Raw genomic sequence first — 142,490 nt, forward strand, 5'->3', positions numbered from 1 at the left:
GTATTCTCATTCATCCATATTCGCTGATCAGAATTGATGGATGATAAAATAGTGCATATAAGCTGAAGATAATAGAATCTTTCAATTGGTGGTCTCCAATCATCTTATTTAATTTTGAAAATGAAAGGGCCGGGGTTAACTTGACGAACCTCACTTTCTTTGGCGAAAATAATGCCAGGATAGAGGAATATGTGTTTCCGTTTTGAACTATCTTCTGCTTGTAAAACACAATGGTTTTATTACTTAAATTGATACTTTAAAAATTATAAATTAATTACATTTATTTTTTATTATTTTATTAATAATTTTTATTAATAATTAATAATATAAAATATTAATCAGATATATTTATAAAAATTTATTAATTTAATCTCTAAATTATACTAGGATTAGTGTTTATGTAATTGAGAAAAGAAATTATATTGATCTATAATATAATACACTACTTCCATTTAAAATTAGAAGTGTATAAATTTGGATTTGATCTACGAGATTTACGATATTTATCTACATTCGATTTGTAATTTGTGATATTATTTAATCTACAGAATCGTCAAAAAACGAATAGAATCAGATCATTAATAGAATTAGATCATGAATTTTAAATATATAGTCACAGATCCGATATGTATATATCTGTAAACCCGCAAAATAAATAAAAATTTTACACATAAAAATATAGAAAAAATTACCATTTGTATTCATAAACTTTACGAACGCTGGCAAAAATACCCATAGAAAACGAAAAGTGACTTTGTACCCATGAAAAGTTGGATCCGTTTGTCAATAGCACCCGAACGTCATTAATTCGTTTGCTCCATTAACTTAAAGGCCAACATGACACGTTAATTGCTTACCAGGCTTTTGATTTTTACCTTTTATTTTTTTTAAAAACGTTCCAAGTGTATATAAGAAAGGGAGAGAGAAAAGTTAGAGGTCACTTCGCGCTATTCCATCTTCTTCTTCACCACATATTTGCATGCCCTAGCAGAGAGAGGGACGTGAACCAGTTACTAAGCCCCAACAAAACTGATCAGAAGGTTGAAGGCGGCCACTCCAAAATCCACAATCGTGGTCCGGTGGTGATCCTTTTGTGGTGTGGGTGTGTCGAGACGATTGGAAGACAGTCGTCACTTCCACAGTGAAAGGTAAGTCATCTTCCTATAGTTCTGGTGTCCAATTTCTCATTTTAGTTACCAATTTTTTTTCATTGAACTTATACACCATGAAATAGTTAAGTTAGGGTTTTTTGTTTCACTGATAGCATAAAATTTGTCACTATGAGAATTGTGTTTCAATTTAAAAATTTTAGAAAAATAGTAGGTGTATTTTTATGGTTTGTTCATTTTTTTATGATTTATTCATATCTTCTTAATTTTTGAAAAAAATTGGGTGTGGGATAATATTATAAACTGATTATGTTTATTGATGGTTTATTCACTTTTTGATGATTTATTCATTTGGGTGTTGGATAATGTTAGAAGATATGATTATGTTTTTTTTGTTATTCACAGAAATAGCCACCATCATGCATATCACATTAGTGATACACCATAGAAATAGACTTGAAAGGAGATTAGATGACAAGTTGTGTTATATACAAGGTGAAACTATTAAGGTGGAGAGAGTTAACGTGGATACCCTGAATGACTTCCTCATTAGTGACCTACTGAAAGATATTGGGTATCCAATTATCTCTGATTTCTATTGGCGACAGCCTGGAATGGAAATTGATAGTGGTTTGAGACTTCTACAATTTGACATAAATATTGTTAAGATGGATGAAGCTGTTGTGGAAAATGGGCATAGGATTGAATTATACACATAGCACCCCATCAGTTAAGTAGATGTTATAGATACGAATGATAAAGGTGGTGTAAGAGCAGATGGTGAGGTTAATGTTACTCCAGAAAAGAAGAGGGTGAAAACTTTGTTAGGAGAACTCCAACTCCAAAGAAGGCAAAAGGTACTAAAAAAACTCTTCAACTGAGAGGAGTACAAAGTGAGGCTCAAAGTACAGAGGAGACCCAGGTCCTCTACTGCACATGTGCCACCTAAACCTATCATGAAGCTAATCATATCCAAGTGACCAATTAGGAGGTGAAACGTTAAGAGGCCATCACCGTCACAACCTTCTCTCCTCAGACCTGCTCCACCACAACCTACTCCCATAAGGCCTACCACTAGAGTTGGAAGTGAGTCGAGTTGAGACGAGCTAGACTAAGCTCAAGTTCGTCTCACAAAAATTGAGCTTGACTCACGACTCGACTAATTAACAATCGAGTTTATTTCTTAAATTCAATCTCAACTCACCAAAAACTAACGAGCTGGCTCAAATAATAGGAACATAATCTATAATTTTTTATCAATAAATTATAACTTATATATTTTAAAAAATATTTAAAAATATCAATTTTATATATTATTTATCTATCAATAAAATATAAAAGTTTATTTATGTCCTACATTAAAATTATATATAAAAAATAAATATAAATTTTTAAAAAATAAGATCATATATATATATATATATATATATATATATATATATATATATATATATATATATTAAATGCATATAGAATATGTGTATTAATAATTTTATATATATAGCTTGAGTTGAGCTTATCCAAACTTAAGTTCGGCTCATTTAATGTACGAACTGAATTCCAGGCTCAAACTTGACTCACTAACTCACGAGTTTAGCTTATCGAGCTATTAGCGAGTCGAGTTCGAGCTGGCTTGCAACACCCTACCACACTGAGCTTTACGCTTAAATCGTAAGACAAAGGTGGTGTGATATTACGACCTCTAAAATAAAAGATGTATATATAATAGCAGAAAGAATTATAATATACTAGGAGCCTTGAAGAACAGATGGAATAAAGATCGCGAAGTAAAAGCGCAACGCTCAAGAAACGAGTTAACTTGCGTACTAAGAAAGCTACGGCTGTTAAGCATAAGGTAACAAAAAACAGGAACAAAGGGCCAAAGATACAAAGTAACAAGCTCCTAACTCAGCCCGCGAAGTCAAGGCTGGCCGGAGAATATTTACACATATATATACATATTCAAAACCCAAATTTACATAAACAAAATCTTGTCTCTCCATAAGCCTCTAAGAGGACCAAAAGGAACAAGTTGTGTGGAGAGAAAACTAAGTACATATATATACATAACTATACAACAAAAGTAACCCGACAATCACTTCGCTTCAAAAGTCCAGACACCTAACGAGGTGCCTCTCGACCTGCATCTGAAAAACAACAACATAGTATGGGATCCGGTTCTCAGCATGGTAAAGGTGCCACACATATAAGATATAAGGTCTTAGGAATGTCAGAGGTAATCCTAGAATATCGACACTCAGAATATAGAGCCTAAAGTATTAAATAGAAGTCATAAAAGGTGGTTCTCTAAGAGTATCTAAGTCTAGCTCTACTTAATCTTAAATCTAAGTCCCACTGCCTTTTCTCCATACCTCCATTTCCGTCAATATATCACAGACAAATAAGCATATAAAAGCAAGCACAAGAAGGTTACAAGTACTGCAGGTAACAAATATACATTTAACATAACAAGTACACTTAGGCACACCCAGTTAGAGCACAACCAAGTAATTCAAGTAATATGCACATGATACATGTCTGTCCTATGGCTGATGAGTCTTATCTATCGGTTATCAAGCCAACCCGACAAGTCCGATTTGCTAAACCTTTGGATTGTCCCTCGACGTGCATCCCCAAGAGTCTATGCATAGCTTTTTCTCAAATAATCAATATTTCTCAATGGGGGTAACATTCCCGGGAATTTATAAGTGTCCGGTCACCCTTACGTCGTACGGTCAACAGAGTATCGAGTTTTCAACCTGGTACACGTGGTGGCAAGCCACGACACTTTACCCAGGGAATCTCGTATCTCAGATTATTTGATTATTCAAGCCAAATATCATACATAATCATTCATAACATTTTATAGTCAATTCATCACTTTTTCCGCTTTACTTCACCTCCAAGTTATCCCCACTTCCTAACTTCATCTGATTATCAGCTTTAATACTATTGTTTATGACTAAAGGAATGAAATTAGAGGTTTAGAAGTTTGAAATAAGGGCCACGCGTACGCGTGGACATAGGGGTAACATTTCCGGAAATTTATAAGTGCCCGGTCACCCTTACGTCGTAGGGTCAACAGAGTATCGAGTTTTCAACCTAGTACACGTGGTGGCAAGCCACAGTACTTTACCCAGGGAATCTCATATCTCAGATCATTTGATTATTTGAGAAAAAGCTATGCATAGACTCTTGGGGATGCACATCGAGGGACAGTCCAAAGATTTAGCAAACCGGACTTGTCGAGTTGGCTTGATAACCGACAGATGAGACTCATCAGCCATAGGACAGGCATGCATCATGTGCATATTACTTGAATTACTTGGTTGTGCTCTAACTGGGTGTGCCTAAGTGTAATTGCTATGTTAAATGTATATTTGTTACCTGCAGTACTTGTAACTTTCTTGTGCTTGCTTTTATCTGCTTATTTGTCTGTGATATATTGACGGAAATGGAGGTATGGAGGAAAGGCAGTAGGACTTAGATTTAAGATTAAGTTGAGTTAGACTTAGATACTCTTAGAAAACCACCTTTTATGCCTTCTATTTAATACTTTAAGCTCTATAATCTGAGTGTCGGTGTTCTAGGATTGCCTCTGACATTTTCAAGACCTTATATCTTATATGTGTGGTACCTTTATCATGCTGAGAACCTCTGGTTCTCATCCTATACTATGTTGTTGTTTTTCAGATGCAGGTCGAGAGGCACCTCGTTAGGCGTCTGGACTTTTGAAGCGAAGTGGCTGTCGGGTTACTTTTGTTGTATAGTTATGTATATATATGTACTTAGTTTTCTCTCCACACAACTTGTTCCTTTTGGTCCTATTAGAGGCTTATGGAGAGACATGATTTTGTTTATGTAAATTTGGGTTTTGGATATGTATATATATGTGTAAATATTCTCCGTCCAGACTTGAGTTCGCGGGCTGAGTTAGGAGCTTGTTACTTTGTATTTTTGGCCCTCTGTTCCTATTTTCGTTACCTTATGCTTAACAGCCATAGCTTTCTTAGTACGCAAGTTAACTCGTTTCTTGAGCGTTGCGCTTTTACTTCGCGATCTTTATTTCATCTGTTCTTCAAGGCTCCTAGTATATTATAATTCTTTCTGCTATTATATATACACATTTTATTTTAGAGGTCGTAATACCACACCACCTCTGTTTTACGGCTTAAGTGTAAAGCTCAGTGTGGTAGGGTGTTACATGGCTCATGAACTGACTTGATTCACTTCCAGCCCTACCTACCACACCACAATCATCTCATGTTAGATCTACACCACCAGCTAACCAACCTCCTTTAAGAGTAACTAGACAAATAATGCATGGTGTAAGTCGAGGGACCACTTCAAGGTTTATGCAATTCATGCCCATCCACAATTTAAACAGCAGACAGATGGCCAGTACCTATGTTTCGTCCACCAACAGGAACATCTTGAAGTGGCAACAACAATGAGAGTTCTAGTGGCAGCAGTAACTCCACACCCAACAAATAGAATTTTCTAGTGTGATTTTATTTTTTGATCTAAGACTTACTGTAATGAGAACTTTAAAATTCTGATACTATGATTTTTTTTTGTAAGTTATGCTTAGTGCTTATATTGCAGTATTTGATGCTTTCATGTTCATAGTTTGTATTGGTACTTTTAAATAATTTAGATTTGCTACTTTGACATCAAACTCAGACTTATTTTAAGGCTTTTGTTGATAAATGCTTATATTAAAATTATTTTCAAGTTTATTATAGCATATGGAATTAACGTGTTTTATTTAGTTCTATCTTCATGTCACATTTTCGTTATTTATTGTACAATACTAGGTTTCTGGCTAGATTTATTAATTCACGACATTTACATGTCTTATTTTGTCAAATACGTATTATATCTAATGTCACAAATATCAAATATATCAACAATCATGGATATTAATGTCATAACACAACTTAACTTTTTCACAACAAGCGAAGATGTTAACAGAATTTTGAAATTCATCGTCATTGAAACTAAATAGTCACAAAAGGCTCCAAAACAACATACACCATACGCACAATTACATATTGATTAATTGGAACAGATTCAAGCCTACACAAATTAACAAATCAAAGAAAATTGTTATAATCCATGACCTAATTGTTCTAATTTCACCCTTAAGCTTTCTCATCTTTAACAAGATCTTCAAACTATTTTCTTGAATCTCTCTTCTTTGTTCAGTGACATTGACCTCATGGGTAGCACAATAGCTATCTTGATTTTTTCTAACAAGGGTTCTTGCCAATCGCTCCCAACCTCTGTCAATCTCATTCACCCATTCAAAATACTTGCAATCCATTGTCTGCAACGTGAAAGGGAGGAATAAGGAATCGTTCACAATAAGTTAACCTAAACAGAACTACAAAAACAAAAAGACTTACCTTTCATAGAGGACACCTAACGAACCATCTCTCAGGATTTGCTAAGGTTCCAGATTGTAGCAACACCACATTCTGTCCGCAGAAGCATCTCCTAAACGAAGTCTTCTCTTCACCTCTCTTGGAAGGATGATTCCATTCGAAAAACAATGGTTACTTCTGCTTCTCCTAGACATTCTAGGATTTTTAATTTTAAATTTGAAAAATAATTGAGAATAAATTAGGAAAATGAGTGATGTTATAACATTAACAACATGTTTAGACACGTCACATTGCTGTTTCATAGTCAGGTAAGCACATAACATGCCATGTTGACCTTTAACTTAACGGAGCAAACGAGTTAATAACGTCTAGATACTATATATCGACAGACGGTCCCAGCCTTTCGTGGGTACAAAGTCACTTTCCGTCTTCTATGGGTACTTTTGTCAGCGTTCATAAAGTTCGTGGGTACAAATGATAGTTTAAGTTTAATATGTATGTACTTTTAAGATTATTAATTGAAAATACTTTTATAAAAAATATATAAAATTAAAGTTTTAATGTATTTGTTATGAATTTATTAAAATAAAAAATTTTAAAAATATTATTAATAATTTAAAGAGTATTTCCAATACTAGTTTTAATTTTAATTTCATTTTGGGTTTTACAAGATGACACACGTATATTTATTTATATATATATGATTATATGTCATAAATAGTGATTTAAAATTAAAAAAAAAATTGTCCTTCCAATACTTAGTCTTAATTAATTAAAATTTTATATTATTTTTAATTATTTTATCAAAATAATTATATGAGTGACAAAATTTTATTAGTTCTCTATCAAGATGACATTATATTTTTAAGGTGATATTAATTTTATTTTATCAATCAATTTTAATATAAATTTTAATTTTAAATTAATTCACTTCTTAAAAATATAAAAGTAATTGAAATGTTCTTAAAGACATAAATTAACTAAACATTTATGAACAAATAAGTAACAGTGATTTACATAAAAAAATAAAAATATTAATATGTGTATACACTAGAAAAAAAATAAATATTTCTTACTAATTCATTTTAGTAGATGAGAATTATTTTATTAAGTTTAATCTTCTTAACAGGAAATATATACCAAATTATTAATTATAAAAATGAATTAGCGTTGGGATCAGATCAATTTTCGTTTAATTAACTTTACCTGTTTTTATTCAAACCAAAACGGGTCATTTAAAATGGGGGTATATGAGGATTGAATTAAATCGGATATAATTAAAATTTTGATCTGATTTTCATTAAATTAAATTTATTGGATCATATTGAATATCTAATATCTATATTTTTTAGAATTAAATATCAAATATTAATAGAAATGGTAACACCACCTGAATTTGTAGGTATTCATTTTATTTTTATTTATTTGGGATAAATTTTTACTGAGACGGATTTTTGGGGAGACGAAACTGGGTTTAGGTAATACCCGCCTCGATATATATATAATATATATAATTTTAATATATAATATATGTAAAATAATTAGTAAAATGATTAATAATATTGTATTACATTTAAATTTTTACTTTAATTTATGTTACGTATGTGATGATAGTTATATAAATTTTGAAATTTAATTTTATTTATTGAATTTTAATAATTATAGGAACAGGTAGGGACGGAACGGGTACTCGCGGAAGCGGGTTAGGGTTCAACTTTTTACTACCCGCAGATAGGAGTGGGACGAGTTCTATGCGAATTATTGTATGGCGGGATCGGGTAGAGCAAAAACTAGCCCCTACCCGCCCAATGTCACCCCTATATCACATACTAAAAAAAAAAAACACAAAAATTCAAAAAAGTAAAAATAAAAAATTGCTCTCTTTTTTATATTTATTTACTTCCAAAATACTATTAAAAAATATTTTTATAAATAATAATAATAAAACAACTAAACATATATGAATAATAATAAAAATAAATATTCTTCGCATACAAGTCATTTACATAAATAAATTCATACAAGTCTCTTTAACCTCACATGCCACTATCTAATCAACTTTTCAATCAACGTGCGAATATATAACTGTCTTTTTCGAAAGAATTTCGTTTTCTTTTTCGAATTTTCTCAGCGTTTTCGATCTATGCTCTCTTCCATCTTTGCATTTCTCTTCGTTCGTTCTCTACGTTCTCTTTCTTTGTTTTTCGCAATTTCCTTCATTCTCTACGTTTTTTAAATCAAGCTCTAAAATCAGTTTTGAACAATTATCTCGTTGTTGAAGATAATGAATGATTTAAATTCAGATTGTCAATTGAACTAGAGCGAAATGGATTATTATTTTGAATCCAATCAAGTAGCTGATGTGTGGTTCGATTCTAGTTAATATTTTCGTTAGTAGTTTATGATTCTGTAGGTAAATAATGTTGTTTTTGTTTATGAAAGTTGTTGTTCATCGTTGATAGTTTGAATTGAATATAACGTAAGAGTTCTGCATCAAAGAAAATATTTTTGTGTATTTGTAGCAAATCTCAGTGTAAAACCAAGACATTTATGTGTATTCTTAAGAATTTTCGATGTATTTGCACTAATAAGTTCTACATAATTCAAAACTCTTCCTCTTCCTTCTCCTCATCTCCTGCTGCTTCTTCTTTTTTTTCATCATCATCACCATCTTCTTCTTCTTCTTATTCATATTTTCTTTCTTGTTTTACCTTCTCAAGTTTCTTCTATTTTACTTTCTTACCAAGAATAAAAATAAGCAAAAAAAAAAAAATCAAATAAAGAAGAAGAAGAAACACATAATGCTTCAAATTTACTTGAAAGAGGATGAACTTACATTTATTCAACTAAAAGAAAGAAATAAATATGAAAAAAGAAGAAGAAGAAGAAAAAAATGCAGTATTAGAAGAAATATTTTTGTATATTTACAGCAAATTTCAGTGTAAAACTAAGACATTTATGTGTATTGTTAAGAATTTTTGGTATATTTGTACTGATAAGTTCTGCATAATTCAAACTTTTCCTCTTCCTCCTCCTTATCTTATGCTGCATAATTCATTTTTGGTGTGCGTTGCCGTTCTGATAAGGGTGCGAAGAAGAGGAAGAAGAATAGTAGAACGATGATGATGACGACGACGGTAGAGGCAGGAGAACTGACCGGACTTGAGAGCCTCTTCGCCATATAGATCGTAAAACTTCTGAAGGTCGCTAAGAACATTGTATGTTTCGGAGATACGTTTAAATTTTGCCTCAACTTTCGACTTGTTGAGGGAGTTCTTGTCGGGGTGCCAGATCATTGCGAGTCTCTTGTATGCTTTCTTCAAGTCCTCGTCGCTCGCATTTCGGTTCACTCTCAGAATCTTGTATTGTGATGACGGTGGTGGTTTGGATTTGATGGTGACGAGTGAGGATAACAGAAAGGAAGGGTAATCTAGGATTTTAGTATTTGGATAATTTGGTCGTACGAATCCATTTTTTATGGGTACAATTGTAATGTCTTTTTTTTTGTGGGTAAATTTGTCAGCGTTTAAAATTTTCGTAGATAAAAATGATAATTTACTCTACATATTAATTAGCTAAATATTAGTTCATATTTTTTATTTTCTTTTATCTATCAACTATACTGGAATTTATACGATATGGATTAGTCTAGTGGTTAGTTCACTCGTTTATTTATGTAAGTATCCTGATTCAAATTTTGTCTTGTATGTACAAGTATACAATAACTCATTTGACCAAAATTAAAAAAAAAAATAGAATTTCTATAATGTATTTATCATCCATCATGCACGTCTCTAATTATCACCATATGTATACCCTTTTTTCTATTGATAATGCAACGAATCGGATTAATTTGGTTAAAATAATTACTATGAAATAAGAAAGTTTGGACAATACAAGTATAATATAATGTTGCCGTGGGTGCAAAGAGAAACCAAATTGAATGACTTCATCACTTAGTATAACAACTTGGACACGTAATTCCACGCCTTTAATTTTCTTCATTCCTCACTACTTAATTAGTATTACTTTCTTTGTTTATACAAATTTGAATTTTTTTTCCCCGAAACCCCTAAGCTGTTTCCTCCGTTGGAAAATGTACTTATAGGTTGGTTTGAAGTTTGAACAAAAGAAAAACAATCTTCAACTCTTTTTCCACATTTGAATGCTCGCACACTAGAATTAAAATAAACATATAGTCAAGGTGTATCACCAAATTAAATCATCACACCTCACATGCTATAAAAAGGCCTCATCACTCCCACACAAAAAAATCATATCATTCATCCTTTCACCATTATTATCTCTCAAGAGCACAATAATAATAACCTCTTATTATTAATTTCTTTTTCCTTTCTAATAATTTGTAACGGTGGAATGACAACTATCACTAAGGTCCCAAAATGTTTATTTGTTTTGTTGATGGTCCTAAACTGTGTTGTTATCATAGCCCGTCCATTGAATATAATTGAGACAAGTTCTTCACACAAGTTGAGCAACGCCCCACTTTCACTTGGAGGGATTAAGGACTCAGGTCCTAGCGGTGGAGGCATAGGACACAAGGCCACAAACCTTCACAACCTTTCAATTGGGGGCATCAAAAACTCAGGTCCAAGTTCAGGAGGGAAAGGTCACTAATATATATAATCTTAGAGAAATGCTAGAAAATTATCAAAATATATTGTTTTCTGTCATCACTATTAGTCGTCAATTCAATTCAATTCCTTTAGTTTAGTAATTCAATAACATAATTTAGTCTATATTTTTAAACATTAATAGTTGATAATTTATAGTTAAAAACAATAAATTTTGATAGTTGTCTAGTATTTTTTTTATATGCATCATTATGCACTTTTTTTTATATATTTTATTTTTTATAATATACAAAAATACAAGACCAAAGAAGATCGTACAAATATATATATAGTCAGATTCTTGCATTGGTGTAAAATGGAAATGAAAGGGCACTATATATGTATGTATGTATATATAGTACTCTATTCCGTTCTAGCTTAGCTTTAATTTCATTATATATATTGATGCTCTGTTGTGTATTTTTTTTTTTTAATTATTATTCGTGATGTAATATTATTAAAGTTTCAAATTCAATATAATAGTCTGATATTTTCTTTATTTTTTATTATTTATTTTATTTAATTATTATGCTCTGGGGACATGTCGGGAGCAAAGCCTATATTTTATGTATGTTATGTACACAAAGGAAAAACTGATAACTGAAAACTGATAAAGGAAAAGTTCATGACTACTTTACAGGCGATGGAATATTTCAACACTTGACTATGCCATATACAATCATATAAGTAAACGGTGAACACTATTTAGTTGACTTTTTGAACTATATATAAGTGGTCACCTGTGTAAGATTTATTGTTTCTTTCTAAGATATCTCTTGTATTTAATTTTCATAAGTAAACGATTTATGCGTGCCGTTATTGGTAGATAAAAATTCAGGTGTAGTCGATTTAATGTGAAATGAAAATTTAGTCAAATCATTTAATAGTTCTCAGTTATCAACTTTACGTAAAATCAACTGCACCCTGAGTTTTTACCAAATTAATTTTATAAATGTAGAATATTAGAATATAATTTTTAAGACAAAAATATTCGATATGAAATAGAAATCATAAAACTTATTATAGGATTTCCTATTCTTATTGAAATATAGGTATTTTTATAAATATAAAATTGATGAATGAGATTAATGTTATGTCTATCTAATCATTAAATATGTAATAATAGTTATTAAACTTATTGGTTGCTTGTAACTTTCGAATAATAAATAAATAATTAGTGTCGAATTATAACTCATTATACATGTAAAATAATCATCTTAATTCTTGAGTAACGGATCAAAGTGTTCATATAATTTTTTAAATAATAAATTTAAAAATAAATAATTTTTGTTGATGTAATATTACATCATTATATATATGTACGTATAAAAATTCTTTTGCATTATCCTGTATGAAAATCAAATTCAAATTTTTAATTTGATTTCAAATGTTCACTATATTTATTTAAACTTTTTTATTATTCTTGAGATTATTAAATATATAAATTATATTTAAAATAATTTAATTTATCGAATTTATAGATATTAATTATAGGTGTCTTGGAGAATTCATCTTTCTTATCAATTTTGTATTAAATAAGTTCATTTAAACATTTGAAAACCAAATATATTAGTAATTTTGAGTGAATCTCACTAAATATTCTTTAAGATTATTGTTGAAATCAAATTAAAATTAATTTACAAATTTTAGGAGTTTAAATGTTACATTCTTAATTATTACTTTGTGCTGTACAATTTTTTCACTTTAAAAAATATAAACTCCTCTATTCTATCACAGATAATTCAACCTAATTACTTGAGCAAAACGGAAGGAAACAAGTACGTATATGCATATTTAATTATATAGTTCTTATTGCTTCCTTAGACTCTTCTCCTCTTATTGTTGAAAACCGCACTCAATATTTTTATATCCTTAATTAGTCAAGAGAATATTGACATTAAAATTTAATTAAGTGGTATCTTATCGTGTTTAATTTGTTTTTATCTATCAAATAAGTGATTGAATAACCTTGATGGCAAGAAAGCCATAATAAGGAGAGAAAAACAACCACATGCTATATATGAAAAAAATAAACTATTAGATCAATCATTTATATAAAATACATATTAATAATTAATTAATGAATATATATATTTATATTTAAATATATAATAACTAGTTTATTAGCTAATTTTTTTTTATACATATATGTCCGATGAAGTATATATAATTTATTGAATATATTAGATAAGTTTGTAATTTGTGATTTATAATTAAAAAAAAAAAACTTGCGTTTAAAAGCGATATTATTTCAGTAAAAGTATCCTTGTACGCAAATCTGAATAAAAAGAACTTTGACATGTAAAAATTAAACATATACTAAATTTTATTAGAATTTAGAATCATAATACAGTACTGCATTAAGGAGGATGCTCCCATAAATACATGTAAAATATTTTTTTGTAAAGATACTTATGTGTCATATTATTATTGGACTTATTAATAAATTGATTATTTTTTAATTTCTTAACAAACTAGAATAAAACCGATTTTTTAATAACAATAAATCCGATTATTATCAGATTCGGTCGAACCGACCAATTTACATAACCCATTGAATTATGGTTTTTTTTTTTTTTTAAACAAAATTCAGAGATATATTTGTCTTTTTATCAAAAAATTTAAACATAATTCGATTTAAATTGTGTAAATCGATAAGATCAAATCAGGTCTAATAATTATAATGTGGACAATTGGGTTTATTATTGTTGCTATAATAAATTAATTTTGTTCTGATTTATTAAAAATAAATTATTAACCAGTTTAATAAAGATGTCCAATAATATTATGACACATATAAACGTTTAAAAAAAAAAAGACATTTTTAGTGTCTTTATGGAAGTGCTCTCCCTACATTAAAAGGAATAAGCATAGATATAGATATGCATATTGACAAGGCAATAATAATAATATTTACAAAAGATCAAAGAAAAACTTTGAACGAGCTGATATATGTTCCAATGATATATGTTTCTGAGAAGTGCATTAGGGTGGAATTTTAAGTTTTTGGACCCATTGAGAATCTCCATAACAGCTCTAGACTCAGTTAAATTGCAGCAAATGATGAACGCCCTCTCGAAAATTGGCATTTGGGAGGGGATATTTGAACTTGTTGTAATTAAAAACTGAGAGTTCAAAGCCCAAATATGAAATTCTGATCAAAGCCTATAAAGAATTTTTACCATGAATAGTTCTTGATTGTTAGTGATGATTCGGCCATAAATTGAAGAAGAATAGTTTATGATCCTTTAAAGTCTATCTGTAACAGAAGATGCTTAACGTAACGACATTTGGGAGGTAAGAATCTCACATTCAAGTAATTATTATATCTGAAAAATAAGACTTAAGTGTTGGAATATGAATATGTAAAGTTGGAAGATAAGGTGGTCCAGTAAAAAAAATATAAAAAAATGTTACGAAACAAGATTAAGACATAGTTTGGTGCTACAATTACTATTGTGGTATTAATGTTCTTTAATTTATTGTTGGGTCTGGAGGTATGAATGTAGTTTAGTTCTGGTGAATTAATAGTTTGGGCCTTTGATCATAAATGTGTTCAGCGGCATTTGAGGGTTCGTTTGGAGGTAGGTAAAATAGTTATTGCAAACTGGCTAATGCTTTACACTTTGGGCTAAGCCCATTTCTATTTGCTTCGACCCAAAACAAAAGGCAAAGGTGCTGTTACACCTTCCAATTGTCAATTTTTTAAAACAAAAAAGTCAACACAACAATTTGGAGCATCAACTAAAAATTACTAAAAAGATAAAATAAACTAATTTCTAATTATCTTCGACAAAAGTCATCAACAATCCAAAAAATCAAATATCACTCCACTCTTTATAACTTCTAATTGACCTGTTGACTACTCCTACAACACCTATTTTTTTATTCCTGAAAATTCTGTCATTCTTTTTCAACTAAGTGCTCCAAATGATAACAATAAAATTAAATTCACCAACATTCTATCAATTCGACTGCACGATTGATCCCTGAACTACGTAAACTTATGATCATTCAACTCTATATCCACCAGTTTCATATTACTGTTAACACACTAGCGTCTTTCCTTTCTTCCAACTGCACAACTTCATTGAATATACCCATGTAGCAAAGAGAAACTTGACATATTCTCGATAAAAAAAAAAAAAAACTCAACTCTTCCCAAACAGCAAGCTTCTCTTCCCTTGTATGCGCACCATACACCAAGCAAACAGCCAAATGAAAATTATTGTTTGTCAATTCCCCTTCTATACACAACTATCTCTCCCCTTTATAACAATTACTCAACCTAAACATTATATCATCCCACAAATTCCAAACCCACTGCATCATTACCTCAAAATTATACCGCATCAAACTTAGTAATCACCTCATTCTTTGTCTTTATCAATCCTAACATATTCACATTATTTTTACGCTTAAATTTTTTACTATTTCTCACTTTCCAAGTCCTCCTAAACCCCATCATATACCACGAACTAAAATCATTTAAAAACTTTATTACACACCTTATTTCGATTTTTGTAGCGGCTTCTTCTTGCTTTTTCTTTCTATTTTGCTTGCCTTCTTTTTTGTGCCAATACTTCATTCTGAGTTTGGAGAATAGTCATAATGTCCTCATCCTCATCATATAAAATGGCTCCTGATTCGACCTCAGTGTTATTCTACTTCAAATTCAATTTTGATCAATCAAACTGATACACTTGAATCACTAATAGATTTAATGTTTCCCTTCATAATATTTGCTTTTCACATTACGGATTTGTAGCTCTGATTTGTCCGCGCGGTTTGTGAATGTGCTTTATTGTAAAAAATACTATCAAGCACTCAAGCTAAGTTGAGAGCAGAAAACGAGAGAAAAGACTATTTAACTAAACTCAAGATATATATATATATTGGTATTAAAACGGAATTCAAAACGTCAATATATAAATACAAATTAAATACAAATAATACAGAGTAAAGAGGCCTCTATATGGTCTTCATTGAAGATGACTACTAATTTTAAGGGAGGTAAATCCCAAAACAAAAAACCTTTTTCTAGTTCTAAATTTTTCCTCGCCAAAAAATCAATACTTCTATTAGCCTCTCTATAAATATGAACAAAAAGAATTGCTTGCAATCATTCTTTTTTAGTGTAAAAATACTTTTGACTAGAGAATTGGGGTGACTTTCCAGATTTTTATTACTGTTCAGGAGTTTTATTATGGCCGTTGAGTCACATTCTATCACAACCTTCCTTATGCCCATAGTCCACGCCATTTTCTGACCCTCTGCAACTCTCCAGAACTCTGTCGTATACACTGTGCAGGTTCTGATGTTGTACGTGAAACTAGCCACTCATCTTCCTTCTCTGTTTCTCAGCAAACCGCCGCACCCCGCTCTACCGGGATTCCTTGCAGCGTCTCATCTGAATTGAATTTCATCCACCCATTCGTTGGTAATTCCCACTTGAAGTTGATCTCCTGCCTCACTTTTGCGCTCTTTATCAGAAAACTCATTTTCATAGCTTGTTTAATTTCCTAAATTTGATTTCTAATTTCTGTATGTAGTTGATTTGATCTTTTGTAATTATTTTCATGAGCTTTTTTATTTCTCCAATACCATAGTCTCCAACAAGTAACAATATATAGATCCTTCCATTCCATATCTCTGTTCTTCCCTTATTCTTGAGTTAGGTTAACTTCTATAAAATCTTTTCCATTCAAGGTTGAAGAAGGTTTGTAATTTAGGTGTTTTAAAAAATTGGACCCAAATCGTTGAGGCTCTCGGGCAATCTCTGAAAACACGCAAACAACCTCCCTGGATTCTTTGGAAGTAGTTATAATCTCCATTTCTCCCAATAATTCTAGCCTTCCTTTCATTAGTTAAAATTCTTCTGTGTATTGTGGTCCACATGAAAACTTTGGCTCTTTGCGGACCTTTTCAGTCCCAAATTAGGCTCCATATAGTTCTATTCGGCTTCGACCATTTGTCTAAGGTCTTGTATAGTGATGCAATTGAAAACTTCACATCTTCCGTGTGCTTTCAGCCTCTTTTATCATTATCGCCATCCAAACGTGGGAGTCATAGCTAAAATTTTCTGGACAGTTGTATTAGGCAAGCTGACTTTGAGTTGTTCTCTGTTCCATTCTCCTAAAGTGTTGATCCAATCTTTCACCTTTCTGTGGGTTGTCAACATTCTGGTTCAAGGTTTGGTCTTTGAGTAATCCTTCTGCACTCATCCAATCGTTATTCCAAAAGTTGGTTACCTTCGAGTTTTCTATAAATTATGTGGAATTCTCTTGAAAAATATGTCATAATTTGACAAGTTTCTTCCAAAGATTTGAGTCCGAATTTCTTACTGTTGTGCTGCTACCAATTTGATTCCTTCTACAATACTTATGTTTTAGGACCTTTACCCATAGATTGTTAGATTCTTGTTTCATTTGCCATAAAATTTTAATTAGGAAAGTATCGTTCATTTTTGAGAGCTTCCTAATTCCCATTCCCTCTTAATGTTTCGGAAGGCAAAGCATTTTTGAGTTGATCAAATGCATTTTCTTTTGATCGACCTCTTCTCCCTATATAAATTATCTTTGAAATTTCTGAATTTCTTGACAAATATCATTTGACACTATCATGTTGCATGTGATAGTTTAAGGCCGAACTGATGGTGGCTTGAGCTAGGATCAGCCTTCCTGCAAGGAAAAGGCACTTACTCTTCCAGCCTTTTAGTTTACTATTGACTCTTTTTACAATATCTTTAAAGTTTTTTTTTTGTCTCTTCTATTGTTCGTTATGATAGCTCACAAATATCTATACAAGTCCTTCTGCTCCTTAAATTTTGCAGTCTCCAATATTTTCTTTTTGATGTCTCTAATATTTTTTTCTTATGTTTTTGAAAAAAACTATAGAAAACTTTTTCGCACTAATTTTTGATGTCTCCAATATTTTCTTTTTGATGTCTCTAAATTATATAAGGACTAGTTTGACTAATTTTTAAAATTTGAGGGATGAAAATGACTTACGTCTAGACTTTCAAGAACTATTTTGATTAATAAAAATTTTTTTTATATGTCAAGTGACACATAGCATGCCACGTGTCACTGACCTGTCACGTGGCGTGCCACGTGTTACTGACCTGCCACGTGGCACTTAACGTGATACGTCATCATCCAATTGACGGAAGGACTAATTTGACTAACAGTTTATCTTTCAGGGACTAATTTGATTAAAAAAATCATTCGGGGACGAAAATGAAGATCGCGTGATCTTTCAAGAACGAATTTAAACATTAACCCGCAAAACTTATCTAAAACTTCTTTAATTCTTGTCATTTGAGTCTATATGACTTCAACGAATAACAAAATATTATCAACAAAGTTAATTACTACTTTATACATGTACTAGCATTTTGTTAGATGCATTTTTTTTCTATTTCCTTAAAATTGACTAATTTTATCATTTTTAAAATTTTATATATTCAAATTAAAATAATCATATATTTAAATTAAAATAATCATATAGAATAATCGAATACAATATTAAAATAATAAAAATAAAATAAACATATCACCTATCTAAAAATAACATAATTATTTTATGGATTATATATTATTTTTAAGTAAATGATATATGTTTATTTTATTTTTATTATTTTAATATTGTCATTGATTATTATATAAAATTATTTTGATTCTAATATAAAATCTAAAAAATATTAAAACATTCAAATTTTTAATAATAAAAAAGCGATTTAACAGACTCAAAAAATAAAAATCAACAATAATGCACCGAAAATTTTCATGTGATTATCTTTAATTAGACAAGAGGATTATGTAAAAGAATGGAGTTGACTGATTTAAAATTCGAAATTTGAATCCAAATCTTGGCAGGCTCAATTAATATATGACGAATGTATCGTTGACACATGTCATTCATGTTGCGATAAAGTTTGTTTATCTGTCAACTGTACAATAGTCACCTAACACACAAACCAATTAGTTTCTTCGACTGAGTCTAAGACAATTCACAACTTGATTGTTTGAGTAGTGTTCCTTCTACCATCATTCCGATATCATTTCAATTCAAGTTACATATTAATGTCTTGAAATTCTTACTTCATTTCTTCATTTTTCATTCAAGTTTGATCTGTATATCACGTAAATAAATTAGTCTTGGTTTTTTAGAATTTTGTATGAGATATGATCTGATCACCATAATTCGGCTATTACAATTTATAATTTAGACATTAAGCTAAGAAAATATTAAAATTTTCATGACTCATAAACAATCACTATTAATATTATTGTGCATAAATCAACTATTATACTTATAACGTCAGTCATAAAAAAAAATTAAAATAGACGTTAGGACTCTCCAAATAACCACCACATTATTTATACTCACTAATATTTTGATAACTAAAATTATTCAAAAAAGATCATTGATCTATATAAGGTAAAACTAGATAAAGAAAAAACATATCTAAAAATCTAATACTCACTTAAGTTATTCTTATTCATTTATTTAAATTATTACTGATTTGAGTATCGGAATACCTTTTATAAATATCCGACCTATCTAGTTGTTATATCGAAAATAATGTTTTCGATAAAGATATTATTGAATTCTTTGACAAGCCAATGTTCGACAAGAATATGCTTCGATCATTTCCAAGTGCCAAATAATATTTCGATCAACCTCTAGGTACATGTTAGAATTAACTTTGGATTGGAGCCAATGAGGTACTCTGTGAGGTACTCTCTATTAATCAATTGACACAAATGTAGAAATCGAAGAGGCAGACTTGATAGTAGACCAGGAGAACGTAGGATATAATGAGGAGAATGTATTTAACAATCCAGAAAGGAAAGAAAATATCCCTTATCTCGTTCGACGAGATCAAAATGCTAATGCAGTTTTAAATAGACTTCACACATCGTGGATATCATTACCACGTGACAAGGATTGTCGAGGATATCCTCAATGGAATGGGTATTAACGTGGGTCTCATGCATCATCGACCATATTTTGTTTCTGTTTTTCCTTCTGCAGTGTAAATGACAGAAGTGCCAATGGGTGTAAAAAATCCCAAAATAATTACAAAATTTGCAGGAGAGGCTGGAGAGTCAAATGTCGAGCATATAGCTCGCTATATGGTTAGGAAATTTGTCAGATTATGAAAACCTGAGAATGAAATTTTTTCACTTGGTTTTCAAATCTGAGACCCAGTATGATTTTAACGTGGGCACAATTGGAAAATACTTTTCATGCTCAATTTTATAGAGTAGAATTGAATGTTTCGTTGACAGATTTGCTTGCAATAGAACGAGATGATGGAGAATTGATAGATGACTATGTAATTCGATTAAAAAATGCTCGCAATCGATGTTATGTGTCGGTCTCTGAAAGCGAGATCGTCAAAATAGCCGTCAAAGGTCTTGACTTGTATATGCGTCGAAAATTACTCAATATGCATATTCCTGATTTAGTCTATTTGGCTGAGAAAGTTCGACAAGTTGAAAAAATAAAAGAAGAAAAGAAGAAAGAAAGAGAAATAGTTGAATATGAGTTTGTCGAAAATAATATTCAATGATGATAAGTATTTTGCTTTTGTCCATCTAACCAAAAAAAAAATATATATCATCCTAAAAAATAATATTTTCGACAAGATATTGTTGAATTCTTTGACAAGTTAATGTTCGATAAATTCGAACTTTATCAAGTTATAGGTGCATACTGGAATACTTTGGAAGGAGTTGTGTACCCTGTTAAGATATGTACAAGTATGTCTGTGAAAAGAAGTTCTTGAGAAGCGGTTATTGGTAGTTGTTAGATATAACTGTGGAAAAGAGAAAAAAAAAATTTATTCAACTTTGAAACTCTATAAAATTGATCAAATTTTAGATGAGAAAAAGCTTCTCTGTTCACTTTAGAAATTGTGAAGTTGTAAATTTGAAAAAAAAAATTGATTATGATATTTTCGAATCATCAAATATGACAACTTTCTGACTACAATGATCCGAGAAGAAAAAGGAAAATTACCATGATTTGGGTAATATGTTGTCATAAAAAAAATTCGATGAGGTATCAAAAATGAATACGGCTGAATATATTCAACAAAATGTCGAAGATCCAATAGTTCGACAAACAGCCACTTTGCCTCAAGATGTCGAAAACAAATGCTTGGGGCATTTCTTATATGGAAGATAATTTTTCTTCGATAGATTGAAAATAGAAAGCATCGTTGAAATATGGGATATCTTTATCCATTTTATTATCCTTGACTCTTCAAGAATGACACAATGTTTCACTAATATTTTGTCATGTACTACGTGAAAATATTTGTGAAAATTTATACAATATATAGAGTTGATCAAACAATTATTTGGGGTCAGTTTTGAATTGGTCAAGCCATCGAAGACCAATTTCAATAAAGAAGAGTAAACTAGACACTTAGACTCAATTTTTTTAGATTCCACAGGATAATTATTCACCTTCGTTTCGTCGATCCCATGATCCCATGCTATTGGGGTTGGATGGATCAAGAATTGGCAAGAGTTTGGTGAATAAGATAACAAGAGAACAAGCTCGATCTAGTTATTTTTTATCGAGGCCGTAGAAAGGGATACCATTTTTCAAGATCAAATTGGTGGTAACCAAAGTGGTGTTCCTTCTACTTCGACCGATCGTGGTAAAGCAGTTGAAACTCCATTCCTAAAAATGGATTAACTATGTCGAGGAAAATTTTGAGGAAGAAGATGAAGAGATTACTGGTCCCATCGTTGAAAATATTGAATAATAGTAAGTATTTATACTTTCTTCCTTCTAGTCGAAAAAATAAATACTTAGGGAGCATTTGTTATATCGAAAATAATATTTTCGATAAAGATATTATTGAATTCTTTGACAAGCCAATGTTCGACAAGAATAGGTTTCGATCATTCCCAAGTGCCAAATAATATTTTGATCAACCTCCAAGTATATGTTAGAATTAACTTTGGATTGGAGCCAATGAGGTATTCCGTTGGGTACTCTCTATTAATCGATTGACGCAAATGTGAAAATCGAAGAGGCAGACTTGATGGAAGTCAGCTGATCAAGGAAGAGGTTAATGGTATCGAAGATAGTAGGCAGAAAACCGAATCGAAGGCAAAAGTTTCAATTTCTAAAGCAATTTGTTAGTTGAAAAGAGAAGTGAAGATTAACTACACAGAATTCATCGATGATGGTTAATCGATGAAGGAGAGGATTTTGATCGACTAAGACTCGTCAAGAAAGAGTGAAGCAATCGAAGAAGTGAAAAAGTTAATAAGTGAAGATGGTTAGTGAACAGTTATTCAAAGATTAACGCACATTAAAGTTATATCTGAATTTGATTGAAGACTTCTATAAATACGTGAAAGATCGAAGGAATAAAGGTTGGAATCTTTTCAGAGAAAACACTCACACTCACTCACATCCTCAGCGACTTTCTGAGTCAGTCAAAAGTCTTTTTCTTTTAAGGGTTCCTTCCATGTCTTTACTTTTCATTTAAATTTCCTGTCACTTTATTTCCATACAATTTATCTTCTTTGCAATGTCATTTCAATTCCTTTAAATTCAGCAACTTTTACCCTTTTCAGTCTTTACCTTTTAATTTTCCTTTTACTTTCCCAAACACTTTTCCTTTCTACAATTTCATTTCCCTTTTTATTCAAGTCATTTAAATTTTATTGTTCATTTCGAATTTCTGCAAAGCTTGGTTTCTTCTTTTTCGTCATTGTCAAAGACATGAATTTTGATGCAAATAAAACTGGTACTCACAAAAAGGAGTAGGTTTCGCTCCTAGACCACTAGATATGAACCACTCTCGATTTTGTTAAAAATCAACAAAACACTAGTATTCTTTAAACTCCAATGTATATCTTATTGCGAAAATGATAAAACAGCATCTTTCCTTAAAACGACGAGATAAACCTCGAACAATTCCTATTTATAAGAACAAGTTGTACCGTTGTTTTTGACATGTGTTTTTTTCAAATTTTATTTAATATAATTGTTTAGTTGAAATCCCATGAAAAAATTAGTTATGTTTTTAGATTTTAGAAGTTGAATAAAAAATTAAAATTAAAAAACTGCATTTCAATTTAAAGAAAAAATATCAAAATACAAACAAAACACATTCCATATGATGCATATTAAACATCATTGTTAAATTACAAAACAATTATGTTAGTTGTATATCAAAATTAACTAATAGTAAAAAGTACACATTAAAATTTAAAATACAAAATACACAATAAAAATAAATTAAATTACTTATATCTTTATATACAAATATATTAAATCAGCATTTAACCTTTTTATTACATAAATAACTAACACGCCTTAAAAGGTTAAAATTAGTATTTCGCCACGTTTATCTGCGTTGTATTTCACATCGCGGATAGTTAACTGTTAATGAATCACGTTAAAAACATTGCTAAGCAAAGTTAACTGCGAGGTTCTTTTCAATCCTACGCGTAAAACTTAGTATTTCCCCAACTGTCAAGCGAATCCTTATAAACTACTTCCTAGAAATACAGGTCAAAGAAGGACGGCGTATAAGCTTTTGTTACAAGCTATCCATATTTGTTTTCACATGCCTTAATTTGTTTCTTGACCTATTATTCTAAAAATAAATAAAATATGCAAGTGGTTAGAACAAAATGCTCCTCATATAGTAGGACAGTGTTTGAATTAAGCCTGGATTTATAGGCCCAGCTTCTACATTCTTTGAAAACTATAACAAATTAAATGTCTTGTCTCATCATTTGTTACTTGAAGGTCCCCATTTTGTTCATAACCCATTAACCCTTCTATGACTTCTAACCAATACGTATGCATCTAACTGTTACCATAAGCTTTTGTAGCCCAACACTTAAATACTTCGTAGTTGTATTTAAATTGAAATCTCTCTCCTTCTACCTGTCCATGTAATTACTACCATCTTCTCTGACCTTATATATTGGATGTTGACCGAAGAAAATAAATAAATAAATAACTGCCCAAAAGATATTTAATTTTGGACCACAACAGATAATCTGAGATCCCCTAAAACTGTATTTGTTGATATACATAGAGTTTATCTTTAGACTTTAGCCAACCTAACTTAAACTACCAGTTATTCTGAGTCTTTGCAAAGTTATCTGAGTTCCATATTATATCCTTTCTGTTACCTAGATGCGCTTTGCACATTAAACTGAAAGAAAGATCATTGATCAGGTTATACTCCCTTCCACTAATTCAACTACTAATATCATAAAATTTGGATTAGATGCACAAATAAGAGAAGAAACTTATCTCATCATAGTTGAAAATAATTTTATTCTATTTTTGTTTTTTCAACTAGGCCTGGAGTACAGGACCAAGAGACGGTAAAAAAAAAAAAAAAGAACAGTTGTAGAATTTTCAGATTTTTCGTCCGGTTACATCTGAAACCTCTTTAGGTTTTTACTCTGCTAATGAATTTCTCACTCCCCCTCACATCCATCCATCCATCTCCATCCATCTCGATGCGAAGTTCTCTCTGTACATTAACTAACCATTAACCAAAATTATTGCCTAGAAAACAAGATTAAAAGAAAACAGGGGATAAACACGAAGGTTCAATTTTCCCTTTCCTTTCTTTTTTTCCCCCCTCCCTCTGCATCTGCATCTCCATTTTTCCCAAGTCAAGATATTTACGAATCGATCCTGCTAATCCCAATTCGCTTAACGGAAGCGTTCCTAAAGCCACCATCAGCAGCCTGAAAACACATCCCATTATTGTTACTTTGCTGCTCTAATCCAGCCATATAACTCCTCACTTCCTTCCTTATCATATCTTGCATCACCGCCAAAAGCTCAGCACTAAAGTTGAACGGAGCCGCTCCATTATTCTGCTTCGGCACCGCAGCCACAGCCGATGGATCGCGAATTTGCTGTAACGGCTGTGCAGCCAACGGAGCAGTACCTGGAGCTGTGGCAGTTACCGCTGGAACGGCCGCCACCGTCGCGGATACAGCAGCCGACATTATTGGCAACAGAGGTATGGCAGTCAACGGCGGCGCCGAGTGAGGCGACGGTTCGTTGCCACGATTCGAGACTTCCGAATTAGAGTCAACCCCGGGGAGGGAAAGGGACAATGAAGTGGGAGGGTCATAGGAAGACGACGTCGTTTCTACCGGCGGTACGACACCGCCGGCTCTAGGCACAGGTCGGAAAACGTGCGATGTGGAGGCAGCGGGGACGCTTGACTCGCTCACATCGGATCCGGAGGGGCTTCCGGGTGTGGGAGGGTTCATGTAGAGGCCCGTTGATACGGGTACGGCGGCGCCGGCGCTGACGGAGCGTTTGAGTGGCTGAGCAAAGTGAGGGTCGTCGATGGGGCCCATGGAGGCGCACTTGCGTTTGAGGGTGGAGTTCCAGTGGTTCTTAATGGCGTTGTCGGTTCTGCCGGAGAGGAGTCGGGCTATAGTGGCCCACTTGTTGCCGAACCGAGCGTGAGCTCTGATTATGGTATCGTCCTCTTCGGGGGTGAAGGCCCGATGCTCCACCTGTGGGGAGAGCTGGTTGCACCATCGGAGCCTGCAAGACTTGCCGGAGCGTCCCGGGATGGATTTGCTTATGAGTGACCAGTTCCTAGGCCCGTGCTTCTCCACCAGCTTCTGCAGAGCGTCGTCCTCTTCCGGGCTCCATGGGCCCTTGATCCGATCCATATCCTTTCTTGTAACTGCCGTTGTACTAGTAGCGGTATTCATCTCTCTCTTATCTTTTTTTCCTCCTTCAATTCAAAGAAAGGTTCATAAAATAAAGGGTGGGGGGCGAAGGTGGTTGTGTGATAGAATATATTTTAGAAGGAGGCTCCTTGGGGTGTTAGTTGTGTTGGTGGTGGAGCATTGGGTTGGTTTGGAGGAGGTTGGGTTGCTTATATGTGATGGGGGTAGGGAAAGAGGTTACCGGTTGGGCAAGTTAGGTTCTGGAGTTGTCAGCTAGCGTTATGGGCAATCGGTACCGCTTCTTCCAGGGAAGCGGTTGGCTTGGGATTTGGGATACAGCTGTCATCGCACACGCGTCACTCTTCAGCCGCTCCCATTTACACAAGTCACCTCTCTTTGCTTTCTTTTCTTCCCTCTCAATTTTATCCTTTCGTTATTACCTTTTTTTTTTTTTTTCAAATAAAGATGAAGAATATCACTTATGTACACCTAAAATATTTTCCCATGCACCAGCGCGTCTCTTACACATACATAACGCTCCACTCCATTATGGCACCCCAAATTTTAAACTTACCTATCCTTTCCTTATTAATAGTACTCTTTTAATAGGTAAAGGAGACCCTGTTATGAGTCACACGTACTAATATTAATATTACTATTTACTGTTATAGTGATTGGATGGTGTTAATTTTTTAGTTAAAAAGAAATGATTAATTGTTAACTTAGTGATACATAATATTAGTTTTGGAAAGAGTGTGGAATTGACGGATGGTTGGAGAGCGTGGGAAGGTAGGAGAGTAGAACAGTTCGGGAAGTTAATGTAGACAAACAAGAGGCTAACAACCAGAATTTTTCACGTTAAAATAGCATTTAATTATTAGAAGAAAGAAAACAAGAAACGGAAAAATGAGATAACGATGATAACGGTTGGGGTTTGGGGTTGGGTGAGGTTCCTGGTGCTTTGGTTTGAGTTTGACTGAGGACTCCAGGCTGTAGAGCATTTTCGTGTGGGATTTTTAAGTTTCGTCCTTTTCTTGGGAAAATTTGCGAGAGTAGGGGGTCCACTTTAGGCTGAGCTGGCACAAAACGACAAGATCGGTCGCCGAATCGGAGGGCGAATCATTACTGCTTTTCTGTCAGTCCAGCCTGTATTCTATACCTGCCACCCCCCACCACCATCTCATCCTATAACGGCCTATCTATCCCCCTCTATACTCTCTACACACACGTGCCGGTCACTTCTCCTTTCCCACACTCGCATAACACCTGTACGGAACCGGTTCCCCCCACCCCCCGAGGCATTTGCACCTTCCTCTCATCTTCCTCTCTTACACATTTCGGTTGCTTTTGTTTTGTTTTCGAAACTACTGTATAAAATATTGTGAAGCCCACGTATTTGTCAGTAATAAAATATGATTAATTAATCAATAATAGGAAAGTGGAGGATTTGGGGATGGATTAAAGAAAGGTATGGGAAAAGGGCGAGAGAGAAGATTGTCGGGTGGGTATTCAAATGGGAAAAGAAGGGATATTTTGTTATTATTTTGATCTAACAGATCCGTATCTATTTCTGTTACTCGTACATCGTACATATACTACCCACCGCATGGAGCCATGGACCTCTTCCTTCCTTTTCTATCTAAAATAATCACATATTCTTTCTCTTTATTTAATATCACTCTTTCCTCCTCTTAAAACTTATTAACATAAGTGATTACTGATTCTAAATCAATGAGCAGTAGATTTTCTGACACCGGTGTATCTCTTAATTCATAAAGAAATGTATAATTTAGATTTGTGATGACCAAGAGCATGTCTATAGGAAATGGATGCAATCATAGTGGGATTATAAGTGTAATTTACAGTATATGTGCGATCTGCTAAGACAGAATAATTAGGATATCCCAAATCCGTCATTATTTGTTCCCAAAATATCATCCCATTATGAAGTAGTACTCCCAAAACAAAGGCCGAAAATAGATTAGGGGTAGAGATATATAGGGGCCAGTGGAATCAGCAATGTACTCCTCTTACATTGAAAGCGTTACACAATCCCAATAATAATCAGTTTAGATTCTTTTCCTTTCTTCTTTTCTCTTTTTATTTTATTTTATTTTTTTTAGGATTTTGTGTTACAGACTTACAGCTATTAGATTGGTCAGTTTTTACTCTTTTTTTTACCATCTAGTACAAGGAAAAAAAGAAACTAACAGTATATTTTCTTTAAAATTTAACTAACTTGAATTCTAAAAGTACATTTTAAACATATAATAATAGATATTTTAAAAATTTTTGATATATTCAATATATTAAAAACATAAAAAATATTTTTAATAATTTTTATAATATTTTTAACATATACTTTTAGAAAAAAAATTAACAAAACTCATTTTTTACTAGCAGTGCATCCTTTTGTTTTTCTCAAAACAAAAAAAAAGGAAATACGGAAATTTGTACTTTGGCAGCATTGAAACCGTTGCGTGGGGACAGCTGTAATTAAGGGCACTCACTACTCGCCGAGCCCATCTTTTTCTTTTTCCCAAGTGAACAAATTAAAAAATAAACTTTTTTTGGTTCATCTACACAGCTACACTCCACCGCTCTAGTCATTTTTATTTTATGATTTTATTTATTTATTTATTTATACGGTATAGTCCGTTTGATAATTCTTTGACATGCGTGGAGGGCCAAATCACGTGCTTGAGCATCGCGCAAATCAGACACACGTGGTTCTTGCACCCCCTGAAGCGGCAAAGCAACTTAGCTAACCGTTGTGAAATTACAAGAGTGCCCCGCATCCTGCTGTATTGTATTTATAATTTTGTGCTTACGTTTACTCGTCTCGTCTGGAATCGTTGACGTTGATTCATTCGAATTTATCTATCTTATGTTAAGTGGCAAAAACAAAAACGGTCCAAAACCGGACGAGAAGGGTACGGAGGGTGAAAATAATTTTGCTAGGATGGCTCACGTGATGGGGAGGAATGGTCCTGGAGCTTTCGGCACCACTGTAGTGCTTTGCTTGCAAATGTATATCAATTATTATTTATTAACCCTATTGAAACTTTGAACAATTATTCCAATTTTATTCACACACATTTAAATTACCATAACGTGCCTGCCTCCTGCTATTTATAGTTTCATTGCACTCTGGATATTATTGGAATTAGATAGGGCTATCTTTCTTAACTCACAAGGTCAATGTACAGTTGGTACGGTGATTGTGATGGGAGTGACTTCAAACTTTAAATTCAATAATAGATAAAGCAAAATTATGTGCCAGGCGATGGTAATTTAGAAGATATATATATAAATGATAATAATAATAAGCAGCTTGCACACACGCTCACTCAACTCCCAAACTTATATTTAAGGTTTATTTTCTGATTTAACCGTTGATGTGCAGATCTTGTCTCATTTTATTCTAAGTTATTGATTTATTCTTCTTCCCCTCGGTTGAGCAAAACCAGTTTATTTTGAACGTTAAAAAGAAGGAAACAAAAGAAATGATATACATAGACAACTTTTTTAAAAGTGATATGGTCGGTAAAACTTAATCAAAAAATAATAAATTGACTTGATGCATTATATCTCGTCTCCGCACGTTATGACATTCAAACGTCATAATTCAGATTCGCACAGAATAAGTATTACAACGATCTAATACGATATTATTGTCTATCAATAAAAATAATTGTCAAAAACATAATCATTCTACTCTACCTCGTGTATAAAAAAAGTACGATATTTTATCTTTGACAATACAACACAAAAAATATACAATACTAATTTAAATATCGAAATATTTTTTGCAGGTACATTCCTCTTTTTTATTCTTTCGGCAACGTGATACACCCTCTAAACGAAAAATTCAGGCCTTCAAGCCACCAGCTCGGAATTAAAGAAAATGGCTCGGTGTCGATCGACTGTTGGGAGTCGAGTTACATCCAATTTTCTCACACTAAGAACAAAAAGAAAAATATTGAAAAAAGTAAAATTTTTGTGACCACCAATGTAATTATCAAAGTAATATTATTACTTTATTAAAAGATATATATTGAGCTAACTTAATTGAAAGGATTAAGCTTAGTGGCCATGATTATATACGTAAATTTAAATGTAAAATAGTAATTTAATAATGAAAGTTGAAACTCTGCCTAACATTTATGAAAAGATTTATTTATTTATTATTCGTAAAATAGGCGGTTAGATGATTATATATAATTGGATGAGGGCTTCCATTAACATAAAGGTGGTACTTTTGAATTTGCTTTTGTGCAACCAGAAACCAAACTCTCCCAGTCCCCCAAATAATTTTAAAGGCACAGCACTTCCATTGTGTGTGTGTTTTTTTTTCTTCTTTCATTTGTGAAGTTTATTTTGAATAACACATACACTATATTTAATAGTTGTTCTAAAAATAGTTTTACTATAACTAAAGTGAAAATTTCATACTTCTCTTGATCGTCCATTATACTTTGGACTAATGTATAGCAGTATAATAGCACGTTTTTTTTTGTAAGTCAATTACAATATATTATATATATTATATTGATTTTAAAGTTACTTTTCATAATGGTTGCATATATTTGAAACAGATATATTGTATGAGGAACTATAAAATCGGATGAGTAAGGAAGGCAGAGAGGTTATGGGGAAAAAAAAAGCTTTAATTTTTGTGAAATTTCTAAACACTATTCGAACAAATACTAATTTGAACGTAGCTGGCAGTGTCAAAAAAGATCCGAAGAATTCTCATAGCACTTAAAATATCTCCATGTTATACCTCGAATGGAGTTTATATAAAGCAGAACATCTCTCATAACAAATTATACAAAGAAATAATTAATTTGGGGTTAGAATTTCTAATCCGTCCTGGAGGGAAAAAAATTGAATTCTAAACATTGCGGAAGATATTTAAGATATTATATCAGTAGTCTCAATATTAAATAATAATGTAAAAGTCAGATAATCTTAGAAATATAAAAACATGTTACTAGAGCTCTGTTAAGTTTTAAAAAATTAGAGAATAAATTTAAAGTGAAAAACTATACAAGGATATACATTTCTTTATCTTAATAAATAATAACAAATAAAAGTGAATCTAAAATCTAAAATCTAAAATATTTAAGAGAAGAATGAAGACAGAAAGACAAATTATATAAAGAAAAAAGAAGTAAAAAATAAGTCGTTTAATAATTTTTTATCTACGGTAACAATAAGATTCAAACTATCAACACTTAATTAAAATAGGTTAATAAATTAATTATTAAACTAATTCAAATTATTAAGATCTATAATAAACTAATAAAAAAAATAAAAATTAATATTTAAGAGAAAAATAAATCTTTTTAAATGTTAAAATAATTGAAAATATAAAATATAATTTTTAATTTTGTAATATTTTTTTATTTTTTTTGTTTTATTTATAAAATTAATAATAAAAAATTATATTTTATTTTTTTAATTATTAAAAAAATGGAGAGAATGTATATCGGTCCAAGGTATAATCCGTACAATTTCATGCAAGTAGCAAGTAGGCATTTTTATCCATATTCATATTTTAATATTATTATTATTATTATTATTATTATTATTATTATTATTGCAAAAGGCATAAAAATATTTGTAGCACGTGAAAAACGACGGAGGCAGGGAGTGACCGCGCATCACAATCCCGCTAACGGACAAGCACGACAGTTGTAACGATGGATCCCTCTGCATACGTGTTCGTCTCTCGCCCCTACCACGTATCTCCCAGATTTGATAGTTCCAACGACAAAATTATTATTAATGTCTATAAATTCTACATTTTATTTTTGAAAAAGCGAATTTACGGGGACTAATTATCTTTTTTTCCTTCTCATTTTTTATTTTTATATTTTTAAAAACACGACCAAAATTGATAGGGCGGAATTTACCTCTGATGAATTCTGAAATTAATCGTATTTATGAGAAATAATGATATTAAAATTAAAAAGTGAATGTTTAGAGGTAGAATTGAATTAACTTGGTTAATGGTTACTATAATCCAATCTCTTGATTTGGGACATAAACGTCACAAGTGAGCAGTAGTAGGAGGCATCTGAGTGTGAGTGATTAGTGAATGGTGTTGATTTTGTTAATAAGTTGCGTGATGTGCATGGGAGCTTGGTTTTTTATGGCGGAAACTGTTGCTCTGTCTCCTTTTCGAACCGTCAATGAGATAAGCCATGGCCCATCATCCTCTGCACCCAACGTCATGGGCCACCCATGCCAGCTATATCGCATTACCCTCTTTTGTTCCCTTCTCACTTTCCTATTTATTCTACAAACTACTAGCTACTAATCTTCAATTTTTCTTTCAGAATTTTATTTTCTTAATACTAGTGTTTTTTTAATAAAAAAATTTAGAAATATAAATCTTCAAAGTCATAATATATTTAATATTAAAAAAAATTACAAGTAATTGCAAGATAGTTGGTTCTTTGTTTTTTTTTTTTTCTTTTGGGGATTGATAAAGCATAATAATAGGAAATGATGAGTGAGAATGTGACAGTGATAGCCTCGTATTCATATCCCACGATTCCCGTTTGCCGCTATATCCATGGTAGAGCTAATAAAGCACTGTCACTGTGTCCCTTATGCGGCGTCGTTTGTTGTGGCATCCTTCTATCGTGACTCCCTTTTTTCTTTTCTTCGATATTTTACGACGTCGCTTTTCCACTTTTAACGTACTATATATAATGATCATGATGCATCTAAACGTCTCTATAACTAAGAAATTAGTGTAATTGACGAACTATATATATATATTCTTCCGGTTTACCTTATCAAATCATAAATTCAGAGCCTTCTGGTGGTGGCCTCTCCTACCAAGATGGAGCCAGGAGGAATCTAACATTAGCATATATATATATATATATACATGCACGCATACATAGAATATAGTATTAGCAATGATATGTTTTTTAATAGGTTAGGTGAGATCTGATAGTGGTGGCTTATTTTATTTTACGCTCATTATGTATATAGTTTTATAATTTATTGTTCATTATGCATACACGAAATTATTGGACATCATTTGATTAGTTTTCATTTAAGCTCAAATTCTTATTTCTTACTGTGGTAAACTACCCAATTTTATATCAGGATTCGTAATAGTAGTAATATATATATATATATATATATATATATATATATATATATAAAGTTATAAACAAAAGAGGATCCAGCACACTTTTGTCGTTACCTTCTTCGTTCTCCTATATCTCTCATACCTTTTTTCTCCCCTTCTATTCGGATCCCCGCTCTTACTCGTTTAATTTATCAAGTCAACTACTTCTTCTTATTCTTACTCTCTCTCTCTCTCTTATTTTTTTTTTTTTAAGAATACTAGAGAACCAAACATATTAGTAAAAAAAAATGTAATATTAACTCAAATATAAAGAAAAATTGTTAGACACATAATTTCTTTTCTTTTTTCTACTGTGTTATTTTTTTAAAATGTGGGATGATTTAATATACGGAGTACAAATATTTTTAAGAGGTACAGAAATCAGACCATCCGATTTTTAGGTACATAAATCGGACCGTCTGATTTCTGTACTCGGACCGTCCGATTTGTGTATTCCAAATTTTTAAAATTTTTTAAACACAAATTAGAATCCGATTTATGTACCTCCCATAATTTTAAAAAACACTAAAAATTATCACGTTAAGGTATAACACTAATTTTATTTTCATATCCAAATTTTTTAGCCCACTTTTGTGAAACTCACTAAGAATACTATAAATATTAATATTTAAGTAGCATATATTATTAAGATAATATATATTGATTTAATTCCTCAGCTCCATTACTATTTTAAATATGTTAATTAGAAACACAAATATTAATTAAATAGTGACATAAATTCAGTACATAAATGTGACTAAGCAGACAGGGAGTGGCAGCTTGTAATTATTTATGTAGCAACTACCAAGCGGCATCCATCCACCTGCTCCATGGTCCTAGCTAGTAACTGCAATTGCATTCTATTTTCTGTTATTTTGGATTTTTATTTTTAATCTTTTTTATACACTTTGTTTGGTTCTTAATTATTGCCTTACACTGCTTCACAAAGCAGTGACATCGTCCAAACTAACCTATTTTTTGAAATCAACTCAGTTGTATCATCCTCAAGCTCTTAATTCATGAAAGGATAATATTATAGAGACAACACAATTGATTATTTTTTATCAGTAAATATATTATGTTATTGGAAGAGTTTCAAGTATACCGGGAACATCGGTGTTTCAGTTGTTTTAACTGTTGATCTGAATTATAAAAAATATATATAATATATATTAATTGAAATCAACAATTAAAACAATTGGAACACCAGTGTTCTCCGAAAGATTTGAAATTTTTCCTATGTTATTAGACTAAAAATATTAACCAATTGTCTCATATAAATTTAAATGAATGACTTTTAATTTGAACTTTTATCTGTATAAATTATACTAATTAATGAGTTATTGTTATAAACTTCTAATAATTTATGAATATTACTAACGAATAATGTGAATTGATTTGGTAATAAATGCAACTCCTACATATGATGATTGCATTGCAGTGCGGTAGCCGTAGCACTCTCATACAAGTTTGTCATCTAATAATAATGCTGATAGCTAGTTGTATGGCATTGGAATGACATTCAGCAAAATAAATAAAGAGCATGCCACTTTTCAATTTTATATTCTACTTATATATATAAATCACATCAATGTTAGTAACTTCTTTCCTCCTTTATTCTTTCTTTCAAACCAATTAAATTACTATATATAATTGAAGCTTATGATGATTAGTAAAAATAGCAAACTCTGCTCGATATAACTTTACCCTCTAGCTAGCTTCCCCTTCATCATTCATACTTTTCTTCTTTAATTTCTTTCTTTTTTCTTTCTTTCATGCTTTATTCGGTTTTTAAATTAAAGTGGCCATATTTCTGTTTAAAATCAAGCACGTTTGGAGAATGCAAGCACGAAAACCTTCCAATTTTGTTTCCAACAATTTTCACATCCTCATATATATCAAAATTAATAGCCATTGATTTTTGACATATACCTGATTTCATCAGGGGATGAAAACCACAAATATCCAATCATTACTCTTGAGGGACCATCATGGACAAACTCCGAGGCTCGAACTAATTAAAACGGTGGATATTAAAATGGAGGAATCATTTTTTATATTAAGATTTCTAGGCGGGTGTGGAACCAATTATTATAGATGCATCTATGTCCAAGGAAAAACAAAACAATACAACCAAATCAAGAGCACCCGAAATTTTGGGGTTAAAAAGTATGAACACATTAAAATTAGGTTAATGATAGAAAAAAAAATTTATAAAGTAAAAAAAAAATTAAATTTATAATATACTTATTGTGTATTTATTTAAGCAAAAATGTTAGAAGATAATGAATAAAATAAAGAACAAATATATTAAATGTATAACTATAAATTTTTGAGAAAAATAATTTCATAATATAATATTATGATGTTTATGACGTATACAAATTTTATATTTTGAACTTAGAATTAACACAAAACTAATAGTTATTTAAGGAAAGAAAACTATTATTTTTTATTTACAATGTGGTGATTAAACATCACATTTAGATGTGAAAATAGCATTGCTCAAGTTTAAATTGTGATCCCCCTAAGGCCTAAGGCAGTTGAGAAATAAAATTCAACAAAAATTTGTACAGAACTGAAGTGAAAATGAAAGGTTATCTAAAAAAAACCGGAATTTCCAATGATATGGGCTTTTATGGTCAAAGGGTGGAGCCCAACGCTTCCTATCTTAGGTGGTGTGGTTTGGTGAAGGGTCACAATCCTTTCAGTTCTGGGAACTTACTTGCTCATCATTCATCACTACTTTTTATCTATTAAAATGTTTTAACTTTCAAGGGTTAATTAAGCTGGGTTGGTCTAATTTATAGCTTACTAGTCAGTATTTGAATTTCGTCTTGTATATGTAGCAACTCATTAACTAATGATAAACTTGTAAATTGAGTTTCGATCCGCGATGAATTAATTCTTGAATTGCCGGATTTAGAAATACTGTAAGGAAAAAAAAAAGTTTTAAGTGTTAACACAGCCCACAAAACAAAACATTCAAGAAAGGTAAGGTAAGATTCCCAGTTTGAATACTATGATTACCGTGGCTCTTCTTTTGGGAACCAATCATATCTCAGAACTACTCTTAGTAACTAAGTTGAATTCAATGAAAAATTACATGGGAAATAATAAGTAACATAAATGATATTATTGGAGATAATATAAATAACCTAAACCAGGTGGAACCTAGCTAGAAAGAAGAGCAAATTTGATTTTGATATTGATTATTGCGTGCACTAAGAGAAGTGTCAAAGCAACAAAAGAGGAACAAGGGTATATGATATATATGGTGGCAACAACCACATATAAAGAAGCCGCCCAAGTAAGTAACAGGGTTTCAAATTTTCAACGTTGGCTTGTTTTGTTGGACGGTAGGTTTGGTCGTGTGGGACATGCACGGCCATGGCCAAGAGAGAAGAGTAAATTAAATGTGAACGGAAACATAAAAGTATAGCCTCTTTAGTTTTTTTGTGCCTTTAATTTTGTTGCTGTTTGGAAATAATATTAATAATGTAGGGCCTAATATAAATTCAAATACCTATTAGTTAGCCTTCCTCGCTTTCTTGTTCCTTTGTGCTTCATGGGACCCTTTTTCATTTCCCCAATACCATTTTTATTTGTGTATTTGGTTTCTGTTTCTTATTCTCGATAATGACTACTAACTGTTAAGTTGCTTCTTCCTGTTTCTATTCATTCCCTTCTTTCATTTCATAAATGTTTTTATACTCATTTTTATGTTACTTGACAAAACTAACACGTTTTTTTAGTTTTTACCAATGAAATGAATTAGCTATCAAATAAATCTTCTACTCTATCTAATAACAAAAGAAAAAAAAATGTGTACATTAATTTAGTGTTCTGATCAGATAATTAAATAGCACGACTATTTGCATTTTATAGAACAAGAAATTTAATAGTAGATTTTTTTTTGTTGAAAAAAAAAAGAAAAGAAAAGTGAAAGCATTTTACTTTTTCCCTTTTGGAGTGAGAAGTACAATGAATGACTCGGTCCAAACTTGGAGATAAGATTAAGAATTTAAGATCATAGGATGATATTGGGATTAATTAAGTTGTAACATTGAGTGACATCTCCCCAACCAACATATTTTAAAATAATAATGAAGTGGGATAGCTAATTACTAATTAGCTACTGCACCCAATTAATTAATTAATCAATTAATCAAAGTTAATTGACTGATAAGGGGAACTTGACTGTTCTCTATTTTTGGTTGAAAAAGAAGAATTCTGATGTGTAGAAATTGTATGGTGATGAGCTTGTTAAGACAGGCAGTGTACGGAGAGATTCTTTGAAGCATAAAAACAAAGCTTCTTTTCCTGATAGACAAGGAAATGGACAGAAGCCCAATATAAATCCAAAGCATTTAAACTTTAAACTGTGCATGAATTGTATGCGGCTGATGGATAATATATCATGCATGCATCTTCTGTTTGATTTGGATAATTAACTTTCTCCTTGCTTTTTAAATTATTAATTTTGTGGACGTGCTGGAGCAACAAAAGAAGATGAAACAAAGAACAACAAATAGGAAAACAAAAATGAATGTGGGAGTAATTAGTCAATAATTAACGGTTGGAATTGTACTGCTAGATTCTTTTATTTTTTATTTTAAAGATAATTCATAATTTACACTCATTTAACACTATGTTAGAAATTATTTATTTATTTTCTTTTTATCCGTTTAAACTAAAAAAAAGTGATTTTATAATATAATATCAAAATTTTTATGAATACAAGTTTAAAATTCCATACTTATTATTCTTTAAAAGAGAGAAAAAAATGATACAAAAATTTAAATAAATCTAAAAAAAGACTCTTATTTAAAAGATGTGTCAGAGATATAACCATTTATATACCTCTTCTTATCCGTTTTTGAATTTTTTTAAAAAGTAATTTCATGATAAACACTTAATATATCATAAAGGAAAAATAATCATTAGTACTCATAAACTTTGTAAACATTAACAAAAGTACCCATTAAATATAAAATCCGGTTAATTAACGGCTAATTAACCCATAAATGAGAATTTATTCTAGAAAGTCAAAAATGTAATTTTTATGGCTAAAGATGATAGAGGAGATTGAAACGAGAATTTCAGTACCAATTTTATAGAAATCGGACCAAGATTAGACCGAACGGGCCAACCGGATCCAAAGTGGGCCATTGGCCCAACTAAACTAAGCCAAAACCTAATTTTCAACACTCTCTCTCCTCATTTGTTACACACACACACGCTGAAATGGAGTAAGGGAGGGGAAGAACACTCTCTCAAACTTCTATCTCTCACTTGATCTTCAAATCACCATAACTTTTGATCTAGAGCTCCGATCGCCGCACCGTTTGCGGCCACGCGTTCATCGCGGAGAGCTCTACAAAACCCATACAATCAATCTTGAGGTAAGCCACGTTTTGCTCTTCGAATTTCCAGCCTTGATTTCGAGTTTCATGAGTAAAAATGTTGAGATTTTGGGTTCTTTGATGTTATAGGACCCAACTCTCTTGAAGGAGAAGGTTAATCTTGTCTCCTTGGACCTTGGGTGTGGTAAGATTCTCAACCCTAGTATAATTTGTTGTTCTATGATGTTTGGGTATTGAGATGTTGTGTATGGGTATGATGATTGTGGCTTAGGTTGTGTATATGTGAATATTGGAGCTTGATTGAGACCTTGGAAAGCTTGAAAAGGGATTTTTAGTGGTAAAAATCTGTTCTTGGAGGTGTTGAGACCTAGAGGACTTGTGGACAAGTGGTTTGGAAGTGCTCCGGTTGAGCTTGGGAAATCGGCTAAGGTATGGTCTCGGTTTCTTGTATCTAATATGTAATGTGGTAGGAAATTCTTAGGCTAGAGGCCCTAAGATAGGCATTGAATTGATGATGTTGTTGAATGGTTGAGATATATGATGTGATCATATATGTGATTATGAATATTGATGCCTTGATTGTGTGATATATAAGAAACTGCATGTTGTGATATATGCTTGGTGAATGATTGAGGTTGAATTGGTGGGTGGTACCATGTTGATGGTGAGTATGATGATGATTATGTATAATGATGTTTGATTTGGAAATGGTATTATCGGAAATTGGGATGAGGAAGGATGTGTGATATGATATTGTGTTTGCCCTGTAGCCATTTGATTGAGAAGTGTTAAAATGGTTGGACGGTGGTTTTGGGAATTTTGGTAAAGTGTCAATGTGTGAGTTGAGGATGGCTTGATGTTGATTTTGGTACCTTTTGATTGACTTCGAAAAAGGCAAAATTGGCATGTTTTGGTTGATTTTGAAAAGAGTTGAAAATGGTTTGTTTTGAAAATGGCACCTTGTGGTTTTGTATGAAAACATAGTTTTCGGGCATGTTTTGACGGGACATAACTTGGACTACGGATCCTTGTTTTGTACCAAACTTATTTAGAAATAAAATTGGATCCGGGATGTCCATGCCGCTGGAAGAACGGGTGAAAAACGATTTAAAATGAGAAAGTTATGTTCGTCGAAAGATTGGGGGTTGAATCTGTGAATTCTGCAGCTTTTAACTTAGAAAATTTTTAGCAGAATGACCCTGCGCGAGCGCGTCGATGCGCTGCACCAAATGCCCAGCTATTTTCCTGAGAGTTGTGACAGAGTTGTGCCAGTTTTGTGCCTGGGGCGCAAGAGCACCCACGCGTACGCGTGGCTGACGCTTGCGCGTCGTTTGGCTATTTTTCAATCCGCGCGTCCGCATGTATGACGCTTGCGCATCGATGAGTTTTGTGGCCATCCACGTGTGGGCGTGGAGTGCGCGTACGCGTGGCCCTATTTTCATCCCAAAGTTGTTTTTTGAGTTTTAAAGGCCAAATTTCATACTTCTAAGCCTCCGATCTCACCACTTGTGTCTTAAATCATTATGATATGCCTAGCAATGAGACAAGAAGCTAGTAAATGTGGTACTTGCGAGTGAAGCAAGGGAAAAATGAATGATCAATGAGGATCAAAGATGATTATGTGAGATGCGGAGGATGGCGGTGGAAGTGCTTGTTATGCCATGGGCCGAAGGGCCGTAATTGTTAATGAATTGGCTGGTTATGGATTTAACCGTGAGCCAGATGGCTGGATCATTGCCGTGTTACGGCGGAGCCATGATTATGGCTAAGTATAAATGCATATATGCTGTTGAATGAATTGTGAATGTTTGCACTTCCACTATCGGAGATGAGGGTTTCCCTGGGAGGAAGCAGTGGCTAGCCACCACGTGCTCCAGGTTGAGACTCGAAGCTCTTTTGACCCTATGTCGTCAGGGTGGCCGGGCACTGTGAAAGCCCCGGATGAGCTCACCCCCATAAATATTCACCAGTGAGGGTGATGGATATGGATCATGATTATGATCACGATTTGTTGAGTATAGCTCGAGTTGGGGAGACACGACAGAGGGACAGTCCAATGGTTAGCTACTAGGACTTGTCGGGTTGGCTCTATAACCGACAGATGATATCATCAGCCACTAGGGACAGGCATTCATCATATGCATACTATATAAATTGTTTGAGATTGCCTATTTGACTGCATATTACTTGCTAATTGTCTAAATGCCTTATCTGTTCCTATTTGTATATCTCTTGTTTGATTTAGCTGTGTTTGCTACATTATACTCCTACTGGTGGTTGGGAGGTCTGAAGGAATTGAAAAGGGAAGTATTAGTTAGACTGAAGGATCTTTAGTCAGTTGCCAATTATGGTTTAGCTTGTTTATAAGCTTTGATATTATCTGGAGGAAGTCCTAGGATTGACTTCGGCTTTCCTCTATTATTACATGATATATATGGGGAACTGTTACCATGCTGGGGACCTCTGGTTCTCACCCATGCGGATTTTATGGTTTTCAGATGCATGACGCGAGACTTCTCGTTGAGGCATGTTGGAGACTTCTGGATTAGCGAAGATCCTTGTTCTCGGGACTCTGTTTTGATTTTATGATTTCTCTTAGATACTTTTATCTCCATTGAATAATACAAACTATGATGACTCCTCTTAGAGGGGATTTTGGGAGACTAGGTTCTCTGTTTTTGTGTCCCTTTGGATTTCCTTTGGGGTTTCCTTATTTTATTATATGTATATTGCTATGCTCGGACCGGTTATCTTCGCATCCGGATTTGAGTTTTGATATTCCCGTTTTTGACACTCTTTTGTATATATATAATCTCGCGTTAGCTTATCCCTGTTCTTTACGTTATCGATCGGAGTGTTGCGCTTTCAAGTTATGTTTTTTTGTTTACCCCTTTTTCTACAAAGGATCCTAGTTATAATCAATCATTCATACTATTATACGTACTAAATTTTAATTCTAGAGGTCGTAATACCTTGCCATCTCGGAATTATGACTTAAGCATAAGACCCTGTATGGTAGGGTGTTACATTAAACAAAAAAATAATATTATATCTATAAAAGATAAATTTTGTGTGTGATAGTATGATACAACTATTGGACCAAATGAAGAGTTAGCAAGTGATGCTGGAGCAGAATATGGGTTGGCAACTGACAAAGGTCCATCTAGCAAAAGAGAAAGAAAAGCCCCATATTGGGTGAAGGACTACTACATGAAAAAATAAAGAGAGAATATGATAGAAGAGAGGGGTAGAGAAGTTAGTTAAGATTGGGAGTAAAATGTAAAAGGGGAGAGATAGTGGGGGAGGAGATTTACCTGATGGTATTGTGGAGTCGTTCTCCCTGGACTTGAAGCAGGGTGATTTTGGGTGTTTTTATCATTGAGTTTCTTTATTTATATACAATCTTCACTTTCTTCATTTCAATTCATACATCATTTATATAATTACTTGTTGTGTTTAACAATTTTGGTACTTCCATTGAGAGATTTCTGAAATGGAACCAGGAACTCCATTGTCCCGCTTAGAGGATGCCTATCAACAATATCATTCTGAAATTGCAGCTCTTCAGAGAGGTCAACTTGAAATCATTGCTTAGATCAATGATACCCAAAGCAAAATTGGATCGGTTGAGAGATCGATCAAAAGTGTTGAGAAGTTGCTTAAGGAAAACTTAAAGTTCAAGCAAGTTATTCTAGATCGAGGTGAGAGTCTCGAATTTGTTGATTCCACGTTGGGTGTTCGCCCATCGCGATGGCCCAAGGGAGTCCGAGTTGAACTACCGGGTTTTTATGGCGAGGGCGTAGAGGAGTAGACCTTCTGTGCGCGAGAGTATTTTGAGCTGTATGCAGTATCAGAGACGTGGCGAGTAAGGTTGTTGTCATTCCATCTCTCGGGCCCGACTTATACGTGGTATCGTTGGTGCGCGAACAATGGCATCATGTACGCGTGGGAGGAATTCTTGGAGGCACTGAACACCCGATTTGGTCGCAATATTTTTCACGACCCCAAAGCGGCATGAAAGAACTCTGACAACAGACGATGGTGGCGGAATATCAAGCGTAATTTGAGGATCTCTCAAATCAAGTAACCGGTTTGACGGAGGATCAGTTAATTTCACTCTACAAGCATAAATTTCAAGTGACCACCCTCAATTTTCGACCCCACAGCCAATGAACTAGTAATGGGAGTACAGTAACACCCAACACTATGTGGCCCTCATTCATACGCTCTTCGGCATCAATGCTAGCTCTAGTAATGACGAGACCCTTGGTGCAAGAGAAAAGGTCTTCTAATACACCGCAAGGGGGAGGTAGTTCTAATCATTGGCGCCTCACAGCTGCGGAAATCAAGCAGCGACGTGACAAAGGGCTATGTTATTACTGTGATGAGAAGTACTCAGTTGGGCACAAATGTAAGTCTTCATATTTGTTGTTGGTTAGGGAAAAAGAGATGGAAGAGCTTCTCCGTAGGGTACCCAACAAGCCAAACAACATTAAAGAGGACTTGAGCAACCATGGTGTGAACCCGATTGATGAGGGTGTGGTGGAGATTAGTTTTAACGCAATGGTAGGAGTGTACCACCCTGAGACGATACGTATTGCAGGAACCTGTAAAGGAAGTCCAGTGATGGTGTTAGTAGATGGTGGTAGTACTCACAACTTCATGAAAGCAACCATAGCAAAGAAGGTTGGCTTACCAATCACTCAAGTACCTCAGTTGAATATGTATATGGGTAATGGTGAGTGCGTCGGCTGTGTTTCAAAGTGTAGCTTAGTGCTGCTGCAGATGCAAGGATTTGGTTTCAAGCTGGAGGTATTTACTCTAGACATAAAAGGGGCAGACATAGTATTGGGGGTACAATGGCTGATGCAGTTGGGAGATGTCACCATGAATTACCTAAATTTGACAATGGAATTTATGGTAGAGGAGATGGTTGTTAAGTTGCAAGGAGAACATTAATTCCAACCAGGAGGCATTGGGAGCAAAACTCTAAAAAAGATGGTTTCAACAGATGTTATCGCCTCTTTTCTTCACCTGATGATCTTGGAACCCTCCAAACCTGCTACCGAAACCACACAACAAGATCAACAAGTGCGGCAATTATTGGAAGAATTTTAGGAAGTATTCAAGGAGCCTACCGAATTGCCGTCACCAAGGGAGATAGAGCATCATATCCACCTCCAACATGTGGTTGACCCGGTGAACGTCCACCCTTACCGTTATCCAGAATACCAGAAAGAGAAAATTGAGAAGTTAGTAGAAGAAATGTTGCAAGCTTGCATTATTAGAGAGAGTCACAGTGCATTTTCTTGTCCGGTCTTATTGGTGCGTAAGAAGGATGGGAGTTGGCAATTTTGTGTAGATTATCGCGCACTTAATGTGATCACCATTAAAGATAAGTTTCCCATACCAAAGATTGATGAGATTCTTGATGAAATCTATGGTGCTGAATATTTCTCTAAAATTGATTTACGTTATGGCTATCATCAGATTAGAGTCAATGAGGGGGACATTCTAAAGACGGCTTTTCGCGCACATCTTGGGCACTATGAGTTTGTGGTGATGTCCTTCAGGTTAACAAATGCTCCTTCCACGTTCCAAGCCACTATGAATAGAGTATTCCGCCCCTACCTTCGGAAGTTTGTGGCAGTATTTTTTGATGACATACTTGTTTATAGCCGGTCCAAAGAGGAACACCTTCGGCACTTGAGGATAGCTTTAGTCGTGCTACAGCAACATTGTTTCGTTGCTAAACTGTCCAATTGTGTTTTCTGCCAATGTCGAGTATTTAGGCCATCTGGTGAGCAGCGAAGGAGTGCAAGTTGATGCTTTAAAGATTACAACCATCGTGGAATGGCCAAAGCCAACTAATTTGAAACAGATGAGAGGTTTTCTCGGGTTTACTAGTTATTATCACCGCTTTGTGGCGAGATACGGACACCTCGCTGCCATGTTGACTGATTTGCTCAAACTGATCAATTTTCATTGGGATCATTCAGCTGACCTTACTTTTGAGTGCGGCGTTGACTCATACTCCAGTGTTGGCACTCCCTAATTTTTCTAAACTATTTATAGTAGAAACGGATGCATCTGGTCATGAAATAGGAGCAGTGTTGTCTCAAAATGGCCATCCCATTGCAAATTTCAGCAAGAAGCTTAGTGGGCTACTTTCGGCGGCCTCGGCTTATGTAAGAGAGCTATATACTATCACCCAAGCTGTAAAGTGGAGACATTACTTATTGGGCCGTCAGTTCTGCTTTAAAACGAATCACCAAGGCCTCTGCGAGCCAATGACTTAGGTGGTGTTGACGCCTGATCAACAGTACTATCTCAGCAAATTATTGTGGTTTGACTTCGAGGTGGTATATCGGTCGGGTGTTTCTAACAGGGCAACAGATGCATTGTCTCGACAAGGTGAAGAAACTGTTCTAGTGTGTTTCCAAACTTTTTTCACTGTCCAATCTTCTTTAATACCTTCCTTAGTCAGAGCCACAACTGAGGATCTAGAGGCTAAGCTATTGGTTGAACAATATAGTCAAGGGGAGTTATCTCCAGACTTTCTTTTCAAGATGGCTTATTGGTATATCGTGGAAAAATTTAGGTGCCAGATTTTAGGGGTCTACGTGAACAGCTGCTACAAGAGTTTCACACTACTCCTACAGTGAGACACCATGGAGAGCTTAAGACATATAAAGCTCTTAATGAGTTGTTCTTTTGGCTTGGCCTGCGCAGGAGCATTCACAAATTTATTCAAGAGTGTGACATTTGCCAAACAATCAAATACATGACTTCTTAACAACAAGGTCTTCTTCAACCTTTACCTATTTCGGGTGGACCATGGATAGAACTCTCCATGGATTTTATTGTTCAATTACCCAAGTCGGTCGGCTACTTTGCAATTTTAGTGGTGATGGATCGATTTAGTAAGACTGTGCATTTTGAACCACTGCGTGCAGGATTTACAGCAAGTACGGTGGCGAGAATTTTCATTAGATCAGTGGTCAAACTCCATACTTTTTCCTCTTCCATCATTTCAGATCGAGACCCCCTGTTCTTTTGTCGATTTTGGCGCAATCTATTTGAATTCACTGGCACCCAACTCCTTTATAGCACGGCATACCACCCACAGAGCGATGGCCAAACCGAGGTGACAAACCGTTCTTTGGAGCAGTACCTCCATGCCTTTTCACACTCCCAACCTCAACAGTGGGCAAGATTTCTTTCGTGGGCAGAGTTCTGCCATAATAGCTCCTTCCAATCGGCTATCTAGATGACGCAGCATGAAGCCTTCCACGGTTTCCCGATGAATCTGCCACCAGGGTACACGCCGGGCGCCTCGCCAGTACTGGAAGTTGATATGTTCTTGCGTACGCGATAAATCCTAAATGATGAGCCTGCCTACTACTTGCACCAAGCAAGAAATCGCATGAAGAAGCAAGCAGGCAAAAATCGGAGAGATAAGGAATTCCATGTGGGTGATTGGGTGTTACTGAAACTCAGACCCTACCTGCAGTTTTCTCTCTTTCGCCGGGAACACCTTAAGCTGGGTCGACATTATTTTGGGCCCTATCAGGTAATAAGTAGAGTAGGAAATGCTGCTTATCGTCTTGCCCCTCCAGAGGGAAGCACAATCCACCATGTGTTCACATTTCCATGCTCAAAGAATTCTATGGAACTCGCACCACTGAATCCCCTATTCTTGAGGCAACACCTGCTGCATTCCAGCCAACACCCATGGCAATAGTTGGACGACGCTTGGTTGACAAAGACGGTGTGCATGTGGAACAAGTTCTAGTAGATTGAGAAGGGTTACCCAGGAATGAGACAACTTGGGTAGATCTTGATGAGTTGCTTAGGGTGTTTCCTGATCTCAACCTTGAAGATAAGGTTGTTCTGAACAAGAGAGTAGTTGATATAACTATTGGACTAAATGAAGAGTTAGCAAGTGATGCTAGAGCAGAATATGGGTTGGCAACTGACAAAGGCCCATCTAGCAAAAGGGAAAGAAAAGCCTCATATTGGGTGAAAGACTACCATATGAAAAAATAAAGAGAGAATATGATAGAACAGTGGGGTAGGAAAGTTAGTTAGGATTCAGGGGAATAAATTATAAAAGGGGAGAGATAATAGGGGGAGAAAATTTACCTGAGGGTATTGTGGAGTCGTTCTCCCTAGACTCGAAGCAGGGTGATTTTGAGTATTTTTGTTATTGAGTTTTTTCATTCATATACAATCTTCACTTTCTTCATTTCAATTCTTACATAATTTGTATAATTACTTGTTGTGTTTAATAGTGTGACAAAAGTATCAAAATTCTAATTTTTTTTTTGTTGACTTTTTAATATAATTTTCAAAGTACTCCCACCTTTTATCTTCAACCTCAACTCCATCACCATCTCTTTTTTCGCAAATCCCAAACTTTCAAAACTCTCACTACTACCACCACTACCTCCTCTGATTATTATTGTCTCCCTTCTTCCTCTCCATTGGCACCACTCACCATTCATCATTATTATCATCATCATCTTGTCTTTTCCAATGAAGATTCAACCGCTGACGTTTGTGAAGTGACAAGGAGGTTGGAATTGGTGAAGCTGGTGGCCAAGTGGCGATCGAAGCGCCTCTTCAAGCGCTAATTTCTAGGCATTCTGAGGTGCTTGGTGGCGGTGGAAAAGACTGTTAGCGACGATGCGTATTTCGGCAAAGATGTAGCTGGTGCTAATTTGAAATCAAACTCTGTGTGTCTGGCAAGAATGGTGCAGAGTTTCATGAAAGATAATCACGATAATAAATACGCAGTTTTTGTTATGTGTTCTTGTAACCATTGTAACTAATTTAATAACAACTACGACGACAACTCCGACATTGAATCGGACGCCGCTTTCGAAGAAACTAACCAGCTTTCCTCTGAAAAAACTAACACCGTTTTTTCATATTGTGCAACAAGTATTATGATGACGGCGGGTGGTGGCAATGGAGAGGGGGAAAAGAGACAATAGTAATCAGAAAAGGTGACGGTGATTTTGAAAGTTTGTGATTTGAGAAAGAAGAGATGGTGATAAAATTGAAGTTGAAGATAAAGAACGAGGATAATTTAGAAATTTTATTAAAAAATAAAAAAAAATTAGACTTTGGATATTTTTGTCACACAAAATTCATTTTTATAGATATAATATTAGTTTTTTTTTTATTTGTTGAATATTTTTAGAGAAAAAGACAAATTGATCCTTGATTTTTTAGTCTGCAGATATTTAAGTCTCTAACCTCTTCAAAATTTGGACACATCGATTATTGGATCTAATTTGTCTCGTTTTAAAAATTCTTACGTGTGTATCTGTATTAACCAGGTCAGCACAACAAGAATCACGTTTAATTTTTTCGTTGAATCTGATAGACCTATGTAAACATGGGGATCGATATGTCCAAATTTTAAAAATATTAAAAATTTAAATATATTTTTAAATTTTTGAAAACTTAAATATATATAGATTAAAATGTCCAAAACTTATTTATCCTCTTTTCATATTTTTATTAATATTTACAAAGTTAATGACTACAAATAATTATTTTTTTTTATTATAAGACACCTCTCAAGTCACAAACGTTAAACTTGACCATTTTTATGTGAAATAAAAAACCGGAATGGGAAATTTTAAAAACCATGGGCAATATGTGACCACTCCATATCTAATTTTATCTATGTAAGCTTGGTGGAAGTCGTAATCCCAAACTAAAAGTCTAAATTCTAAACCAACCAAAAAGAGAGGGAAAAAAAATGAATAGCAAGAAATTACAAGTAGATTGATATTGGAGAATGTGTGAAAATATTTCTTTTCTTGCTTGCTTGCAAAGAATGTGAAAGCGTCCAACCCTTTCAACATCAAGCATGACGATAGCTAGCTGCTTTGGATAGATAACGCTTCCTCTCTGGAACCCAAGAAACCTTTATTTAATTAATTAATGGTTGTTATATGTTTTTAAATTAATAAATCACGGCATCAACCAACATAGGTCGGCCAATAGATTTTGAAAGCTAACAACAATTGCCATCATAAAAACAGAGTTAATTGAATACCAATTATCTTTATTCTTTAATTAGTCACTTATTTTATTATTTTTTTAAAATAATATATTCTGTGGCTTTTAAATACAGCTTTAATTTTATTTTTCCGTTTTATTCTACTGAAAGCGACCAAAAAGAACTTACTAGTAGTTAATATTTGAAATAAAAAAGGGCAAGCGTATATTTTAAAAATATTATAAGAGCAAAATATTTTATTAAAAATATTTTTTTACATTTTTAATATTAACTATGTTAAGTCTATATTAAAAATAAATTAAACAATATATATTTATATATAAATATATAATAATTGATATTAGTACTGATTTTAATATCAAATAGTATTTTTGTTTTAATATATAAAAAGTAATTTTGTTAGAAGTTAGAACACAAAATAATTAAATTGAAGCAAGGAATGAGCAGAGAAAACAATAGATTCCACCGAAGAAATTAAGGGAGCGGTGGGAGGGTGCAACGCAAGTGTCGTTTTCGGCGAGTCACAAGTGTTAACTAACTAAAACGGCAACGTGATGAATTGGAATTTGTGAGAGGGTGTAGTTAGAGATAAGTTCAAAATGAGTGGCTACTTGCATGCATTGGTTTGTTAAGCAAACGAGATTTTGATGAATGAGATTATGAATGTAATAATTGACCGTTTAAGCTGGCATCTATCAATGTCACACTCACATTATTAGTGAAAGTTCAAACTTAAGAGAAAGAAAGAAAAGATTTCACCTGCAGAGTAGTTTTAATTATATTCTAAAAGCATAAGTTAAACATACCATAAAAAAATATCTTAATATTATTTATTATTTTTATACATTAAAAATATAAAAAAAATATTTTTATAAAAAGTAATATTAAAATATTCTCTTTTATAAAATATTTAATCTATATTCTTAAGAGACACGATAACAAATTCTTTAACTTTACAGTATAAGTCTATGTTATGTTATGGACAGTTCATTTCCCACTAATGCAACAATCATAACTGCCGCAGTGGCGTGATCTTCAACAAAACCTTCCCTTATCTCATTATTTCTCACGGAAGTGCAACACATATCCTTACATTTAATTAATTATTTTAGGGTTTATCTAACTAACTAAATGTCATTATTTAAGATTCCCATGGATTCGTCGGTCTCTATTTCCAAATTCCATCCAAAATCCTGCTAGAAACAGAGTTCAATGGATTGGTCCTCTAAATTCAAATGGATTAATTATGTTAACCGTCTCTGTTTTGTGTAGCCAGGTTGGTCTGACCAAAATATAAAAAGAGATCAAACTTGTTTTAATACTTTAACTTCAAGTACTTACATCACTTGACATTTTAAAATAATATAAGAATATCCATGCAGTTAAAAAAAAAAAAAAAAACTTTTACCCTATTATTTTTTCCATTTATAATGTTTTTAGTGTTATAGTTAAGGATTCAAAACAAAAAGCTAGTATTTTCTTATTCTTATTTTAGAATATATATTTTTATTAATTAAGAGTAAAAAGTGTATTCTTAATCATTTTGGATATATATTTAGCACTGATAAAAAATAAAGGTATTAAGTTTTCAATATACTGTATTGGTTGAATGTCTCAAAAAGTTTTTTTTATCACTCTAAAAATTAGATAAATGATAATAGATATTTCTTAATATAACAATAAAAATATAGAGATTAGAAAATTATTTTTATTCTTTTATTCAAACATTTTAAAAACTAATTTTAGTACCTTATTAATTAATGTAAAAAAAAAACATTTGTTCTATTACCCAATCACAATATTAGTATATTACACTATCAATATGAAAAAAGTCTAAAATAACGGGTATGGAAGCAGGGGCAAACTTAGAGGGGGCGAGTAGTGGCCTTGGCCCTCGACCCCCAAATTTTAAGAAACTATACTTATATATGAGATATATATTTAAAAAATAAAAAAATATTATGTAATTTAATAATTTTATATGCATTATTTTTTATTATGTGATGGATTTATGTTTTAATTGTTTAATTCACTAATATTTTTTACTTAACTAATTTAATATCATACTCTCAAGTCTTTGTACCTTTTAAATTAATTTTTATATAATAATTTCTATATTTATTTTTTTATATTAAGATATTTAACATTTATATTATTATATTAATAATGACTTCGTAGTTATATTTTGGTAATCACAATATGTACTTTAAATATTATTTTTTTGTAAAAAATACTCATTTTTCTTCTAAATTTACGTTGTTAAAAAAATTTATAAAGATATCTTTATATCTTGTATTCTATAAGAATATTGTGTCTTTCAAATAATTAATAATTTATAATTTATTTTCAAACTTTTTAAAATTTTTTGAAGAACTAATTTTAATTAATAAGATATGTGATAATTTTTAACTAAATATGCTATAAATTATTAGTATTTTATAATTTTATAATGTACTATTAATATTGTTATATTTCTTTTATATAATTATCATATTAAAAATAAAATTATAAAAAAATTATAATTATATATATATTGATAAATCTTTTAAAAAACTAATTCTAATAATTATATATTAATTATTTTTATAAAATAAAAAAATTATCTAAAATTCGACTCTTCCTTATTAAAATTTCTGGATCCATCCTCACGAAAGTCAAACACCTTTGTTGATATAGTTAAAATACTTGCATGAAATATTTTTGAGTTAATAATATGTCAAATTAAATTTTAATTATAAATCTACATGTCATATTTATGCGTAGCAGACTAGCAGCGAAGCAATTATGTATCAGAAAGTTCTCATTTGTTTTTGGTCAAACTTGGTAAGTTCTCTTCTTTTGTTTTTTGGTCAGTAACTTGTCTTCGTTTAAGTTTCTGGGTTTCGGCCTATCAATTAATTTATTTGGGCCAAGAAAAAGTTTCAACCCACATTTGGCCCATTTTTCTCAATTAAGTCCAAGCCCATATGGTTAGTGAACCTGTTTGATGCAGAATGTGCTTATTTACCATCCTGACATATGATTATTATAAGAGATATTGGATATATTAACATAATTATTAAAATTTTAATTTTAGTTTTGATACACCATCAATATAAATTAATTTTACATATGCTCCAATTAATTATATAAAATTATGTCAATAAAAAATAACTATCTTTTAATAGTCATTCAAATAATTATACAAAATATTTTATACTTTTAATGCATCAAAATTAAACTCCATAGGTAGAGATTATTACAGGACTATTATTTTGGTTAGGACATGTTTTTGGACTATTGAGTTCACAACTAGTAGACTATAGTTGAGTGCATAGACGTGTTGTTTCCCCAACCTTGCACTACCTAATAGTGTAATAGAGCTACACCCAAATTAATTTGCAGACACGTAATTAATTTGTTTAGATAAATTTGGCAGTTTTGACTGCAATAAATTAAAAAGAGGCTAATACTTGGTGCAACAAAAGCATGCTCGGTCTTAAAGGGTGTGATGATAGGTAACTACTTTAGATGCATATTCGTGCACATTACCTGTCTCTTGCTCACACCCCATCACCCATTGTGGTCCCTATTACCATACAACTTTACAAACACACAACGCAAATGTTTCTTCATAATAATATTAATAATCTATGCTCTCTCCTAACCTATGACAATTCAATTGTTCAATCAACTACATCACAATCTTCTACTTTGTAGTGACATAGGAAATCCGAAATGGACCTTCATTTTATCTAAGTATTTTTTTTTTCCCTATGTCTTTACATTAAAGAAAGCACTGCATGCAACTACCGAATTTGACTCCTTTGAAACAGACTTATGATATCATATCACCAAATAATAATTGTTTGGCAGGAAACATAGCTGTCACTTTGAAAATCTCACGCCGTTGGCCTCTTGAAAAAACCATCATCGCAAGGGACATAGTGCTCATAACCAAGTAACCAACGCAAAAGAAAAACAAGAGGAAAAAAAATGGCAAATAATCAAGGACCACATCGGAAGAACAAAGCCAACCACCATACCCCAAATAAAAGTTTGTCATTTGAAAAGAGTTCGTTCTCCGTTGACCAGTCTCACATTATTGGACTAGAATTTTTGGAAAGTTAAGTTTTATCAATTATCATAGACAAATTCTTAGTATTTTTGCTCGGATCATAGAATAAAAATTAACCTCAAACTGAAAATATGAATGACATAAAGTATGAACATTCATTTGCTACCACACAAGAAATTTTTGTTTATATCATATCATCTTTGAACCAATTCAAGTAAGAGTTTTGCTCTTTTATCGTTTAATTTACCTAAAAATAATGTATTAAATTTATGTAAAATAAGATTTGGCAAAGCTTTTAGAAAGCACAAGTATATTATTTTGAAAATATACTTTTTAAATTGAAAAATCTAATATAATTTTATATATTAATTAACATCTACACTTATTTTTATTCTTCATTATACTTATATCTATTTTAAATGTTAAAAATAAATCCATCAAATATAATTTGTGACTTATCCTTATTAAAACTTATAATTATTTTAATTTGCTAAAATTCATTGTTACAATTTATTTAAAACTTTAATTTTAAAAAGTAAAAACTTTACAAATAACCATATAAATAGTCTTAAATATAAGAATTGTCTTTTTGGAACCCATTTTGATTGTTCAAGACAGTGCCTATGCCCTATATATAGTCAACATTGTTGATTTCTCACTTTTCATTGTCAAGCATAATAGTCATCACTAGTAAGACAAGACCCCTAAAAGCTATAAGAGAAGTAGAGAGAACCCATGCACTTTTCTTCTTTTATTTTTTATTTTTTATTTTTTTTTAAAAAAAAAGAAAGAGTCTTCTCAATCACCCATCACCTATATTCTGAGAGGTCAAGTACCATGATATATAGCAGCTATAAAGTTCCTCTTAATCATTCTTTCCTTACATATCTTCTTTGCCTAATGCATTTTTTTTGTTTTGGCTCAAATCATCACTTTAATGTGATATAAATCCACAAAAGAAGCAATGATGGAGTTCCCCCATCTCCCTGATCCTACATTAATTGGAACAATATACTATTATTATTCCTGGTGCTCTTTTTTCTAACACAAGAATAGTCTTAAGCTTTAACATAACATAATAGACTCAGACTCATTCATAATATGGTATAACAACAACAAACATTGTATTAAATTATTTGCAACCACAGACACAAAACTGCTTAAAGTCCACACTATCATAATGAATTGTCAAACAGAAATAAAGTGTGATCTGACTATAGGATTACTGAAACATCAAGCCATTTGAAATTGGAATTTTCTTTCTGCTAATAATTTACAACTTAAGTTATTTACACACTGAGTGGAATGCAGAACCGAAAGAAGAGTTTAATAACTAACAACTCTTAAGAGTAAATAGCGAGAAATTTGGGTGACTTACATGCATACTTTTCAATTCTCTGAGCTATTAAGATCTTAATATGTTGAGGCAAAGGGAATGAGTCAAACATACATACCTCAGATATAAACTGATTTGTAAATTAGGTATGTTATAGTCAAAACACATTCATGCATGGTATGGTTTGCTCCATCAATGGCAATGTATGACTAAAGAAATTTCAGCCATCTTTCTTTATCTGTTAACAATCTCCAATATCTAGATCTTATTCTGCACAAACATGAGATAAGATTGGCAGATGATAGTAAGAAAGTAAAGAAACAAAGTTAAACTTAAAAAACTACAATTCATCTTTCTACTCAATATCATAATCCATGTTCCACTCAAACCTCATTGAATTTCAAATGTTTTAGCAGCAATGTGTAAAATTAAGAACATGATACAGTTCATTTGAATATCAGAATTCCAGATATATATGCCAAAGAAACCTACCATGTTGGAATTAGAATACAAAGTTAAAGTTATTATTAAGGAGGACTATCTATAACATTGATAGACACTCGATTTACTGTGGCGAATCGCATCTGCTGGTCCGGAGCTCTGCTCCTCTTAAACATTGGCTCCATTGATAGTGAAGGAGAGATCAAAGATGCTGCTGTCCATGAATCATTTGAGCTGTCACAACTGAATGATGCATCAATTACACCCCCGGGGCTACTTGGTTCGGATATCCGTTTGCGTTTTTGGCAAAGATTGTAAATGCCTTCATGATTCAAAACCAATTGTTTCACTATGTGTTTGTAGCACTCATTCACTTGTTCCTGCAGGATCACCACCACCATAAATTCTCCAATACTAATGCTAGTGAGACAAAAAACAATCGCTTCAAATAGTCTAAACTTATCTTATTTAACCTTTATTTATTACAGGGTACTTTAATACCTAAATGGTTTTGGTAGTTTTTGACTAATATTTTTTTTGTTACCAACCATTTCCAATTCCTCAATTACTCACCAAATCCTTAGTTATATTTGACAAATTAACAGTTGAACTTAATCAAGAACACAAACCTCACTAGTCTTGAGTAACCCCATGAGTTGATTTATGTATTCCATTGCATTTAACGGTTCAATCTCTTTAATAACATGGATCATGGTAGCAGCAGCCAATGTAGAAGGGAGATAACCCATGAACCTTGAATCTGAATACAATGATAATAAGTAATAGTTACATCGAATCTGAATATAATTAATAGAAAACAGTGTAGCATAAATAAATGCTTACTGGGAATGACAGAAAGAAGAACACGCTGGCACCTCCATAAGAACTCCCAATGCAAAAGGGTCTTCAAACCAATCCTTCTAACAATGTGTTCAAAGAAGGAAATTGGGGTGACAGGGTTCATCCTCCATTGGAGTGTAGACAACACAAGAAGCTCCATTCTCTGAACAGTCTTGGCTTCGAACAAGAACTTGGGTTGCTCCACCTATGAATAAAAACCCAGGTTCAGAAAGAAAGAAAGAAAGAAAGAAACTTGAGGAAGAGTTAGAGAAAAAGAAGCATACTTGGAGGTCCAAGAGAAGTGGAACATGGATCTCTTCCATTTTGGCAGCAAGAGATAAACACGCAAGAGCGGTGAGCTGAGTCATCCATGGCTTGTCCCTCTGAAATGTTAGGCTTGTGACGAACCTGTCGAAGTAGTTGACTGCAAGTACAGTGGTCAAAGCAGTGAAGCCATAGAAGCAGCTAACTTTGCAAATCCAGGAGACGGCGTCGTTTCGTGGAGCCTCGAGAAAAGCATTAATGGTGTGAGTGTGTGTCTCTTTGGAGAGAAGAGAGAGGATGTGGTCGTGTTCCCATAACAAGTGATGATGATGATTATGATTGTCCATGAGAAGGCTTTGGTGGTTGTCATCATCATCGAGAATGTTCTTCTCTTCTTCGCAGAGAAGGGCATCGAAGAAGGAGGGAGAATCATCATCCTCTTCTTCTTCTTCTTCTTCTTCTTCTTCTTCTTCTTCTTCTTCTTCTTCTTCTTCTTCTTCTTCCTCTTCTTGTGTGTGAGGCATGTTCATGTTCAAAGCAGATAAGGTGTTTGTGTTTGTTGCATTGTTTGTTGTTTGTTTCATGGCACTACTCTTTTCTTTCTCTTTCTGTTTCTGTGTCTCTGATTTTACATAATAATCAGAATTCAGAACGTTGCAAAGTGTGTTACTCTGCTTCTGCTTCTGCAAAGTAGAGAGAGTAGGGAGTGGATAGTGTCCAAACCAAAAACAAAAACAAAAACAAAATTATCGTATTTGTAATATGTAATATGTATGCCTTCTCTTTCTCTCTTTAATTGTTTTGTTTTTTGTTTTCACTCCCTCCTTTTTCTTTTCTGTCTCTTTCTTTTTCCCACTCCTCCCTTCTCTCGGACAAATTATTATTATTATTATTATTTTATTTTAGTATTTAACTGACATATTAAAAATACCTTTTCAACACAATTTTATATTAAAAAAAAATAAAATTTAAGGTTTTTAATGTATTTATTAATTAACCATTTATACATGTGCGTAAAACAATATATGATGAGTTATAGTTATTCAAATTCATATTTTAACTCATTGCAAAAGGATAAAATTGTATAATGAAGAAATACAGCTTTGTATGTTTTGTGTTATGAATTTAAATGAGTTTATAAAAGTTCATATATCTTATATGGTTTAATAAGTTTTTATTATAATTTTTTTTAGTACAAACATGATACATATCTTTTTAATAAAAAAAAAAACTATTTGATCACATTTTTAATAATGCTCATTTATTTCTAATATATTTGACACAAATACTGTGTAGTATATGTAGTTATAATTTAATTTAGTTACTAGAGATTGATAAGAATCATGTTCTATATATAATATATAATTAAAATTTAATGATTGCATATATAATAATATAAAATGTTTTTATACTCATAGAATATTAAGTTTATTTATTTAGGTATTATTAATTATTTTATCCTCTATTTACAATTACTTTTTACCATACTAAAAAAATATTTCAATTTACCTGATAGTATTCTAACACACTATTGAATAAGAAAGTTAAGAAAGAAAACTTGTATTCTTTCAATACGTTATTAATACATTACAAATTTCTAAATTTTATATTTTCTATTTAATTTTTATTTATAATATCCTTATAAAGTGTCATTATTATTATTTTTTTTTGTTACTTATGGTATCTCTGACAGACTAAAGCCTAATTCGTCATGAAACTCTGTTTAAGAGTTTGTCGCTAGCCAATAAATTACTACATACACAAAACGAGATTCGAATCTCCAACACTTATTTAAGCGGACTAGTGAACTAAGTATTACACTAACCTAATTTGGTTTATAAAGTGTCATTATGAATTTATGATACTTGTGAGCAAGATCCAAAAAATTCAAAACTTTTTTTTAAAGAAAACAAAACAAAAACTGTGTAGTTTATATTCTAAATTAATTAAATAGATAAAAAAGCTTTAAAAAATTTTCTACCATCTTATCAAATGTTGTTAGAACTTAGAACACTTTTAATAAATGATAAATTCTTAAATGCTTCGTAGTATATATTTGCATTTTCTTTTATATTATTGCCAGAACCATAAAAAGAAAGAAGAAAAAATACAATCGAATAGAATATAACATTAATTTTGTAATTAAAAATATATATGGTTTATACATTTTTTTTTTCTTCACAAAGAATGATAGAAGTCCTCGTTTTTAAACTAAATACAAACAAAAATATTTAAAAGTAATAATGTGGTAATGACAAGAGAAGGCAGTGATACTGGAAACTAGAAAGGATGTATTATGGGGAATCGTAAAGCGTTGACTATGACCACTCCAAAACGGAAGCTTCACCACTTCACCCTTCTCCTTCCTACTTGTCAAATAATTTAAAGTAATAGGACAAGTTGAAAAACTACGGGAAAAATTTTATAAAATTATTTTTTTAAAAATTAATTTAATAATTATGTCTAAATTATTTTTATGTAATAAAAGATATAATAAATATTTTATTAAAGAAATGGTCTAAAATTCAATTTTTTTTATTTGTCTCTAGAAGTCTGTGAATTTATTGTTGGAAATTTTCAATAACTTACTATTATTTTTGGGAAACCTATAAATCCATCACGAATTTTTTTTTTTAAATATACGTAGTACTTTATTTTTATCAAAAAGTTATGAATCTATCTCAAAATTTCTCAATAATCTATTTATCTTATTACTCAAAAAATTAAAATACTAAAACCTGCAGAAGCATGATTTACTCTCGATATTAACGGGCATGATAACTATAAATAATTAACTCATATGATAACTATAAATTAAATAAATAATAATGTAACCGATAAAACAAAAAAGCTATAAATTCTAAGAGGAATTAATTTCTTAGGCATAAGATTAATATATCTTTACCTAATATCTTCGATTTTTGAAAAAAAAAAATCATAACATAGTTCATCCTATAATTCATTCTTTTAATCACATTTTTATTAATAAATTAAAGAAAATAAATATTTTAACAAATCGACAATACTTTTATATTGTGTTTAAGAAGAATAATGATGAAAATTAGTTTTATTATGGTAGCAAAGTTGGTGTGTAACAAAAAAATTGTATGTTTTGTATTTTACAAGTGTGTGGCAAAATGTAAAAATCATTTCTAGTGAATTTTTTTTTTTTTGAAAAACACAAATTGTCTGAATTTACTATTTTTTTTTTCCCTTAAGGTAACTCAAATAGCTCTCACCATTTTTTTTAAAATTAAGATGGAAGGAAAACCCCTCCAGCAGTTTCCTCAAAAATTGCAAATAATTTTAGTGTGACAAATTAGAAAATTAGGAAAAGGAAATCGTTATCAATGGTTTTGGTTTTTTATTATTTAAAAAAAAAATAGAAGCCACCCCTGCAATTTCACCTTTTTTTATTTACTTTCATATTTTTGTAAAATAAAAAACTTTAATTTTGTAAAAATAAAACCCTCCATATACATAAAAAAATTAACCGAGAAATGGTATCTTTTAACTCATATTTCTGATATTTAAAAAATTATTAAATAATATTAAATACATTTAATATCTTATATGTATCTATAGTATTTAATAATTTCTATATCTAATATGTTAACTGTATATTTCTTTTTTTCTCGGAAAATTTTGAAAATATATAATACTTATCGAGTTAATAGTCAAAATCGTCCCAAAAGATATCCCGATCTTCATTTTCGTCCTCGAAAGATAAATTTAATCAAAATTGTCCTCGAAAGATTTAAAATTAATCATGTTAGTCCCTTCGTCTATTCTGTCACTAACAACGTTACTTTTACTCACGTGGCACATTAGTTTTTTTTTTTTTTTGTCTTTTTGGTCATGGACTGTTAAGCCTAAAAAACAAAAATAGAACCCTAACTACCCAGAACTCGACCCACCCCGAAAATCCCTCTTCAACCCGTCTGAGTAGCTTCGAGCCTCCATTCCCGTCCCGCTGCAACACAACCCCCGCAATGGTGGTTCTTCAAGCATTCCTTCATCATCTTCAGTTGGCAAGCCATCACATCTTTGAGCTGTTCCCCAGTGCATTCGATAGCAGGTATTATGTTCGATAACTGGTCATTTGCTCCCGTCCCCTCTTAACCGAGGATTCAGTCGGAAGATCTTCCCCTTCAACTGACTTTAGTCCTTGTAACTCAACCACGAACTGTGAAACTGCAACCAATCCATCACTTTTCCTCAATTTCTCAAGCTTAGGAACATAGGTGTTCCCACCACAGTGATTGAGGAACCTGCTGCTAGTCCGCAAGGTAGAAACATCAAGCCATCTCTCTTCTGCAATTCATCCTCGGTCATTGATATCCAAGAAAGACAGGACTCAGGCTTTCCTTTAATGATAGATTTCTCTCCGGACTCCACGCCATCAACCGTGTCTAATTCTCCCCAAGCCTTCAGCCCCAATGTCTATGCATCATCTGTCATTCTCTCAAGTACAGATAAATTGTTTGTCCTATTCATTTGCCGCATGATTCTTCCAGTAATTCTGCCATACTTCTGAGGAACACGCTCCACGGATTCACCACCATGTTCTTCCTCCTTCAGTGAAACTTTGTTGGGTCTCAAGGGAGCATCCTTGTCCGTGCTATCATCTAGCCTCCGGTGAAGTGAATCTCGATAAGCAGAACTAACAAAAGGTTTGCTCAACTCTGAACCTTCTAAGCCACCAACAATAGCGACACCATCCAATCCATCATAAATCTCATCCCCACTTATCGTTGACACAATCTTCAGAATTTGAGGAAACTTGCACGAAATGAAAACCAAATATAACACTCCAATAGCAAACAAAATTTGAACAACCTAAACCTCCTCGAATTGGAAGGTTCAATTTTCTACCTCTTCATAGTCTTCAAAATCAACAAACCAAAGAAAAAAACGATACAATCTACACTACAGCAAATTATTAACTACAACAATACCCTACACTGTAGATGTTTTATGTGAATAAAACCATAAAGAACTACATCAACGCGAGGAAGCACGCAAACGGCAACAAAGCTGTAATTTTGAAAGCAAACCCCAAGTCCAAAATTTCCGCTAAAAACGACAGGGCAACCAATTGGATTGGGGTGGAAAGCGAGCACTATACCATTGATGCGGCGGTGGCAACAACTGTGGAGCAGGGGATCTAAGATGCTTGATAGGTGGCGAAGGTTGGCGTTCAGGCAAGGCGTGGTATGTCTGCAACATCCGGCGACGGCGGTGGTTACTGGAGACAGTGCGCAGCGTGAAGCTTGAAGAACCACCATTGCGAGGGTTGTGTTGCAGCGGGACGGGAATGGAGGCTCGAAGCTACTCAAATGGGTTGAGGAGGGATTTTCAGGGCGGGTACGGGTGGGTCGGGTTCTGTTTCTATTTTTTTTTGGCTTAACAGCCCATGACCAAAAAGACAAAAAAATTAACGTGTCACGTCAGCAAAATTAATGTTGTTAGTGACAAAATAGACGGAGGGACTAACGTGATTAATTTTAAATCTTTTGAGAACGATTTTGATTAAATTTATCTTTCGAAAACGAAAATAAGGATCGAAATATCTTTCAGGAACGATTTTGATTATTAACTCAATACTTATCATCCCTTTTAACTCGAGCAATAAACTAATAGAGTGTTTGAAGACTTGAAAATTGTAATTAGCAGAATCTAAACTAGAGTTACTTTCGTCAATTTAGTTAAAAAGAAATTAATTTATAATTATGCATTATTTGATTGAATAACTGAAAAAATTGATTATTAAACGTACATGTTATTTAAAAAGAAATGCAGTAACGGAGACCAGTCAACCCTTAATTGATATAGTAATAATCGTGAATGTACTTGCTGTAGGTAAAGAATTCATTATTCAAAATCAAGGCTTCACTGCCAAATCTTTTTCAGCTCCGTGCATCAGACACGAATCATTACTATTAAATATTGTTCGTTACTATTCACTCCACTCCACACATTCACTATCACTAATTCTCATTTATTTAAATTAATTAATTAAATTTCCACACAAATAATTGGCCAATAAATAAATAATTAGTAAAATCAATTTGAGTTAGTCGAGTAGTCAGCAGAAGATCTTTAAATATTAGGAGTTTAAATTTTGTCTTATACATGCAATAGTTTATTGGCTAGTGATATATTTTTAAATGGAGTTCAGATCCATAACAGATTAGTTTTTAACCTGTCGAATTAGGAGATATATACTATTTGGTACGAGCTTTGTAGGATAAACTGAGAACTGTTATATGTCGATTGGTCTAATTACAAGAACAACAACTAAGAAAATAAAAAAAGTTTTGCAAACATAACTAAATCATTCGTTCAGAAGATGCATCAAGAATTAGACACGCAAGACAATGATTAATAATTATAGAAAGTCAAACCTCTTATTATTTTCAAAATGTATTAAAGACTCTCGTTAGTTAAGATAAATTAAATAGGCATTATCACATTCTTAATATTTATTATATGATTATTTTGGTTGGTTATTTTATGTTTATTTTATTTTGTTTGTTTTAGACTTAATTATGATTTGGTCTATTTTTATTTTAATAAATTTATGAGTTAGGATTTTAAATTTAAAAGATATAAAAACCCTCTAAAATATTATGATAATTAATAGAAATGGGAAGGTATATTATTAGGGTCTGAACAAAAAAATGCATGGCATGCAAAGTGCCATAAACATATCTATATACGATGAGAACAATGTGAACAAAAAGAAAGGATGTATGTGCTTGGAAACGACACTCACACCACAACATAGAATGAATAATTAAGCAAAGAGCTCATTGTTCTGTGTTTTATTTTTGTTAATATTTGCGGTCGTCTTGTCTCCAAGCGAGGAGGAGCTTGCTGCATGCATACGCCGTACGCAGTCTTCCGGTATTATTTATTTATTACCCATTGAGTTACTTTTACAAAATTGTTTATGACATTAGTTTTTATCTTTTGTTAGAGTCAAATTTTTTATAGAACAAGATATATATAGTATACTTTGTGTATTTAGGTTTTCACATTCTAAACGTTTATTCTTTTTAATTAGAGTAAAGATAGATGATCAATATTAGAAATATAATATTTATATGTTTTTTTATCCGTTTATATATTTTAGGAGAAGTGAGTTCATAACACGATATCAGAAAATTTTTATATACGAAAAGTCTAGAATTCGATTATTAATAAATTCTAAAAAAAATTAGCAAATCTAAAAAAAAAACCCTTGATTAAAATGACGTGTTAAAGATATAATTATTCATATATTATATTAGTTTCATGACAAATATAATTATCATTTTTAGCACATAGTTAATACTCTAAATTCTAATTATTAAATTTTAAATCATAAATTTTTAATTTTTAATTTAATAATATAAAAATAAAGTATTGACTAAATATTAATTAATATTAATAAAAAAATTGATCTATTAATATTTCTCTTTTAATTATTAGATAGCCGGTAAGACTTAAATAAATTGGATCACATGTCACATATATATTAATTAATTAAAAACATTTAATTTGCATGGTTCTGTACTATATACATATATTATAATAATAACGAGAATTTGAAGCATTAATGCGCACTCTGTGGTAGCAGCTGCTACACAATTACTAAATGCTACTGCCAATCTCTTTGCGCCTAATTTAATTTAATCAACCACATATTTGTCTATTGCAACCATGTTACTAAATTTACAACTATATATTATATACATTTCGTACTGTGTTCCTTTAAAGCGACAGCTATCCTTCTTTACTTCTGCTACATGTACACATTAGTATTAATTAGTATATTAATATTATACTCTATCATCAAATATACGAAGTTTAGTTTGCTACAGTATTATCATCATTAATGTGAAGACGGAGCAACCATGATTGTGGTTATTACCTCGTATAACTTCAATCATATATATTCTAGATAGTTTACATTGTGTTCTCTATTTTTTGTTTGCTTCTTAGCATAGAACTACTTACTACGAACGTTCAAGCTGTTTTGTATCTCTTCATAATCATATTAAGTCTTGCCGCATATATAATTATTTTTTTTCAAGTCTAGGAACCAACAACGGATCCTTGTGAATATCGCAACAAAGGCGAAACATATTCATTTTGAAATATCGCAGCGATGAAGAACCGCCGCAAAATGTTATCTGTGGTTAAATGTTGATTTGCAGCGATTATTTTAACGGTTAAGAAAAGTTGTCACTAACGGTTAGGGCTGGCAATGGGTAGGGTAGGGTAGGGTAGGGTTTGGACCCTACCCTAACCCTACCCGCGGGTTGAAAATTCTATTAAAACTCTACCCTACCCTACCCGCGGGTTGAGAATCTCTCAATCCTAACCCTACCCGCACCCTAAAGTTCTAAACCCTACCCTACCCTACCCTACCCGCAGAAATATTAAATTTTTTCAAAGTAAATATAAAATTCAATCAGTTCAAATTTTATACATATTAATAACATAAAAAATAACAAACTAATGCTCTAAATTACTAAATTAACTAACTAGTTTAGTGGTTGTTCACTTATTGTAAGTCATTACATAAGAGAGGTTGTGGGTTTAACTCTCACTTCCTTCACTATATACCTAATTTTTATAAAATATGTGTTATATTTGAGGTGTGGGTAGGGTAGAGTAGGATACACCCTAAACCCGTACCCTACCCTACCCGAACGGGTTGGACCGGGTTGGGTACCCGCGGGTAGGGTATGAATTGCCAGCCCTACTAACGGTTTAGCCGTGCCTTATCTTGAAGCAGTTCACAAATCGCCGCTATTTATTTTGTGACGGTAAAAAACTGTCGCTATTCGATTTAAAAACCGCCGTTATCTATCGACATCGGTGGTTATTTCACTTAGTAAATTAAACTTGTAATATTATTAGATAAAGATAGAAATTTACATGCAGTTGTATTTATGTGAAGTTGATAATTAAAAACTATTAGATGATAATTTAGTCAAATATATCAAATTATTTAATAATTTTTAACTATTAATTTCGCATAAAAAAAACAACTGCATATGTGAACTTTCGTTTGTAGATAAAATGTAAAATTCACACATATACTACTAATGAGAGAATATTTAACATAGTGTATCGCTTTATATATTATGTACAAGCAATATTTATCACTATGTATTCGGCTTCTTGCCAATGGCAGAAACAATTAGGTCAATCTCATTTATGTCTAGTGGACAACTAAAATATGATAGCACAATATCACATCATTGTCCTTTTGGTTTTACATGAATTGAGTGTGTCCTATGCCACATGCATCAGCAATTAATTTTCCCCATTTTAGCAACACACCAAGAAATTGCTTTAACACAACCCCCCCCCCCTCTCCCTCATTTTTTTTATGCTGTAGGGAATAATCTTTAAATACTTTCTAAAGTAATTAATGGAATTACTATAATTTCAGTGTGCAATTGGCACGTATATTATCAAAGCATGGTATATGGTAATTCTCATGTTTAATAATTCAAATTTTATAAGAATTATTTCAATGGAGTTGAATGATATGAAATATAATTTTCCCACACCAAATTATTAGTCTTATTCAGTTTCAGTAAACAAGAAAGCAGAAACAAGCAAAATACATTGTTTTGTACTATTATAATTAGGTGGAAACTCAGGTGAAGTCGACTTTACGTGAAGTTGAAACCTGAGAGCCGTTAGATGATTTGACTGATTTGACTAAATTTTCATCCAACGATTCTCAGGTATCAACTTCACGTGAAGTCAATTTCACCTGAATTTTTACCTTATAATTAACGGTTTGATTGTTGTGGTGAACGATAAAGGATCTAAATTCTGAACTCTGAAGGGTGCCAAAAGAGACATAATAGTGATGCTAAAACTTATTTATGTCTTGGCATGCAGATAAAGGATCTCTTTTCCTATATATACGCTCCCTTTTTTTCTTTTGTTGCGTGACTTTTAATTATGGAATTTATCTATTTTGTGTTTTAAAAGTACATATTAAATTTATAAATTAAATTTTTTTACTAAAATTATAAAATTTCAAAATTTTAATATATTTATTTTATATTTATTAAATAAAAATATTTAAAATTTTTTATTTATCAGGCACATATTAATTAAATCTTTAATTATATATTCTACCATTTACTGTATGTCTCTTCTTTTTTGTTTGTGCACTTTCATGTCTCTGGCTGCAAGCTAAGAGAAAGAGAGAGAGCGCAGTGCAATCCAGCGAAATCCAACTTTAAAATAAAGGGAGGTAAAAGGAGAGAGCACAATTCCGATGATAAATGATATTAGTATTAATTATTTTTTATAAAAATGAAAATATAATATGAAAAAGATGTACACAAAGATGGTATATTATATTTCTCTTTTAATTCCGTACCCCTAGCTTTGCTTTTTATTGTGAACTGCGCAAATATGAGGTCTTTTTTTTTTGTAAATTTTGGTTACTAAAATACTAACTCATTTACAAAAACTATGCTACTTTAATAAATCAATAGTAAAAGGAACTGACCCTATTTGCTGAAAGGTAAAAAAAGAAAAAAACACGACAAACAAGAAATAACAGTTTGTGTTTTGTGTTTTGTGTTTGTGTTTGTATGACCCTACTTAGAAAGTCAACCAATCTCAATCCAAGAGATTATTATGAATTCTTGTGCCATTTTAGTTTAGCATGAATCGATCTAGTTGCCTCTTGTGAACTTTCTATTAATATAAGATTGTTCACATATCACTTTATCTTAATAAATATAGATATTTCAAAAGGGAGAGCTAGGTATTACTTATAAAAATAAAAAAACACACCCACACACATATATTCATTCTAATATAACTATATAAGTGTTGTTAAAATTATTAAATTAATAAAGTTATATTTTTTTATATTTTAATAATATTTTTAAAAAACATTCTTTAATAATAAAAAGACGTTATTTTAATTTTAGTAATATTTTTTAAAATAATATATTTACCATAACATATTAGAATGACTTAGATTGAATATTATTGCTCATAGCAATTACTATGTAGAATTGACCTTGTTCTATGTACGTATCATACACTCCATTATCTTGGTCAGATTAGGGCATGCAAACATCTTTTGGACCATAACCCGTGATTGGTGATTCCTTCACATAAAAAAGGCAAATGGGAAAAAAGGGAGGAATTAAGAATTGAGAGTTTATGGACCATTTTTTAGCCCTACAGATATTAAAAACGTTCAGTACAACCATGGCCGATTTTATTTTATCGCAAGGGAAAATCAATCAGGACATAAAACCCGTTATTATTTGGAATGCTGACCTTTTTTTTTGTTTGTCTAGAGAATTCTTTTGATTTTGACTTTTCTTTTTTGTCTTCGATTTTGACGTTAAATGTAAATAGCACATGAATGGTTTGTAGGTTTCTTGGGCTAAAGGGATTAATAAATTAGCCCAAATGCTAGAAGTGAAGTTCTAACAAAAATTATTAATCACGTCAAAGAAAAAAAAAAACAAAAAATATTAATCTTCTAATCAGAAGAAAAACCCACAAATATATATATTTATTGCATTTCTAAACTGAGCCAGACATACATAGACCTAGTCACCAAAAAAATATAAAGTCACCAAAAAAAAAGCTAAAACCAAAAAAAAAAAAAAGAGCCATAGCCCATATGTGACACTTAAAAAAAATATATATTATAAATAATTAACTACTTTTAAATTAAGATAATAGAATATATATTTTATAAAAATTATAAATTTAATAATAATTAATTTGTTGTTTTATTATTTTATTAATTTTGTTACTTTAGAGGATTTAAAGCAAAAAAAAAAAAAAAACACCAAACCTCAAAATTACGTTTTTTATTTTTAATATGGAGGAGAGTTTGGTGTGTTGCATCGTTATGGAGAACACAGGTGCCTTACCTGTATGTGGTGTCAGGGGAGCTGAAATCGGACCGAGGGAGTTGGAGGTAGGAACTCGGACGGTCCGATTAGAGGGAGCAACTCGGACCGTCCGATTTGTGAGGTCCCAGCTACGTGGCGCGCGTTCGTTGCCCCCCAGGACGGTGCCCCTTATACCAACATGCTTCCTGGAATCTAACTCACTCCCTCCGAATCTCTTTCATAGAACCCCACCAGCAATCCTTTTCCTCTCTTCTTCTTCTTCAGCCTCCAAAACCCCATTGTTCTTCATGCAAACTTGAAGGAAAAATTCACAATGCCAAAAAAACAAAAATATAAAGATGTTGATAGTCCTGAACTTCATATTATACATTATCTCAGCCATTCTGATTATGTAAGTTTAGTTTTTAATTTTTTTTATATTTCAGATTTATTATTATTATTGTTAAAAATTTAGATTTAAATGAAATAAATATCATATGTCATAGAGTTAATGTTATTATTGTTAGAAAGTAAATTTAGGAACATATAGGTTAAGATTGTGATTATCGTTAGAATTTAAGAATTTATTGTTGAGTCTATATATGTGTATATGTACAGTTGTAGTTGATTAGTAAACTTTTTTATTAATGATAATATTTAAATTGATGTAATCTCATAGATTAGTAAAAATAATATATGTTTAGAATTTTTTGTAATAATTTTAGAAATTATAATTAATTATTACATTTAAGTTGAATAATTTTTGGAAATGGTTTGGAAAATTTTGAGTAAATTAGGCAGAATTTTTTGTAATAAATTTTTGTTTGTTATTAGATTTTTAATTGAAATAAATATGTTAGTGTAGCTGAGAGCATTGTTATTAAACCAAATCGGACTGGTCGGTTCGATCGAGAAACCGGTGAACCAAACTCGAAACTGGTCCGGTCCGATGATGTGACTGCATAAGGCAACGAACTAGTCAAATTCGGAGTGAACCGGTCAAAACTGGTCAAACTCGGTAAGACCGGTTCGATCAAACTGCCTGAGTTTCAAAATTTCCCAAAATGTGGAAGATAGGGTTCGAACCCCCCTCTTCAAGGAGAAAAATGATATTCACATGTCACGTAACTATTTGTTCACAGCAATCAATATAAATTATTATAAAATTCTAATCCTTCGTGTATACCTATAGGCAATTACATACCTGCATTCATATACTCCGAAAACTTCGATGCATGGCTTCCAAGTCTAAAACTCGCATGAAAGACGGCTGCTCAAACAGATGTTCGTTTGCAAGTGCATTTGCCATGTCAGCTACATTTGGTGCCACAGTGCTGTCACCTTGGTCTTCGTCTCCATCGGGACCAACAACTTCGTAATTGCTTTTAAACTCTTTTTCACTGTCGCTGTTGTAATCTTCCCATTCAATATTTCGATTGGCTTCAGACGGTTCGAATTCAACATACACCTCAATGAACGATATTTGACCGCGACTTTCAATGTACATTGAAAACATCTCTTGCATGCTCGCTTCATCTGTTACATATTTCGTCTGAAATTGAACGAATCCGCCAAATACAGGTATGGGATACCTGTATAAAATACATGATATTCTTCTAGACAACCCAGATTCTATCTTCTCATAAATCACACATTTTAGTTCCTCGAATGAGATTGTGAATGGAATAACAATATCTAACGGATTTTCATAAATAAATTTCACTCATTCAACTGTTTCTAACAAAATTTGACCGAAATAATATACTTTCAGTAAGACTCTATCATCAATTTTTCTCACTCATGAATAAATTTCACACTCTCATTATTTTCCTTCGTTTGAAAGAAGAGAGAAAGATAGATGGAGGTGCTGAAGGAAGAAGACGATGAACTGAAGAAATACTCTTATCAGTACAATACGAGCTACCCACACTTATATAATGGTAAAAAAACATATTATACTCAACTCGAACCCACCGATTACCGTTAACAGATTCAAAAAAATATTTTTTATCTAAACTCGGAGGGTCCGTTTTCTTTTTAGAAAAAAAAAAAAAAAACTAACCGAACGGTCCGATTAGTTAACCGTAAATTTCAAATTTTTCCTCTCTCACAACTCGGACCATCCGATTTGGTAACCCAATTTTTTTTGCACAGAACTCGAATGGTCCGATTTCTTCCACCAGATTTCAGCCAAAAACTGTCCCACATCCATGTATAGCACCCCCATAATTCATATCAACGCATAACACGGCTCATTTTTTTATATATGAAAAAAAATATTAATATTATATAATGAAATGGATGTTTATACAATATTTACACTGCTATGATGTCAGTACAAATCACAAGTTACGTTTTATGTTTTTATCTTTTTTCTTTTTTTTTTGTTTTTGTTTTTGAATAACATAAAGCGCAGGTTGCGTTTTATTTTTAAAAATTTTTTGAAATAAAACCTGTAGGTTACGTTTTGCATTTTACTATTTTTTAATAATAATTAAAACGCAGGTTACGTTCTAGTAATAATAATAATAATAATAACCGAAGTGCTAATACTAATAATCTAATAATAATATAATAATAATATTAATAGTACTATTATTCCTAATATTAACTAATAGTAACAATAATATAACTAAAACGGTGAATATCATAACAATAATAAATATACAGTTCCATTTAATAATAATAATAATAATAATAATAATAATAATAATAATAATAATAATAATAATAATAATAATAATGCACACAACAATAATATATAATAATAGTAGTAGTATTTAATAATAGTAATTACAATTAATAATAATAAGGTTTAATTATTCTATTGGTTCTTATAATTTTATTAAATTTTTAATTAGGTCTTTATATTTTTTTTCTTTTTAATTGGGTCTTTATATTGTTTTTTATTTTATAATTACGTCATTTTCATATTAAAAATATTAAAATTAACATAATATTTTTACCAAAATACATGCGGTGAAATATTTAATTAAGTTTTTAATTATAAATATCTTCAATTTGCAAAGAAATATTCAATTAACTCTAATATTTTTTACACTAGGAAGGACTTAATTAAAAAATTAAAGCAATGTAGGGATCTAATTAAAAAGAAAAAAATATAGATACCTAATTAAAAATTTGATAAAAGTACAGAGACGAACAAAAACTTAATAATAATAATAATAATAATAATAATAATAATAATAATAATAATAATAATAATAATAATAATAATAATAATAATAATAATAATAATAATAATAATAACTTGTTGTAGTGGTAATTTTGTTTCTAATAAAACGCATATTGCGTTTTGCAGGACTATAAATTTATAGATCCATAATTTTGCATAATACATCATAATACAATATGTGTGCATAACACTATTTTTTCTTCTATTTTTAAATTATTTTCTGGCATAACACACATATGTAGGCTATTTTTTTTGGTTGTGAAAAGAAGCAACGTGATACACCATAAAATGGAAAGAATCCAAAATATTGCACTGCTATGGGTCAGAGATAAAATGCAAGTTGCGTTTTGTACTTATTTATTTTTTTAAAATTTTGAAATAAACCAAACGTAGCTTACGTTTTGGGTTTTTCATTTTTTTTAATTTTGTTTTAGGCTTAACGCAGGTTGCGTTTTGGAAGCCAGAAAATTTAAAAATTTTTGAAGCCCACAAAACGCAGGTTGCGTTTTATTAGTGTCAGAAATTTTTTCTTTGAAGTCCCAAAACGCATGTTACGTTTTGTACACAAAATAATATTTAAACCCACATCTTTGTCTATAAATACGAAGTCCAGTTTCATTCATCTTCATCTTCACTTCTCCTCTTACTCTTTCTTGCATAAAGTCCTTAGTGGGGTGCTTTTTTGGCATATAACTGTGTCAAAAAAATAGAGTTAGTTGAGGCTGAAGTTATGGAAGGTGTTACAAATTTGCAAGTATATTATAACGGTGAGGTTATAACAAACACACATGAATGAGTGACTTTTGTTTATGAATGTCCGTTGTCATTTGCTATTCCATGTACCATGAGTTTTGTCGAGTTGCAAAATGGTATTTGTAATAACATTCAAAGCCACATTTTGAAAAGGGTGAGCAATCTTTTATACAGAAGTCATTTGCAAGTATTTGGTAGGCTAATACAGTTTCAAATAATGCCCATTACTGACGATGCCAGTATGCAGTAGATATTGTATATTTATCAACAAACCCGATCTCACGTGCCGATGATAGAGCTGTACGTTGAGTTTGAACAGCAGTCGGGGATGGATACGGTCGACGACGAGGTCAATGTTGATGAGCGCGGGGATATAGATTGGGAAGAAGATAATAATGACAGCGAAGAGGAATTCGAAGCTAACTATGAAGTCGATGACGAAAACGATGACGGAGACTTGGCAGGCAATCCGGCGGTGCAAAATGAAGCGAATGCGATTGTAAGCCAACACCCGTTTGGTGTTCTGTCTTTTATGCGGACTCTAGATCTCGAAGCCATGCATTCTCCGGAATTTTCTGAGCATGCGAATACGGGTATGTTATGATTATTAACTCAAGTTTTCTATAGTGCTTAATTTATTTGCCTTGTCTGACTGATGGTGGTGCGCATGTCGTAGGTGAAGGCAACGTTGCGGCGGAAGATGGCGAGTTTAGTGTCAGAATGGAATTTGGTTCGAGAGAGTCGATGATATCTGCAATCAAAAGCTACACCATCTCTAGAGGAGTTGATTACACTGTGTATGAGTCTAAGCCGCAGACATTCTATGCGAAATGCAAGGGATATGGTGCAGGGTGTGACTGACTTATCCGAGCTAGCTTGATTAAAAAAAAAGCTTGTTGGGAGATCAGAAGATACAATGGCAAGCACACGTGCACCATGGGCACGATTTCACAAGATCATGCCAAGTTGGACTCAGACACAATTACAGATGCCATTAGGCCGTTGGTCAAAACAAACCCCTCGATAAAGGTGAAGTCTGTTATTGCAGAAGTTCAAGACAGGTTCAACTACACTGTGAGTTATCGCAAGGCTTGGTTGGCAAAGCAGAAAACTATTGTAAAAGTTTTTGGTGATTGGAAAGTTTCTTACCAGACTTTGCCAGTATGGTTGAAAGCAATGACATTAAAAATGCCAAGGTCTCGTGTTCAAATTAAAACGCTCCCCATTTACTGTGAGAGTGAAGAGATTCAAGGTGTAAGAGTTCTGCACCGCGTATGATAAAAAATAACTACTATTCATATCATAGACATGATAATAATAATAACTATTAAACATTATTTATTTTTCATTACAAAATACTAACGATTAATTATTAATCTTAGACAGTATTATTTATTTATTATTAAAAATATTAATAATTTATTATCATTATCCTACACAGTATTTTATTATTATACTACTCATGATAACAATTTTTTGACTTAAGCATTATAATACTGGCTAATAATAATAATAATAGTATTATTATTAATATTAATAACGAAAATAATAATTAAATTATTGTTTGTTAAAAGATAAATAAACAAAATCCAAATAAATATATTTACTTATCATAATTTTTTTTTAAAAATTACTTACCCATTGAAGATGATCCAAGTACTCAATAATGTGATCTTTAGGTCTAGTAAAATTACGAACCATTTTTTTTTTAAGAACCAAATCAACCTAAGCTTTCTACTCTTCTTCCTCCCACAACCTTCCTCACATAAGGGTCTTCACTCTTCACTCTTCAGTATTAACCTCACACAACACTCTTTACCCTTCAGTAACTCCTCCCTCTTGCGTTTTGCGTTTTTACACACCCCACAACACTCTTCTCCAATACGTGGCGTGCATGCAACTGGAAAGACTACTAAACGCAACCTGCGTTTTAGTTTGGTCAGCTGCCAAATGCAACTTCCATTTTTCGAGTTCTCACATGGTCAATAAAGTAGGTTCGGTTTGTATGCAGGAAACAAAAACACGTTTTGAGCCCTCGATATGCTTTCCTACCAATCGGAAGCTACGTTTTTCAGGTTGTTGCAGCTTTCTGATTTTGAATTCACGCAAAACATATCCTGCATTTTGTAGAAGTCTCAATTTTTTGATTTCAGACGATATAAAATGTAATCTGTGTTACAGATTACTAATTTCAACAGATCCACATTTATAGAATACACTCCAAATCACAGTATACTTGTACATCTCTATCGTTACTTCCATTCTTAAATTAATTTTCAACGTATGTATGGCATATTAAATTAATGAGCCTCAAAATTACGTAATAAAATTATAAGCTGCATAGTGCAAACTTTAGTAAAATAATAGCACTTTATCTAAGAAAATGAGATTGTTATCTTCAGCATATGTGTGTATTAACTTGAATTTGAAAAAATAAAAAATTCAAAATAAAAATTTACTTCGGATGCTTTAATAAAATATTAGTATTATACAATACAAATTACACCATCAACCATCTATTTTTTTTAATTTCTTTTTCTCTCTTTCTTCTTTTTTTTTCTTCTCTTTTTGGTTTTTTTACTCGTTTCTTAATTTCTCTCTCTCTCTCTAAAAGCAAGTATGCCATGTTTATATGTGATAAAAAGATTAAGGGTAAAGTACTAAATTGGTCCCCTAGGTTTGTGCGTAATTCTGTTTTGGTCCTTAAAGTTTAAAGTGTTCTATTTGAATCCAAAAAAGTTTCATTTAGCATCAATTTAGTCCTACAATGAGGTCAAAATTAAATAATTAACAAAATGTTCTACATAACAACAGTATAAGAACAAAATCGATAATATGAAAAACAAGTACAAGCTCCAGAGGCATAAAATCAACCATTGATACATCAATACATTTATTTATTATTTTTTTATAATATAAATAAAATATTTTCTATAAAACTAAAGAAAATGATAAATAAATGTATTGATGCATTAATGGTTGATTTTGTGCCTCTGGAGCTTGTACTTGTTCTCCAGATTATCGATTTTGTTCTTGAACTGTTGTTATGTAGGACATTTTGTTAATTATTTAATTTTGACCTCACTATGGGACTAAATTGATGCTAAATGAAACTTTTTTGGATTCAAATAGAACACTTTAAACCTTAAGGACCAAAACAGAATTACGCCCAAACCTAGGGGACCAATTTAGTACTTTACCCAAAGATTAAAAACACTCAAATATGAGTTCTATCTCTAGTGCGTCATGAAATTAATTCTTACTTTTAAATTGTGATCGGTTATAAAAATAGATAAAATAAAATACTAAAAATAAGGTATAAAAAATAAAGATATAAAAATTAATATTTTTTTATTTTATTTAATAATAAATTAAAATAAATTATAAAAATTTAATTTATTTTTATTTTTATAAAAAAGAATTAAAAAAATACAACAACAACAAAGTCTTGTCCCATTAAGTGGGGTCGGCTACATGAATCAAACAACGCCATTGTGCTCTGTCATGTATCATGTCTACAGAGAGACCGTTTACATGTAGATCTCATTTGACCATCTCATGGATGGTCTTTTTAGGTCTTCCTCTGCCTTTCGCCCTTTGTCCATCTTCCATCTCATCCACCCTCCTGACTGGATGTTCTATCGGTCTTCTTCTCACATGTCCAAACCACCTAAGACGCGATTCAACCATCTTTTCCACAATGGGTGCTACTCCAACTCTCTCCCTTATATCTTCATTTCTTATTTTATCCAATCGCGTATGACCACTCATCCATCTCAACATCTTCATCTCTGCCACACTCAGCTTATGTTCGTGCTCCCCTTTAGCCGCCCAACACTCCGTACCATACAACATAGCTGGTCTTATAGCGGTGCGATAGAATTTACCTTTAAGTTTTAAAGGCACTTTTTTGTCGCATATAAAACCAGATGCACTCCGCCATTTTGACCAACCTGCTTGGATCCTATGATTTACATCCTGTTCAATCTCTCCATTATCCTGTATGATGCACCCAAAATATTTAAACTTTTAACTTTTCGTAGGATGTTTTCTCCAATCTTCACATCTATATTGGAATTTTCCCTTCTCAGACTGAACTTACATTTCATATATTCCGTCTTGCTACGGCTTATGCGCAGACCATACACTTTTAGAGCTTCTCTCCATAACTCCAACTTCTTATTTAGGTCTTCCATTGACTCTCCCATAAGGACGATATCATCGGCAAAAAGCATGCACCATGGCACATGCTCTTGGATGTGCTCTGTGAGTACTTCCAAGACTAATGTGAAAAGGTATGGACTTAAGGATGATCCCTAGTGTAATCCTATACCAATAAAGAATTCTTCTGTCACACCATTTTGAGTCTTCACACTAGTTGTGGCCCATCATACATGTCTTTAATTGCCCGAATATATGCGATCCTTACTCTCATCTTTTCTAAAACCTTCCATAAGACCTCCCTTAGTACCCTATCATACGCTTTTTCCAAATCAATAAACATCATATGTAGATCCCTTTTATTACTACGATACCTCTCCATCATCCTTCTTAATAGGTATATCGCTTCAGTGGTAGATCTGCTTGGCATAAATCCAAATTGGTTCTCTGTTACTTGTGTCTCTTTTCTCAACCTCCGTTCTATCACCCTTTCCCATAACTTCATAGTATGACTTATAAGCTTAATCCCTATATATTTTTCGCAACTTTGTATATCCCCCTTATTCTTGTAGATAGGTACCAAGGTGCTCTTTCTCTACTCATCAGGCATCTTCTTTGACCTTAAAATCTCATTAAAAAGCATGGTTAACCAGTTGATGTCTTTTTCTCCAAGACCCTTCCAAACCTCAATCGGGATATTATCAGGTCCTACTGTCTTGCCATTTTTTATCTGCTTTAGAGCCTCTTTTACCTCGAAGTCTCGAATCCTTCGATAGTAGTCAAAGTTTTGATCTTCTTCCCTTGTGCATAATCGACCAAGGCTCGGAAGAGTCTTCTGTCCCTCATTAAATAACTCGTAGAAGTAGCTCTTCCACCTTTCATTAATCTTCTCCTCTTGAGCCAACACCTCTCCATCCTTATCCTTTTATGCACTTAACTTGATCCAAATCTCTCGTTCTTCTTTTTCGACTCTTTGCGATTCTATATATTAAAAAAATATATAATAAAAAATATAATTATAAAAATTTGATAAAAATAATAAAAAATAAAAAATAAAAAATATTTTTATTAATATTTTTAAACATAATATATTTATTCATATTTTATTTATTAAATATAATTTTATGTTTTTATATTTTTATTTTAGTATTTTGTATTTATAAATAAACTCAAAGTAACAATCTTTTAAGTTACGCGTGGATACTCCAAAGAAGACTTGAAGCAACAAGACAAAGACAGGTTCAGGTTCTGGACCCTTCTCTCTTCAATTTTATTTGGGTAACCTCCACAAATCTATGCTGATTTTGTTGTGATTCATCAGTTGCACTACAGCAACTAAACATTTTCCAGTGTCTTAATTAATAAGTGACCATTATTTTCATTCCATTACTGCAACAACAAAACGGACATTACTCTAATCACCGCAAAGATAGATTCATGCTGCCTTTTGTTATCCACCGAATAAAGTTGCATGTTGCATCATGGATCATATACCCATTCAAAACTCCAAAAAGTTATATCCAATCATAGCTTTCACTCAAGGGAAACTTTACAAGGATGGCCTTGAACGAGTTGAAAAAAAAATGGAGATTTATCGATCATGGTAATAATGTGATCGGACTTTAAGAACGATGGAATTGATACTTGTAAAGATATTTTGATACTCAAATTAAAATAAATTTAAGAAGTATAGGTGAGAGGTAAAAGTATATAATATATTAAAAAAATTCTATTATATAATTTATCTTGTTATTTTATTTTATTTTTTAAAATAAAAAATATTTAAATATGAATATTAATTAAAGATTTACAATTTCGTAGCCAATTTACAGCAAAAAAACCTAAACTCGAAAAACCAAGTCGTTACTTGGCCGTTTTAGAGACCCAATAAACAGAAATTAAACATAAATCATTAAAAAAAAAGTTATCAAATAAAAAAATTGTAAAATAATAAAATAAAAAACTAATTATCAATAAATTTGCAATATTTATCATGTATAAATTTGAATACTTAGAATTTTTTTTAACTTTACTAATCTATTTTTAAATTTGGCATTGCAATTCCTTCAACTACAAACTTATAGGTTTTTTCTTCTGCTTGAAATTTTATTTTAAAATACTCATCACATCTCAAAAGAAAATTTTTTACATTTTTTTTATCTCTATAATAATTAAACTGGGAAAAGTCTAGGAAGCCAGCAAATTTATTAAAATCTGGCTAGCACTTAGCCAGCAAAAGAAAAATGAGTGATTCTCCACTGTTAGATGGAATCTCACACCATTAAATACACTATTGATGGCTAATTGATGGCTATAACTCAAAATCTGCTGCCCTAGCACTCCTCATTAAACTAATTTAAAATTAAAATTTATATTAAATATAATTTTTAAAATATACTATATTAATAAAAAGAGAATATATTATCTTAAAAAAAGATTAGTGAAATAAACATTGTAAGTTGTAACGTTATTATTATAATTTTACGATAAAAACTCAATCATATATTCAAATAAATAAGATATGCTCAATTGTACTCCTATATTTCATTAATCTATTTCTTTTTATTTTTATCAATTTAATAAAAATATATATCCAAATCAATTTAACGTAAATTCTTTTTCACTTATTTATAAAATTCTAATTTTTTTCCTAATTCAAATATACAAAATTTTCCATCTTCATATTCATAAAATTCTAATTTTTCATTGTAATTTTTTTTTCAAATCCAATAAGCCAAAATTAAAATTCTAATTTATGTTGTCTTTGTTATTGTTTTATTTATATAGTGTATTTTTTAATATTGTTATGTTTAACTAGATAATATTTTAAAATTTATTTTTATTAGTGTGTAATATCTTTTAAATATAGTATATAATTATTAATTTTGTAATGTTATATCTTTTATTTTAGTTAAATTTTTATAATTTAATTAAAAATATTTAAAATAATTAAAAATAATTTAAAATATAAATTAAAATGAGACCAAATATTAGAATAATAAATCTTACATTAAGTCTCAAATTATTATTTATAGTATATAATTTTATAAGTATTTATGTGATAATTTATAAGATTCAAATGAAATTAAAATAAAAAATTGAAGATGATCTAATAAGAGAATTGAAGAAGCACAAATATTGTAGAGAAGCATGCATCATGCATGCATAAATGAAAACAACATGATGCCTCAAATATCTTAAGGAGTAAGGACTATTATGATCTGTAAATACTAAATAAAAGAAAAAGAATAGAAATAATTCAGTAAAATAATCACACACTTTTCCTCTCTTTATAGAAAAAAAGACAACAAAAGAGAGTATGAAAGGTCCAACATGAGAGAGACACGCAAACCCACTTTGACCGACACGTCCCTCTGCCTCATTCAACTCAACTGCACCGAACCTATACGCTAATTTCGCCCATTCTCTCCCCACGCGCCTTTCCCGTGGAATATTTCACACGCGCCTTCTATTTTTCACACAAACACCATTTCATTTAAAATCCTGTAACTGTAATAGCTCTCCGTCCCCGCCGCAAACCTAACCACAAACCCATACATTTTCATGGGGCAATCACCATCCACCACCGTGCTTTCATCGGAATTTAACCGCCACCAATTTCACGATTTCGATTTTGATTTTGATTTTGACTTAAGAAACCCTATCGATCATGATTTCACCGCAGATCTCCCCGATGATTGCCTCGCCGGAATCTTCAGCCACCTCACTACTGCCGACCGCAACCGGTGCTCTGTCGTTTGCCGCCGCTGGCACCGCGTCGACAGCCAGACTCGTCGCCGCCTTTCCCTGAACGCCAAGGCGGAGCTTCAGGATCACCTGCCGGCCGTGTTCACCCGATTTGAATCGGTCACGAAACTCGGTCTGAGGTGCGACCGCAGGTCAACGAGCGTGAACGACGAAGGTTTGATCCTGATTTCGCTCCGGTGCGTTAACCTAACGTGGCTCAAGCTCCGTGGATGCCGTGAGATAACGGAGGCAGGAATGGCCGCTGTTGGCGAAAACTGCAAGGCGTTGAAGAAGCTATCTTGCGCTTCGTGCGTGTTCGGCATTAAGGGAATCAACGCTGTCGTTAGCCGTTGCCAGGGTTTGGAAGAGCTCTCCGTTAAGCGGCTGCGTGGGGCCCACGATGGCGAGGAGGTGGTTGGTTCCAGAACGACGTCGGTGACTTCTGTTTGCTTGAAGGAGATCGTGAATGGTCAGAGCTTCGCACCCCTTATGATTGGGTCAAAAAAGCTTCGATCTTTGAAGGTAATTGGGTGTTTGGGGGATTGGGATGACACCCTTGAGAAGATTGGGAACCTCCACGCTGCGTTGGTTGATGTTCACCTTGAGAAGATTCAAGTTAGCGATGTGGGTCTTGTGGGTTTGTCTAAGTGTTTGAGTCTGGACACTTTGCACATTGTGAAAACCGCTGAGTGCTCAAATGTGGGTCTCAATCTAGTTGCTGAGAACTGCAGGATGTTGAGGAAGCTTCACGTTGATGGGTGGAGAACCAATAGGATTGGTGATGATGGTTTGATTTCTGTTGCCAAACACTGCATTAACTTGCAGGAACTTGCTTTGATTGGTATCTATCCAACATCTTCGAGCCTCGAGGCAATTGCTTCCAAATGCAAGGCTTTGGAGAGGTTGGCACTTTGTGGGCTTAATACCGTTGGTGACGCTGAGATTGAGTGTGTTGCCAACAAGTGTGTTGCGCTCAAGAAGCTTTGCATTAAGGGGTGCCCTATATCCAATGTGGGGATTGAGGCTCTTGCTTATGGTTGCCCCAATTTGGTTAAGTTTAAGGTGAGGAGATGCAGAAAGGTTACTGGTATGGTTGTGGAGTGGGTGCGTGAACATAGGGAGTCCTTGGCGTTTAGTTTTGATAATAGTGATTATGAAGCATTGAATGCGAGTCAAATTGATCATGATCATGCAGTGAATGATATGATAGCATTTCACAGAGAAAATGAGGAGGTGGCTGCTGCAGCTGCAGCAGCAGAAGCATCAAATGGTTACAATGGATTGGCAATGTTGAGAGCAACATTTGGGTTTTTGGCTAATAGAAGTGTAGTGCAATCAGCACTGAGAAGGTGGTATAACAATGATAATGTCCCCGCTCAATAGTAGCATTTTCATGACCTTAGTAAGAAAGCAAACGCGTTCTTGCCAAAGTCTTCATTTGACAATATGAGAAGGTGAATTCTTTGGTTCAATTTGCCTTTTGGGAGTTTCAGTTTCCTGAGTAGCTAGTAGCTTTGTTGCTGCTGCTGTTAGCTAGCTGCATTTGCTAATAACCTCTATTGGTTCTGTTCGGCTGTTCTTATTATTTGTGTTGATGGTGATACTAGCTTTGTATTACAATTAGTCTATTTTTTTGTTTCATTTGGAACACTGTTGTATCATATTTGGATTAATCTTACAAATATTGGCGTGTAATGTGATCACTGATCACCGGAACCTCTTTTTAACGAAAGAGCATTTAAATTCTTTAACTTGGTATGGATGATGAATGCTGCTCTTCAGTGTATTTATTTTCAAGTTTTAACTTTAGGATTTGGATCATTTATCGATTCGAGAAGTTGTATAAATTTTTTACTTTAATGTGGTTCCTGGAATTTTCAAGACGACCTCGAGGACTATGAATCACCTAAGCAATTTGGTAAGCAACCATGGAAGTGTTTGTCGCCTTCAAAAATGAAACTGTAGTGGAAAATAGTTGGCAACAATAGTGGAAAATACAATAAATTTTCACAATGCATAATAATGCCTTCCAATTTCACCTCTTAGTATGATCTATATTTGGAGAGGGCTATATAAAAGTCCTCAAACAATATATCTCAGAACCGGAAGTGTTAATTCCCTGTACTCTCAATCACTTTCAAAATCTTCATCTCCAAAAGCAAAAACCGAAGCATCTGCAGCAATTGCCTTGATTTCACTTGCCCCTACAGACTCTATGTTGGTGGTGTTACCGGATGCATGAATATTATTATCTGTTGTTGATTCTTGAGAAGCATTGTTTTGCTTACGTTCCTCATGCAGGCGCAACTGATTCGTTGAATGTGTCAACACTCCTACATGGTCTGAAGTATCCCCAGATCCTTGAGGTGCCGCTAACTTATATTCAGTTTCAGATTTTCCGCTCTGTCTATCCTTCTCTTCATCACTATCTGAGAATACATCATCATCATCTCCATTCTTAGGGACCTTGCTCTTCGACGCAAGTTTTGCACCAGCTTGGACCTTGTTTGTGTTGCCTTCGGGTTCTGTGCTGGCAGGACCGGCTTTGGTTCTTGCTGGTACGGTGCCATCATAGTCGACCATCACAACCTCGACCTGGAATCCTGGAGTGGGGATCTTTCTCTAAAGGGCACAGTTATAATAATTAAATTATCAGTTATCACCTAGGGTAAAGAATAATCAATATACATGTATAGGGGAAGAAGCTGCTGTTACTACTACTACATCATTTAAAATAAGGTAAATTACATAGACTTTCCTTCTAAGGGAGTAATGGAGAGATGACAAATCTAAAAGTGTTGTGTATGATAATTTGTTCTTTAAAATTAAGTCTAGTAAAAGGTTTATATTTTACCTTGTCAAAGCCATCGAGATCCGAGCCATCTAAAATGGTTCGATTTTCTGTCATTGTTGTATTCATCCAACTGCCAAGAAGAAAACGATGTATCAAGAGAAATATCAATGCATGCTTAAACAAACAAAACTCTGCTCCATAGCATGCAAATCGTGGTAGACACCAGCTATAGAATGTACAGAAGAATTGGGAACCAAAATATTAGTCAAGCTTAAAAGGAGGGGCCAAAAGAAGTATGTGTTGAGAACAAACCAGTAGAAATCTCCCTGCCCATCATTGAAGTGAATTTTGAAGTCCCCAACCAACTCTGTCAAACCAGGCTCCCCCGGTAGTGCAAAAACTACTACTCCTTTCTTCCGTATACTGATCCAGAAATCTTCGGGCTGAAAAGAAGTAATTCAGTAATCAAATTCACATATACGCATTAGCACAGAGGCTTAGGGAAAACAGTTAAACCGATCAAAATCAGCCATGAAAACTAGCATGAGTACCATTAGATCCTTTGTCTTTGGATGCTTTTTCGTGCTGAATAGAATTCCTGAGAATAAGTGGAAGCATCAGCTTCTCTCTGAATTAAAATTGAGAATTTTGGTTGTAATAAGAACTCAAAAAGTTGCATTGGAAAAAGTAAACTACAGAGACTTTGTAGGGGTAGAAATACATGTCAAAATACTCAATATGGGAAAGAGGTAATGTCAACTTGTAAAGATGGTATTTTGTGTGTGTATTTTTTGAATCTCTCACTTAAGTTGTACGCATTTATTCTCTTTGTTTTGCAACGTTATCAGGTAGGACATTAGTTGAAACAAACATTTTCTATAAACACCATTATCCATTTTTCTTCCTCTCATCGCAAAGCATGGAAGCTACGTTATTTTTTGCTTGCACACATAACTACGTTGCAATTCCAGTTAAAATAGTCATTTGATAAACGAAAGCCAATTAACTAAAAGACGCAATGTTTTGGGGCTGTATAATACTATAATAGTACTCGTTTCTAATATTAAAGAAATTAACCAAACATGAAAGAGGAAGCAATTAGCCTTGTTGCTTACCACTATGATCAGATATTGTAATTGATGGCCTAACCCAATAAGGGCAATTATGAAGCCGAAACCCTCTTAGCATGCACCTGCAGAAATTCCAAATTCAGAACTTCCTTTGGTTTTGATACATTCTTACAGAATTTTTATCTCTTACCTTCGTCCAGGTGGGACTTCGCCGTTGAATTGTTTCAAAGTCCGTTCAAAATATTTGACATATCTCTAAAAAAGTTAAAGAAGCAATCGAGTTTAGAAGCATATATCAAGAAGGACATCTTAAATAAAATGGCAAACTAAAATAAATGACTGACGATTTGACTAGGAAGAGTTAAGCCCTTTCCATCTATACATCTTTTCTGGTTGAAGTAATCTATGGCTTCCTCTGCAGTTGGGAAGAACTGCAAAATAATTCCGAAAGAATAGTTGGCAGTTAATAATTGAATTTTAATAGAAAAACAAGTGCACACTGCACAACCAGCAGAATATGAAGACTTACCTTCAGAAATAAAAGAAGGCTGCAAATCATTAATCCTGTCCTCCCCATACCAGCTTTACAATGAACAACTACTACATTTTGAATATCCTCCTTCAACCATGAATGTGCACTTTCACAAAATGAGGCTATAAGTTGAATAGGAGGGCAATTATGATCTGTAAACGGGAAAGTCGCAACCTAAACATGATCCCAATAAGTTAGCAGGGTGGTAAATGATGAATCTTAAGACAATTTGATGATTTCTTTTATTTCAAAGCTACAAAGGTAGACTAATGTAAGAAAGTATAAAAGTTGTTGTTTACACATTTTTATCTGATTTGTACCAGTTCAACACACAATGTACCTTGACAAAGTCCCAGTCTCTTAAGCATAATTGTTCATAATTTGTTTAATAATGCACACCACATGTTGTGGGTATTAAAATCGTCATGAAGACCTGGAACTGTGGTCTAAAATTAAACTTATGTTTTTTTTTTTTTTTTTTTTTTTTTTTTTTTTGTAGCATAGCCTTTTGGATGAATTTTTTTTAACAAGAAAAATTTGAGTGTGCTATTTTTCTCCCTTTCAGATTCTATTTAAAGGAACATGGTTACCATCATATGCATTAATTTAGAACATGTAAAAAATCAAATTCTGGAGATGTTGCATTGCAAAATTAGCAGCTCCTAGTACCATCCACTTGAAATTAAATATCAAGAACAAGTACTGTGAGCAAAATAGAGTAGAACTAAAACGATACAAGATATGTTCTAGAAATCTACCACAACTATTACCCATATATACCAGAATATGAATTAGAGTACTTAAGAGCTTGTTTGGAAACCATTTAACAAGAGAAAAAGAATTCTATTTCCTTTAAAAAAAGAATTCATTTCTATTTGAAACTCAATTCCAATTTGGAATGACTACAGAATATTAATAGAATAGAATTCAAATTTAAAGAGTGTGCGAGTGGATTTAGAAATCAGACCTCTGATTTACAAATGAAAGAAAAATGAGAATTGGAATTCTCAAAGGAATTCAAATTATTTATTTTTAGTTATTCCAAAGCAAGAAAAAAAATTCAATTCTTGAGTGAATTTTAATTCCTAGCATTCCAAATAAGTGAAAATAAAAATGAAGAGTGAAAACTATACCTTCCCCTGGAATAGCGATCCATCATATAACCTCTCTGCACAAAGATTGTATACTTTGTACTTTCCCTGTACAATAAGGTTTTAGGATATTAACATTTTCAAAAGCAACATTTTCAAAAGATAATATAAAAATTAACATCAACAATCAACATACAAAGATTAAAACAAAAAGTTTAATTGTTATAGCAAAATGGATGTCATTCCTCAGATATATTATTATGAATTGTGTTTCATTAAGGTTAGTATACCGTATAGAAATATTTAATTCTATCTTCTATATTTTGATGTTGTTAAATAAAAGACACTACTCTTAGACTTAGGTTCACTTATAGATTCCATTGCCTATCTTTTCGTTCCAATTTTAATATTAGCAGAGAGTAGGATCCTTGGATTCCAATTTCAGTGCAAAATCTTCTACCTTATGGTGAGTTTCAAAGAATTTGATTACTTCTTCCATGTGATTCCGATAGAACCCCTGCAAAACAGCTTTCCCATAAATCAAATGATGACAGAGCATGCCAAGTTGAACATCAGATAAAAACTATGCATAGAGACACCTCAATGTATCCGAAAATTCCGGAGCTAATATCACCGCCTGGAAATCCCATAGCAATTATATTTTCAGTGATGTATGACATATCCAAATCAAATCCATCTTCCTGTAGAATGAGTTTGTTAGCCACAATTTACTCACTTAGGGATTGCTTATAAACCTTTCATTACTTTAGCAATGATTATCTGTTTCCATTCTGGCACTGAAACTGAGCCACTGAGAACTGACCTGGTATCTACGTTTATTTTGAGAGACCATATGGCGAGCTTTGACCTGCACTGCCTTAACTGCACTCTTGGAAGAGTCCATCAACCCTTTGGTGAATGATTCAATTAAATTAGGCTGCTCACTGCCTGAATTAGTAGCGGGAGCAGCCTCATTCGACGGCGGTCGCAGTTTTAGACTTAGATTACTAGTGAGGCGAGCAAAGGCCGATCCGCCGTTATTTTCGGCCTGCGGCGAAAACGAGTGTCGGAGTTTCAGATTCTTTGCCCAAGACGATATTCCAGAAGCAGGCAAAATGGATGGTGAATCATGAGCAGTAGCAGATTGTACAGAGACTTGTTTTGAGGAGTGAGTTTTCGTTTCAGTGTTGGAAGCCAAAGGAGTAGGTTCTTTTGTTGATGATGAATCAGCAGATGCTTGTTGTTGTTCCATGACCACTACCCCCGGAATGTAGTTCTATAAACTCGTACTCAAATTGTAGAACTGCATTTGTTTTAGAAGAAAATAAATAAATAAATAAAAATAAAACTAGAGCAATGAGCATGTAGCAGTTTAAGCAGCTAACAACAAATGAACTATGTGAAAGCAATGGATAAATCATAATAGCAGAGAGTCACATCTTGAGCTAAAAACGAGATTCATAATTCGGATCTAGATATAATTTGAATAAGTTTCAGAGACAGGGATCTGAAAAATGCAGAGTTCAGTGATAGAGATGCAATGTGTTTAAACAAATAACAAAACGGAGGAGGAGTGGATCGCTTACCGGTGACGGCGATTCGGTGACCGAAGATCCACTTTATTATAATTATTATTATTCGATCTGTGTCATGATGATTATGTATCGCAGGGAATGAGATTCCATCAACGATTTTCAAAGTTTGCGATCAATGGATGCAGGTTCATGAGAATGAGAATCACAACGGGTGCGGTGAGAGGTGATGTCATGCGATTTGATTTCGCAGCTCGCCAACGTAAAATGGAAAATGGAAACTCCGACAAACAGACAAACGAGCCGTTATTTACTACTAATTTGGATTTGGATTAAACGTAAAACTTAGAAGAAATTTGGATAATCTATGTGCACATTACATTTTCATGTACATCTAAATTCACTATTAGTTTCAAAAGTTTTGAATGTAGTTGACTATTTTACCCCTTTTTTTGTGCCAATGCATGTAGTCGTGTACCTTCTTTCACAATCCCATGTGCTTTACTTAATAAAATACATGTGAAGGATTAGGGTAGAAATATTTTTTCGGAAAAGCCAAAACAAGAAAGAAAAAAAAAATCACAAATGTTGTGTTTAATGATACGTGAGCACTTGATAAAATCATATATTATTCGATATAAACACCAAAAATTATATATTATTTATAAAAGTTTATAATTTTTAATTAAGTTTTTATTGTTTAAGAATTTGTAATTGAATTTTTATATTAAATAAATCTTTTAATTATTTTTGTTAAAAAATACAATATTTATTTTTGTATTTGATATAGGTTGTAATAAGTAGCGGATCCAAAAATCTTATAAAGAGGGAGTCGAAACAAAATATTGAAAATACCATATTAAAATTGAAAGCTTTAATAAAAAAATAATTATATATTTTAATATTATTTTAAACTAAAATTAATTTTAAAAAAATCATTTATATCAAAGTTTTTTTCATAAAATTCTAATTTTTATTCATATTATAAAAGATATAACATAAATAATATAAATTTGTTTCTCTAATACTTTTAATATATATATATATATATTTAAAATAAATTAATGAATATAATATATAAGATATATTCGTATTAATAAATAATTCACTTAATATATTTTAATTTTAATATCATAAAAAATAAAATTTAATTTAATTTATTTTTATGTATATATTTTTTATTACATTTAATTAGAAATTATTATAAAAACTAAAATATTTTTATATAATAATAGATAAAAAAATTATAAAAAAGATAAAAAAAATTAAAAGAATAAAAATAAATAAATTTAAAATGCATAAAATGGGATTTGAATCTCTATGTGTTGAAGTATAAAATGTCTCCCTTTAACTATTGAACTAGAAGATATATTATTAAAAATATTATACATTATATTAAATATATTTTAAATTTTAAAAATTTAGGGAGCCATGACCCATGGAGATCGCTTCCAAAATCTGCCTCTAGTTGTGATTGAGACGAGATGAATTATAAAAAATTTAAAAATAAATATTTTAAAATTATTATATTTGTTCAAAAATAATAATTTATAATTTGTATCTAATATAATAATTTAATTATAAGATTTTAAATTGTAAAATTTTAATTAAAATTTTAATAAAATTACATGTATTAACAAAATAATTAAACATAAAATATAACATATATTAACTTGAGAAAGGATCTTTATAAATGATATGTGATTTCTGTTTAGAAAAAAAAAAGGAGAAAGAGTAGTAGCATTTAGGACCAGTTTGGCTAAACTTCTTAAATAAGTTCTTTTGAAAAATGAGCTTAAAATATAAGGATTTTTATTAATATTAATTTTTAAATAAGTTATTTTGAGTTTGGATAGTTATTATGGAAGTCATTGTTTTAAAGTTGTGCATTAAATAAGAGTGATAAAATAGCTTTTGAAAATAGGAGAAGTTACATTTTTTAACTTCTTCAAAAGCTCTTAAATAACTTTTTGAAAAGTTAAAAATTTATCTAAAAAATTGTACCAAACACATTAATGTAACTTTTTATAAGTCAAAAGTTGAAAAAAGTAACTTTTTGGTGTTTCCCAAACGGACCCTTAGTGAAGGTAAGATCTTGAGAAAGGTCTTTTCATATTGATTTATTAATTTTATCTAAATTTAAAAAAGAATTTAATTTTGATGCACTAGTGTTTTATACAATTATGTTATTATATTCGTTTTTTTGGATAATTATTCATCTGGTTGCAATCAATGTAAAATATAGTTATTTTTATTGAGAAAGTCACAGGGGCAGTACTTTCATTAAAATCTAATCAACATTTAACTATAAAAAAAAGTGTATAATCCTACACTATTAAATATAATCTCATACCATTAAAAATATTAATAAGGGTTAATTAATGGTTATAAATTACAAAATGCACTGATTTTTTAGCACTACTTATTTTTATTAATATGTTATTATGTAATTAAATACATGTGTCAATTAAAAGATAAGGTTTGAGGTCAAAATCAAAATCGTTCCCGACTTTTTTTTTTATTAAAATTATTCCCAACATTACAAAACGTTATAAAATCGTCCTTTTCTACTTCAATTATATTTTTTGACCAAATTACTCTTCATTATTAATAAAAATAATATTAAAAAAAAAAAGAGCAAAACCCCACCCCACCCACTCTCCAGCATCTCTTTGGTCTCTCCCCCCACCCCTCCCCCAATCCCCTTCCTTTTACTCTTCACCATCACCCTCTTCTTCTCACCTTCGCCGTGGCAATTACCACTGTTGGAAGACACCCACCCCTCTTCCCCTTCCTCTTCTCACTCTTCCCCAATCCCCTTCCAACTTCTCACTCTTCTTTATTTTACCAGGCAGACAGAACATAGCAAAAGGTAGAAGTAAGAAATTAAATTAACAGCAACATAGCCATCACCTCTTTTCCTTCGCACCTCCTCACTCTCCCTTTCCTCACCACCATCACCACTGCCACTATAGCCATTTATTACTTACAACACTTTTTTTTTCCACCAACAACAATAGTCCCAAATAAATTAACAGCAACATTCACAAAATAAATCAACAAAAAATTCAGATTAAATAATAATTCAATAATCATCAACTACAATTTTAGTTTTCAGATCCAAAAACAGCAAAACAACAGAAATTAAAAAAATAAAAAAATCACAAGCAGAAGCATAAACTCAAACAGAAGCAAAAATTCAAGCAGAAGCAGAAGAAGAAGAGGCAGAAGAAGAAGCAGAGACAGTCACAGAAGAAGAAGCAGCGCCGGCAGGTCTCCCTCTCGATGACGACGCAACGGCGGCGGCGAACCCTAGAAACGAATAAGTAGGACGGCGGAAACGGAGAGAAGGAAAATTGAGGTTGGAATTGGGGTTGGGGTTTTGAAGAAAGGGACATGAGGAAGGGGGTCACGGGAGTGGGATAAGGGGGTAGGGGGTCACGGGAGTGGGATAAGGGGGTAGGGGGTTACGGTGAGGGGGTGAGGGAGTGGGGTGAGGGGGTAGGGGGTTAGTTTTGTTTTAATTTTTTAATTATTTTTATATTTAATAAGGATAATTTGGTAAAAAAAATAAAATTGAAGTAGAAAATGACGATTTTATAACATTTTGTAACGTTGAGGATGATTTTAATAACAAAAAAAGGTCGGGACGATTTTGATTTTGACCTCAAATCTTAGGGACGAAAAAAGTACTTATCCCTTTAAAATCAGCCTAACCATTTTGTATGTATTAGATGCGCCACTTTTTATGAGTCATTAGATTTTATTAAATGAAAATCAAAGGATGTGATGAAAGAGGAGTATTGATAGACTTTATAAATATAGAATATATTAGTATATACATACATAAATACATTTTAATACATAATATTTTAAAAATGGCAAGTATCATCTTTTACTTTAAAATAAATATAAAACATATAAATATAAACAAAAAAAATTTTTATTTATTAAAATTAATTATTATACAGTACTAATTTTTAATTACATAATATAAAAAATTAAATTATTTTATATTATTAAAAAATAATTATTAATAGTTAACTTTATTAAAAATATATTATTATATAACATAATTTTTTATTCAAATATTTGTAAACAAACATTTTATTCAAAATAGTATATATAATATTATTTTAACAAAATTAATTATTATACAATATTTAAAAAAATGTATAATATTTTCATATATTATATATAATTTAAAAAAATATTTTGACAAAATTAATTTTAAAAATATTAAATGTGTAATATTTTCATGTATTATATATCACAATAAACGTGGAAACCATAAACGTGTAATATCACAATAAAAATTTAAAAAAATAAAAAAATTAATATTTTCTTGTATTATATATAATATTTTAAATAAATTTTATTTTTATAAATATTTTGATAAAAAATTATATTATATAATAATATATTTAACATTGTAATTAGTTAATAAATTTTAAATATAATAATCTAATTATTTGTCAAAGTAATATAAAATAAATTTTAATTATTTTATATTTTTATGTTGTAGTTTAAAATATTATTTTATTATAATTTTAATATTATAAAATTTTTTTTGCATAATAATTAATCCTAATAAATAAAAAATACTTATATTTTTTGTATTTATCTATTATATATTTTTTGAAACAAAAAATTTTTACCTTTATATAATAAAATATGTGATAATATTCTTGATATATATATACTATCTATTAATTTTATATATTAAATAATTATAATAATATAGTAACATTGAAATCAAATAACATATTAAATTTGTTATATTAAAACTAAAAAATTATATATTTTACTCCTGGATTTAACAAAATATAATTTTAATAAATTATACATGATAAAAAATATTTTGTGAAAGACATTTGTACATCAATTTCTCATATATATATATATAAAAGTCTTGTCGAATTAGAGAATAAAAATTTAACTAGAAAAAAAAAACATAATAAAAAATGATCTTATTATAAATATTATATATATGAAACTATAAATGTTAAATTTAAAAAATAATTTTAAATTATTATTTACTTAATATTACAACAAAATAAATATGAATAAGAAAGGTTAGAGAAGAGAGTCATGAAGTGGCATATATATTAAAGAATAAAAGAATATATATCAATCCTATATCAATCACTATTACATACACACATATGATACATATATGTAGTTGATACGTATTATTTATTTATTTTTTTAAAAAAAATAAAAAATAATATTTTATGTATTATATATACTATTTTAAATAAATTATATTTAGACAAATATTTGATAAAAAAATATATTATATAATAATATTTTTAACAAAAATAGTTAGTTAAGTATTGAATATAATAATCTAATTATTTATTAAGTAATATAAAATAAAATTTAATTATTTTATATTTTTATATTACAGTTTAAAATATCATTTTAATATAATTTTTTAATATTATAAAAAATTTGTTGCATAATAATTAATTTTAATGAATAAAAAATATTTATATATGTTATATTTTTAATTACGTAAGTTTAATTTGTTTAAGTCTTACTAATATAAGTAAATATATAATGCGATAGGCATATATTTAGAATTATATTATTTATTTTATTTTTCTAAACAAAATTGAAAAAAAATAATATTTTCATGTATTATATATAATATTTTATATAAATTATATTTTCAAAATATTTTGATAAAAAATTATATTATATAATAATATCTTTAAAAAAAGTAGTTAGTTAATAAATTTTGAATATAATAATCTAATTATTTGTCAAATAATATAAAATAAAATTTTAATCATTTTATATTTGTATGTTACAATTTAAAATATCATTTTAACATAATTTTTTGATATTATAAAAGTTTCTTGTATAATAATTAATCTTAATGAATAAAAAATATTTATATATTTTGTATTTATATATTTTATATTTAATTATTTAAAAATAAAAAATTCTGTTACCATTTAAAATATTGTGTATTAAAGTATTGTCATTTAAAGTATTTAATTATGTACTAGAATATTCTATATTTATTAGAGTCCATCGATGTTCTTCTTTTGTATTAACCTTTGATTTTCATCTAATATAATCTAATAGTCTATATAAATATGACATATCCAATAAACACATAATTATTGTACTCATTTTAGACATACACAAATTATTTTAGCATCAAAATTAAATTCTTAATTTTTTTTTGTTTGCACCATAATATCTATCAAACTGAAAGCTTAATAACTAATCTTTTAAGTACTGTAAAGACGCAAAGACAACGATTCTTTTAAGCAAGCAAGCTCCATAATAATCAATAAAAAGGAAAAAAAAAATGGGATACTACTATACTAGTGGTTTGGGGCTTTTTTTGTTTTTGGACAGGAGTGGTTTGGTACTATGGTTGATGGATTTTGCAATACCCGGTTGAAGATCCGAACCGGACCCACACCCACCCCAATCCCCATAAACAATAAAAAACAAAACAAAACGTGAAGCTAAGGCGCAAAAAGAGCCGAGGCCTCCTAGCTTGTATTCTGCATCGCCGCTGGAAGCCGGAGACACACACCGAACACAAATCCGCTATCATTTTTCCAAATCCCCCGTCGCAACTGCCACCGTTTCCCACCAATGGACGTGGGATCAACCGGCGACACCTCCGCTGACTATTTCTCACCGGATGGCGCCATATCGCGATGGAAATTCACGGTGTCGAGGAAGTACCAACATTTCCTCGACAAGACCACGCCGCACATGCTCCGCCGCTGGATTGGTTCCTTGATCATCGCTTGTATCTACGTTCTGCGCGTATACTTGATCCAAGGCTTCTACGTCGTCTCCTACGGCCTCGGAATCTACATGCTCAACCTCCTCATCGGCTTCCTTTCCCCTCAGGTTGATCCCGGAATTCAGGAACTCTACGACGGTGCCACTCTCCCCACCAGGGGCTCCGATGAGTTCCGTCCCTTCGTTCGCCGCCTCCCTGAGTTCAAGTTCTGGTACCCTCTCCTTCCTCCTTTTCTTTCCTGTTTCAATTTCATGATTCTCTAATTCTTAGGGTTTCCTAATTAACTACCTGGAATTTGATTCGATCAATGTGATTCAATATGAGATCGATCTTTGTAATGTAGACAAGGTCATGATCGCAATTCGCAACAGAGTTTGATGATCCTATTATATTATAATTGTTGGGTTTATGTACGACACGAAATCTCAGTTTTATCAGAGAAGTTTAGGTTTTATATTCAAACAAATTATGGAAATTTTCCAAACGTGTATAGAATCTAAATGCAGATATGACGCATGAGCTCTGAAACGTTAAGATGCTATTTTCGAATAAGGAGGGTGCATTCGTGTTCTATTGCATGATTCATTTTATATGAAGCAAGTAACATTTTAAATGGAAAATATTGCCGATGAGGTCTTGTGTATTTTTGTTGCGTAAGTAGCACAATGTTTACTTAGGAAAGCAATTATTTCTTCCATATTTATACCTTCAGAATTGTTTTGTTTGCTTTCACTGAAGCTCGTTAATTCTCCTTGGTGGGCAGGTATTCAATCACGAAGGCATTTTGCATTGCCTTTGTGATGACTTTCTTTAGTGTGTTTGATGTTCCAGTGTTTTGGCCAATACTCCTTTTCTACTGGGTAGTCTTATTCACACTTACCATGAGAAGACAGATATCACATATGATCAAATACAAATATGTGCCATTCTCATTTGGGAAACAGGTAGATTCATATTCTTTTTCATTCAAAATAACCATCATTCCATAGATGTTGTCTGGTACTATGGTTAATAAATCATACATCAGGTGGTGTTTCTATTGTATGATTATATCTTTGTAGCTAATATGGTGTTTTTGTCCTTTCTATTGTTAGCGCTATGATGGAAAGAAAGCATCGGCTGAAAGCGCAGGCCATTCAATGGACTAAAATTTTCGGCTTGATTGAACTTTAATGGCTTCAGGTCGCAGCCTTGCTGGTGGCTTGTTAGCATCTGCAGTAAATTTTAACAGGTTGAGCAATCTGAGGATGTGATTGTAGAAGAAGATTGCATTGAGAATCCGACATTGATGTTGGCATCTTGATGCTCTACTTCCAAGTGAGCAATTGTTTGGACATCTTTGGAAGTTTTGACGCCCCAGTAATGTTTTAGCTTTGGGGAATATTTGGGGTTTTTGAAGTCCTTTACATTCTCCTTTCCCCTTAGTGATAGTCCTTTCATAGTGTAATAACGAAAATCAGACACAAAGCTTGTGGACAAGGAATCCCCTCATTATTATATTTGCAAATTGCAATGGGGTTATACTGATATATATTTTACGTTGTATTTTGTTATTCATTTGCTTCTCAAGAACCCTTAAATATGATGCAACTGACTAACTGAGTAATCTGTTTCCCGCATTTTATTATAAACAGCATAAATGAAGCCTAAGTTTTCTAACTTGCCAAACCTAAAAAAGATGTATTCAACCAATATTGTTTCCCAAGCATGTGAATAATCACAAATGGAGGTTGTAATAGCCAAACACAAATACTCACTCTGCCACAAATCAATCAGATTTCAATCTTCCACAGTTTTCCAGGCTAGTCTCGAGGCCCAACACACATACTCACTCTCTTAAGAAATGGGGACAATGCTAGAAATGAATTGATAAACATAAAATGTAAGACCCTGCAATGACACTTACTGTGGTGGTCTGTAATATCCATATATAGTATAATATGTTTGTGCAAAGGTGAGCAGCAACAATACAACAGCAGCAACCAAAGAAATAATGGCCCAGGGATTGCTGAAATAATTGTGTCTCAAGCTTGCACACCAAGTGTTCCATCTGTGGTTGTAATACCTATTCACATCCTCTGACAATGGTGAAAGGTAACTGTTATTGATGTCAAATACTACCTCTTGGCATAAGCGATTAAACAGGTCGGCTACTTCAGCATCACTTCCAAGCCAGTGCTCAATTATCCCACAGTAATGAAGGTACCCTACGTCCCCCGGAGAGTTGATCAAGTTGTCCATGAAGATCACATAAGAAGTAATGTCATTGCTACAATCTAGATGGCACTGCTCAAAAGCAATGAGGTTGAGGAACAAAGACTTTGTGCCATCGTGGATCAAGAGCCGTGGCATTCTCAGAATACCATCCTTGAATTTGATGTCCCAGAAGCGGTCGGTCTTCCTCTTCTTGAATGTGATTCCAGCCTCCTTAAGCTCTGTGACACAATGTATCAGTTGCTGGCGCCGTTTGTCAGCAACTCTATTATTAGACCTGCGTTTGATCCAAATTCTTGGTGCTGGTTGAGGCCCTGTGCGCAAGAGACTTCTCCTGAACACATCAAGGCAGTGAAGACCACCTTGATCAGATAAAGGATCAAAGGTATCAGTGCTTCTAAGCGACGATTCCAATTTGTTTCTGTCACTTTTTGTTAATGGCTCATCTGTTGGCATCAAAGGGTCAAAGAATCTGAGTGCTAGATTGGCAACAAGTCCTTTCAGGTCAGGGTTACCTAGTTGAATTCCTACAAGGCGGTCTAGCACAAACAAGGGAAGCTGATTTTCTAGCATGATCATGTCTCTCTGAATGGAATGCATCGATCCACGCATTGCGAAAACCGGATCGTTCCTAGAATAGCCGAGTTGTGTGAACCCTTCAGTAGCTCCTCTAAATAGCTCAAGGACAAAACAACCATCAAGAACCAACATCTCCACAAACTCATTGCTGCTCAAACTGATTGGCCCTTCATAGCAGGCGCGCGCTTTCTCTTCTATCTCTTTCATTGAATCAAGATAAAGCCTAATGTCCTGCTTGGTACGCTTAAGGACACGATTAAGGGAACGCCATTTGTGCCGGTCCATTTGGCGAAGGCGCCTTTTGCCATGGTGGTAAGGTCCTAATGACACAATTTGTGGTGCAAAAGCTTTGTCATCGCCACCATCTCTTATGTAGTGAGGGATTTTGTATATTGATAGTTTGGCCCATGAACTCGCTGCATCGTCTTGATTAGCCTGTTCTAGTTTTTCATTCATGGAGATCACCCATTCAGACTCTGCTGACTTCTCTTCATCTTCATTGATGGCAATCTGCAATGGTTCTGCAGCCTCCTGCTGAAGCTTGTGCTGCTCTGGAAACTCAGTTGATCCGGTACCTTCATTAGGAGAAGCTGGAATTCCAGATTCTAAGGTTTCTTTGAGCTTCAGGGTGATTAGGTACCAGCTCAAGAGATCTTTGTTGAACACAGCTACCATTTTCTTTTTAATAGTGAATTTCAATGCTTCCTTTACTTTGTGATGATTGGATGAACACTCAGTTGTGAATCATAAAAATGAAGGCATTTCAAATCAAACTATGGTGTGAAAGGAGATAAACCAAACATTTCTTTTTTTTTTTTTTTTTCTTTCTTAACAAGTTAACATGATTTATGTAATTGACCTGAACTGATTGTGCAGCTCATATGGGACCCCTTTCAACCCAAATAAATAGCAGTAGTTAATGTTATTTAATTAGTATTTATAGAATTATTTAATATATCTAAATATTTATTATAAGATATTACATTTTTATTATTTCGATTTAACTATAAATATCCTCGTATATTGTATCATCTTGTACAATTTGAATATACACAAACATTTTCTCTGTTATTTTCTTTTACCTTTCTAATAGTTAATTTTCTGATAACACTTAACTTTCAAGCATGATATAGTTCCAAGTTTATTCCAATTATAATTCGTATTTCCTATCGTATAGCATACCAGAATGGATAAAATTAAAGTTGCTTCGACATGTTCAAAATGGTCAGAAATCGTATGCACGTGATGACCAATTGTTATTATATTTAAATATTTAATATAAAAAGAACACAAGTGTGGTATGGATTAAGTAAAGGGAGGAAGAGGCAAACGGAAACGTTAACATTTGATGGTGGGAGAAACGTGAAAGAAATTCATAGTCATTGGATATTTAGGCTTAGCTTCATTAATCATGACTTGTAGCGTGACTTAACTATTCATTTAAACATAAAAAAAAATGGGAGAAAAATAATAAAATATGCATATGATTTTTGTGTATAGGGTTAAATCTTTTAACTCCAAAAGTTAAATGAATCTCTTTTTTCAGACATGAGTTCCTACCTCGTGCTTCAAGTGCAGCTAGCAGACATGGACCCCCCATCGATGCTCTTTAGTCTTTACAGCTAAAACTTGATTTCAAATTTAATTTGAGCACAATTATCCATGCCAAATATGAGCAATTAATCTGTACTCCCAGTATTAGATGTGTTTCTTTTTTTTATTATTTGGTAAACGTCTTGTATTTTATTACTATATAATAAGGATTTTTCGCTTTAATAAGCATATATTCAGTTGAGATGTCAAACATGTGCGACTGTATTTTATTAAAGCAATTAAAATATTCATGTTAGGCTCATCAAAATGTTAAGAACATCTATAATCTATTCACGCTAACATTGGCAGATGAAAATTAAATGTGTGTAGAAGGGACATGAAATAATAAAGTAGTTGGTGTGCTTGTTATCATCTATCACTAGAAACTAATCATGGGCCACCTAAAGTTTAAATGATGAAATTTTTTTTGGGTAAAGTATATTTTTGTTTCTAAAGTTTGACAAAAATTTTAAAAATACCCTTAAGTTTTATTTTGTTTTAATTTTGTCTCAAAAGTTTTTGATTTGCATCAAATATACCCTTAACGACTAAATTTTCAAAAAAATTAAGACCAATGTAACAATAATGCATGAAAACTATGCTTAATTTGTTTGTGTTAAGGGTTGTTCTTATAAAATTGTTGTTGAATTGGTCTTAAATTTTTTGAAAAATTAGCCGTCCGAAGTATATTTGATACAAATCGAAAATTTTTAAGACAACATTAAAACAAAATAAAATTTAGGGATATTTTTAAAATTTTTATCAAATTTTAGGGACAAAAAATATATTTTACCCAATTTTTTTTATGCTCCGAAAATAAAACGTGTTGTTTCAAGACATGAGTGGAAACTGTGGAATGCTCTGATTAGAATGATGAGGTGAATTGATAATAGGAGCGTCGATGATGATTGGATATATATGAGGCCATCATTGCAATTCCACACTTGGCAGTGAAGGTGCTTTGCAAGTTGCGTTGTATCTTTGATGTAGCCACATCTTCACCCCAATCACTTTCCCATGAGTTCCTCACCAACCAATTCTCCACATCATTCTCACTACCTCCCATATCCAACTTCCAACAAACCATGGTCTATGCTTGCTCCACTACTCCCTGATCAAGAAATCACATATATCACAATTTTATTATATGGTTATGCATGTAAGATTCATAAGCCATGCACTAATAGTTGATAAAGCTAATGCAATAGTAATATGTATATCATTTTTGTAATGATTAAACATACTCACCGGCAAATGAGCTATCCTTTCTCTAACATATTTGTTAAAAATACAATTATTTATATTGTTTCTTTTTATTAAATTAAATTTTTAAAATGAGTAATGTTCTTGTGTGAATGAACTTAGATGTAACTCGATCTTTTGTAGTCGATGTCGAACTGTTACCCTTTGCACCGAGCTTTATGCTTGGAGGTCCAAGCTTTCTGTCTGAAAATGTTTCACGTTATGGGAAGAACAAAAGAGGAGAAGTATACTTGCAAAAGGTACTCCAATACTTAAGTTAGTATTGTGAATTTCTTGTATCTTTCGAAAATACCTTACCTTCTTTATGTAGGGAGAGGTATCTAACGGTTTCATTGGTCATGATTATTCGTGTTGAAAGGCAATTATGTTGTATTCGGCTGTTATGATGCTCGGCCAGATGTTTTGTTCTGAGCTGTACCGTTTGGACAAGTTATGACTCATTAAGTCGAGCTATAACGTACGATGTCGAGTTATATCTTCGGAATTTTGTAACAGCCATATCACAGCCCCCCAAGCTTAGCCTGGGGATATTTTTAATGAAGCAGGTTGAACTTTTGATGAGCTATAACTCGGCGAGTGGGATAGTTATGGAGCTCCCATTTCAACATATTTTATTAAAAATAATATGAAATAATAGTTTGAAAAAAGTGACAGTTTTAAATGAAGAGAGAGAAAGATATTGATGACATTAAAAGAGATTTTTATTTTCAATACCATCTGAACCGTTGATTTGATTGATGGAACAGTTTTGATAGAACTCAACCGTTCATGACTTCGTTTAATTAACTGCTTTGTAATCCAAATGGTTTTCTCCAAATCATAATTTCACTTGGGTTAAGAGTTGCTTGAGAAGGTTGCTGAGAAAGAAATGAGTAAAAGAGGTACGTGTTTGTTTTCTGCTTTCTGTGTGCTCTTCCTTCTTCATCTTTTGAATTTTTGTTTTTGAATATAGGTTTTGAGAAAGAGAGAGAAAAAGAAAATAGTGGACTGGTCATATGATTAGATTAGTGAAGATGTCAATATGCGGACTTCTTTGTTTATTGATGCTGAAGCTGTGAAAGAAATAGATTTGAAGAAGATAGTTAATGTAAGAATCCAGTTTTCGGTAAACAAGCTTTTCTGGCTATTTTAAAATTTATTTTGCAAAATTCCGAATCATGGCCCAAAAAAAAATAGTGAGGTTGGCCCAATGGTAAAATAAATAAATAAATAAATAAATAAAAACAAAAAAAAAGAAAAAATGAAAAATTAAATAGAAAAATGCCATTAATATGGTCAAAATTGATTTTACGAGGGTAATTAATCTCCCTAAGTCAAGTTTGACTAGTAAATAATAAATATTATCTTACCATTGGTTTATTTTCTTCACTAGAGACTTTTTGAGCCAGAAATTCACTTTTAGTAACGATTTTGCGTGCGTCGAGAAAAACTCTAGTAACCGAAAATCTCGGAATCAGTGGTCAAAATAATTTCTACCCAACTAAATGTATCTCAAGATTTATATTAGCCATCCATTCATGATTTACTCCTTTAAGGATAAATATTAGCCATTAATTATTTTACCACACGGTAAAATTTACTTCGAACCGAATTTCTGACTAGTATTTCGCAAACGACTTCTAGAAATCCAAAATCTTCTTACTTGCCACCCAAGTAACTTGTCTCTCCTTCTCAGCCTTTAACCCCTCTCTGCTGTGTTTTTAACCTCGAGTAACTAACTGCAGTTAACTGTGGATAAGCTCGACACGCAAGCGCTGACTAAGCTTCCTCGTTTGCATGCCCCTTCTTCATTAAATTCCAGCCATTGACCACGAAAATTCCAACCCCTTTTACCATCATGAATTCAGCAAGACTTTGATTTTTTATTTAAGGAAGCATTTGCCTCAAAATTCACAAAACACTTTACACATTTTTACACTCTTTTGACCGAATTCTTGAGAGAGAAAGAGAGAAAATTCTTGCATCTATTCTCTACGTCCCAGCCCATATTTCAACTCTTCTTCCATTGTTTTTCATGTGTTTTTCACGAACTCAAACCATACAAGCACAAACTCTTGTCCGTTTTTGCTATTTCTTGCATTTATACCGAAATTTCGGCTAGATAAACTCTTGTTCTTTCTCCTTTCCTTTTCTATTTTTAAAACAGTGGCCATGATAAATTTTTAATTTTCTCCATGTATAGAGAACTCCTCTTGAAGCACCCATGGAGTACGCCTAAGGCGTTGAGGAGTTTCGAGCTCACAGTATTTTTGTATTTAATATAATCAAAAGATGTCCTATTTTAAAAAACATGTTTGTATTTAAAAAAGATTTTAATTTAGATTTTAAAGCATCATTATTCACCTTACTTGTTTCTAATGAAAATAGTGTATTAATATGCTAGTGTCGTCATATCCACATGCACAAAACTAAGTTAATAATATATAATAAAGGTCCACATATAGTAAAAGTAAAACGGATGGGGACTGTTATGTCTGACATAAAAAAACGTTGGGGATTAATCTATGTATTAATTTTTCTTTGGGATTAAAATGTCTACTTTTAAAATTTTTGGAGACTGATACGGGTAATTACTCTGCCGAAAAATGAACTAGAGACTGATCTGTCTACCGGAATAAAATTTTAGGAATTGATCTATGTATTAATTTTTCTTAAAGATTAAAATATCCGTTTTTAAAATCCTTGAAGACTGATTTGGATAATTACTCTAAAATAATTAAACCGAATATTAACGTTGAACAATACACTTAATGTACATGTCTTGAGTATTTAATATTTAATGAAGAAAGAGAATCTAATATGAATAGAACATATAAATCATTTCCATACAGTTGTCTTTATATAAAATTAATAGTTAAGAATTAAGATTGACCTCTAACAATAATGATTCAAGATCTGGTTCTTTGTCATTGATGTGGATTATTTTAGCAGCAGCATTATTATTGTTAATTGGGAGCATGATAGAAGTCTCTCTGTTTTCCCTAGCGATTTTCATAATAGTTACAATTTATTAAGGATGATGTGATCATTCATATAATTTTCACATATATCATATTATAGAGAATTATCTTTATTTTGAATAGCAATGTTATAACTGGAAACAATAGAGGAGTCTGTCTTCATAACAGTGTGGTCTAGTCTTAAATGCCACAACTCTAAAGAAACTAAATATATACTAAAAATACAAGGTTGAATGAAATTGTTTAACTTAGAAATAAGAGAAACAACTACATTGTGAAATCTGTAGTCTGTAGATACCACCATCTCTAAATTCATGCAACAACACTTTATTAGTATGCATGTTAACATTTAACCAAGCAAATTCTTGTATGAAATTAAAAGTACACCTCATTATCTTCTGCAAATTTAGAAACAGAAATAAGATTCTTAGTTATTTTAGGTGAATGGATAAAATCTTGAATTGTAATAAAAGTATCTTTTGAAATCTATAGCATATAACATAGAATCGTCAATGGTAATAAATAAATCTAATCCATTTCTTATCTGCACTTGATTTGGTCTTATGTATTCTGAAGATTACAAGAATGTGGAAGAATCTAGAGTTACATGGTGTGAAGCTCCAGTATTGGGATACCAATTTGGATCAGATATAGAGGAAGGAACATCCATAAAGGCAGTGAGGTTGTAAAAAGGAGTTGGTGGAGGAGGTGATGTTGTGCGATTGCTTGTTTGTGAAGAAACTGAAGATGATGTAGAATTGGTAAATTTAGATGGTTGATTGAATTGTGAATTTTGTGATGAGTGGAGTGTCTTGATTGAACCGATTGAAGCAGTGTCATCAAGCAATATGGCCAAAACGGCCATAAACTTGGCACTAAGGTCTTGATGCTTGATAAAATGATCTATTACCTCTTTGGAAGCGTCCTCCACATCCTCTCTCGTCACCATAACCATGACTAAGAGATGGAATTGATGGGAAAGAACCTTGGGTAAGATGTGCTTAAACAATTGAATTGTCAGGCTTTTGAAACTTATGATGACATTATTATAATTTCAACTTCACAAAAATTATAAATTTCTGGTTTTGCTCGAACAGTAATGAGCAACATTTGACATTCCTTGTTAAGTCCTTCAAGAAGAGCATCCACATGTTTTTCTGATGTTAAAGGAAAGCTAAGAATTGCAAAGGAATCAACTATACCTTTGATCTTGTGAACATAATCAGAAGATAATAATCCATGTTTCATGATGTTCTTGAGTTGCACTTCAATTGCTTAACACGATACTTTGTTGATTGAGCAAAATATTCTTCAATCTTGTTCCAAATCTGATAACTAAAGACACAACCAACTATCTTATTCTTGAAATTAGCATCAATAGATATCGGCAACTATGTTTGAAGATTGTAGTCATCTTAAAGCCATTGTTTGTAGGCTGCAGATTCAACACCAGATTGTTGATCTTCTAAAGAAGCATAATGCTGAGGAACCTTAGCTTTGAAAAATATAGATGATCTTATAATAAGTCTTGACCACAAAGTGCAGTCAAGGCTTGTTGTTCTCATGTTTTGTGATTGCGCTGTCCAAGCTTGTCTCCAATAGGTGGGAATAGACGAGAATTTAGAAGGTGTAGTGGGAAGTTGAGATTGTTGATGATCGCATTATTGTTGTATACAGAATTAGACGGATGTAAATTTGCAGGATCGAAATTCCTTGAAGAAGAATCCATGATTCATAATCCAAAAGCTCGTAATACCATCTGAAATTATTCCAAGCTCATATTGCTTGGATTAGAAGAAAAGAAGAATAGTGTAACAGAAACAGAACAAATGAATCTACAGAAAAAATGCAGCAAGAACAATTAATTTAACAAAATATTATCAAATATAGAATGACATTGATACAAACAAAATGATTACAACTCCTAGCAAGTGAATGTAAAGCTAGAGAGCAATTTATACACAAATTCCACCGACTTATTCAACACTAAGCTAAGTCACCTACTAACATAACTATAATAGCTACGAGCTAATTGTTAACTACTTCTTGATCTTGATCTTCATCTTGGCTTCCAATGATCATATCATCCTTAATAAGATTCACATAATCTATACCAGTTTATTTTTATTTTTCTTTTTTGTATTGTAAATTGGCATGCCGTTAGTTGATATTAGAATGAACCAAAACACGTCTTCCTTCACATCACCTCAAGGAGAAGAAAATGTGGGTTCAAATTGAAATATTAGAAGAAAAAAAAGTAGAACTTTTGCAGATACAAAAAAATACGGAGCAGAATATAAAGTATAAAACCTTATTGATAAGTATTCTACATGCAAGAGGACGTGAGTATTTAGATGTAAAATTTTAATCCAATTATATTACATGTACAACACATTCTGTATATAATGTAACTCATATCTGTATGTTCATGTATATACTTTTACACAGAATATAATTTCTAATTAAACTGTATTTACATAGATAAGTAAATATGAATTTAAAAAAAATATTTATATTTAAAGATAAATCAATATAAATAATTTGAACCAAAGTAAACATATTTTTTCATTAATTTTATATAATTAGTAAATATAAATATTGAATACAACCTTAATAAAACAAATTAAATTAGAAGTATTTAAAAAAATGTATAATTTTTAATAAATGTTAAGTTTTTTATTCACAAAGTCTATACTTTAATTTTCTAATTCCTGAAATAATAATTATTAACACATTAATATTTACTTGAAACAATATTTAAATTCACAAAGTAGTTATTTTATATAATAGTTGATATACTTTACCTTTCAAATTTTATTATCTATAGTTACAAATATAAGTACAACTCTTTCTTTTTTCAATTGCATTCATATATTGATATTATTATTAATATTCTTTTTATATGAATAAATGTAGTTAATGATATTTATTTAAGTAATTATAATTTTTTTTAAAAGAGATGTTTATTCTTGCAATTAGAAAAATATGTTAGAAAATATTAATGAATAATTTAGATATGTACAAAAATATCATATCAATAATATTTCCATAATTAAGTATAAATACAGTACTATTTGAGTACTCCCATATATATTCTAGGATAAGAAGTTATGTACTCTAATTTTTTAGGATTGTAAATGATGTCTTTTAAGATAGGAAATATTTGATATAGTTTTATACCCTTGTGCGTACGCACGCGACCCTTTTCTTTTCTAAAACTTTTGTTTTCAAGTCTTTCACATTCCCAACAAGCTTGTGATCTTCCTAGATGTTGTTTCAGGCTTATAAACTCCCGTTTTCATCTTTTAAATCATAAATTAATGTAAAATGCCTAGTGATTGAGAAGAAGCTAGGAAAGGGGTAACTTGTGAATGAAGAAATGAGGTATTATGATGAGTTATGATTAATAATGATGATATGAGTTGCGGAGGAGGATGGTGGAGTGTTGTGTATGATATGAGCCGAATGGCTGAGTATGATATGAGTTGAATGGCTGTGCGTGATGATGGTTATGGCTAGTTATGAATTATGATTTATAAGCCGGATGGCTGAGATGAATGTTAATGTATGGCTGTGATTGAATGCATATATGCTGAATTATCTGAGGTACGAGTTTCCCTGGGTGAAAGCAGTGGCTAGCCACCACGTGCTCCAGGTGGAGACTCGATACTCTGCTGACCCTATGTCGTAAGTGTGGCCAGATACTGTGAAAGTTCCAGATGAGCTCGCCCCCGTGAATATACACCATTGAGGGTGTTGGATATGAAATTATGATTTATATTGTGAATAACTCGAGTTGGGGATGCACGACAGAGGGACAGTCCAATGGTTAGCTACCAGGACTTGTCGGGTTGGCTTTATAACCGACAGATGAGACTCATCAGCCACTAGGACAGGCATGCATCATATGCATTATATGTGATTTGTCTGGATTGCCTAATTGATTGCATTTTTACTTGTTAATTGCCTAATTGTCTTATCTGCTTCTTACTTGTGCATTTCTTTGTTTGATATACTTGTGTTTGCATCTCAATTACTGTTGGCGGTTAGGAGGTTTGCAGGATTTGGAAATGGGATATTTAGTTAGCCTGAAGATACTTAAGTTAGTCGCCTGTTTTCATTTCTTATGGTTTAGTACATTTATACGCTTTGATTATAATGTGGAGGTTCTAGGATTGCCTTCGGCTTTCCCAGGACATTACATGTTAGATATTTGGGCACTGTTACCATACTGAGAACCTCCGGTTCTCACCCATGCAGATTTTGTGATTTTCAGATGCAGGACGTGAGGCTCCTCGCTTAGGCATGCTGGAGACTTCTATTTTGGCGAAGATCCTTAGCTCTCGGGACTTTATTTTGATTTTATGTATTTTGCTTAGACACTTATATTCTCCACTGTTTATATATATACATATTGTATTAACTCCTCTTAGAGGTTATCTTGGAGAAACAGGTTCTGTATATTATCTTTTGGTTTACATTTTGGGTAGTTCCCTTATATATGTATATATACTTATATGCTCGGACCGGTTATCTTCGCAAACCAAATCCTGAGTCTTGATATCTGTATTTTGGTACTCTCTCGTATATCTTATCGTGTTAGCTCATCCTTTATCTGTTTCTTTTACATTATCAATCGGAGTGTCGCGCGTTTTGATTTAACGGTTTTGATTTATCCCTTTTTCTTCAAAGCTCCTAGTTATAAACATTTTTTTACTCTACTATACTTACTACATTTTATTTTTAGAGGTCGTAATACCTCGCCACCTCTGTTTTATGACTTAAGCATAAGACTCTGTGTGGTAGGGTGTTACAGTAAGCATTTGGAGGCTTGGTGGTGATTGGAGCTAAGATTTTGGTTAACTTCTCAAGCTTGAGGGGATGTGTTTGTGACTAGTGTGGCTGCCTTGGTCTAAACATAGTGATCGGCCAAGGTATGGTTTAGGTTTCGCGCGTTTAATATTTAAGGTTTTGTGAAAACTTAGGCTAGAGAACTATAGGATAAGTTGAAGTAAGTTAAATGTGTTAAATGGTTAGTTTTTATGAGATTGATGGATAAGTTGATGTGGGCTTATGTTGGATAATTGATAATGTGAGTTGTACGTAAATGTGTCTCTATATGCTAGTGTGATGATGATGAATGAAGGACTTGTGGTTATGGTAATGTAATGATATGGTTGGGAAATTGAGTGGTGTTTATTTGGATTTTTTGGTATATATTGTCATAATGAATAATGTTGTAATGATGGTGGGGGAATCTCATGATGATGATAGTATATGTATATAGAGTAATATGTTGGTTTGTGGCTAAAATTGGTAAAGTTGAGTGAAATGTAATGGAATTGAGCTAAGTTGTAAGAATTATTGTGCTATAGTTAAAGGCTAGTTAGATTGATGGTTAAGGTATGTTGAGTTGAGTGGAAATGAGCTTTGAAAGGAAAATGTGGTTTTAGTAAAAATGAGGGTTGGTGTAATTTGGTAAAAAATGGTTTTTGATGAATTTTGGTAGTTCATAACTTGCTCCTCAAATTTTGGATGAAAATGCGGTTTGTTTCAAATGAAAGATGGTTTCACAAGCTTTTGAACGACATAAATTTTGTGAAAAATGGAGCTTTGTAGAGAAAGTTACGGACGACGGAAGTTTGGTGTGAAGAATGTGTTATGTAGTCACAATGTTCTGGTTTTGCAGCTTTCTGGGCAATCTGTTATTTTTTGGAAAAACGCACATCCACCCGTACGCGTGACGTGGCATTTTGAACTACGCATGCGTGAGTAGCCCATGCGTGCGCGTGATGAGCCAACATATGTATGACCACGTGTACGCATGACCCACGCGTACACGTGATATGATGTTCTCACCTACACGTACGCATGGTAAGGGAACGCGCACGTGTGCTACCTTTTCATACTACCACGCGTACGCGTGGCCCACGGCACGCGTGGTCTCTGTTTCCTGCAAAATTAGATTTTTGTGTTTTAAGCCAGATTTTAGACTTCTAAACCTCTATTTTTGCCCTGTTAACCCTGGATCTTATTAGTAAGCTTAGTAATTAGTTGAAGCTAGGAAATAAAGATAACTTGGGAATGAAGTAAAGATTAAAAATGACAAACTGTATAAGAAGGAGGTGCGTGTATGAACGAGTTCTGATGCTAAGGCTTGAATGAGTGATTTTCTACAAGTATTATAAAATGTAAGAGGCAAGTAAGAGAGTAACGTAAGAATTTGAGAATTGATATTATTAATTAATCAAGGATAATAAAATGTATGCTCAATGAGTTAAGTGAAGTTGAGAATGATGAGATGAGACATGAATAAGTATTGAGAGTGTAAATGATAAATTGTAAGAAATGATTGAATAACTTAAGCTTGGGGCGTAGTCCCCATGTCAGCCGAGATTTTTTTCTGTGGTTATTATTAAGCTTGGGGTATTATTTTCCCATGTCAGCTTGGGGTGTTGTCTCTTCTCCCCATGTCAGCTTGGGATTCGTCCTATGGATATTATTGAGCTTGGGGGCGTTCTCTCCCCTATGTCAGCTTGGGGATTCTCCCCATGTTGTATTTCTGAGCTTGAGAACATGTCGGGATGGCTACGTAACCGACAGTTGATATCAACAGCCATAGGACAGGCATGCATCATGTGCATTTGTTTATTTTGTTTGCTATGCATTATTTGGGATTGCCTAACTGAATATACATCCTGCTAACTGCTATATTTGCTATCTGCACTACATGTTTCCTACCTGTGCGTGAAACTATTTGTTTGTTTGTCTCTGCTGATTCATGGATGATGGAGGATCGGAGGAAGGGTGGAATGGTTTGGTATTTATGTTAGGTTTAAAAGTGAGTAAGTTTAGGGTACTTAGATCACCTACCCCTTTTTATGGCTTTTCCTTAGAGTTTAAGTTTTATGATTGTATGTTGAAGTTCTAGGATTGCCTCTGGAATTTTCAAGACCTTATTTATTATACGCGTGGCACCTTTACCATGCTGAGAACCTCCGGTTCTCACCCCATACAGTGTTATTGTTTTCAGATGCAGGTCGAGAGGCTCCTTGCTAGGCGTCTGGATTTCCCTGAAGCGGAGTTGTCCCCGGTGAATTTTGGGTTTTCAGTTTGTATATGTATGTATATATGTACTAGCTTGCTCTCCAAGAAACTTGATTATTTTGTTCCTCATAGAGGTTGAAGGAGAGTTAGGGCCTTATTTTTGTATTTTGAGTATTCTGAGATATATATATATATATATATATATATATATATATATATATATATATATATATATATATATTCTCCAGCCAGCTTTGACTTCGCAGGTTGAGTCAGGAGCTAGTTATATTGTATTTCTTGGCTCTCTATTCACTCTTTAGCTTACTCGTATCTATGATCTTGAGGTTTTTTCACACGCAAGTTATTCCGTCTCCGGAGCATTGCACTTTTTATTTTATGAATTTTGTTTTGCCCAGTTTTCAAGGCTCCTAGTTTACTATATTCTTTCTACTATTATATGTATGCATTTTATTTTAGAAGTCGTAGCGCCTCACCACCTCTATTTTACATCCTAGGTGTAAAGTTTTGTGTGGTAGGGTGTTACAAGAATTCGCTGAGGGAGATTCGTAGCCTCCTTAAGGATGCCTTGAAGATGAAGGATGTGCGATGATCCTGAAGAACGAGATTCCCTGCAAGGCTCTCGCATTAGCGGATCCGGTACCTTCCAACCTGTCGTTCAAAGTTTCAAGACTGAATTACTCATCTTCGACGATGAATGAGTAGAGGAGTGGGTTTTTAAGGCCTGATAGTATTTTGAGTGATACTCAGTTTCTATTGACATGAGGGTACGTATGCTTTCATTTCACCTATCTGCTCCTGCTTACTCTTAGTATCGCTGGGTGATTAACAATAACATTAGACATACTTGGGACTCTTTTTTGGATGCACTACTCGTGAGGTTCAGTTAGAATCAATTTTATGATCCTAAAGCAGCCCTTAAAGAGTTGAAACAAACCACAACAGTAGCTGCTTATCAAAGCCAAATTGAGGAATTATCAAACCAAGTCACAGGGTTAAGTAAGAGTGGCTGGTTTTCTTATTTGTGGCTGGACTTCAATATTATTTCAACGTATGAACTATTGTTAGCTAAGCCAACTTCATATGTGACTACTGCAGCAATGGCTAGATTACACGAACAGAAACACTCCGTAACCAACCTAAACCACAAACGATCCATAACTACAAATTCACTGCCACCTTTGAACATACCAAGCCATAACCCCATTAACCGAACCACCAGCACCCCAAAACCTATTATATCTCTTGTACCATATAATTCTCATCCACCTAATCAAAACCACATACTTAATACAAATCACAATACCAATTCGAATCCACCCTTCAAGAAACTATCTGCTTTAGAAATCAAATTAAAAAGAGAAAAAAGGTTGTGTTACTACTGCGAGGACAAGTGGTCCCCGAATCACAAATTTAAAACCTCAAGCTACTTATTGATAGGTGAAGAAGTGATGCAGGAAATCTTAAAACAGTAGCGGTGACAACGTAAAACAAAGTAGAGGCGCAATGAGATTATGCAAAACAAGCGGTGACAAGATAAAACAAAAAAATCGACGCAAAAAGGATTGAGTAGAAAAGCAGAAAATAACTTTACACAGAACTAGAGTAGAGCAACGTGAGAATTAAAAAAGATTGAACGAGACTGATGATATTGAGTGTATATGTGAGAGCTAAACACAAAAAAGATAAAGATTAAGACTGAAAGATGACTGACAATAAAATGCAAAGAATCCTAAATGAGAGGATATTTGTCTTTTTCTATTAATTTAATTTTAATTTTATGATAAAAAATTTAAAAAATAAAAAATATTAAAAATTATTGATAAAAAAGATTGTTTCTGAACTTTTCATTGGAGAAAAATTGAAAATGAATAAATAGCATATATAAGTCATAAAATCAAGAGTAATATGAGACATAGTAGACAATAGCATGATGTATATGTTACCTTGACGGTTGTTCATGGCCGCAAAAGTTGAGTTATGTCTCATGACCAAATATTTAAAGAAAGAGAAGTTAGCTAGGACGGCACCATATGAGATCGCTAATAAACATGCATGAGAAGCAAAAGTAATAATAATAATAGAAAAAGCATTATTATTTAGAACAAGCTAATAATAAGGATGTAACAAATTTTTTTTTTTAATTTGTGTCTTCTATTTCATATGTTAATTTATTAAATGAGCCTCACATCTCATCTAATTGTGAATAAAAATAATATATTTGTTAATATATTTAATTCATCATCTTACAAAGTTTATTAAAATTAAAATCAGTCAAACTAAAATTAAAATTAATAATTCTACATCATTAATTTTATGTATGGTCAACGAAAACAAATATGATACACAATCAATATTGAGAGATGTTCAGATGTAATAATCTGTAAATAAAAAATAAAAAAATATTAATGGGCTTGTAAATTATTAGATCAAAAAATATTTTTAAATAAATAAAATAAAATACTTTAAAATAATAATTCTAACATTATTTACTAAAATATATTTTTTAACAAATTAGAATATCAGATAGAGTCATTTTAATTAAAAAAATCGAGTTAACTTTTTCTGATTTTAATATTTTTCAGGTGTTTTTCTTCCGATTTTATGCTAGAATCAGAAAAATCACCGCTCAATTTTTATTCAGATTGGACTCATCTCACCTAATTCTTGTGTACTCTAATCATTATAAAATTTTTCTTATATGATACATTTAACCTATCAAATTTTTTCTTCTAATTTTATACTTCAACTTGTATCTTCATTATTTTATTTTTGTTTTATTTTTGTTGTGAGTGAATCAAAATGCATCAAATAGAATTCTAGTTAATTCATTAACATGATAAAAATTTTAAGAGATTAAATTACAGGTTCACACCATTATAACTTAAATTAGAGTTGATCCATTTCAATTTTGTCCAAAATTTTGATAGGTTTGCTTGATTTTTTTTATCCAAAAAATACATGGGTATAAAAATAATATTGAAATAATTTGTTTTGAAAAATAATATTTTATTTTATTTTAAAAAATCTTCAAAAAAATTTGTGTCTTGAATAAAAAATTAATCTATTTTAATAAAGATAAAAAATATTGAAAAATTGAAAACACAAATGAAAAATTGAAAATATATATATCAAGAAAAAATTGAAAAATTGAAAAACACTAATGAAAAGAATCAGCACCCGTATATCTTACTACATTGGAATATATGTATGTCTCGTTCACTATTTCTTACAAAAGTAAAGAGACTATATAAAAGAGAATTAACATATACCAATTAGGAGAGTTGGTGGACAGTAAACTAAAAAATGAAAATTTCAAGAACTTTTTTGTCAATACGCTGTTTCTCTCTTACTCTTCTAGTGGATCTATGTATGTATGAACAATGTGAGCCTAGTGAGAAGTCTAATTTATAGAGTAAATTGATGTATATCCTCCACGTATGGCAAGTGCTTCTTCGTAATATTAGTGATTAATGATATAAATAATTAAAAAAAGTGAAATACCTATTATGATATTGTGGACTATATAAATATTTAATTTATTATCTTAAATTCTGATGTAATATCTATTCTAGCATTAAATTCTTATTTTTTACTCTAAATTTAGTTAATTATTTTTGTATTGACATCATATTTTTAAGCGAAAAAATAACATTTTTTACTCTAAATTTAGTTAATTATTTTTGTATTGACATCATATTTTTAAGCGAAAAAATAACAGGACTTATAATAAGGAAATGGTAACAATTAGCCGCCAACAGATTGTTCACAAGATTACCAATTTTTTAACATGTGGCATATTTTGGTTATATAAAATTAACAATTTTACAATCAAAATGTGTCACATGTCACTCGCGCATTGTAATTAAAATCAAATATTTTTCTCCAAAATTAAAGAGTTATTCACTCCTCTCTCTTCCTTTTTCTATCTCTCTCATTCTTTCACTCACTCTATCTCTTTTGTATATTATCATCGATGATTAATTACAAATTTGATAATCAAAATATACTACATGCATGGTATTCTCTAATTACATTCGAATTAAATTAAAATTAAAATATAGTTATATTATATATTATATTTATATATTACTAACTAATTTAATAACTAAAATGTGTTACATGACACTCTTTTATTAAAATTTAGAGAAAATATTTTCTTTTAAAATTAGTAAACCTTCTTCTTATATTCTCTTATCTACTTCTCTTTTTTTTTCTTATTTTTCCCTATCATTTTCACTCTATATATAATTTATAATTTATATTTTATATTAGCAATTTTGACAAATCAACATGTGTTATCAGATATTTTTCATTATAATTAAAATAAAATTTTTTCTTATTAACAAACTTCCTCTCTCATTCTTCTTCTTTATCTTTCTCTCTCTTTTCTCTCATTCTCTATTTTTCTCTACTTTTCTGTTCTACAAAAAATAAAATTAACAACATAATATAATTTAAATAAAAAATATTATTATATGCATATATTTTATTTAATTTTAAATTTTTACTGCTTATCTTTATAATCTATATTTTCACTTCTTTTCCTTCAAGTATTTATTACATATAATTTAAAAAAATCCTAATATTATGATTAAAAGATAGAATCAAAATTTTTAATTGTTTTAAAAAATAAAATAAACTCGAGTTAATTTTATAACTATCAATATAATTTTTTTACACTAATATCTAATTATATATTTTTATATATATAGAAAAATATTATTTTTAAATAGCAAACATAAAAATTAATTATTTTTATTTGTGTAACAGATTTAACACCTAATAAAAATATACATGTTAAGTTCTTTCAAATTTTAGATAACGAATGTTAACATTAATTATTAATAAAAAATTAAACTCTTTTATATAAAAATAATAACTAAAAAATTTATTATTTATTTTTTTTATCTATAAAGACTTGGTCTTCAGAACTAACGAAGACTTTTGTTCCTTATGACCTATTTATAAAAATAGTTTAATGCTATAAATTTTTGGTGTCATAATTTATAATGTCAGAATTGACGTAATTTTAAAATATTTATATTTCTGTAATGTTATTATGGATAAAAATACTAGTTTATATAATAATGGTGTTAATAGAGGTGTGGAGAAGAAAGGATGGGTTGCAATTTGAAAAATGATGTAGAAAATAAACTATAAATATGTATTATGTAGTTGATGGAAGGATGCTTGAATTATCATCATCTTCTAACAAAATAAAAATGGATAAATAGTTAAATTTGTCTTTGAAAGATTGTTTGTTTTTCAAATTAGTTTTTAAAAAATTTTTTAATCAAATTTGTCCATCAAAAGTTTTAAATTAATCGCATTAGTTCTTCTGCCATTTTCTTTGTTGATGGTGCCAAAATTTATTAATGTGGCACGTTAAATGATATTACAACAAACATATAAGAATCTAAATTGATTATTATTAACATGATAAATTTATAAAATTAGATCAAATTAAAATCTAATTAACAGACGAAGTTAAGACATTGAAATTCCTCCATTTAAGATTGATTTCATCTAAAATAAACTCATGGTATGTTCCTCGTCATCCTCCAAGTCTATAATGGTGAGAGCCATTTTCTTGCAAACAGGGCATCTGTTCTTGATGAGCAACCACTGCCTGATGCAAGAAAGGTGATATCTGTGCGCACAATCCAATCTTCCAAGCTCTTCACCGTGAACATAGTCCTCCTGAAAATGGTTACAGAAATTCTATGTTATTAAATAATAATAAATCAAGAGGTAGATATATAGATCACAGATAGATACACACTTTACACATATAATTGTGAAAATTATTTTAATTTTGGGAAAGACAAGTGATAATTAGTTACTTTCTGTTAAAATTACTTTTGAAAAAATTATGAAACACAAATCAGTTTATTTTAAAATTACATATTTTTAATATAGATTACGTATTTAACATGTATTTATACCTATAAAAGATTTATTTAATGAATGAACTTTTGTAAAGAATGTAACTTAGTTGGTGTCACTCTCACCTGACATATGCCGCATGCATCAATGTTCTGAGGCTGCTCACCAACAGTTTGGAAAATTTCCCGCCCAATACATGCTGCAACCTCAGTTTCCGTCAGTCCTAAATTGGGGTTCGTCACTCGCTGCCCGTCTCCCAGAGGCTGCAAATTCAATGGTTTGATAGTAATCAAATGATATAAAAATAAAATCAAATATAAGGTCATTTTAGGGTTCAATTTCCATACCGTAGCCGTTTTTACAATTCTTATCCATGGGAATACGTTGTTGTTCAACACTAATTAACAAAAATACAAGAAACTTTTATTGAATGAAAATTGGAAAACTACCTCTAGACAAAATCAAGTACTCATAAGTTCAAGTATTCGTCTACGATTTTTTCGTTCCTTATGGTCTAACATTATGACAATGTGGATTTAGATCACCAAACAATAATTTCTATTAAGTCATTGAAAGTAATAGTGATTTTAAGCAAAAATGGACTTTGGCCTACTTCTAATTAAGTTTTTTAACTTAATACTATATGATCTTTCAAATATATTGTATGTTTTAATAATATTAAATGTAATAGTAACTTTTATCAATACTATCTAAACAAAATCTATCATATCATAAAAGCTTTCAAATAAAGAACGTAATTCATTTGATAACTAAGTTCTTATCAAAATTATTTTTTGCAAATTGTAATCGACGTCCAGCCAACAAGTAAAGTTGTTTGTATTACAAAAGCACAAACTAATATAAGCTCAATTCATTTATAGCTTTCACCTCATATTGCCGCAAATTCGCATCCTCCTCCTCCTCAATGCTGGCAACCAAGTTGGAGTAATCAAGGATTAGAAGCTCCTATATACAAGACATATACATTTGTAAATTTAAGGCCAAATTACTGTAGATAGTCCGATTCGAAATTACTCAATTCGAATTATTATGGACACATATCAATGTGTGTAATTTGAAGTCAATAATTTTAATTTATTATGAGTGAATTTCAAAATCTATTAAATTGAAACTAATGCATTCAATTTATTTATATACCTAATAGTTTGAATCTACTTAATTTGATTTACCATTAAAATGACTAAATCGACTTTAATCAATTTGATTTACATAAAATTGTGTATAAAGATATACACGTAACATTTTTTGTTCTAGAAGATTTATGTAATTTTGTCCTCCAATTAATTTGTTTATCTAATTTATCCTAAATTAAATTAATGATAATATAGGTATTTAAAATTTTAAAAAATTATTAATAAAAATAAAAAGATTAACTTAACTTATATTGTAATTGGTTCTCGCATAAAACATCTTCAATTGGTATGAATAGTGTTAATCATACATAAAACCCTAACTAACTAACGTACCTCGAGTTCTCGAACGGAGTCTCCATTAGGCAGATGTTGAATGTCACTGCGGCTCTGTTGTAATTAAAGAGCAATTCAATAAATGAACAAATAATAAATAGAGCGACTCGATAGATTACTGAAACAACAATATTAATTAAATATCATCAATTGAAGGGTTTGATTGGTTTGTTCCGTTGTTGATAAAATTGAAGGGGCAGAATTAATGTTGACCTCTAACAATGATGATTCAAGATCTGGTTCTTCGTCGTCACTGATGTAAATTATTTCAACACCAGCGTTATTATTGTTAATTGGGAGCATGATAGAAGCTTCTCTGTGATCCCTAAGGCCAGCAACTGAGGAAGAAACATTTTCGAAAAACATTATTATTATCAGTGCCAGAAATTGATGAAGTAGTAGTCATCTCATTCTTCCTTGACCCTATTGATAATTATTTTCTGTGTTATCACAAACCGAACACACATTCACACAATATATTTTAGTTTAGAATTTCAAAATAAGAGAATCAACCCTATTTTTAACTTGATACGGAACTGAAAAAAATTGAAAAAAAAAACCTATCATCAATGGTCAACGTCAAAATTAACATACTTACAAATTTAAATATCATATATAATATATATTCAAACAATAGATCTAAACAATACCTTCAGGGAGAAAAATTAATCAATATATCACTACAACAGATCTAATAAAAAAAGAAGAAAACGAATTTGGAAGACATGAGCTTAGAAATAGACTAATTTCGAAAATAGATCTGAAAAGATACGAACCTCAATAATAATAAAACAGTAACAACGCGAAGCAAAATAAAAGACGGTGAGGCTATACAAAACAGGCAGTGACAATGAAAAACAAAAAAGTGATTTTACACAGAAAATAGAATATAATAGCGGAAGAAGAAGACTGAGTGAAACTGATGATGATGGTAGGTGTATGTGTAAGAGTTAAGTAGAAAGAAGACAAAAATTGAAATTAAGAGATGACTGAAAGTAAGGTATATCCTAATTGAGAATTAAAAGGATATTTATCTTTTTCTATCAATTGAATCTTAATTTTATGACAAAAAATTTAAAAAAAATAAAAAATATTAAAAATTGTTGATTAAAAAGATTTTGTCTTTGAATTTTTTATTGTGCAAAAATTGAAAATGAACACATAAAAAATAGCATATGTCATAAAATTAAGAGTAATATGGGATATATTAGGTAACTACATAGTGTATGTATTATCTTGACAGGTCTTTATGGTTGCAAAAGTTAAGTTAGATAACTACATAAATCTCTATGAGAAGCAAAAGTAATAAAAAAAAACATTATTATTCATAACAAACTCATAATAAAGATGTAACAAAAATCTCTTTTTAATTTGGATCTTCTATTTCATATGTTAATTAATTAAATGAGCCTCGCATCTTGTCTAATTGTGATGATCTACGTCAATAGTTCGATATACATGAATAAAAATGTTAGATGATATCAAAATTTATTATTTAAATTTTGACTATTAATTAGCTATTAATATTTAAAAGTATATCATAAATATGTTATTGGATTGCTAGAATAAAGAAATTACACAAAATGAATTGAGTGATGTCTAAGTAATAATAAAAAATAATAAATTTTAATGACCCTCTAACATTTTTTATTCATAAAATTAGAGTGAATAAAAAAATATATTTTTTAATATATTTAATTCATCATCTTAAAAAAATTATTGAAATTATCAAAATTAAATTCAGTCAAATTAAAATTAAAATCAAAATTAATAATTTCACACCATTAATTTTATGTATGGTCAACGGAAAAAATGTGACACATAATCAATTTTGAAAGATATTTAAATGTAATATTTCTATAAATAAAAAATAAAAATAAATAAAATACTAATAAATTTTCAGATTATTATATCAAAAATATTTTATAAAGTAAAACAAAATATTTTTTAAAAAAATAATTCTAACATTATTTACTAAAATATATTTTTTTTAAATTTAGAGTAAATTAGATAGAGTCATTCTAATTTAAAAAAATCGAGTTACTTTTCTTGATTTTAGTATTATTTAAGTGATCTTTTTCTGATTTTATGCTAGAATTAAAGAATGAAATTATCGCTCAATTTTAATTTAAATTGAACCCACCCATTTATTTTTATACACTCTAATCACTATAAATTTTTTCTCATTTGATATATTTAACTCATAAAATTTTTTCTTCTACCTTCATACTTTAACTAGTATTTTTACTATTTTATTTATATTGTGAATAAATCAAAATGTATCAAATACGATTTAGTCAATTCATTACTATGACAACATTTTAAAAGATTAAACTATATGTTCACTCAATTACAATTTAAATTGGAGTTGGTCTATTTTGATTTTGTCCAAAATTAGGATAGGTTTACCTGACTTTTTTTTTATAAAAAAATGTGTATAAAAATAATGTTAAAATAATTTGTTTTAAAAAATAATATTTTATTTTTAAAAACCCTCAAAAAATTGTTTTAAATGAAAAATTGATCTTTATTAATAAAGATAAAAAATACTAAAAAATTAAAAACACAAATGAAAAGTTGAGAACATATATATCAAGAAAGAAGAAAAAATTGAGAAAATTTTTTTGAAAAGTTGAAAAACACTAATAAAAAGGATCGGCACCCATATATCTCACTACTACATTAGATCTATATATATGTATCGTTCACTATTTTTCACAAAAATAAGGAGATTGCATTAACATATATTAAATAGGAGAGTTGGTGGACAGTAAACCAGAAAATGAAAATTTTAGAGATTTTTTTCGTTAATACACTGTATCTCTTTTATTCTTTTAGTGTATCTATATATGTATGAACAATGTGAGCCTAGTGAGAAGTCTAACTTATAAAGTGAATTGAAGCATATTCTCCATGTAAGGCAAGTGTGCTTCTTTGTAATATTAATGATTAATGATATATAATAATTAGAAAAAGTGAAATACCTACCATGATATCGTGGACTATATAGATATTTAATTTATCATCTTAGATTCTTTAATAATATCTATTCTAGCACTAAATTCTTATTTTTGACTCTAAATTTACTTAATTATTTGTGTGATGACATTATGTTTTTAAGTAGAAAAATAACCGGACTTGTAATAAAAAAAAGTAACAATTAACCGCCAACGCATTGTTCACAAGATTACCCAGGCTCCCCCTCAAAGATTGTCATCTTTATGTCATGACGAACATGGTGTTAATTTACATGAAATTGTCTTTATATAAATTAATAGTTAAAAATTATTAGATGATAGTTTAGTCAAATTTATTAAATTATTAAACGATTTTTAACTATTAACTATTTAACTTCACATGATTTTCATTCATAAAATATATATAATAACTAATTGAAAATCATAATAAATCATGGAATATTTTTTTCTTTTATCAATTTTTTTCTATTTTTTAATAATATATATAAGAACAGTGGCGAAACTTCAAACAAAATTTTGGGGGGCAAAAATTTAACATAAAAATTTAATAATAATATTTATATCAAAATAAAATTTATAAATATAATTATTCTTTAAGTTTGTTACTAATAAGATAATAAATAAATAATTCTACAGGATAGAGGATAATTGTCTAGATGCTTTTGATATGGACCCCATTTAAGATAAGCTCGTCTAACCTCATCTCTCTGGTTTAGGTGATATTACCAAATTTGAAGCCGTTTTCCAGGGTCTCATACCAAAGAATTAAGGTCAAACTCATCAGATGCAACTCTTTGAATTTTTGAAAGTTGTATCTCACTTTCTTCGTGATTCATTAAAGTAGAAGAACTATTTACAGGCATTGATATTATAGAAGTTATATGTTCTCCTTCTTGAATATTAGCCTTCCTCTTAAAAAATGCATCAATTCTTTGATTTTTCATCATTATTTTGTATAAAAATTTGAATATATATCCTGTAAAATATGTAAAAAAAATTAGAAAGATAAATATTAAAATTTATATCATATAAAAAATTAAATTAAATAAATAATAATATATAAAATAATATTAAATTAAATAAATTAAAAATACCTAATTTTTTAACAAAGCGTGCTTTTTATAATGAGAAGCAAAGCAGCAAGGAGCGTGTCTTTTTATGATTATTTTTATTTTTATTTTGTTAGATGATTTTTTTATTCTTATCTTTTTTTGTTAGATGATCTTTTTTATTTTTATCTTTTTTTGTTAGATAACTTTTTTGATATGATTTGATTTTTATCTTTTAATTTTGATGTGTTGTGAAGCCAACAAAGACCCACTCTAAAACTAAAAATTATTATGCAATAAAAGCATGAGATATGGATTGAACCTAGATACTCTAGGTTATAATAAAGTATTTGAGACAACTCAATTATTCTTTATTTTTTGAAGAACTACTACTAATTTTTTTATAAAAAATTTGGGAAGCCAAGCCTCCATTGCCCTAGTGAAGCCCCGCCTCTGTATAAGAGTGATGAGTCTATAATTTATATACATTCTTCATTTCTCAATTTATTAAAGTAGGAAAATGCATATAGACTCATTACATTTATTTTAAAAAAAATTGATGAAAGGAAAATATTTATGTAAACCCCGCTAAAATCGGTAAATAAGTAGTCAATAAATCGAATTTTAAATAGGAAGATTAAAAATGCAAAACCAATATCAAAATAGGATAGAGCTCGTCAAAACGAGAATTTTGATATAAATTTCGAAAAATTTGACCCAAAGTTAGACCGGATGGACCGAACCGGTTGAACCAGGGCCCAAACCGGGCCTGTGGATCCAACCGGACCCAAACACTTAAAAGGAACAAAAGCTCTCTTCTCCCTCATTATCATCAACAACGCCAAAATAGAAGGGGGAAGGAGGAGAGCTTCCCTAACCCTCTCCAAGATTTCCAACCACCATAACTTCCTCGTTTGAGCTACGATCGCCGCACCGTTCGCGGCCACGTGTCCAGCGCGTCAAGCTCTACACTTCTGTCGAATCAATTTTACCAGTAAGCTCCATTTCTATTTCATAATCTCTACCCCCTTCCTAATCTTGAAATTGGAATTCTATGTTGAGATTTTGCCAATTTTGATATTTTAGGTTCGATTTAACTTGTGGAGCTTACTGGGTTTGAGTTGCTACGCGTGTGGGAGTAGTAAGGTTACCGTAATATTAAATTTAATTTTCAACCCATTAGGTAAAATCTGATTTGGTAACAAATGTGTGTAATAGGTGTGAATTGAGTTCATATATATGCGTTGGAAAGTGAAAAGTGAGTATTTGGAGGCTTATGGGTGATTGAAGCTTGGTTTGTGGCTGGTTTATTTAAGCTTGGAAGGGCTGTATCCTAGCTTGTGGGGCTGCCTTGGAGTGAATTAAGTGATCGGCCAAGGTATGGTTTAGGTTTCGCGCGTTTAACATTTAAGGTGTTGTGAAAACTTGGGCTAGAAGAACCATAGGTTAAGTTGAATTGATTATTTGCATTAAATGTTAGCCTTGTGAAGTTGTTGGTTAAATTTATGGTTGAACTTGTATTGGAAATTAATGAGTAATAAAGGGTTGATTTATGTGTTGGAGGGATAACAAGCTTGTGAAGTGTTGATATGTATATATTAATGAAAGGTTATTTATATATGTGATATATGTTGAGTTGTGTTTGTGAGTTGTTGAAGTAAAGAGTATGTATTCTTGGGATTGAGCTAGTATTGGGAGTCATGAGCAAGAATTGTTATTGTTGAACATGTGTGTTTGAGATCATTAGTGGTGGATTGATGAAGGTGTTGGTAGGTGTAAGAAAGTGTTGATATATGTTGATATATGTTGGGGGTTAAGGATTGTTGAGTTGGTTAAAGACAATTTTGGTTATGGTTGTTAATGAAATGGGATGATATGTTAATAATATGCAAGTCTTGATGGTAAGGAACATGAGTTTGATGAAAATGAGGTTTGGATGTAAAATTGGTAAAAAAAAATAGATTTTGGTGAACTTTGGAGGTCCATAACTTGTTCTCCAAATTTTGGATGGAATTGTGGTTTGTTTCAAATGAAAGATGATTTTACAAGCTTTTAAACGATACTAATTTTGTAAAAAAATAAAACTTTGTAGAGAAAGTTATGGACGATGGAAGTTGGCATGTGAATTTATGTTACAAGGTACCAAAAACAGGGTTGCAGCAGATTTCTGGGCATTCTGCCCATTTTTGAAAAAACGCCTATCCACGCATACGTGTGGTTCACGCGTACACGTGACGTAGAATTTTGGCGACGCATGAGCGAGAAGCATGCGTACGCGTGACTTGTTGTACGCTCCACGCGTGCGCGTGGCCCCTATTTGCTACAAAACTGGATTTTGGCTGTTTTAAACCAAATTTTTACTTCTACACCTCCATTTTCTTCCCTTTTAGACTTAGAGTATAGTACTAAGTCCAGTAGCTAGTTGGAGCTAGGAAAATAAGCTAACTTGGGGATGAAGTAAGAGGTAAATGATGACGTATATGAAGAAGATGAGAATATTAAAGAACTTTAATGCCAAGGCTTGAGAAATGATTATATATTGATTATGAAAATGAAATGGCTTATGAATGATGATATCTGAGACACGAGTTTCCCTGGAAAAAAACTGTGGCTTGCCACCGCGTGTTCCAGGTTGAATCTCGATACTCTGTTGACCCTACGTCGTAAGGGTGACCGGGCATGTATAAATTCCCGTGTATGGATAGCCCCCATTGAGTGATTATATGATGATTGAATGTGAAATCTATGCATAGACTCTTGGGGATGCACGACGGGAGACAGTCTAAGGTTTTCGGACTTGTCGGGTTGGCTGGATAACCGACAAATGGGCCCCATCAGTCATAGGACTGGCATGCATCATGTGCATTTGTTTATTTTGATTGCTATGCATTTCCTGAGTTTGCCTAACTGTATGTATACATCCTGCTACCTGCTATACTTGCTACCTGCACTATCTGCCTATTACTTGTGCGTGAATTTGTCTGGTAGCTTATCTTTGTTGAATTATGGAAGATGGAGGAACGGAAGAAAGGTGAAATGGTTTGATGTTAAGTTAAGTTTAAGATTGAGTGAGTTTAGGCAGGTTTAGTATACCTACCCTTATTTATGGCTTTTGTTTAGAAATTAAGTTTTACAATTGTATGACAAAGTTCTAGGATTGCCTCTGGCATTCCCTGGCATTCCCAGAACTTTATTTATTATACGCGTGGCACCTTTACCATGTTGAGAACCTCCGGTTCTCATCCCATACTGTGTTGCTATTTTCAGATGCAGGTCGAGAGGCTCCTCCCTAGGCGTCTGGGTTCCTGAAGCGGAGTAGTCCCTGGGATATTTGGTTTATCAGTTTATGTATATATGTACTTAGTTACTTAGCTTTCTCTCCAAGAAACTTGTTATTTTGTTCCTCATAGAGGTTACAGGAGAGTTAGGACTTTATTTATGTATTTTGGGTATTTTGGGTGCTGGTATATATATGTAAATATTTTCTGGCCAGCCTTGGCTTCGCAGGCTGAGTCAGGAGCTAGTTTCACTGTATCCTTGGCTCTCTTTTCGTTCTTTTGCTTATTTATATCTATAATCTTTAGGTTTCTTAGCACGTAAGTAATTCTGTTCCTTGAGCATTGTGCTTTTTATTTTGCAATTTTGTTTTACCCGTTTTTCAAGGCTCCTAGTTAAGTACCTCTTTTCGTATTATATATATATATTTATTTATTTATTTATTTTTAGAGGTCGTAATACCTTACTTTCTCAGTCTTATGACTTAAGCATAAGATTAAGTATGGTAGGGTATTACATTATGGTATCAGAACAGTTCGTTCCTATAGAGCCTGAGGGACGGACTGTCTATGCTTCTGGGCATACTCTGGGTGTCTATACATGCTATTTAGGATATCTAACTGATATATGTGGCATGAATGTTTGTGAGCATGCATTTGGGACTCTTAAGCACTAAACTTGAGATATTGAGATTGATCACCTTAATATCAATTGTTTGGTGTGAACAGGGACCAAATGTCGACTCGCGGATCCGAGGGAAGTAACTGGAGGGAAAATCCTAGGACCGAACCGATGCGAGGACTCCGAGATGGAAGCTCGGGTGCTGGTACGAGCAACATAGGTCAATACTATAGGTCTTTGACCCTTACTAATTTCCTCAAGAGTGGTCCACCTCAGTTTAATGGAAATGCCAATGTATTAGAGGCTGATCGGTGGTTTCGAGATGTGGAGAGGTTTTTATATACTCAGCACATACCAGAAGCACAGTCGGTAGAAATAGTGACTTACATGTTGGAGGGAGATGCTCAGAAGTGGTGGCAGGAGTTATATTATACCTTGCAGATGGAGTTAACAGATATCCCTTGGCATAGATTCAAGACTGAATTTTATGGAAAATATTTCTTAGATGCACTTCGCATTGCAAAGGAGTTGGATTTAATGCAGCTAAAGCAAGAGAATATGTCTGTTGCTGACTATACCCATGAATTCGACAACCTGTGTCGCCTCTCAAAAGTCTGTCAAGGAAATCCAGTCGACTATGAGGCGTGGAAGTGTGCTCAGTATGAGAAAGGACTTAGGAGAGATATCTTCAACTGCGTGTATCCGCAAAGGATAACGGATTTCACTGAATTGGTTAAGAAAAGTCAGTTCGTAGAAGATTACTCTAGGAAGTGGGCAATACTACAGGAAGGCTATGGAGAGACAGCCCCAGATAGGAAACCCCGGGATGCATCCCAATCCGATTGTTAGACCCGAGGTAACCATGAAATAGTAGTTGGAGTTTTAGCTACTTTGTATATCATTAATATGTATTATCCATTTGTGAAGCATGATAAGCTTTTATGATCGTGGAGTTCGAGCCAATGGTTAGTCGAAGACTATTAGTTTCCGAGAGGGAGCGATACTTAGCTAACTTAGAGGAGTGGCTAGATTTCTGAAGGATAAAAATCAGAACGACTTTACGGAAGCAAGGTGGAATATACCTAAGGAATTGGAACTGTCGAGGGTTATACGGAGTTACCATTTGAAAACCAGTGACGTTAAAGACTTCGAGGAAGAGGAATAGAGCGGATTTAACCTTTAGTTGCTAATTAATTAAGGGACAAGTACAGGTGAGACCAAATTTCTATACGAGAGAATTTTCAAGACCATTTTTGAAGATGTACCAGAACTTCCACCTTAGAGAGAACGTGAGTCTGCGATAGACTTAGTGCCGACAGCCGGATCAATGTTGATTGCACCACGAGTGAAGACATCATTATAATCAGCAAAACTCAGGACCGAGTTGAAGGGAGTACTGGAAGAGAGAATCGTCCAACTAAGTGTTTCTTTGCGAAAGTGCACCAACTAATCCTCACGGCCTAATCTAATCTGTCTCTTATAGCTCACATTGAAAACTCTATCTTAAATCTTTTCTTGTAAGAGCCCAATTCATCATTCTCCTTATTTTATTCATTACTTGTATAAAGCTTACCTCTCTTGGAATAAGCTTGGACTTATCCTAATATAATCACGTAAATCTTTGAATCCTAGAGATCTGCGATACGAGAGTTGCTCTCTTGTGGAAACTTGCATTTATTTAAACGCCAACTAGAATTTATTTAATTCGACATGCCTTATTCTTCCTATTCAAGTTTTGATTTGAACTTCTCCCCTGAGATGCAATCAGGTTTCTCTTCTGGTGTTAGTTCGGTATAACTCTGGCTAATTATATGCAAGACTCTCTTCTGATTTCTTGTAAACACCGTTCATGTACTCGTTCGTCTCTTGAAACATAACATTTCTTTGAAAAATCAACTCGTACTGAATCTTGCGACGCGCGTAACTCTTAGATTCAACTATCAGAGTATTCATCCTTTAAAGCAAGACTTTTGCACATGAAAATGAATCAGCGACATTCTTAGGAAATCTAGAGCCTTAATCCTCGCCGATCGTATCGCTCATGACTAAATAGATGCAGTGAGATGCACCTAGATTCCTTTCCTTGTGCATTCCATCATTTCGGTATAATCCTGATTAACCATATACAAGATTTTCTTCCCGATTTATTACGAACACCATTTGTATTGCTCATTCATTTTTCGAGCTTAATGTCCTTTTGAAAATTAACTTGAGCCTATATTAGTATCACGTATAAATTATAGCTGCAACTGTTAAGATGTTGATTCCTTAAGAGCAAGACTTTTGGACACGGAAGATGAAGCATGTAAGCGTGCGCCGTCAAAAAGAGTTTGGGAGCTTTAAATTAAATTCTTGCCGACCACAAAGCCTATGATTAGTTTAATGCGCTAGAAATATACCGGTTACATGGATACTCGAATATGAAGAGAGCTTTCGAACTCCAAGAGAAGGATTAACCCCAATTCTAGTAATCAGGATACCCGAACTTATTTAACAACTCGGAATTAGTGTGATACATTATCAGAGGGGTTTAGGATACGTATAAATACAACATCATGAAGTGGTAACAGATGCCCTGAGTAAGAAGTTTTTAGGGAAATGCTTGGATATAAATTTCGGAGGAAGGAAGGCTAGGTAAGTTGGAATTATAAAATTGGATATTAAGGGTATAGCTAAAGGAGTCAAACTAAATCTATTGCGGTCTTAAAATGTAGCAAGGACGAAATGCAGGAGGCGTAAGAAGACGATAAAGATCTACCAAAGATATTGAAGTCTGGTAAATAGAAGAGAATTATGAAGAGATTTATATGCCTATGCAGAAATAGAGATTGTAAATTGAGGACTTAGGGAGCACAATACTGGTAATAAGGAGCTACTAAGAGTACCGAAGCCGGTTGAATCAAGAAGACACCAAAAGAGGGTTATGTGTCAAAATCGGGAGTTGGAATGAGAAACTATTGTTCAAAGCTACAAGAGAGGATTTTCGAAGTTACCTTGAGGTTTCTAAGATGTATCACGAATCCAAGAAGATATGTACAGCAGCCAACAGTGAAGAACGGAGTGACAATCTATATGATTACGTGTTCGACGCATGAGAAGGAAAAGAGAGACCACCAGGAGCTAAGCGAAATGCTACAACCATCGAAGGGTCTACATTAAAGGTAAAAAGGAATAATCGATTTTGTAATAAATTGCCAAGGTCTAGGATAAAAGGTGACGCTGTTAGGAACTCGTGGATCAAGTGATCAAGTCCATTTTGCCCATCGGAGCAAACTCCTTATTAGGGAATATCAACGAGACTATACATCAGGAAGAAGGTGAGACTCTACAGTACGCTAAACACCTCTGAATTAATTGGAAAATGGAACATCGAACGTCTTAACTCCTGAATTTGATAACCGAGACAACAGAGGAAAAGTTACGCAAATTTAAGTTAAGATTTTCATTAGGGAAGCCAACAAAAGAGATAGGCAGATCTAAGAAGAAGACTTCTTAAGTTGGAAGGAAGAAGATACCTATTTCTGAATACTACTTCAACGAACTAGAAGCGGGCGAGCAATAGAAAACTAAAAGGTTAAATCCTGCCAAGTTAGCCCATTTCAAATTTTAGAGAGTACTGATGGTCAGTGGTGTGCCAAATGGTTTTTGTCGTACCTTTAGAAAATATTCCAATGTACTCCGTATTTCCGAACATTGGAAGCACGCCTCTAAAAAAAGTTCGTGTCTTACAACCTAAGCCAGTTTAAATGAAAGGAGATAAACAATTAGAGTAATGAGGACAGCTTCGGGAGACTCTAAGTATGCCGAAGGACTACCCACACCTCTTTTCAGATAACTGAATCTGAATTTTGAGGGCAAAATTCCTAATTAGGTGGGTAGGATGTAAACCCCACTAAAATCGATAAATAAGTAGTCAATAAATCGAATTTTAAATAGGAAGATTAAAAATGTAAAACTAATATCAAAATATAATAGAGCTCGTCAAAACAAGAATTTTGATATAAATTTCGAAAAATTTGACCCAAAGTTGGACTGGATGGGCCGAACCGGTTGAACCAAGGCCCAAACCGGGCCTGTGGATCCAACCGGACCCAAACACTTAAAAGGAACAGCAGCTCTCTTCTCCCTCATTATCATCAGCGACGCCAAAATAGAAGGGGGAAGGAGGAGAGCTTCCCTAACCCTCTCCAAGATTTCCAACCATCATAACTTCCTCGTTTGAGCTCCGATCGCGGCCATGCGTCCAGCGCGTCGAGCTCTACACTTCTGTCGGATCAATTTCACCGGTAAGCTCCATTTCTGTTTCATAATCTCTACCCCCTTTCTAATCTTGAAATTGGAATCCTATGTTGAGATTTTTCCAATTTTGATATTTTAGGTTCGATTTAGCTTGTGGAGCTTATTGGGTTTGAGTTGCTACGCATGTGGGAGCGGTAAGGCTACCCTAATCTTAAATTTAATTTTCAACCCATTAGGTAAAATCTGATTTGGTAACAAATGTGTGTAATAGGTGTGAATTGAGTTCATATATATGCGTTGGAAGTGAAAAGTGAGTATTTGGAGGCTTATGGGTAATTGAAGCTTGGTTTGTGGCTGGTTTATTTAAGCTTGGAAGGGCTGTATCCTAGCTTGTGGGGCTGCCTTGGAGTGAATTAAGTGATCGACCAAGTTATGGTTTAGGTTTCGCGCGTTTAACATTTAAGGTGTTGTGAAAACTTGGGTTAGAAGAACCATAGGTTAAGTTGAATTGATTATTTGCATTAAATGATTAGCCTTGTGAAGTTGTTGGTTAAATTTATGGTTGAACTTGTATTGGAAATTAATGAGTAATAAAGGGTTGATTTATGTGTTGGAGGGATAACAAGCTTGTGAAGTGTTGATATGTATATATTAATGAAAGGTTGTTTATATATGTGATATATGTTGATATGTGTTTGAGTTATTGAAGTAAAGAGTATGTATTCTTGGGATTGAGCTAGTATTGGGAGTTATGAGCAAGAATTGTTATTGTTGAACATGTGTGTTTGAGATCATTAGTGGTGGATTGATGAAGGTGCTGGTAGGTGTAAGAAAGTGTTGATATATGTTGATATATGTTGGGGGTTAAGGATTGTTGAGTTGGTTAAAGACAATTTTGGTAATGGTTGTTAATGAAATGGGATGATATGTTAATAATATGCAAGTTTTGATGGTAAGGAACATGAGTTTGATGAAAATGAGGTTTGGATGTAAAATTGGTAAAAAAATGGATTTTGGTGAACTTTGGAGGTCCATAACTTGTTCTCTAAATTTTGCATAGAATTGTGGTTTGTTTCAAATGAAAGACGATTTTACAAGCTTTTAAACGATACAAATTTTGTAAAAAACGAAACTTTGTAGAGAAAGTTATGGACGACGGAAGTTGGCATGTGAATTTGTGTTACAAGGTACCAAAAATAGGGTTGCAGCAGCTTTCTCGGCATTCTGCCCATTTTTTAAAAAAAAAAACCCCATCCACGCGTACGCGTGGCGTGAAAATTTGGCGACGCATGCGCGAGAAGCATGCGTACGCGTGTGTGCATATTCACGCGTACACATGACTCACGCGTACGCGTGACTTGCTATACGCTCCACGCGTGCGCGTGGCCCCTATTTGCTGCAAAACTGGATTTTGGCTGTTTTAAACCAAATTTTTACTTCTACACCTCCATTTTCTTCCCTTTTAGACTTAGAGTATAGTACTAAGTCCAGTAGCTAGTTGGAGCTAGGAAAATAAGCTAACTTGGGGATGAAGTAAGAGATAAATGATGACGTATATGAAGAAGATGCGAATATTAAAGAAGTTTAATGCCAAGGATTGAGAAATGATTATATATTGATTATGAAAATGAAATGGCTTATGAATGATGATATATGAGACACGAGTTTCCTTGGGTAAAAACCGTGGCTTACCACCGCGTGTTCCAGGTTGAATCTCGATACTCTGTTGACCTACGTCGTAAGGGTGACCGGGCACGTATAAATTCCCGGTATGGGTAGCCCCCATTGAGTGATTATATGATGATTGAATGTGAAATCTATGCATAGACTCTTGGGGATGCGCGACGGGGGACAGTCTAAGGTTTTCAGACTTGTCGCGTTGGCTGGATAACCGACAGATGGGCCCCATCAGTCATAGGACAGGCATGCATCATGTGCATTTGTTTGTTTTTATTGCTATGCATTTCCTGAGTTTGCCTAACTGTATATATACATCCTGCTACCTGCTATACTTGCTACCTGCACTATCTGCCTATTACTTGTGCGTGAATTTGTCTGGTAGCTTGTCTTTGCTGAATTATGGAAGACGGAGGAATGGAGGAAGGGTGAAATGGTTTGATGTTAAGTTAAGTTTAAGATTGAGTGAGTTTAGGCAGGTTTAGTATACCTACCCCTATTTATGGCTTTTGTTTAGAAATTAAGTTTTACAATTGTATGACGGAGTTCTAGGATTGCCTCTGGCATTCCCAGGACCTTATTTATTATACGCGTGGCACCTTTACCATGATGAGAACCTCTGGTTCTCATCCCATACTGTGTTGCTATTTTCAGATGCAGGTCGAGAGGCTCCTCGCTAGGCGTCTGGATTCCTGAAGCGGAGTAGTCCTTGGGATATTTGGTTTATCAGTTTATGTATATATGTACTTAGTTACTTAGCTTGCTCTCCAAGAAACTTGTTATTTTGTTCCTCATAGAGGTTACAGGAGAGTTAGGACTTTATTTATGTATTTTGGGTGCTGGTATATATATGTAAATATTCTCCGGCCAGCCTTGGCTTCGTAGGCTGAGTCAGGAGCTAGTTTCACTGTATCCTTGGCTCTCTTTTCGTTCTTCTGCTTATTTATATCTATAATCTTTAGGTTTCTTAGCACGCAAGTAATTCTGTTTCTTGAGCGTTGCGCTTTTTATTTTGCGATTTTATTTTATCCGTTTTTCAAGACTCCTAGTTAAGTACCTCTTTTCGTATTATTATATATATATATTTCTATTTTTAGAGGTCGTAATACTTTACTTTTTCAATCTTATGACTTAAGTATAAGATTAAGTATAGTAAGGTGTTACAATTTATATATATTTCTTACTTATATTAAAAGGGAAGAGTATGAGCAAATTCTAGTTAAGGTAGCATTTATTGTTTTTTCCAGTTTTTTGCCATTAATATTTCATACATGAACCGTGTTTATACATTAAATAAATAGCTAATACATACATTGTAGGTAAAAAATATATATGATGTCAGAAGGTTAAAATAAAATCCATTTACATGATACAATCATTCATATCTAATATCTTAATATAAATTTTATTTAATATATAATATACTATCTTCGTTTTTTATTTGTCACTCTATTCTTTATTCCATTATAATATTTGTCAAATATCATTTTTCTATGCAAAATTTATAACAAAAATCATTCATTTTATTTTAATTTATTTCGTTTGTTTCTTTTATCTACCATTTTGTTTGACAATTAATAATAAGAGAGTTAAAATAAATCAAGAGTAATCTAAATATAATTTAGTTTTACTAAACAACTCTTAATGAAAAAAATAGTAAAATAATTTTTAACATTTTTATTTATTACAGTATAATTGATAATTCAATTAAAAATATTACATTAAAAAATGAGAGTGACAGTTTAATAGAATATGTTTTATAAAAATAACATGTATATAAACGATTATGTTATGTGTATATCAAAATCAGTTACTAAAGTCAACTATCATCAGTATAAAATAATACAAATATACATCGAAAATAAATTAAACCACACATGCATTTATATGTATTTATACCTAAATATATTAATGGCTGATTTTGGTGTACGAATAATATTTTTGTATGATAAAATAGGTAAAAACTCACATACAGTTAGAGATGGCAACAAAATTTGAACTCACGGATATCTGCGGAGATTACCCACGATGGAAAGAAAAATAATGGAGACTCGCTAAATCCCACGGGAACGGAGACTATCCATCCCCACGAATAAACGGGAACGGGGCGGGGACTGAGGTACCCACCCCATGCGAATTCGCTAAATCTCTGCTAGAATGAAATTACTTAAACATCCTTTATATAAATGATATAAGTGTATGTTTAATTTCTTTTTTTCTCCGTTTTATTTAGAAACAAATTAATAATGTGCATAATATCTAAATTTGCATCAACTAATTATTTAAATTTGTATCATCATAAGAAGGAATTACTATCACCAAGTTATAATCGTCGACCAAGATTTGTTATGTTGTTATGTTGAAAACTTTTTTATTTCATTTTGTTTTAGTTTATATGTTAAAGATTTAGTTGAATAATATTAAATTGGGTTTAGTAATGTTGAATGTGTTTGAATTGGGTTTGATTTTATACATTTTAATTGAATTGTAAAATTTTTTATCATGATTGAAATTTTTTATTTTTTAAAGTTTAATATCCACATATCTATGGTTATTTGCCTCCCCTGTAAGAGGAAATAATGAAGACCCATAACAGAAGTGCAGGGCAATTTCTTAAACAGGGACAAGGAGTGGGAGAAGGGTCCTTGCTCTCATCACTACAAGATTTTTGTTTATTTGTGACAGTTTTTTTTTTTTTGTGGAGGTTTATAACCCCACCAAATGGTTTGTGGAGATTTTCAAAACCTCCAAAATTTGAGGTGCCACGAGGTCTTTTGTGAGAGTTTTTAAAAACCTCCACAATCTATTCAGTGGGGGGGGGTTTGTGTATGTTTAGTGGGAGTTTTATATTGAACTTTTGTGACAATTTTAAATCACTTTTGTGGCAGTTTAAAACCCCCACAAATTGATTTTTCAATTTAACAAAAATTAACTATTTTGTGAGATTTCAAACCTCCACAAATCTATAATTATTTATTTATTTTTAATTTCAAATCATTCATTAATCCCATCTCATTTACGTACTCTCATCTCATTAATTAGCTACTTATCAATCACAGGATTTTCTATCAAAATTCAACACCAACGGTGTGTTTTTCACGTGGGTCAAAATACACATGGATCAATTCCATGAAACTTCCATTCATAATTTTTTACCCCAATACAACCAAGAGGTATATATTACAAGAACAAACATGAATCTAAAATTAAATTGCACTATATAAGAGTTACAACTTTATCCAGATTGTGAGTGTTCTTCAAAAATTGAGCAAATTTCGAAGCAGGTTTGTTTTCCACTAACTTATAATAATATCCACACAAAAAAAAAAAGCAGTTTCATATCCAATATGAAAGTTCAATGAAACTACAGAGAATTTTAAAGTAACTAAACCTCAAATGAGCTACTTGCATCTGTGGATCCTTACATACTTTTTCCAGCATCCTACAAACCAACACCAAACAAATTAATCATAAAAAAATGGCAAAACAACATATCTTTTAAGGTCTTTAAACCATATTACAAGAAATTTTAATCAACAGGAAGAATATCATATCAAAGACTAACTTTTTGGTTGATGGGAAACTCTAAACTGTCCAGTGGTCTAAGCACTATCAGCGAAAAGAAGATGCCTATTTCACCCTGAAAACAAAAAGAGTGGTGCAGAAACAGATTAGACACATTAAACCAACAGTGGTCTCTGCTAAAAACTTCTATGAGATTTGCAAAAAGATATTACACATACTTTGAGACTCTCTCTGAATCGTAACAACAGCACCAAGAATATTCCAGTTGCATACTGCTAACAAAGAAGAACAAAATAACAAGATTTATAAGTAGATCCTTAAGGATATGCTAAAAAAATGTAACTTAGTTCAACCAACCTGAAATATGACAGGAAATTGTGAAACTGAAGCTCACAATAATGCATATGAAAGATATGCCTTCACCGAATCAATTAAATGAAAATTCTTTGTAAATGAGTGGCTAACTCCCTCCAACAAACCCTGAGAAAATAAAATAAAAAATAAAAAATTCAATTGTCGTCGATTAAGAACAAAAAAGAATAATTTGAAATATTGAGAAACTAATTCGCAGCAACGTGAATGAGTTTCAAAGAATAATAAAAAGACAATAATAATGTACCGTCCTTCTATAAGGTTTTATTTAAGAAAAAAAAGCATTAAATACAAATATCAACATCAAAAGGGTAATGTTAGGTAGAAAAAAAAAAACAGTCAGAACTTGCCTTATTTAGCATTAATTAATTGTCATAACAATTAATAAATGCTAAATAAGACAAATTATGGTTGTTTTTGGCTGATTTTCTTTGGTTACCAAACATTTCCGCAAAACAAAAAGATACGTAAGTTTTCTTTACATCATCTTGACATTAATTGCATTTGTAGATCTAATGAACCACGTATATCACGGAAAATCAAATGGACCTGTAACTTGGTCCAGAGTAAAGCAAAAAAAATGCTTATGCATCATTACAAGGAACATAAGTTTCTATGAATTTTGCTACAACCTATAAACTAGCAATTAATAGATGCTAGAATCACTTTATAACCTGCAGAAGCTCAAGAGATAATATCCTTGTCTTGGTTGTAACTTTATCATTATCTTCCTTTATACCCATCTGCCAAATTTACATTTGAAAACATAAGAGATGTTGAAAGAAAGTAACCGTGATGCTAGTATTTAAGTTGCAGAACTAACCTTGCAAAGAGTGCGAAATGCCAACAAAGCATCACGTTATACTATACCCATGCTCTCCAAATCAATCCCACTTGACAGAAGATTAACAGTTTTATTTAATTATAGAAGATATAATAAGTCAGAATTAATTAATAATTTCTTAAATTAAAAATAAAAAGCAGTTAATTTGAAGTGGAGTATTAATTAATGAATTAACAAACTCACTTATAATCTCGTCTTGAATTGTATATTAGTTTGAAAATGACTGGCCAAGTGTATGTATAAAGAAAATGCATTTTATAAATTTATAAAATCAGTCTTATCTAACCTAATCTTAGTCCAAAATTCTTTTAACAATATATAATATGTCTAAAAACAAAAAAATGTTATTATTATTCTTAGGAATATTGAAATTAAATTTTATAAATACTAAGCTAACGAAGTAATCTATGTTTCTAATAAGTAATATATATAATTGGTATTGGCATTCAAAATGTGCTCATGATAATTGAGAACATCAGAAAGTTTGATAACATAAATCACAAACATATGTATAGTTTCCTATATAATTGCAAGTAAGTGATGGATAATATTTAGCTTTTTCTACTTTTTGAAGATTTAATTTTGCCGGATTCGCATAATTGTGGATAGTTTTAGAAATAATCTATTAAAATTTATTTTTAAGTTTTGAGTGCTACTTTTGTGTAACAGTTGTTGAAAGTTGATGTATTTTTAGAATTAATCTCTTAATTCCTTTTTTTTAAAGTCCTCATTCCGTATGATTAGCTAAGACATTTCCTTGACTCCCTATTTAACACTATTAATATCTTTTTTTAAATAAATAAACAAAAATACACATAAAAAAATTGACATGGATGAAAATGCATATCAAAATTTATAAATATGTAAGTACACTCGAAAATATCACTCTCTATTACATAAGAAAGTTCATTATGTACAAGGATACTTCATTGCATTTTGATCAATACAAAAGAGGAAAATACTCGAAACTTGAAAGTCGAAACATTATATATTTCAAAGGAACTACATTGGCAAAATGAAATGAGATAAATACACATAATAAACTATGTATATGCATGCACTTACATGAGGCAAGAGTACCATGAGTTCTTGGCAATGAATTAGAACAAAAAGAATTATTGACATTGAGAAACAATTTTTACCTTAGTTCCAGAATTTACAGATCATTTGCCATCAAACTTCTTAAAGTCTCCATCAACCATGGAAAAGCAAAGTTTTTGATCCCATGCCTGAAGCATTATAGACGACGGAGGCAAATAATATAAGTTTAGAAACAAGTATTTTCATATTTGCTAAGTCATACATTTCGAAATATAAAGCAACACACAGGTTCAATGAGCCTGTTTGCTGAATTGCTGGTGCTTGTAAAGTTTTTTTAGCTGCATAAATGAAACACAATGACTTTCATTTGTGATTATATGTTGATTTCGCATCACAATATGATGTGAATTATGATGTACTAAATGAGCCTTCAGGCATATATGTATGATATTGCTATATTTTCTGTGCTTTATGTATATACTATCTATTTATCTATTACCTATTTCGTTATATCTATATATCTGACATGTGATCTTGACTAGCGCTACAGGCTCATATGTATATATTTAATATAAGGTCTAAAGTCTGTAGGAAAAGCCGTGTAGTAACGCCTGGCGGCTAGCATTGGTCATGACGTGCTAGAAGCTGGGTCGTTACAGCTAAAGTAGGTTCTAGAGTTCGTGTTCAGTTGTTACCATGCTCCAGTGAGGACCGTGTGTTTCATAGGGGAAAGGGTTTTGAATTCTTCTACATGCATAGCTGTGTCTTGGAGGAGTTGAGAGTAAAGCTTCCATTTTCATATTTTCAATGTCAAGTTTTGAAGCAATTGAACTGTGCCCCTTCTCAGCTTCATCCCAATGGGTGAGCTTTTTTGCGAAGTTTTGAGGTTTTGATGGAATATTTGGAAGAAAATCCCTCATTAGAGCTGTTCTTTTCTATGTTCCAGGCCAAAGGTGGTTGGATTAATTTAAATAGTTCTCCAGGGTTTGTTGTTTTTAAATTGTATAAGTCCTCCTTCAAGGACTTTAAGGAAATGTATTTGAAGGTTAGAAGTGTTTAAGATGATTTTCCGTTCTATTTAGATGAGGATTTAGGGGAAAAGTTTCCTTGTGGTGGTGTTTGAAGCCTCAAAATATTCTCGGTTTTAAAACAATAAGTCCGAGAAATGATTGTGTTGTTGAGTACTTGGTGGAAGTTGTCAATCAAAAACAATTAATCTCGGTTTTTTATTTACTGCAATGAGACGAGAATAGGCAAGCTGTGATAGATTACTTAGGTAAGTTTCTAAAGTATGGTGGTGTAGGCATAGTTTGACTATTTGCCTAACTGTTTGATTTTGTTATTTGTTTCAGGAGGGAAATATCCCGGTGTTTCCGCGGCTACCTTAAGAGCTCGGGTGAAGAGTAAAAATCTTGAAAAAGAAGGGTCGTCATCCAAAGTGGATAAAGGTGCCGGGGTGGGTGAGGTTAACCAACCTTGCCCTAAGCGAAAAAAGGTCATATTGAAGAAAAGAAAATCCGATGTGGTGGATTTGTCAGAGGGTTCAAGTGAGAAGGGTAAGGAGATTCCTATAGAGGAAATTCATGCCTTTATTAATAATAAAAAGAAACTCCATGATATGGCCGACCATAGTGATGGGTTGTCGGTACGGGGAAAATATTTTCCTTTTATGGTCGTGGCTGACGAGATTTGTCAATCGTTAGTAGATGTAGCTTTGGTTAATGAGGTTGGGGACATCGCCATTGACCAGTATATGTAGGTATGTTTGGTTTACTCGTTTGTTTATTGTATATGTCTTTATGTATTTTATTGGGTTTTTTTTTTAAAGGTGCTTGGGTTACGATTGACCAGCCTTGGTCGTAGCCAGGAGGTTAAAAATAAGAGGTTGTTGGAACAAGGTGGAGAGCCGAATAAATTAAAGGAGGAACTACTGCTGAGGAAAAATGAAGTTACCGGGTTGGAAGTTAAGCTTTCTGAAAGGGAGAAAGAGCTACAACTGATGAAGGAGAATTATGCTAAAGAAGTGGAGGCTTTGAAGAAAAAAGAGAGTGGCTTGTCCAGTATGAGGAGTCAGGTTATCGAGGTAACCGCAAAATTTAAGGATTTGGAAAAGAGCAAGGAAACTGAAATACTGGATTCATTTGTTGAGGGTTTTGAACATGCATCACTTCAGGAAAGGTTTTTGGTTCCTGAGTTCGATTTCTCTCAAATGGATCCAGAAAAGATTGTTCGAGATGGAGTTATGGTGGACGATGATAGTGTTGCTGAAGAGGAGGACGAGAATATCGAATAGTTTGTTTTTATGAAATTTGTATTTTGTGTAAAGTAACTTTCATGCATGTTGGAACTTGGTTTGCTCTATATGGTGCTTTTGGACTTTATATTATTTTGCTATCTGAACAAAATACGTTTGTTAGTGAATGTGATTTGTTGCAAAATTTGCCTTAGATTGTTATTTTTTTGTGGAGACATTTGCATTGTTTGCTTGATAAAATTGAGAATACGCTTATATATGGTATTTTTATTGTTTGACCTTAGTCAATAGTTTGTTTGATTGTTATATCTCAAAGTGATATAATTCGGAGTTTGAGATTGGTGAGCATAGATTGGAATTTTAGTTTGTTAGATATAGTTCTAAGATCCGATCATTGCGCTTGTTAACATAAGTCGGCAAATTAGAATTTTAGGTGCGAGTAAATATAAAATGTTGGAATAAGATAGAACAAACTGAAAATGTAGAATTAGATATTGATTGACCTTTGTTTACAAAGGTGCAGGTAGGCATGCCTCGTTAAAACCTCTCCAAGCAAAACCCATTTTTGGAAAAAATCTTGGTAGTAGGAAAAAGAGTACAAGCTTGTCCCTGGCTTTAACTATAGTAATGTTTTAAAGAAGAAATATTCCAGGTGTTAGGGAGAGTTGTACCATTCAAAGATTGTGAAGGACCTCGGCCGGGAGGTGTGTGATTGGGTTGTGCTTCTGACAATTGTCATAATGTTTTACCTTTGTGCTGCAGTCTTGTTGCAACATTGGCCAAAAGAAACCAGCCCGTAGTATTTTGGAGGATAAGCTACGGGCTCTGATGTTCCGTATATACCTTCGTGTGCTTCAGCGAGTGAAAGCTTGGCTTTCGATCTGGAAAGACATTTAAGCAGGGGACGAGAAAACCTTGTCTATACAGAGAATTATTATATATAGTAAAGAAAGATGCCTGTCGGTGAAATCGCCGAACATTATCAATGTTATCTGGAATCACTCCAGTCTTGAGATATTCTATATATGGTGTTCACCAATCTTCATATTGTGTAACACTCAAAATTTCGGTTAGTTTGATGCTTGGTTCGTGTAGTACAAATTGATATAGTGTAAAACTCGGTGTCTGTGTGCTGGCGAGCTTAGATAAGATATTAGCTCGGTTATTGTGCTCAAGAGGTATATGAAGAATTTCAAATTTTGAAAAACTAGAAAGAAGTTTTTTGACAATATCTAAGTATTTCGCTAATAAGGGGTCATTCACATGAAAGAGATTATTTACCTGCTGCATATCAAGCAGAGAATCACAGTATACCTGTAAATCCAAGATTTTTAGTTTGGCTGCCAGTTTGAGTCCTGCAATTAGAGCTTCATACTCTGTTTGATTGTTGCTTGCTTTGAAAGGAAGGTGTAAGGATTGTTATAGAACAAAGCAGTTTCCATCTTCAAGCAAGACCCCGGCACCGCACCCTTGGGGGTTGGATGCTCCATCCACATATAGAGTCCACAGCGTTGGATTATCCGCCGAACTTGGTACAGTGAATTCGGCGATGAAATCTGTGAGGTATTGGGACTTTATTGGATGTCGGCTTTGGTATCTGATGTCAAACTCGGAGGGTTCAACCGACCATTTTATTAGTCGGCCAGCCAGCTCTGGTTTCTGTAGTACTTGTTGGAGTGGTTGATCAGTTCGAACATGAATAACATGGCTTTGAAAGTATGGTCAAAGACGTCGGGCTGAAAATACCAGGGCTAAAGCCAATTTCTTGATGTTTGGATAGCGACGCTCGGCATTCTGCAAATACTTGCTAGGAAAGTAGATAGGTTGTTGCTATTTTTTTCTTTCTGTAACAAGAACAGAGCTTATCGCCCAGTTAGTAATGGATAAATATAAGTAAAGTTCTTCCCCTTGAAGGGATTTTTGTAAAATAGGTGGTTTTGAAAGAGTGCTTTTTATGTTCGTCGACATACACCTCTAGGTTTCTGCCAATTTGATCTGCGAATACCTTATCCATGAGGCATTGGTAGGTAGCGCCCGCATTTTTAAGTCCAAAAGCCATAACCTTATAACAGTAATTTCCATATTCAGTGATGAATGCAATTTTGTTTTGATCAGATGGGTGCATTAGAATCTGGTTATAACCAGAATATGCATCTATGAAACTTAATGTCTTGTAACCTGAAGCATTATCTACTAAACAGTCAATAGATGGTAAAGGATAGGAATCTTTTGCGCATGCTTTGTTGAGATCGGTGAAATCAACACACATGCGCCATTTACCGTTGTGTTTTTTTTACCATTACGATGTTTGCCAACCATGTTGTGAACCGAATTTCCTGATAAAGCCAACATTAACTAATTCTTTGGTTTCTTCCAAAGATGCTTATTTCTTTTCGAGACCTAGGTTTCGCTTTTGCTGTGCAATAGGTCGGACAGATGGGTCCAGTGCCAATTTGTGAGAGATGACGGAAGGATCAATGTCGGGCATGTCAGCAGAGGTCCAAGTGAATAGATCGACATGTTGTTGTAAGAACCTCTGGAATGTATATTTTTCTTCCGAGCTAAGTGTCGTACCTACATAGCTAATTTTGTTAGGGTCATTTAACTCTTCGGTTGGTGTAGGCCGCTCAAGGAACTCGGCTCTTGGGTCGAGGTCGGCAAGTGCTAGGAGCTCGCTAGAGCTACTGACGTTATTCAGTTGTGCTCCTATAGCTCGGTTTGGTTGTTTAAGACTTATATTGTAGCATTGTTGGGCTTCATGATGATCGCTGTGAATGGTAGCGATGAGTTCATCCTGCACAGGAAACTTCACACAGAGATGGATCATAGATACTATGGCACCGAATTTATTCAAAAACGGTCGGACAAGTATTAGATTATAAGGACTAAAGCAGTCAACCACTAAATACTGAACATCAGAAGTTTTAGATAAGGGATGCTCACCTAGTGTGGTTTGTAACCACACAGATCCCAACACTGGGACACGTTCACCTGAGAAGCCGACCAAGTCACCCGTGGAAGGTTGGAGTATGTTGTCACTCAATTTCATTTTTCGAAAAGTGGAATAGAATAGAACATCTGCACTGCTTCCAGGGTCTAGTAATACTTTGCATACGAAGAGGTCTCCAAGCTGAATGGAGATTACCACCGGATCATCCAAATTGGAAGTTGTTGTATTAAGATCGGATGCCTGGAATGTCATTTGTGGGAATTGGGAAGATGTTTTAATGTCATTTAGATTGCTTTCTACCAATAACATAGCTCGGTATGAATGCTTCTGTGCCGAGCTTGTGGCTCCTCCACCTGCAAAACCTCCAGAAATACAGTTATTGACTCCGCGTGGTTGTTCATGGTGGCTTGAAGTTGCTTTTTCTTTGTCACGGGAGTGTTGTCCTGCCGTGGTATTGTCAGCAGAGAATGGTGTATGCCTTTGTATATGGCCACTGATATACTTGTCTAAATGATCTTGTCGAGCTAGTCGCTCTAGGAGGTCTTTAGCGATTACACACTCATCAGTGGTATGTCCATGTTTCTGGTGAAAAGGGAAATATTTTGAATTATCCACATTCTTCGAATCCTGATAGTTTCCAGCCTTTCGTGGTGGTTTGATCAATTTTGAGTTTAGAATCTCCTTATGATGTCGTCCCTCTTGGTGTTAAACTGAGTTCACTACAAAAAATTTTGGTTCAAACGGCGGTTTTTTTGAGTAATTACGTCGGTTTGAACCGCCATTATTACCAGGAACGGCGGTTTCAGAAAGTGATGTAATTCTGGATGCCATTCTGGTTATTACGGCGGTTTTCAGAAAATTGCCACAATTTCCTAGGTTAAAACAGCAGTTTTTAGATAGGTTAAAACGGCAGTTTAAACACTATTATTTTCAAATAAAACGGCATTTTTTGGTTGGTTAAAACAGCGGTTCAAACCGCCGTTATTTTCAGGGTAAAAATGGCATTTATGAACAGCCATTTTTACCTTGGCAGAGTGACGTTTTTGGTTGGTTAAAACGGCATTTTGAACCGCCATTTTTACCCTGACAGTGGCATTTTTATTGGTTAAAATGGCGTTTGAAATCACCGTTTTTACCATGTTAAAATGGCGTTTTATGTTATATAAAATGGCATTTACAAGCCGCCATTTTTACCAGATAAAAGTGACATTTTTTATCGTTTAGAAAGATAGTTTTAACCGCCGGTTTTTACTTGTTAAACAAATAATTTTTTGTTTAAAATTTCACGATAATAAAAAATCGTAACCCATTTTTTGGATACCTATTTTTACATTAATATCTAAATGATTGTGAAAAATTTCTACCATGATAAAACATAGCATATAATATATGTATCACCTTTATTCCTTTTTCTTGAGACTTTTTTGAAAATAATGATAATATATCATCCAAACCAGCACACAAGACAAACAGCGAAGCTTCAAGCTCCAGCTTACCAGCTTCAATCTTTGCCTAATCTAATACCTCGTTTATAAGTGACAGCAAAGCTTTTTCACTTCCCTGCGCCATTCTAACATACTCCATTTAGTATTTACAAGCTAAAACACAAACACAATACCAAATTGAGAAATTAATGTACCTTTCCTTTCCTTTCTTCGGTTTTCTTTCTTTCGATTTTCTCGAAATTAATGTCTGAAACCAATCGCATGAACCCATTCTTGATGTATGATAACTT

General features: G+C 32.3%; 7 protein-coding genes and 1 long non-coding RNA gene across 10 annotated transcripts; 2 read left to right on the forward strand and 6 right to left on the reverse strand.

Annotated features, from left to right (window-relative positions):
• Positions 1-24,445: 24,445 nt before the first annotated feature.
• LOC112748477 (transcription factor MYB44) lies at positions 24,446-27,909 on the reverse strand. The gene has a single exon (XM_025796710.3). The coding sequence runs from the start codon at positions 25,875-25,877 to the stop codon at positions 24,819-24,821; it is 1,059 nt and encodes a 352-aa protein (XP_025652495.1). The 5' UTR covers positions 25,878-27,909; the 3' UTR covers positions 24,446-24,818.
• A 25,379-nt stretch (positions 27,910-53,288) lies between these two features.
• Positions 53,289-56,098, reverse strand: LOC112748489 (cyclin-D3-3). 3 transcript variants are annotated; one of them, XR_003175021.3, is made up of 6 exons: positions 55,355-56,098; positions 55,074-55,275; positions 54,860-54,990; positions 54,282-54,610; positions 53,908-54,059; positions 53,289-53,445 (listed from the first exon to the last, which is right to left on the reverse strand). XR_003175021.3 is itself a non-coding variant. In XM_025796724.3 (5 exons), the coding sequence occupies exons 1-4, from the start codon at positions 55,916-55,918 to the stop codon at positions 54,317-54,319; spliced, it is 1,191 nt and encodes a 396-aa protein (XP_025652509.1). In that variant the 5' UTR covers positions 55,919-56,098; the 3' UTR covers positions 53,561-54,059; positions 54,282-54,316. The 3 variants fall into 3 exon arrangements, 2 of the variants coding, with proteins under 2 accessions (XP_025652509.1, XP_025652508.1); XM_025796724.3 differs by lacking the exon at positions 53,289-53,445 and having other exon boundaries at positions 53,561-54,059; XM_025796723.3 differs by lacking the exons at positions 53,289-53,445; positions 53,908-54,059 and having other exon boundaries at positions 54,116-54,610.
• Positions 56,099-78,899: 22,801 nt separating this feature from the next.
• LOC112748497 (F-box protein SKIP2) lies at positions 78,900-80,833 on the forward strand. The gene has a single exon (XM_025796734.3). The coding sequence runs from the start codon at positions 78,900-78,902 to the stop codon at positions 80,463-80,465; it is 1,566 nt and encodes a 521-aa protein (XP_025652519.1). The 3' UTR covers positions 80,466-80,833.
• A 186-nt stretch (positions 80,834-81,019) lies between these two features.
• Positions 81,020-86,441, reverse strand: LOC112748496 (phosphatidylinositol 3,4,5-trisphosphate 3-phosphatase and protein-tyrosine-phosphatase PTEN2A). Its single transcript, XM_025796733.3, has 13 exons — positions 86,156-86,441; positions 85,393-85,872; positions 85,169-85,270; positions 85,030-85,086; positions 84,612-84,677; positions 83,476-83,652; positions 83,291-83,377; positions 83,137-83,201; positions 82,992-83,068; positions 82,428-82,474; positions 82,189-82,319; positions 81,937-82,006; positions 81,020-81,704 (listed from the first exon to the last, which is right to left on the reverse strand). The coding sequence occupies exons 2-13, from the start codon at positions 85,819-85,821 to the stop codon at positions 81,210-81,212; spliced, it is 1,803 nt and encodes a 600-aa protein (XP_025652518.1). The 5' UTR covers positions 85,822-85,872; positions 86,156-86,441; the 3' UTR covers positions 81,020-81,209.
• Positions 86,442-92,584: 6,143 nt separating this feature from the next.
• On the forward strand, positions 92,585-94,436 carry LOC112748501 (protein RER1A). Its single transcript, XM_025796737.3, has 3 exons — positions 92,585-93,090; positions 93,643-93,823; positions 93,974-94,436. The coding sequence occupies exons 1-3, from the start codon at positions 92,723-92,725 to the stop codon at positions 94,025-94,027; spliced, it is 603 nt and encodes a 200-aa protein (XP_025652522.1). The 5' UTR covers positions 92,585-92,722; the 3' UTR covers positions 94,028-94,436.
• A 38-nt stretch (positions 94,437-94,474) lies between these two features.
• LOC112748500 (UPF0481 protein At3g47200-like) lies at positions 94,475-96,602 on the reverse strand. Its single transcript, XM_025796736.3, has one exon. It carries the CDS (start codon positions 96,345-96,347, stop codon positions 94,782-94,784), a length of 1,566 nt encoding a protein of 521 aa, XP_025652521.1. The 5' UTR covers positions 96,348-96,602; the 3' UTR covers positions 94,475-94,781.
• Positions 96,603-114,082: 17,480 nt separating this feature from the next.
• Positions 114,083-116,295, reverse strand: LOC114925318 (probable E3 ubiquitin-protein ligase ZFP1). The gene is made up of 5 exons (XM_029292885.1): positions 116,143-116,295; positions 115,930-115,983; positions 115,331-115,408; positions 114,568-114,705; positions 114,083-114,256 (listed from the first exon to the last, which is right to left on the reverse strand). Exons 1-5 carry the CDS (start codon positions 116,293-116,295, stop codon positions 114,083-114,085), a joined length of 597 nt encoding a protein of 198 aa, XP_029148718.1.
• Positions 116,296-133,510: 17,215 nt separating this feature from the next.
• LOC140179463 (uncharacterized) lies at positions 133,511-134,417 on the reverse strand. The gene is made up of 3 exons (XR_011872935.1): positions 134,341-134,417; positions 133,652-133,774; positions 133,511-133,566 (listed from the first exon to the last, which is right to left on the reverse strand). It is a non-coding gene; the product is annotated as an uncharacterized lncRNA (long non-coding RNA).
• Positions 134,418-142,490: the final 8,073 nt, after the last annotated feature.

Source organism: Arachis hypogaea, chromosome 15 (genome assembly GCF_003086295.3).
Source record: "Arachis hypogaea cultivar Tifrunner chromosome 15, arahy.Tifrunner.gnm2.J5K5, whole genome shotgun sequence".
NCBI classification, from domain to species: Eukaryota; Viridiplantae; Streptophyta; class Magnoliopsida; order Fabales; family Fabaceae; genus Arachis; species Arachis hypogaea.

Coding starts and splice junctions, on each gene's coding strand:
- LOC112748477 (XM_025796710.3), bottom strand. CDS start 25,877: ATGAATACCGCTACTAGTACAACGGCAGTTACAAGAAAGGATATGGAT.
- LOC112748489 (XM_025796724.3), bottom strand. CDS start 55,918: ATGAAACAAACAACAAACAATGCAACAAACACAAACACCTTATCTGCT. Junction 54,991..55,073: donor TCTTCTTTCTGTCATTCCCA/GTAAGCATTTAT, acceptor CATTGTATTCAG/ATTCAAGGTTCATGGGTTAT. Junction 54,611..54,859: donor GGTTACTCAAGACTAGTGAG/GTTTGTGTTCTT, acceptor GTGATCCTGCAG/GAACAAGTGAATGAGTGCTA.
- LOC112748497 (XM_025796734.3), top strand. CDS start 78,900: ATGGGGCAATCACCATCCACCACCGTGCTTTCATCGGAATTTAACCGC.
- LOC112748496 (XM_025796733.3), bottom strand. CDS start 85,821: ATGGAACAACAACAAGCATCTGCTGATTCATCATCAACAAAAGAACCT. Junction 85,271..85,392: donor AAAATAAACGTAGATACCAG/GTCAGTTCTCAG, acceptor CTCATTCTACAG/GAAGATGGATTTGATTTGGA. Junction 81,705..81,936: donor ATCTCGATGGCTTTGACAAG/GTAAAATATAAA, acceptor TGTGCCCTTTAG/AGAAAGATCCCCACTCCAGG.
- LOC112748501 (XM_025796737.3), top strand. CDS start 92,723: ATGGACGTGGGATCAACCGGCGACACCTCCGCTGACTATTTCTCACCG. Junction 93,091..93,642: donor CTCCCTGAGTTCAAGTTCTG/GTACCCTCTCCT, acceptor CTTGGTGGGCAG/GTATTCAATCACGAAGGCAT. Junction 93,824..93,973: donor CATTCTCATTTGGGAAACAG/GTAGATTCATAT, acceptor TTCTATTGTTAG/CGCTATGATGGAAAGAAAGC.
- LOC112748500 (XM_025796736.3), bottom strand. CDS start 96,347: ATGGTAGCTGTGTTCAACAAAGATCTCTTGAGCTGGTACCTAATCACC.
- LOC114925318 (XM_029292885.1), bottom strand. CDS start 116,295: ATGTTTTTCGAAAATGTTTCTTCCTCAGTTGCTGGCCTTAGGGATCAC. Junction 115,409..115,929: donor ACTCCGTTCGAGAACTCGAG/GTACGTTAGTTA, acceptor TCTTGTATATAG/GAGCTTCTAATCCTTGATTA. Junction 114,706..115,330: donor CGAATTTGCGGCAATATGAG/GTGAAAGCTATA, acceptor TTGAATTTGCAG/CCTCTGGGAGACGGGCAGCG.